This window comes from Cydia fagiglandana, chromosome 7 (assembly GCF_963556715.1).
Source record: "Cydia fagiglandana chromosome 7, ilCydFagi1.1, whole genome shotgun sequence".
NCBI classification, from domain to species: Eukaryota; Metazoa; Arthropoda; class Insecta; order Lepidoptera; family Tortricidae; genus Cydia; species Cydia fagiglandana.
In genome coordinates this window covers 18663233-18807411 of record NC_085938.1, presented here as the reverse complement: position 1 = coordinate 18807411, position 144179 = coordinate 18663233, and the positions used below count along the sequence as shown (strand labels likewise).

Genomic DNA, 144179 nt, shown 5'->3' with positions numbered 1-144179 from the left:
TAACAGATCTGATGTCGCTGCCTACCTGAATCTTGACGCAATTCGCACATATTTCGGTTGTGTCATATATGGAACTGTATGCATTGTAGGGTTAAAACTGATTTCTGGTGTTTCTGTTTCGCCTGGCACGTGTTTCTTTAACCTTTATGTTATATTTTAGCCCCGCATGACTGCCCCTATGGGGAAGTTTATGATAAATGCCCCACCGTCCCATGCGAAGGGGACAACTGTCCCAAAACCAAAGACTCGCCACAAAGTTGTCCGATCGGAATAGTGTGCGATCCACCACGATGTGTATGCGGATACAACAGGAAAAGAGCTGAGAATGGCTCTTGTATACTAATACCTGAATGTCGTAAGTATTAACAATAAAAACTAAGCGAGTAATTATTTTAAAAATTAAACGTCTTTATTCACCTTACAAGTTTTTTAGGTTATCTAATAAGTAAAATTGTAACCAATGTTTGATCCAGTTTCTAATGACAAACTGTGCTGAAATTTGGCATACCTTCAGCGCTTCATTGACTATGCAATGTTATGCTACCTATTTTTATTAAGATGGATTGTGGATGGTAACTTTAGTAGCGTTGGGTTAGCGGGAAAATGGGATATCAATCTGCCAAATTCATGATCCCTTCCTTAAGTTCAACAATTTCAAATAATAATAATTGTATTTTTTAAGAGAAATAGAATAGAAGAAAAAATATAATATGTTTAATTGTATTTTTTCAGCACCGTTTAAATGCGGTAAACACGAAATATACGTAGCTTGCCCTTCAAACTGCCCAGGGGAGAATTGTAGCGACTACATCAACCAGACGAAATGTCCACCATACAGTTTCGACTCTATACTAAATTGCAAACCAGCGTGCAAATGTAAGAATGGTTTCTGTAGGGACAAGAAAGGAAACTGCATTCTGGCTTGTCGCTGTAAGTATTATAATATGTCAATTTATTTCTTTTCGTTTGTTAAATTTGATTGCCATTTCTTTCCAATTTATCCGGTTATACGGCGCGATTCGGGAAATTAATCAGAGATTCAGTAGATATGAAATAGTAAAGATATGTGACGATTCACGGTAAAAGGTACCATTGCCCCGGCTGAATATTGGAGCGGCGTTAATAATAGCGTAAGCGCCAGCCACCATAAGGTACCTTTTGTCGTGGAACGTCACATATTTTTACTATTTCATATCTAGTGAATCTCTAATTCATTACCCGAATCGCGCCGATAATTAGATTGTTTTTATGGTTCCGTAGTCAACTAGGAACCCTTATAGTTCGCCACGTCCGTCTCTCTTTCTCGTCTCTTTGTCTGTCCGCGGCTTTGCTCTGTGATCATAAGCCCTAAAAAGCTGTAAGTCAGCATGCTTAAATAAAATACGCATGGCAACAAAGTTGAAAAATAAAAATTAGAAATGAGATTTTTTATGAGGTCCACCTTATAAAAAATCTTATCTCTAGCTTTTAATAAAAAATCTTATCTCTAGCTTTTATTTTGCAACTTTGTTGGCGTACGTATTTTATAAGAGTGACATTCCATTTCCAACTGCAGCTGCAATACTGTTAATTTTCTATGGAAATTGACAATGACAGTGACGCGTTTCCATAGTAAAATGAACAGTATTGCAGCTGCAGTTGGAAATGGAATGTCACTTTAAGGTGGACCTCACGAAAAGGGGAGGGGGGATGAATATTTTTCGCTTAGGTTAGGTTTGTTTTATAGTAATCCTAAAAAGTGACGCGTTTTTGAACCAAATAAATTATGACTAACTAACATGCGGGCAAACAATACATTATGACATTTATGACTTGTAACTTTTTGGGAAACAATAGACCCCGTTTTTATTTTAGTTACTACTGATTTTCTAATATTATTATTTTAAAAATAAAAACTAGAAATAAGATTTTTTATTTTTCAACTTTGTTGGCGTACGTATTTTATAAGGTGGACCTCACGAAAAGGATGGGGGGTGTTTTTTTTGAAACAATAGACCCTGTTTTTATTTTAGTTACTACTGAGATTCTAATATTATTATTTTATTTGTATTAATAGGTCCACCTACTACCACGACGACGCCGAAGCCTACTTCCCATCCCCACTGCCGCTGCAACTAGCACCCGGCCACCAGGCCACTTCCGGGCCATTTCGGAAATTAATATAAATTATACTTTTGTTTTATAAATTATACCTTTAAGATATTGTAAGAATAAATTTGAATACATTTTGACCGTAAACATGGTTTCATTACATTTAGGGTGAACATAATAACATACAATAACTCTGTACTTATTTACCTGAAGCGATATGATTGCTCTGAGAAACATGTACTGAAAATTGTCTAGGTAGTAAAAAAACTTCAACTAGTCAAATTGTAAAATTATGAATGCCTCCTAGACATTCTATTAGTGCCGGTTCCTATTATAATCGTTATTTGTTTTTTACTTTAAATATTAAATATATAAAAAATGCAATTAAATATTAGCTTAGTAGCTTGAACTTTTAAATTGTTGAACTAATGGTAAAAGAAAGCGATCATGAATTTGGCAGAGGTATATCCCGTTTCGACCCCATCGGCCATCTTCTCTGCGCGCAATGTGGCCTGCCCATTGCCACTTCAGCTTGCTAATCCGGTGGGCTATGTCGGTGACTTTAGTTCGTCTACGGCCTCATTTCTGATTCGATCACGCAGAGAAACTCCGAGCATAGCCCTCTCCATAGCTCGTTGAGCGACTTTGAATTTTGAGATGAGGCCGATAGTGAAAGACCACGTTTCGGAGCCGTAAGTGCCGTAAGTGTAAGGTGCTCGAGTGGAGACCACGGACTAGCAAACGCAGCGTAGGACGTCCACCCACAAGATGGACGGACGACCTTGTTAAGGCCGCCGGAAGACGCTGGATGCGGATCGCTTCCAACCGGTACGAGTGGAGGTCCAAGGGGGAGGCCTATGTTCAGCAGTGGACTTCTTATGGCTCAGATGATGACGATGATATCCCATTTTCCGCTATTAGTCTGTTTGAGATCCTGAAAACGGTAAAAAATAAAAATACTACTCCTAAAAATACGTGTGATGATACCTCATTAGATTCGTCATGATCTTTAGAAAAATGTATTCAAAGCGTGTATTATCACACAAAAAATATCAAAAGTTAGAAACAAAAACCGGCCAAGTGCGAGTCGGACTCGCACACGAAGGGTTCCGTACCATTATCTAAAAAAACGGTCACCCATCCAAGTACTGACCCCACCCGACGTTGCTTAACTTCGGTCAAAAATGACGTTTGTTGTATGGGAGCCCCACTTAAATCTTTATTTTATTATGTTTTTAGTATTTGTTGTTATAGCGGCAACAGAAATACGTCAACTGTGAAAATATCAGCTGTCTAGCTATCACGGTTCGTGAGATACAGCCTGGTGACGGACGGACGGACGGACGGACGGACAGCGGAGTCTTAGTAATAGGATCCCGTTTTACCCTTTGGGTACGGAACCCTAAAAACAAAATTTCCTAAAGAAACTCCTATGAAACAAACAAAATTTAAAAAGACATCAACGCGTGCCGACTGAACCTCATTCACTTTGATTACCATACAACACCTTATCTTAAGTACCTACTATTTAAGACTAATGCCTTGAGCATAATAACGAGGACCATCAGCATTCATCAAATCGCGCCGCACCGCGGTCACAACAAGATCGCTTACATAGGACACTTCTATGGGCATCAAAGGATTGATTGAGCCGCCTCGCGCCGCGTCCCGCCGTTTCGCTTCGGGATCGCGCGATGTTCGCCTACATAAGACGCTGCGTAACCAAGATCCATAATATTTATTAAAAAACTTTCAACTTTCAAGATTCTTACAGATTCTGTCAAACAACATCCCATTTGACAGTATCTGTCAACAATAATACTTAAGTAATTTTATTTTGTACTTAACCATGACAAAATATGATCTTACACTAAATTTGACAAAAAAACTGTCAAATTTGACAGTTTGACAGATCATGTCAATATACACTGGGACACTATAACATGTCACTTTGTACCAAATATTCCCATACGAAACCAAAAAGTCGCCCAAAAATATATAAGCACAGCGATCACTGGGGCTGCAAGTGCGTTGCCGGCCCTTAAGATGAGAAATGCAGTCTACAAAAAATTACCCAACATTGACATTTAGTACTAAACTATGAGAAAATATAATACTTTACACTAAATTTGACAAAAACGAACAAATTTGACAGTTTGACAGATTATGTCAATATACATTATGCCATGTCACTTTGTACTAAATATTACCATACACATAAATGCATGTATATAAGTAGCGTACACGAAGAGAGGCCTATAGGTCAGCAGTGGGCGACTGAAAGCGAAAATGATGATGATGATGATTGCCATATAATTACCTATTCTATATTCAATAATAATATTTAAGTAATTTTATTTTGTACTTAACCATGACAAAATATGATCTTACACTAAATTTGACAAAAACTGTCAAATTTGACAGTTTGACAGATCATGTCAATATACACTGGGACACTGTAACATGTCCCTTTGTACCAAAAATTTCCCATACGAAACCCAAAAACTCGCCCAAAAATACATACGCACAGCGATCACTGGGGCTGCAAGTGCGTTGCCGGCCCTTAAGATGAGAAATGCAGTCTACAAAAAATTACCCAACATTGACATTTAGTACTAAACTATGACAAAATATAATACTCTACACTAAATTTGACAAAAAAAAAACAAATTTGACAGTTTGACAGATTATGTCAATATACATTATGCCATGTCACTTTGTACTAAATATTACCATACACATAAATGCATGTATATAAGTGGCGTACACGAAGAGAGGCCTATAGGTCAGCAGTGGGCGACTGAAAGCGAAAATGATGATGATGATGATTACCATATAATTACCTATTCTATTCTATTCAATAATAATATTTAAGTAATTTTATTTTGTACTTAACCATGACAAAATATGATCTTACACTAAATTTGACAAAAACTGTCAAATTTGACAGTTTGACAGATCATGTCAATATACACTGGGACACTGTAACATGTCCCTTTGTACCAAATATTCCCATACGAAACCCAAAAACTCGCCCAAAAATACATAAGCACAGCGATCACTGGGGCTGCAAGTGCGTTGCCGGCCCTTAAGATGAGAAATGCAGTCTACAAAAAATTACCCAACATTGACATTTAGTACTAAACTATGACAAAATATAATACTTTACACTAAATTTGACAAAAAAAACAAATTTGACAGTTTGACAGATTATGTCAATATACATTATGCCATGTCACTTACTAAATATTACCATACACATAAATGCATGTATATAAGTGGCGTACACGAAGAGAGGCCTATACTCAGCAGTGGGCGACTGAAAGCGAAAATGATGGTGATGATGATGATGATGATGATTACCATATAAATCATGACCCGAACTTACTAACCCGAAATTACAAAAAAAAATTAATCTATGTAAAACGGTCAAGTGCGAGTCGGATTTCAATATATCCATACAAAAAGTCATCAGCGCCTGATGGAGTTAATAGCAAAGTTTTTTCGTAAATTCGTACCTTCAGAACGATATATCTCGAAAACGGTAAGAGATAAAGCAAAATGGACTTCAGTTTTGAGCTGACGTTAGTACAAAGTACTAAAGATTAATGCATTTCCGTATACATAGACCTATTTTGGGACCGATTTGGACAAAAAAAAAAATCAAAAAATGAAAAATAAAAATTTGACCCGGGTCTAAAGTCTTTATTTTTAGAGCTAGAGAGATGAAAAAAAAACCGTTTCTGTAAAATTTTAATATCTTTTGTTCAACCCCAAATCCAACCATATAGTACTTTAATTAAAAAAAAAAACTTTGGTCAAAAATCACGTTTGTTGTATGGGAGTCCCATTTAAATCTTTATTTTATTCTGTTTTTAGTATTTGTTGTTATAGCGGCAACAGAAATACATAATCTGTGAAAATTTCAACTGTCTAGCTATCACGGTTCGTGAGATACAGCCTGGTGACAGACGGACGGACGGACGGACAGCGAAGTCTTAGTAATAGGGTCCAGTTTTACCCTTTGGGTACGGAACCCTAAAAAGGGAGGAAAAGGTACTTTTTTTTATTTCCCCAATATCTCAAAAAGTATTAATATTTAAGAAATCAAAATTAATATTATAAAGAGGAGGATATTTCCAATCAAACATTCCATATTTGCAGAACTGTGAGGCACCGTTCCCAAACTTCCCCATAGGGACAGTTAGGCGGGGCTAAAATACAACATAAAGTAAATGGCAAAAAATACAGAAATATTGTATTGCTGGGTGTGGGAGGTATTTAGATACCTATTTAAAATCCTACTAAACTATACTATTAAAATCTATGGATCTTGTTATCCGAAATAAATATATTAAATAAATAAATTTAGTTTTTACTCGAGAATAAGTAGCCGAATATCGTCAGCTTAGCCAAGCTTAAAGTAATATCATGGTGCATTTTGAAAACACTCGCTTTTTTGTTTGCACACGGAAGGTCTCCGGTTCGATCCCCAGTGATTGTATGCTGGGACATAACTTTTTGTATTTTTTAACCGACTTCCATTTCATAGAAGGAGGAGGTTCTGTATTCGGTTGTGGCTTTTTTTTTTTTTTTTTTCTATTTTACACTTTAATTTCGTATAAGTTTTTTATTTTTAACAAATTTAAAAATGCGTATTGTTGATTGATCAAACCGCTGTGCTGTCGTCGTGCACGGTCCTAATGAGCTATGCTCGCGAGGTATACAGAGCTCACAGAACCATTAGTTATTATCTTATTAAGTATAGTGGTATTATTATTCCTTCTAATTTCCTGGCTTTACGTATTTATGCCCCTTTTCATACAGGATTTGAACTGCATGAGTAATGTCAGTGTTATTTGTTTGGTTAAACAATACCCGTACTTAATAGGTAAGTATTTCTCAATAATAAGGTACACTTAAATAAATAAAAATATTTTTTATCACTGAAACAACATGTATGATCGTGTTATCCACAATAATTATATTTTTTCCATAATTACGACCTTTAAATATATTAACTGCAAACAAAGGTTAATAATCATCATATTGAAACAAGTGCATAAACGTAATAAAAGAGCGAAGCGCCTTTCTGCTACTGCAGTTGTTGTGACATTATGTGGAAAGCACTTGTTCTGGCCTGCGTGGCTGGCTGCGTGCAAGCGGTCGTTGGTAAGTAACTAAGTACTGGATTCGAAATAAATTAAGAGGAAAATAAAATAAATCAAGGGGACCGGTTCTCCAATTTGTCTCATTCTAGTTACTCGTATCATGGCGTAGAGTTTAGGATATTAGTCTTACATAGAGGAGTGGCAAGTCCGAGTCTCATGAAGCAGTGAATTTCAAAACCGCCCGGTCTAAGAAAAATGTGCAGCTATTTTGCTAGTCCACCCAGTACAAGTGTGTTTATTTTAAACGTCAAACTTTTATGGAATTATGACGTATACTTAAATTGCCATTTTTAGATGACACAAACCTGGACAAAGGCTCATTGTGTGAAACAGGAACATATTGGCACACGGGATCAACTGGTCACATAGGATCAACTGGGCAGACAGGATCAACTGGTCACACAGGATCAACGGGGCATACAGGATCAACTGGAGGCACGGGATCAGCTGGTGGGACCGGATCAACTGGAGGCACCGGATCAACGGGTCATACAGGATCAATTGGAGGCACGGGAGCAACTTGTGAGATAGGATCAACTGATGGGACCGGATCAACTGGAGAGACAGGTTCAACTGAAGAGCCGGAACCAGATGATTGTAGGGGTAAGTGGTTGGATTGTTTATATTGTGTATTATTGTTAACTTCGGAATGGTTTAAGTATTAGTATCTTTTCTCGGCACGTTTCGTCGTATTTTCGAACCCTCGTAGTTTCGGCTTGGATAATGCTAAAGAGCTGAAATTTTTTGTATACTATGTAGTTAGTAAACTTATCAAAACCACCAAGTTTTATTAAGCTACCTATTATACTTACAATTTTATAGATACTTTAAGTTTCACTGTCCGAACCATATGAAATTCGCGTCATAGAAAATACAGACTTTACTTCCTGAAGACCTAGAAGGCTGAAATTTGGCATGTGTGGATAGGTCTGTATGCTAACACATATGGTGATGAGAAATCTGTAACTTTTGCCCTGCAACCCCTTGAAATGGGGGTACCTAAAAATTGCTGTAAACCTGAAAACATTGGTTCCTGAACTCCTAGAGCCGTGAAATGTTGTGTGGTAGCAGTGATCAAAGTGCTAATAAAGAAACAACAATAAAAAAAAACAAAAAGTTTTCGAAGTGCAGATTTGAACCAGCTTCACGTAAACCAGCCACGTAGCGCCCTCTATATTGGCACTGTTCTTGTCCTAAACTTTTCGAAACCACTTAAGATAAGATAAAATTTATTTCATTCCTAAATATCCACAAATGAAAATAGCCACAATACGCTTACATAGTTAATTAAATATTATAAATGTGTTTACAATCACCCATTTGGTACCCATATTGGTATAGTAAAAAAAAACATTCCGAGACGACATGAACGTAAACTAACCTAAAGCCTGTGCGGCCGCTCTACTAATACCTAGTACCTACTTATTGGAACTATTATACACATATAGTTAAGTCCCCGAGTGTGGACTCCCGTTTATAAACAAACTACTTACTTTCAAACAGTGTTGGCCGAACGTTAATTGCAATTGACCATTGACAAATTGAACCGTAAAAGGTATCGGACGGTTCAACTTGTACTGGTCAATGGTCAAGAATTTTCAATTGCATTAACGTTTCCGCCAACACTGCTTAGTGCTTTACCAATACATATCTATTTTCCACAGACTCATCAAGTAGGTACAAATTATGATACTAATTTCAGATACAGGTTGTGACGGCGATCCAAACGCAGAGAAAGGGTGTGGATATCACTGCGGAAATACTTGTACTACTTATTTGCTCAAACATCCCTTTTGTCCCAAAATACCTTGTAAGCGTCACGGCTGCGAGTGCAAAAAGGGCTTCGTGTTTGACACTAATCAAAAGCTATGCGTCTTACCGAAGGATTGCAGTGAGTAACTAGAGCAATTTTTCCTATTTTTTTTTACTAAGTCAGTGGCAAATTAGTTTACGGCCATGCTGGTGGTAAGTGGTTACCGTAGCCTATTGATACCTGCAACTCCAGAAGTGCTACATGCGCATTGCCGACCCTGCACCCTGGTTGAGCTCTGGCAACCTTACTCACCTGCAGGAACACGACACTATGAGTTGGGTCTAATGTTATTTGGCTAAGGTTTTCTGTAAGGTGGAAGTACTTCCCCAGTTGGGCTCTGCTCTAGACCTGGAATGACATCCGCTGTGCTGTGCTCTACCACTCAAAGCGACATGACATTCACACTATTCACAGTGCCCATACCTCTCTTCAAGAGGATTGGAGGATTGTCGAGAAGAGGATTTGTCTTCTTTTAGAGATTAAGGAACATTCTTAGAAAATTAAAGTTTAGCGTCTAACGTCCTAAACTTTTGAAAATCTTCAATAAATAGAATCTTGTAAAATCTATAATCTAATCTAATATTCCCATGATTTTTCCTGTTTATAATGATATTTCCTTGATTCCACTATCTTAATTTTAGCACGTACTTGCGATCTTCACGAACAATACAGCTCATGCACCAACGGAGGATGCGATGCACGAAACTGCAGTCAACTTGGCAAGCCAGTGCCCTGCATAAAAATTGACCCTAAATATTGCATCAAGGGGTGCGTTTGCGTAAAGGGCTACTTGAGGGCCAAGAACGGGACTTGTGTGCCAGAGGATCAATGCAATAGTAAGTTAAATTTTTTCTGGTTCATAGATATAATTAATGAGGTGTATTTACTTAGGTTAAGGTGGGATGGGCGCCGTACGCCTGCCGCCCGCACCTTCCCCGCTACCCTTAATCATCCCTCCCCGTCGCCCCCGCACCGCGCAGGCGAAGACTCATTCAAGCGGTCGGTCTATAATTTTTCTCCAGGTTTTGCAAATATTTATCATCATCGCTGTTTTATACAAATCTCACCACGGTGACTCGGTGACACGGTGTTTTATACGTCATCGTGTTTACGCGGATGTCGTCGCCGGTCCGAAAGTCGCATCGAACCGGGTTAGTGTACCTGTAAAGGGTACTGATCGAGCGGCTCCCAAGGAGAAGCTCCCTGTTGCCAGTATGGATGAGGAGAATTTCACACTGGTATCAAGAAAGAAGAAGGCGCGCACGGCGCCTCGTAAGACTCAGTGTGGTACCGCCGAACCGGCTAATTCTGGCTTGCGGATTGCTACACCGAGTAAGGCGCTGTACGTATCGCGCTTGCATTACACCGCCACGGCTGCTGAAGTGGTGGAGTATGTACACCAGAAGACCGGCTACACGCTGAGGGTGTTCCAGCTTCGATCGCGCCACTACGTGCACTTCAACTCTTTTGTGGTGCGCGTGCCGCGACCACTGCAGGGGACCATCGAGTGCGCCGACTTCTGGCCGAAAGGTGTCGTGTTTCGGAGGTTCCGGGGCAAACTGCCGAATCCGACACAAGAGCAGCCGATGCAACGGAGCCACGCCGTTTTGTCGACTAAATAGTGTTTAGTTTTAAGTTTATAAAATACATTATGTATGTTAGTCTGTAAGGTATTTGTAATATGGGCCTTGTTGCCTGAATTAAATTTCTAAATAAATAAATAAATAAATCTACATACATGTATAAAATTAATTTTGCATTAAAGATTTTTTGCTATAATTATAATAATATGATATGAGTGTGTTGTTTATTAGTTGTCGAACTGTTTGAACAGTTGTTACTTGTGTGTGTACGCATTATTTATTCAGGCATTAGCGTCACGTTTTTAAAGAAGGTATTTAACTAGTGATGCAATTAAATAGTTTGTTTTAAATAATGAAAAACAACATACAATTACCTGTTGCTAGGTAACAACATAACTACCTACGTTTTAGTTTTTAAATAAAACAAAAAAGCTATACAGCTCTATCACGGTTCACTGGATGATAAACATTTGGGCTTTTTTCAACATAACAAACTTAGAGATCCAAAATAAAAAAAACCGGACAAGTGCTAGTCGGACTCGCCCACCGAGGGTTCCGTACTTTTTAGTATTTCTTGTTATAGCGGCAAGAGAAATACATCGTCTGCGAAAATTTCAACTGTCTAGCTATCACGGTTGTGATAAATACTATCCTGTTTTTGTCCCGGGCCTCAAACTATCTCCATACCATTTTTTAGGATTCCGTATTTCAAAAGAAAAAAACGGAACCATTACAAGATCACTCGTGTGTTTGTATGCCTGTCTGTCCAAACTACTAGTTAGGTCTAAAATTTTGAAAAAATACTAAAAATACTTCTTTACGTATAGATGACAGGAAAACCTATTAGAAATATGCAGTCAAGTGTGAGTTGGACTATTGTGCGGAGCCCTTGGAACGAGAGTCCGACTCGCACTCGAACGGTTTTTTTATCCAAATCACCTCTGCGTAAAGAGGTAACATATAGACAGACAGGTAGAGTTGGTTCTATTGCACTTAAAATTTTTGGGGATGATAATATTTCTTTGATTCCATTGTCAAATTTTAGCACCTATTTGCGGTCTTCACGAACAATTCAGCTCTTGCGCCAACGGAGGATGTGGCCACAGAAATTGTAGTCAGATTGGACAACCAGTACTGTGTATAGACCTGATCCCAAGCGCTTGCATTAAGGGGTGCATATGTGTTGAAGGTTATTTGCGAGATGACAAAGAAAAATGCGTTCTTTTTTTTTTATTATGAATGGGCTTACTCATGGCCACAGACTAGCCGAGGCGTAGACGTGGCCTACGATGGAGCGAGCTCGCCCAGAAGGTGCCTGTTCACTCTTGATTTGAAGGTTGCCGGGTTATAAGAACACGGAAATATAGACGCCGGCAAGGAATTCCATTCCTTGGCAGTGCGCATAAGGAAAGTAGAAGCAAAGCGCTTCGTGCGAATTGGTGGAATATCTACCAAGTAAGGATGGAAACCGGCCGTGCGTGTAAAAGTCCGATGGTAGAATGGGGACGGTGGAATGAGCTCGTGTAGCTCTTGGGCACACTCCCCGAAGTGCAACCTGTAGAATACCGACAGGCTGGCGACTTTCCGCCGATGGGCCAAAGACTGAAGCTTAGCCGTTAGCTTCTTGTCGCCAATCATCCTCCTGGCTCTGCGCTCCACTGAGTCCAAAGCGGCGAGTTGGTATTTAGCTGAGCCATCCCACAGGTGGCTGCAATACTCCATACACGACCGGACTTGAGCTTTGTAAAGTGTTAGAAGCTGTCCAGGTGTGAAGTATCGCTTCACCTTATTTAGGACGCCCAGCTTTCTGGCCGCAGTTTGTGCTTTAGACTCAATGAAGCTGCCGAAGCTGAAGACTGAACTCAGCTCCATGTCGAGGAGTTCCAGGCTGTCGGTAATAGGTACAAATGCACCCCGGAAAGAAGGAGTTCCTGAGAAAGAATGCCCTTGTGAAACATTTAAATAGTTTATTTTAATTTTGTGGTTTAATTCATGAATTAAATTCACTGCTGGTGACGTGCTATCGATGCTTTTGGTCTTCTTCGCTAAGATAATAGCCAAAATTACTTGGAACAGCTTTATATACACTTACCTGACTTACCTATTCAAAAATTTTTAGATCCATTTGGCTTTTGAGTATCCCTAACATAAATAATAGTCCTCTAATTTCCCCCGAATCCTTGTTAAGCAATCGAGTTTTTATTTTTGTTTAATTGTGAGAGTAGGTATTTCTTTCAGAAAAAATAAAGATAGGTATCACAATGGGATCAGATAACAGTCAGTTGTAACTTTTTATGTACATTTTTAGCAAAATGCGGACTAAACGAAGTATACGACGTATGTCCCGCCCCCTGCCCGCCCAAGAAGTGCAACGTCAACGAAGCAGTCATCAGATGCAAAGCGCCGCCCAAGCCAGGCGACAAAGAGTGCAAACCGGGATGCCGGTGTGCTGACAACTATTACAAGAACGCTACAGGAACCTGTGTGCTGAAGAAGCATTGCGAAAAACGTAATTTTATTGATAATTATTTTAAATTGACAAAGTGAAGCGAAGGTCTCCTTTTTAGTTTGGGCAAAAATGCTTTTATGGGCAAAGATGATGTACATGTCGCATTTCTCAATTGATACTCGTGAAATTTTGTGAGCAGGGTCAATAATTAAATATCATTTGGGGAACTCGGACAGAATAATTAAGCTTTGTTAGCACCGACTTTGTTAAAAGTCATATTTGCAAAGATTTTTAAGTTTATGGTGACACTTGTGACACATTTTGTAGCTTGACTAGTTTATGCTGACCACTTACTTTCTAGTCCGTTCCTCATATCTGAGGATCGTGACTATGAGATTCTTGGGAGATCTTTGCAAACTTTTAGAAACTAATTAAAACTGTCAAGCACAAATTAAAGGTTAGCTTCATTTCTGTCAAGTAATCACGTATATTTTCTTTTGTGTTTCGACTTGTTTTTTATCAGCATGTTGTATGACATGGTCTTTATGTCATCATGATATCTCACTAGCACGCTGGCGCTTTATCGCCGTCCACTCCCCGCCGCAAAGTCGCGTTCAGTTTTATGATGGGACCGTGTCGTACAGCTGCATTCGTGACCCACAAATGGTCGCGCCGGAAGATCAGCGCTGGCTTTTGGGTTAGCAATGCTGAGGCGGGACCATTTCGTTGTTAACTATTTATTTATTTCATGCTAAAATTTCTTTGTTGTTCTATATTTGTGTATGTTATAGTTTAACACGAATAAATGCGATGATTCTGATTCTGATTTTGTAGAACATAACTAGGTACATTATTGTTATTTGTTTAATTTACAGCTTTGCCTTGCCCAAAAAACGAGCAGTATAATCCTTGTCCTATGATCTGCCCTCCTCAAAAATGTGGCATTGACATAACTGTAATTCTATGCATGCGAAACCCAGAATATGGTGATCCTAGATGTAAACCACGCTGTGTGTGCAAGGACGGAGAACTACGGAACTATGCCAACCAATGTGTCCCCAAAGATAAATGCCGTAAGCCAATACATTAGTAAATAGTAAGCCATACTTAAGACTTGCAAGTCTCGTTGGTGCCCCGGGTCGGTTTGATGTCCTATGCCAAAAAGTTACAAAACTCTTCTTATACTAATCTGTTTTGGAATACTAAAATTTATCGGGTTAAGTGTTGTTGTTCAGAAACTAGACTTTTACATAGCTGGTTTGTTACTGCACGCAGTTGTATGGGAACCTTGTACTTTGCGACTATGCGCTGAAACTTGGCACAGTTGGTTCTTAGCTGGTCTTGAGCAGATACAGACCGGGAGACGTCGAGAGCCACCTCTTATTTAGTTTAAATCCGACGCTGCCGCGCTTCACTTGGAGTAAAATTTTTCGAAAACTATACCTATTAGGGCATGTGATTTCTCATTTTCGGATAAATTAAGGATAAGGAATCTAATTTTAGAACAAAAACAATGCACTTTCTTACAAAAAAAAGCATAAAGTAGAAAATACTAAAAAAACGTATTTTTGATTACCAATTTTTTTTAAAGTGTAAGAGGAATTTGTCAACAAAAAATATAGTTATAAAGCTACACTTATAAAGTTTAATAAAATATATAGTTTATTATACAAATCTGTTGATAAATGGGAGATAAAAAATATGGAACAAAAATATATGGAATAGGACCCCACGGACCCAAGTCTCGGCGCCGAATACAGAGGGTCTACCGCGAACCACGATCAATGTGTTGCCTTTCTGTCGCAGTTGTAAGTTCGTACGTAAGAGTGACAGGGAGGCAACGCATCGAACGTGGTTCGCGGTAGGCCCTCTGTATTCGGCGCCGAGACCGCGATACTTCCCAACCTTTGCATTTTCGGCCGCATCTGCAGCAGCTGCCGCCCTCGCAGAGGTTCCGTGGAGATGTGACGGTGCCAGAGTATCTACGCAGGTTGCATCCCACACTAGCACCCGCCCCATACTCCACGGAATCAAAGCACTTATGAACGTTTTACATAATCAACAGATATATCTGTTATCTTAATCTAATTATCAGTGCAATTTATTGATGTTAATATTATTTCATAGTAATATTAGATTAATATACAGATCAAATTTAATACTAAAGATTACACAAAAAGATCGTCAAACATAGAAAAAATTATGAAAAATACTAGTCTAGAATGTTTCTTGAATAAAATCTAAATATCAATAACAACTGTCAATAAAACATAACTATTTCTAGTTAATGGCAAAAGGCGCCTCACGCGAAATAAATAAAACCTAATCACACTTTTAATCTTTTAGCACCCAAATGTGGACTTAACGAAGTACTGAGCTCTTGCATCAACGGATACTGCGGCTACAGAAATTGCAGCGAACTCGGAGGACCCATACTATGTGTGGATCCTCCTCCCAACGGGTGTATCAAGGGCTGCGTGTGCGCCGATGGATATCTGCGAGCGGATAACGGAACTTGTGTCCCTGAAGACCAGTGTGGTTAGTGTTTAGTTAAAAAAAAAACTTTAGTCTATTCAAGTATTAACCACATGGATCAATCATTTGGCATAAATCCATAGATACAAAATTACCAATAAGAACATGGTTCTTTTGTTTACTTTTCAATATTATATGGCAATGAAATGGTATAGTTACCTATGCAAAATTGCTCATCAAGTAGGTACAAATTATGATACTAATTTCAGATACAGGTTGTGACGGCGATCCAAACGCAGAGAAAGGGTGTGGATATCACTGCGGAAATACTTGTACTACTTATTTGCTCAAACATCCCTTTTGTCCCAAAATACCTTGTAAGCGTCACGGCTGCGAGTGCAAAAAGGGCTTCGTGTTTGACACTAATCAAAAGCTATGCGTCTTACCGAAGGATTGCAGTGAGTAACTAGAGCAATTTTTCCTATTTTTTTTTACTAAGTCAGTGGCAAATTAGTTTACGGCCATGCTGGTGGTAAGTGGTTACCGTAGCCTATTGATACCTGCAACTCCAGAAGTGCTACATGCGCATTGCCGACCCTGCACCCTGGTTGAGCTCTGGCAACCTTACTCACCTGCAGGAACACGACACTATGAGTTGGGTCTAATGTTATTTGGCTAAGGTTTTCTGTAAGGTGGAAGTACTTCCCCAGTTGGGCTCTGCTCTAGACCTGGAATGACATCCGCTGTGCTGTGCTCTACCACTCAAAGCGACATGACATTCACACTATTCACAGTGCCCATACCTCTCTTCAAGAGGATTGGAGGATTGTCGAGAAGAGGATTTGTCTTCTTTTAGAGATTAAGGAACATTCTTAGAAAATTAAAGTTTAGCGTCTAACGTCCTAAACTTTTGAAAATCTTCAATAAATAGAATCTTGTAAAATCTATAATCTAATCTAATATTCCCATGATTTTTCCTGTTTATAATGATATTTCCTTGATTCCACTATCTTAATTTTAGCACGTACTTGCGATCTTCACGAACAATACAGCTCATGCACCAACGGAGGATGCGATGCACGAAACTGCAGTCAACTTGGCAAGCCAGTGCCCTGCATAAAAATTGACCCTAAATATTGCATCAAGGGGTGCGTTTGCGTAAAGGGCTACTTGAGGGCCAAGAACGGGACTTGTGTGCCAGAGGATCAATGCAATAGTAAGTTAAATTTTTTCTGGTTCATAGATATAATTAATGAGGTGTATTTACTTAGGTTAAGGTGGGATGGGCGCCGTACGCCTGCCGCCCGCACCTTCCCCGCTACCCTTAATCATCCCTCCCCGTCGCCCCCGCACCGCGCAGGCGAAGACTCATTCAAGCGGTCGGTCTATAATTTTTCTCCAGGTTTTGCAAATATTTATCATCATCGCTGTTTTATACAAATCTCACCACGGTGACTCGGTGACACGGTGTTTTATACGTCATCGTGTTTACGCGGATGTCGTCGCCGGTCCGAAAGTCGCATCGAACCGGGTTAGTGTACCTGTAAAGGGTACTGATCGAGCGGCTCCCAAGGAGAAGCTCCCTGTTGCCAGTATGGATGAGGAGAATTTCACACTGGTATCAAGAAAGAAGAAGGCGCGCACGGCGCCTCGTAAGACTCAGTGTGGTACCGCCGAACCGGCTAATTCTGGCTTGCGGATTGCTACACCGAGTAAGGCGCTGTACGTATCGCGCTTGCATTACACCGCCACGGCTGCTGAAGTGGTGGAGTATGTACACCAGAAGACCGGCTACACGCTGAGGGTGTTCCAGCTTCGATCGCGCCACTACGTGCACTTCAACTCTTTTGTGGTGCGCGTGCCGCGACCACTGCAGGGGACCATCGAGTGCGCCGACTTCTGGCCGAAAGGTGTCGTGTTTCGGAGGTTCCGGGGCAAACTGCCGAATCCGACACAAGAGCAGCCGATGCAACGGAGCCACGCCGTTTTGTCGACTAAATAGTGTTTAGTTTTAAGTTTATAAAATACATTATGTATGTTAGTCTGTAAGGTATTTGTAATATGGGCCTTGTTGCCTGAATTAAATTTCTAAATAAATAAATAAATAAATAAATCTACATACATGTATAAAATTAATTTTGCATTAAAGATTTTTTGCTATAATTATAATAATATGATATGAGTGTGTTGTTTATTAGTTGTCGAACTGTTTGAACAGTTGTTACTTGTGTGTGTACGCATTATTTATTCAGGCATTAGCGTCACGTTTTTAAAGAAGGTATTTAACTAGTGATGCAATTAAATAGTTTGTTTTAAATAATGAAAAACAACATACAATTACCTGTTGCTAGGTAACAACATAACTACCTACGTTTTATCAAACTGCACAACGGGACTTAATCGCGTATTTAAGTTTTAAGATTTACCTCCGACGTTTCGAGGACGGCGTTGTCCCCGTGGTCTCGGAGAAGACTGGCTCAAGTTGACATCAACATCTTCTAGCCGCGCGAGTTTTTCGAACTACCCGCACTTGGTCTTGTTTATCAGTTTGAACGTTTTGCGCACTAGGGATGTCACTCTGTCGACACACAACACTAACGATATTCGATTTATCGACTGTCGATATTCGTTTCCGCTTACATTTACTAATGACTGGATTCCATGTGGATGAGATCTTAAAACCCTCGTCCCGATTAAAATTGCAATGTTTTTTGATTTCAATGGCTTCCCGCACTTTTCTACTGTAGAAATGGCGATCCGTGGAGAGGATTTTAGGGTTATGCAGTCCCGTTGTGCAGTTTGATAATGTTTAATAATCGTGAAAGTTTAAATCAGTGTTTTACCTACGTTTTAGTTTTTAAATAAAACAAAAAAGCTATACAGCTCTATCACGGTTCACTGGATGATAAACATTTGGGCTTTTTTCAACATAACAAACTTAGAGATCCAAAATAAAAAAAACCGGACAAGTGCTAGTCGGACTCGCCCACCGAGGGTTCCGTACTTTTTAGTATTTGTTGTTATAGCGGCAAGAGAAATACATCGTCTGCGAAAATTTCAACTGTCTAGCTATCACGGTTGTGATAAATACTATCCTGTTTTTGTCCCGGGCCTCAAACTATCTCCATACCATTTTTTAGGATTCCGTATTTCAAAAGAAAAAAACGGAACCATTACAAGATCACTCGTGTGTTTGTATGCCTGTCTGTCCAAACTACTAGTTAGGTCTAAAATTTTGAAAAAATACTAAAAATACTTCTTTACGTATAGATGACAGGAAAACCTATTAGAAATATGCAGTCAAGTGTGAGTTGGACTATTGTGCGGAGCCCTTGGAACGAGAGTCCGACTCGCACTCGAACGGTTTTTTTATCCAAGTCACCTCTGCGTAAAGAGGTAACATACAGACAGACAGGTAGAGTTGGTTCTATTGCACTTAAAATTTTTGGGGATGATAATATTTCTTTGATTCCATTGTCAAATTTTAGCACCTATTTGCGGTCTTCACGAACAATTCAGCTCTTGCGCCAACGGAGGATGTGGCCACAGAAATTGTAGTCAGATTGGACAACCAGTACTGTGTATAGACCTGATCCCAAGCGCTTGCATTAAGGGGTGCATATGTGTTGAAGGTTATTTGCGAGATGACAAAGAAAAATGCGTTCTTTTTTTTTTATTATGAATGGGCTTACTCATGGCCACAGACTAGCCGAGGCGTAGACGTGGCCTACGATGGAGCGAGCTCGCCCAGAAGGTGCCTGTTCACTCTTGATTTGAAGGTTGCCGGGTTATAAGAACACGGAAATATAGACGCCGGCAAGGAATTCCATTCCTTGGCAGTGCGCATAAGGAAAGTAGAAGCAAAGCGCTTCGTGCGAATTGGTGGAATATCTACCAAGTAAGGATGGAAACCGGCCGTGCGTGTAAAAGTCCGATGGTAGAATGGGGACGGTGGAATGAGCTCGTGTAGCTCTTGGGCACACTCCCCGAAGTGCAACCTGTAGAATACCGACAGGCTGGCGACTTTCCGCCGATGGGCCAAAGACTGAAGCTTAGCCGTTAGCTTCTTGTCGCCAATCATCCTCCTGGCTCTGCGCTCCACTGAGTCCAAAGCGGCGAGTTGGTATTTAGCTGAGCCATCCCACAGGTGGCTGCAATACTCCATACACGACCGGACTTGAGCTTTGTAAAGTGTTAGAAGCTGTCCAGGTGTGAAGTATCGCTTCACCTTATTTAGGACGCCCAGCTTTCTGGCCGCAGTTTGTGCTTTAGACTCAATGAAGCTGCCGAAGCTGAAGACTGAACTCAGCTCCATGTCGAGGAGTTCCAGGCTGTCGGTAATAGGTACAAATGCACCCCGGAAAGAAGGAGTTCCTGAGAAAGAATGCCCTTGTGAAACATTTAAATAGTTTATTTTAATTTTGTGGTTTAATTCATGAATTAAATTCACTGCTGGTGACGTGCTATCGATGCTTTTGGTCTTCTTCGCTAAGATAATAGCCAAAATTACTTGGAACAGCTTTATATACACTTACCTGACTTACCTATTCAAAAATTTTTAGATCCATTTGGCTTTTGAGTATCTCTAACATAAATAATAGTCCTCTAATTTCCCCCGAATCCTTGTTAAGCAATCGAGTTTTTATTTTTGTTTAATTGTGAGAGTAGGTATTTCTTTCAGAAAAAATAAAGATAGGTATCACAATGGGATCAGATAACAGTCAGTTGTAACTTTTTATGTACATTTTTAGCAAAATGCGGACTAAACGAAGTATACGACGTATGTCCCGCCCCCTGCCCGCCCAAGAAGTGCAACGTCAACGAAGCAGTCATCAGATGCAAAGCGCCGCCCAAGCCAGGCGACAAAGAGTGCAAACCGGGATGCCGGTGTGCTGACAACTATTACAAGAACGCTACAGGAACCTGTGTGCTGAAGAAGCATTGCGAAAAACGTAATTTTATTGATAATTATTTTAAATTGACAAAGTGAAGCGAAGGTCTCCTTTTTAGTTTGGGCAAAAATGCTTTTATGGGCAAAGATGATGTACATGTCGCATTTCTCAATTGATACTCGTGAAATTTTGTGAGCAGGGTCAATAATTAAATATCATTTGGGGAACTCGGACAGAATAATTAAGCTTTGTTAGCACCGACTTTGTTAAAAGTCATATTTGCAAAGATTTTTAAGTTTATGGTGACACTTGTGACACATTTTGTAGCTTGACTAGTTTATGCTGACCACTTACTTTCTAGTCCGTTCCTCATATCTGAGGATCGTGACTATGAGATTCTTGGGAGATCTTTGCAAACTTTTAGAAACTAATTAAAACTGTCAAGCACAAATTAAAGGTTAGCTTCATTTCTGTCAAGTAATCACGTATATTTTCTTTTGTGTTTCGACTTGTTTTTTATCAGCATGTTGTATGACATGGTCTTTATGTCATCATGATATCTCACCAGCACGCTGGCGCTTTATCGCCGTCCACTCCCCGCCGCAAAGTCGCGTTCAGTTTTATGATGGGACCGTGTCGTACAGCTGCATTCGTGACCCACAAATGGTCGCGCCGGAAGATCAGCGCTGGCTTTTGGGTTAGCAATGCTGAGGCGGGACCATTTCGTTGTTAACTATTTATTTATTTCATGCTAAAATTTCTTTGTTGTTCTATATTTGTGTATGTTATAGTTTAACACGAATAAATGCGATGATTCTGATTCTGATTTTGTAGAACATAACTAGGTACATTATTGTTATTTGTTTAATTTACAGCTTTGCCTTGCCCAAAAAACGAGCAGTATAATCCTTGTCCTATGATCTGCCCTCCTCAAGAATGTGGCATTGACATAACTGTAATTCTATGCATGCGAAACCCAGAATATGGTGATCCTAGATGTAAACCACGCTGTGTGTGCAAGGACGGAGAACTACGGAACTATGCCAACCAATGTGTCCCCAAAGATAAATGCCGTAAGCCAATACATTAGTAAATAGTAAGCCATACTTAAGACTTGCAAGTCTCGTTGGTGCCCCGGGTCGGTTTGATGTCCTATGCCAAAAAGTTACAAAACTCTTCTTATACTAATCTGTTTTGGAATACTAAAATTTATCGGGTTAAGTGTTGTTGTTCAGAAACTAGACTTTTACATAGCTGGTTTGTTACTGCACGCAGTTGTATGGGAACCTTGTACTTTGCGACTATGCGCTGAAACTTGGCACAGTTGGTTCTTAGCTGGTCTTGAGCAGATACAGACCGGGAGACGTCGAGAGCCACCTCTTATTTAGTTTAAATCCGACGCTGCCGCGCTTCACTTGGAGTAAAATTTTTCGAAAACTATACCTATTAGGGCATGTGATTTCTCATTTTCGGATAAATTAAGGATAAGGAATCTAATTTTAGAACAAAAACAATGCACTTTCTTACAAAAAAAAGCATAAAGTAGAAAATACTAAAAAACGTATTTTTGATTACTAATTTTTTTTAAAGTGTAAGAGGAATTTGTCAACAAAAAATATAGTTATAAAGCTACACTTATAAAGTTTAATAAAATATATAGTTTATTATACAAATCTGTTGATAAATGGGAGATAAAAAATATGGAACAAAAATATATGGAATAGGACCCCACGGACCCAAGTCTCGGCGCCGAATACAGAGGGTCTACCGCGAACCACGATCAATGTGTTGCCTTTCTGTCGCAGTTGTAAGTTCGTACGTAAGAGTGACAGGGAGGCAACGCATCGAACGTGGTTCGCGGTAGGCCCTCTGTATTCGGCGCCGAGACCGCGATACTTCCCAACCTTTGCATTTTCGGCCGCATCTGCAGCAGCTGCCGCCCTCGCAGAGGTTCCGTGGAGATGTGACGGTGCCAGAGTATCTACGCAGGTTGCATCCCACACTAGCACCCGCCCCATACTCCACGGAATCAAAGCACTTATGAACGTTTTACATAATCAACAGATATATCTGTTATCTTAATCTAATTATCAGTGCAATTTATTGATGTTAATATTATTTCATAGTAATATTAGATTAATATACAGATCAAATTTAATACTAAAGATTACACAAAAAGATCGTCAAACATAGAAAAAATTATGAAAAATACTAGTCTAGAATGTTTCTTGAATAAAATCTAAATATCAATAACAACTGTCAATAAAACATAACTATTTCTAGTTAATGGCAAAAGGCGCCTCACGCGAAATAAATAAAACCTAATCACACTTTTAATCTTTTAGCACCCAAATGTGGACTTAACGAAGTACTGAGCTCTTGCATCAACGGATACTGCGGCTACAGAAATTGCAGCGAACTCGGAGGACCCATACTATGTGTGGATCCTCCTCCCAACGGGTGTATCAAGGGCTGCGTGTGCGCCGATGGATATCTGCGAGCGGATAACGGAACTTGTGTCCCTGAAGACCAGTGTGGTTAGTGTTTAGTTAAAAAAAAAACTTTAGTCTATTCAAGTATTAACCACATGGATCAATCATTTGGCATAAATCCATAGATACAAAATTACCAATAAGAACATGGTTCTTTTGTTTACTTTTCAATATTATATGGCAATGAAATGGTATAGTTACCTATGCAAAATTGCTCATCAAGTAGGTACAAATTATGATACTAATTTCAGATACAGGTTGTGACGGCGATCCAAACGCAGAGAAAGGGTGTGGATATCACTGCGGAAATACTTGTACTACTTATTTGCTCAAACATCCCTTTTGTCCCAAAATACCTTGTAAGCGTCACGGCTGCGAGTGCAAAAAGGGCTTCGTGTTTGACACTAATCAAAAGCTATGCGTCTTACCGAAGGATTGCAGTGAGTAACTAGAGCAATTTTTCCTATTTTTTTTTACTAAGTCAGTGGCAAATTAGTTTACGGCCATGCTGGTGGTAAGTGGTTACCGTAGCCTATTGATACCTGCAACTCCAGAAGTGCTACATGCGCATTGCCGACCCTGCACCCTGGTTGAGCTCTGGCAACCTTACTCACCTGCAGGAACACGACACTATGAGTTGGGTCTAATGTTATTTGGCTAAGGTTTTCTGTAAGGTGGAAGTACTTCCCCAGTTGGGCTCTGCTCTAGACCTGGAATGACATCCGCTGTGCTGTGCTCTACCACTCAAAGCGACATGACATTCACACTATTCACAGTGCCCATACCTCTCTTCAAGAGGATTGGAGGATTGTCGAGAAGAGGATTTGTCTTCTTTTAGAGATTAAGGAACATTCTTAGAAAATTAAAGTTTAGCGTCTAACGTCCTAAACTTTTGAAAATCTTCAATAAATAGAATCTTGTAAAATCTATAATCTAATCTAATATTCCCATGATTTTTCCTGTTTATAATGATATTTCCTTGATTCCACTATCTTAATTTTAGCACGTACTTGCGATCTTCACGAACAATACAGCTCATGCACCAACGGAGGATGCGATGCACGAAACTGCAGTCAACTTGGCAAGCCAGTGCCCTGCATAAAAATTGACCCTAAATATTGCATCAAGGGGTGCGTTTGCGTAAAGGGCTACTTGAGGGCCAAGAACGGGACTTGTGTGCCAGAGGATCAATGCAATAGTAAGTTAAATTTTTTCTGGTTCATAGATATAATTAATGAGGTGTATTTACTTAGGTTAAGGTGGGATGGGCGCCGTACGCCTGCCGCCCGCACCTTCCCCGCTACCCTTAATCATCCCTCCCCGTCGCCCCCGCACCGCGCAGGCGAAGACTCATTCAAGCGGTCGGTCTATAATTTTTCTCCAGGTTTTGCAAATATTTATCATCATCGCTGTTTTATACAAATCTCACCACGGTGACTCGGTGACACGGTGTTTTATACGTCATCGTGTTTACGCGGATGTCGTCGCCGGTCCGAAAGTCGCATCGAACCGGGTTAGTGTACCTGTAAAGGGTACTGATCGAGCGGCTCCCAAGGAGAAGCTCCCTGTTGCCAGTATGGATGAGGAGAATTTCACACTGGTATCAAGAAAGAAGAAGGCGCGCACGGCGCCTCGTAAGACTCAGTGTGGTACCGCCGAACCGGCTAATTCTGGCTTGCGGATTGCTACACCGAGTAAGGCGCTGTACGTATCGCGCTTGCATTACACCGCCACGGCTGCTGAAGTGGTGGAGTATGTACACCAGAAGACCGGCTACACGCTGAGGGTGTTCCAGCTTCGATCGCGCCACTACGTGCACTTCAACTCTTTTGTGGTGCGCGTGCCGCGACCACTGCAGGGGACCATCGAGTGCGCCGACTTCTGGCCGAAAGGTGTCGTGTTTCGGAGGTTCCGGGGCAAACTGCCGAATCCGACACAAGAGCAGCCGATGCAACGGAGCCACGCCGTTTTGTCGACTAAATAGTGTTTAGTTTTAAGTTTATAAAATACATTATGTATGTTAGTCTGTAAGGTATTTGTAATATGGGCCTTGTTGCCTGAATTAAATTTCTAAATAAATAAATAAATAAATCTACATACATGTATAAAATTAATTTTGCATTAAAGATTTTTTGCTATAATTATAATAATATGATATGAGTGTGTTGTTTATTAGTTGTCGAACTGTTTGAACAGTTGTTACTTGTGTGTGTACGCATTATTTATTCAGGCATTAGCGTCACGTTTTTAAAGAAGGTATTTAACTAGTGATGCAATTAAATAGTTTGTTTTAAATAATGAAAAACAACATACAATTACCTGTTGCTAGGTAACAACATAACTACCTACGTTTTAGTTTTTAAATAAAACAAAAAAGCTATACAGCTCTATCACGGTTCACTGGATGATAAACATTTGGGCTTTTTTCAACATAACAAACTTAGAGATCCAAAATAAAAAAAACCGGACAAGTGCTAGTCGGACTCGCCCACCGAGGGTTCCGTACTTTTTAGTATTTGTTGTTATAGCGGCAAGAGAAATACATCGTCTGCGAAAATTTCAACTGTCTAGCTATCACGGTTGTGATAAATACTATCCTGTTTTTGTCCCGGGCCTCAAACTATCTCCATACCATTTTTTAGGATTCCGTATTTCAAAAGAAAAAAACGGAACCATTACAAGATCACTCGTGTGTTTGTATGCCTGTCTGTCCAAACTACTAGTTAGGTCTAAAATTTTGAAAAAATACTAAAAATACTTCTTTACGTATAGATGACAGGAAAACCTATTAGAAATATGCAGTCAAGTGTGAGTTGGACTATTGTGCGGAGCCCTTGGAACGAGAGTCCGACTCGCACTCGAACGGTTTTTTTATCCAAATCACCTCTGCGTAAAGAGGTAACATACAGACAGACAGGTAGAGTTGGTTCTATTGCACTTAAAATTTTTGGGGATGATAATATTTCTTTGATTCCATTGTCAAATTTTAGCACCTATTTGCGGTCTTCACGAACAATTCAGCTCTTGCGCCAACGGAGGATGTGGCCACAGAAATTGTAGTCAGATTGGACAACCAGTACTGTGTATAGACCTGATCCCAAGCGCTTGCATTAAGGGGTGCATATGTGTTGAAGGTTATTTGCGAGATGACAAAGAAAAATGCGTTCTTTTTTTTTTATTATGAATGGGCTTACTCATGGCCACAGACTAGCCGAGGCGTAGACGTGGCCTACGATGGAGCGAGCTCGCCCAGAAGGTGCCTGTTCACTCTTGATTTGAAGGTTGCCGGGTTATAAGAACACGGAAATATAGACGCCGGCAAGGAATTCCATTCCTTGGCAGTGCGCATAAGGAAAGTAGAAGCAAAGCGCTTCGTGCGAATTGGTGGAATATCTACCAAGTAAGGATGGAAACCGGCCGTGCGTGTAAAAGTCCGATGGTAGAATGGGGACGGTGGAATGAGCTCGTGTAGCTCTTGGGCACACTCCCCGAAGTGCAACCTGTAGAATACCGACAGGCTGGCGACTTTCCGCCGATGGGCCAAAGACTGAAGCTTAGCCGTTAGCTTCTTGTCGCCAATCATCCTCCTGGCTCTGCGCTCCACTGAGTCCAAAGCGGCGAGTTGGTATTTAGCTGAGCCATCCCACAGGTGGCTGCAATACTCCATACACGACCGGACTTGAGCTTTGTAAAGTGTTAGAAGCTGTCCAGGTGTGAAGTATCGCTTCACCTTATTTAGGACGCCCAGCTTTCTGGCCGCAGTTTGTGCTTTAGACTCAATGAAGCTGCCGAAGCTGAAGACTGAACTCAGCTCCATGTCGAGGAGTTCCAGGCTGTCGGTAATAGGTACAAATGCACCCCGGAAAGAAGGAGTTCCTGAGAAAGAATGCCCTTGTGAAACATTTAAATAGTTTATTTTAATTTTGTGGTTTAATTCATGAATTAAATTCACTGCTGGTGACGTGCTATCGATGCTTTTGGTCTTCTTCGCTAAGATAATAGCCAAAATTACTTGGAACAGCTTTATATACACTTACCTGACTTACCTATTCAAAAATTTTTAGATCCATTTGGCTTTTGAGTATCTCTAACATAAATAATAGTCCTCTAATTTCCCCCGAATCCTTGTTAAGCAATCGAGTTTTTATTTTTGTTTAATTGTGAGAGTAGGTATTTCTTTCAGAAAAAATAAAGATAGGTATCACAATGGGATCAGATAACAGTCAGTTGTAACTTTTTATGTACATTTTTAGCAAAATGCGGACTAAACGAAGTATACGACGTATGTCCCGCCCCCTGCCCGCCCAAGAAGTGCAACGTCAACGAAGCAGTCATCAGATGCAAAGCGCCGCCCAAGCCAGGCGACAAAGAGTGCAAACCGGGATGCCGGTGTGCTGACAACTATTACAAGAACGCTACAGGAACCTGTGTGCTGAAGAAGCATTGCGAAAAACGTAATTTTATTGATAATTATTTTAAATTGACAAAGTGAAGCGAAGGTCTCCTTTTTAGTTTGGGCAAAAATGCTTTTATGGGCAAAGATGATGTACATGTCGCATTTCTCAATTGATACTCGTGAAATTTTGTGAGCAGGGTCAATAATTAAATATCATTTGGGGAACTCGGACAGAATAATTAAGCTTTGTTAGCACCGACTTTGTTAAAAGTCATATTTGCAAAGATTTTTAAGTTTATGGTGACACTTGTGACACATTTTGTAGCTTGACTAGTTTATGCTGACCACTTACTTTCTAGTCCGTTCCTCATATCTGAGGATCGTGACTATGAGATTCTTGGGAGATCTTTGCAAACTTTTAGAAACTAATTAAAACTGTCAAGCACAAATTAAAGGTTAGCTTCATTTCTGTCAAGTAATCACGTATATTTTCTTTTGTGTTTCGACTTGTTTTTTATCAGCATGTTGTATGACATGGTCTTTATGTCATCATGATATCTCACCAGCACGCTGGCGCTTTATCGCCGTCCACTCCCCGCCGCAAAGTCGCGTTCAGTTTTATGATGGGACCGTGTCGTACAGCTGCATTCGTGACCCACAAATGGTCGCGCCGGAAGATCAGCGCTGGCTTTTGGGTTAGCAATGCTGAGGCGGGACCATTTCGTTGTTAACTATTTATTTATTTCATGCTAAAATTTCTTTGTTGTTCTATATTTGTGTATGTTATAGTTTAACACGAATAAATGCGATGATTCTGATTCTGATTTTGTAGAACATAACTAGGTACATTATTGTTATTTGTTTAATTTACAGCTTTGCCTTGCCCAAAAAACGAGCAGTATAATCCTTGTCCTATGATCTGCCCTCCTCAAGAATGTGGCATTGACATAACTGTAATTCTATGCATGCGAAACCCAGAATATGGTGATCCTAGATGTAAACCACGCTGTGTGTGCAAGGACGGAGAACTACGGAACTATGCCAACCAATGTGTCCCCAAAGATAAATGCCGTAAGCCAATACATTAGTAAATAGTAAGCCATACTTAAGACTTGCAAGTCTCGTTGGTGCCCCGGGTCGGTTTGATGTCCTATGCCAAAAAGTTACAAAACTCTTCTTATACTAATCTGTTTTGGAATACTAAAATTTATCGGGTTAAGTGTTGTTGTTCAGTAACTAGACTTTTACATAGCTGGTTTGTTACTGCACGCAGTTGTATGGGAACCTTGTACTTTGCGACTATGCGCTGAAACTTGGCACAGTTGGTTCTTAGCTGGTCTTGAGCAGATACAGACCGGGAGACGTCGAGAGCCACCTCTTATTTAGTTTAAATCCGACGCTGCCGCGCTTCACTTGGAGTAAAATTTTTCGAAAACTATACCTATTAGGGCATGTGATTTCTCATTTTCGGATAAATTAAGGATAAGGAATCTAATTTTAGAACAAAAACAATGCACTTTCTTACAAAAAAAAGCATAAAGTAGAAAATACTAAAAAACGTATTTTTGATTACCAATTTTTTTTAAAGTGTAAGAGGAATTTGTCAACAAAAAATATAGTTATAAAGCTACACTTATAAAGTTTAATAAAATATATAGTTTATTATACAAATCTGTTGATAAATGGGAGATAAAAAATATGGAACAAAAATATATGGAATAGGACCCCACGGACCCAAGTCTCGGCGCCGAATACAGAGGGTCTACCGCGAACCACGATCAATGTGTTGCCTTTCTGTCGCAGTTGTAAGTTCGTACGTAAGAGTGACAGGGAGGCAACGCATCGAACGTGGTTCGCGGTAGGCCCTCTGTATTCGGCGCCGAGACCGCGATACTTCCCAACCTTTGCATTTTCGGCCGCATCTGCAGCAGCTGCCGCCCTCGCAGAGGTTCCGTGGAGATGTGACGGTGCCAGAGTATCTACGCAGGTTGCATCCCACACTAGCACCCGCCCCATACTCCACGGAATCAAAGCACTTATGAACGTTTTACATAATCAACAGATATATCTGTTATCTTAATCTAATTATCAGTGCAATTTATTGATGTTAATATTATTTCATAGTAATATTAGATTAATATACAGATCAAATTTAATACTAAAGATTACACAAAAAGATCGTCAAACATAGAAAAAATTATGAAAAATACTAGTCTAGAATGTTTCTTGAATAAAATCTAAATATCAATAACAACTGTCAATAAAACATAACTATTTCTAGTTAATGGCAAAAGGCGCCTCACGCGAAATAAATAAAACCTAATCACACTTTTAATCTTTTAGCACCCAAATGTGGACTTAACGAAGTACTGAGCTCTTGCATCAACGGATACTGCGGCTACAGAAATTGCAGCGAACTCGGAGGACCCATACTATGTGTGGATCCTCCTCCCAACGGGTGTATCAAGGGCTGCGTGTGCGCCGATGGATATCTGCGAGCGGATAACGGAACTTGTGTCCCTGAAGACCAGTGTGGTTAGTGTTTAGTTAAAAAAAAAACTTTAGTCTATTCAAGTATTAACCACATGGATCAATCATTTGGCATAAATCCATAGATACAAAATTACCAATAAGAACATGGTTCTTTTGTTTACTTTTCAATATTATATGGCAATGAAATGGTATAGTTACCTATGCAAAATTTTTTCAAGGTTGATAAATGAAAGTATAATTTTAACAAATTCCCGACCAAGTCCACGCAAGCAAAGGCGGGCAGAAATAATGAATTTCATATACATCGAGTGCGAATCTTCTTCTTCTTTATTATATACATATTTAAGAGCTGTGCTCTTGTCGGTGGAGCAATCTCCAACTCGCCCGGTCCTCTGCCAACTCCTTAACCTGGACCTGGACACGACCTAAACCTTTTCTTTTATTTGGTTGAAATAATTTATTCTCGGTCTTCCTCTTCCTCTCTTGCCCTCTATTTTTCCTTCTATGATGTTCCTTAGGTACATGAGTACAAATAATGATGCTAATTTTAGATACAGGTTGTGACGGCGATCCAAATGCAGAGAAAGGATGTGGTTACCACTGCGGCAATACTTGTACCACCTACAAGGCCAAACATCCGATCTGTCCCCGTATACCTTGTAAACGTGACGGCTGCGAGTGCAAAAAGGGCTTCGTGTTTGACACCAATCTACAGCAGTGCGTCTTACCAGAGGATTGTAGTAAGTAACTAAAACATTTTTTCCTAATTTTAGAGTTTTAAAGGGGCCCACTGATTAACCGACTGCCGGACGGTATCGGCCTGTCAGTTAGAACAAAATTTAAATAAAATAAAACTAAGTTGAACAAACTAATTTTAGTTGAAGCATGGTCAACGTTATTACATCCGCCGTATCGTTTAAAGATAATTATGCTAGTTTAGCCTCTAATGTCCTAAACTTTTGAAAATCTTTATTTAATCAAAAGAAATCTTATTTGCCTATAATTCTTATATAATATTCCCACGAATTTCTTGTACTATGTTCCTCTTAGCTTCTGCCCGGGAGTTCGTTAATGTGGAATGAAGATGACAAGTTTTGATAAATACTATCCTGTGTTTTTTCCGGGCCTCAAACTATCACCATACCATTTTTTAGGGTTCCGTATTTCAAAAGGAAAAAACGGAACCATTACAGGATCACTCGTGTGTTTGTATGCCTGTCTGTCCAAACTACTAGTTAGGTCTAAAATTTTGAAAAAATACAAAAAATAGTTCATTACGTATAGATGACAGGAAAACCTATTAGAAATGTGCAGTCAAGTGTGATTTGGACTATTGTGCGGAACCCTTGGAACGCGAGTCCGACTCGCCCTCGAACAGTTTTTTTATCCAAATCACCTCTGCGTAAAGAGGTAACATATGTACAGACAGACAGGTAGAGTTGGTTCTATTGCACTTTAAATTTTTGGGGATGATAATATTTCTTTGATTCCATTGTCTTAATTTTAGCACCTATTTGTGGTCTTCACGAACAATTCAGCTCTTGCGCCAACGGAGGATGTGGTCACATAAATTGTAGTCAGATTGGACAACCAGTACTGTGTATAGACCTGATCCCAAGCGCTTGCATTAAGGGGTGCATCTGTGTGGAAGGTTATCTGCGAGATGACAAAGGAAAATGCGTTCCTGAGAAAGAATGTCCTGGTGAGTCATTCAAATAGTTTATTTTTATTCTACGGTTTAATTAATGAATTAAATTCATTTCTCGTGATGTGCTATCGATGCTTTTGGTCTTCTTTTTTTTTCGCTGAGATGATAGCTAAAATGACTCAGAACAGCTTCAAATACACTTACATATTTAAATATTTTTAGATCCATTTGGCATTTGAGTATCCCTAACATATTAAATCCTCTAATTTTCCCCGTATCCTTGTTAAGCAATCGAGTTTTTATTTTTGTTTAATTGTGAGAGTGGGTATTGCCTTTCAGAAAATTTTATGATATCACAATGGGATCAGATAACAGTCAGTTGTAACTTTTTAAGTACATTTTTAGCAAAATGCGGACTAAACGAAGTATACGACGTATGTCCCGCCCCCTGCCCGCCCAAGAAGTGCAACGTCAACGAAGCAGTCATCAGATGCAAGGCGCCGCCCAAGCCGGGCGACCCTGAGTGCAAACCGGGATGCCGGTGTGCTGACAACTATTACAAGAACGCTACAGGAACCTGTGTGCTGAAGAAGCATTGCGAAAAACGTAATTTTATTGTTTAATTATTTTAAATTGACAAAGTGCCAAAATGATTTTATGGGCAAAGATGATGTACCTACATGTCGCATTTCTCAATTGATACTCGTGAAATTTTGTGAGCAGGGTCAATAATTAAATGCGATTATTTTGATTCTGATTCTGATTAAGTAGAATATAACTAACATTATTGTTATTTGTTTATTTTACAGCTTTGCCTTGCCCAAAAAACGAGCAGTATGATCCTTGTCCTATGATCTGCCCTCCTCAAGAATGTGGCATTGACATAACTGTGATTCTATGCATGCGAAACCCAGAATATGGTGATCCTAGATGTAAACCAAGCTGTGTGTGCAAGGACGGAGAACTACGGAACGATGCCGGTCAATGTGTCTCCAAAGATAAATGCCGTAAGCCTATAAACCATACTTATGTTACCCCTTTTTCCTGCAGGAACCTGTAAGTAAGACTTTGGGGGTTTGGTTGTTCAACAGTAACTAGCTCGACCAACTGGACGTTTTACCCGTTCGGCATCCTACACAACCCTATGCTCTCCCATTGGATTAGGCAGATAGAATACTTTTTGTTAACTATTAGTGGATGTGTAACAAACAGCATTATTATCTGGATCCGGTAGAATTGATGGAGTTGGTACAGATTTTTAAATCTGTTTTAAAGTTGTTTCAAAACAGCTATGTTAACCCGCAGCCCCAAAATGCGGTGAAAACGAACACTGGAAGCAATGCTACTACAGCTGCGGCGGCAACCAGACTTGCGACGATATCGGCAAAAAATGGAATTGTCCCGCGAAACTGAAGTGCTTGAGCGGTTGCAGGTGCGATGAGGGATACTGGAGGGACAAGAACGGCAGGTGCATACCGGAAAAACAATGTCGTACGTAACATTACGTTTTTTGATTCTTGGAGGAAACGCATATAGTTATTGCAATGAAAACAATACTTGTATCACTTATTTTCCATTACACTTTTTAATTATATTTTTTTTTGAATTTGTAACCATGCATCTAGCTACATTATATCCGTCATGTTGATATTTCCTGTTGTTAGAAAGAGACATAATACAACATAGGTATGTAAGAGGTTGCTAAGTTTTATGTAAATGTTTTATGTTAACCCGCAGCAAAGAAATGTGCTAGAAACGAGCACTATGATCCATGCTACTATAACTGCGGCGGCAACCAGACTTGCGGTGAAATCGGAAAAAAATGGAATTGCCCCGCGAAACTGAAGTGCTTGAGCGGTTGCAGGTGCGATGAGGGATACTGGAGGGACAAGAACGGCAGGTGCATACCGGAAAAACAATGTCGTACGTAACATTACGTTTTTTGATTCTTGGAGGAAACGTATATCTTGCAATGATAACAATACTTGTACCACTTATTTTCCATTGCACTTTTTAATTATATATTTTTTGAATTTGTAACCGTGCATCTAGCAACATTATATCCGTCATTTTAATATTTCCTGTTGCTAGAAAGAGACATAATACAACAGAGGTATATAGGAGGTTGCTAAGTTTTATGAATAAGGGGGTAAATGTTTTATGTCAACCCGCAGCAAAAAAATGTGGTAGAAACGAGCACTATGATCCATGCTACTATAACTGCGGCGGCAACCAGACTTGCGACGACATCGGAAAAAAATGGAATTGTCCCGCGAAACTGAAGTGCTTGAGCGGTTGCAGGTGCGATGAGGGATACTGGAGGGACAAGAACGGCAGGTGCATACCGGAAAAACAATGTCGTACGTAACATTACGTTTTTTGATTCTTGGAGGAAACGTATATCTTGCAATGATAACAATACTTGTACCACTTATTTTCCATTGCACTTTTTAATTATATATTTTTTGAATTTGTAACCGTGCATCTAGCAACATTATATCCGTCATTTTAATATTTCCTGTTGCTAGAAAGAGACATAATACAACAGAGGTATATAGGAGGTTGCTAAGTTTTATGAATAAGGGGGTAAATGTTTTATGTCAACCCGCAGCAAAAAAATGTGGTAGAAACGAGCACTATGATCCATGCTACTATAACTGCGGCGGCAACCAGACTTGCGACGATATCGGCAAAAAATGGAATTGTCCCGCGAAACTGAAGTGCTTGAGCGGTTGCAGGTGCGATGAGGGATACTGGAGGGACAAGAACGGCAGGTGCATACCGGAAAAACAATGTCGTACGTAACATTACGTTTTTTGATTCTTGGAGGAAACGCATATAGTTATTGCAATGAAAACAATACTAGTATCACTTATTTTCCATTACACTTTTTAATTATATTTTTTTTTGAATTTGTAACCATGCATCTAGCTACATTATATCCGTCATGTTGATATTTCCTGTTGTTAGAAAGAGACATAATACAACATAGGTATGTAAGAGGTTGCTAAGTTTTATGTAAATGTTTTATGTTAACCCGCAGCAAAGAAATGTGCTAGAAACGAGCACTATGATCCATGCTACTATAACTGCGGCGGCAACCAGACTTGCGGTGAAATCGGAAAAAAATGGAATTGCCCCGCGAAACTGAAGTGCTTGAGCGGTTGCAGGTGCGATAAGGGATACTGGAGGGACAAGTACGGCAGGTGCATACCGGAAGAGCAATGTCGTAAGTATCGTTTTTAGTTTTTGGAGAAAACACATGTCACGCAGCCAGGATGTACAGTCGCCATCAGATATACTGGGGCAGCCGAGGTGCTCATAAATATCTGAACACGCACTCTAGCGCCTTGACATTAGAGGCGTGTTCAGAAGTTTGTGAGCATCTTGGCCTCTAGTGATGGTAGCGCTAGTGTTGTCGTTCAGTAATATACAGTAAGATAAATAATATTATATTATTATTGCTCTTCCGAGAGCTTGGCAAGCGCTTCAGGGAGAAGGGGAATGACCCCCGTTCTGAGTCATGGCTTGTCCAACAGGTCTCCATCGCCATACAGCGGGGTAACGCTGCTAGAGTGTGATGAGGACCTTTGGACCCGGCATGGCTCAGAACGGGTTTAGTTCCTTAAGTTTTGTACATATTGTTAAATGTATCCTTTGTGAAATAAAGGAATATTAAATAGGTACCGTAAAATGGGGTGAGTAGGGTCAAAACTGAAATTCAAACCTCGATAACATTTTATTTTTACATAATATATGAAAACTGAATGGTGTATATAATAAGTGTTCCGGACGTTTGAATTTTAGTTTTTATTTTATTTTGGGTAGTTCCATTTCATAACTTTGACGATAAAGAGGATAACCCACCTCACCCCGTAGTGCCTCGTATTTGGGGTTTATTATTTCATACAAAGGTGATTTTGGAAGATTGTTGGATCGATTTTTTTTTATTATGCGTATTACTATAGCTCCATTTTAAATTGGAATACATTATTTTTGTAGCAGTAGCCTTAAAATCCCTTCTCACCCCTCTCTTAAACCTTCTCTCCCCATTCATAACCCACCTCTCCCCGCGAAACCTACTCACCCCGTTTTACGGTACGTCACAATAATATTTTATATTGCACACAGCAAAAGAATGTGGTAAAAACGAGCGCTGGGACACATGTTACCTCAACTGCGGCGTCGGGCAGAGTTGCAACGACGTCGGTAAGAACTGGACATGTCCCGACCAGCCGAAATGCCAGATCGGCTGCAGGTGCGATATTGGACACTGGAGGAATAAGAAAGGGATATGTGTTCCGGAAAAGGAATGCCGTAAGTATCCTTGCCTATAATTACTTCTTCTTTCAAACTTTTAACCATCTGTTGGGGTGTATGTCTCTAATCATAATCTTTCACTGACTACGGTCCTGGGCAGTTTGGGTAACCTTCTGTTTGCCGGCATTTTCCATTATTATTATTACCACATATTACTAGTTTCCGGAAAAGACTGAAGAATGTAGGAGAGGTTCCGGATCTCCGAATTAGTGACAAAAACCTAGTCTAATTTTTTTTATGAAAAATGCCTATAGGCAGATTTATGATATTACAATACTAAGATAATTCATGACATGAATTCTTTTTAGTTTTTTTAGCAGGAGTAGTTTCTAAAATACTACTAGTAATAAGTAGTTATAAGTAAACTATTTGTGACATTCTAATAAATATCTTGTTTAACAGCTATAAAACGCTGCGGCAAAAACGAATATTGGGAGCCTTGTATTCAGGACTGCCGGAACCAGTCATGCAACTTGTTAGGCAAACCGGCGGGGAGCTGCCCTGGTCGAAGACTAGGACAGTGCAACAGTGGTTGCAGGTGCTTGCCCAAACACTACAGAGATTGGACCGGCACTTGTATTCCAGAGAGCGAATGTCGTAAGTAAAACTAACTTGGTGTTGTCTACTTCTTCTTCTTCTTCTTCCAGTGCCATCTCCTACCGGAGGTCGGCTTTCATGAGGGCTATACCAACTTAAGACATAGCTGCGCGGAATAATGAGCGTGTGCTCTGTTTGAACCATGTTCGAAGATTTTGGAGCCATGAGTTACGTCTTCGTCCGGATGATCTTTTCCCTTGGATCTTTCCTTGTATAATGAGTTGAAGGAGTTCATACTCCTTCAACTAGGATTAACGATAAATACTCATACTAAAATCTAAGGGCCCCATAATGCTGGCGATTTGTAAGCGAGTAGAAAGCGAAGCGAGCGCGCCGAGTGTTAAAAAAATCCAGACGAAAATTGGAACGTGACTTTTTTCTGGCGTTTAAAATAAATATTAAAAGTTTAATATGAACTGTTTTGTCGATTGGTGGATTTTTCATTTGATCTTATTTAACAGCCAGATGTAAACGGAACGAAGACTACGTGCACTGCATCCAAGACTGTTCGAAGCAAACTTGCGAAGAGCTGATCACGGGCAAAGTGAAACAGTGCCCCATAAAACCAGGAGGCATATGCCCCGGCGGTTCCGGGTGCCGATGCGTGCAGGGTACATACCGGAATGCAACGAATATTTGTGTGACTAGGGAAGAATGCCGTATGTAAACCATTTTAATTTCCATTTCCATTTATTTTTTATTTTTATGTCGTACGCCGAAAGGCACGCCATTTACTGTGGACTTATTATCTAAACTGACACCTTATGGCACTGGTCCCACCGCGAGCTAGTAAGCTATGAGCTATCGGCTATAAACACGAACAAAAGATAAGCACTCCCGTGTAAATAAAAGAGACACGGCGATATTTATAGTTACTCGCCCAGCGGTGAGCTGTAACTAATGTAACCAATGATGACGAGATAAATGAATTTTTGAATCTTTAATGCTAGATTTTAGGTACTTGATATAGGTCTGCGTATTCGTTGAACCCTCCTTACTCAAGTGACGTTGTATTAACGCATTCACCGCCGTCACCGTGACTTTCACCCTGTGCCTTTGACGCACAGACTCGTTCAGAATATATAGTGACAACAAAGTGCGGCACCTGGTGAATGTCCAGGAAGGTGGCAGTGAATGCATTAATTCCATGGCGAGTACACAGACATTGAATCAAAGTAGGCTAATGAAAAACGTAATTATGCTTATGAAAGAGCAATAGGAGCTATCTCGTTCCACCGCATTGGCCTACATTGACCCAATATTGAGTACACAGTTAAGTACTACTTACTACTCGTTAAATACTAAGTTAAATTTATAAATCTTTAAAAACAGTTGGCAATTTGTTGTTTACTACATGTGTACCATGAGGTCCATGAGTAATAAACCATTAGTGAATAATAAGAAATTAATTCATTATAATGTAAATACTGCCGACATAACGCGACTTTAACAAAAGAAAGAACACTTGATGCAACACAGGTGATATTTTTTTATTTGCACAAGTTTCCAGTGTACATTTTATAAAACTTCCAGCCAAAGGAAAGTGTCCACCTGGCGAGGATTGGAACTGGTGTCCGGCCTCCAAATGTGATGCGGACTACTGCGCAAAAAATAAAGACTCGCCGACAAGATGCCCGATCGGAATAGTCTGTGATCGGCCAAGGTGTGAGTGCAAAATAAATAAAAAGAGAGACAGGAAGACTGGCAAATGTATACCAATAGCTGATTGTCGTAAGTGTTTTTTTGTGAGAAAGGGCAGACGTACAGATTATTTCCTTTATGCACTTTCTGTGTCGCAGATACATAGGTGCTAAATCCTTGAAAAAAAAAGATTTTTTATTAGCATATTTGCAAACCTTACGGCTCGTGTGCCTGTATATTTATTTATATATTACGGTAATTGATAGGGTATATTGTCCATAATTATTTATTACTTCATTATCACTCACTGTTCCGATGGTTGACTGGTAGATAATGTCATTAGGCGTGAAATTTAAAATCTCATAATTTGTTACTCAGTGATTTTATTGCATAACAAAACTGAGTTTCAAAATATTTCAAAGAAAATCTATTTTCAGCACCATTCCCGTGTCCTCCCAATGAAGAGTACAAAGCTTGCCCTCTGCCGTGCCCTGGAGATAAGTGTTCGGACTCCATCACAGGAGTACACTGCCCGCAGAACAGGCCTGGGCCTGGGAACATACCCGTATGCGTGCCACAGTGCAGATGCTGCAAAGGATATTCTAGAAACGAGAAGGGAACATGCATACCGAGTAAACACTGTAAGTATAGACTGATTTAAAAATAAATTGTAAATTAGATTGGTCTCAAACGAAGTAACATATCATTACAAGTATTAGAACAAATGTTATTTTCAGATTTTTTTTGTTTTCATTTCAAGTAGAACTACGATACAATTTTTGTTGTGAAATAATAAGCTATTTATTTCTCGCAGGTACTTAATTATATAAATTTATACATTGAAAGAAATGACATATACTACAAACTAGATACTCTTTCTTAGTATATCACATTTATTTGATTTATTTCAGTTTAGGTATAAGTTACATATTATTTGCTAAAACCCGCATTACCCGCACCACCGCCAATTCGCTAGGATACCTATTCGAATAGGATATTACCTACCCTGCTCTGTTTATCGAAATGTATGTTTGAGAGGGCACAAACATAAAGTTCGATGAACAAAACAGGTAACTATCGAGTATATCTTATTAGGCACAAAGGTTGCTACCAAAAGATGTCCATCGTTGTTTATATTTTTTATCTTTCTTATGTTTAATATAAATTTGCAGTTTTCTCTATGCTACTAGCGAACAAAGACGCAAAATTTGAATCCATTGATACAAGTATGAAATATTGAAAGTAGGCGAGCATAAAATAAGGTGGCTAGTTAAAGGAATTATACGGCGATCGACAGGTTTGAGACAGACATTTTAACATGTTTTTTTACAGGCCCTAATCCTAATGGTTCTGTAACAACTACGGCACCTCCTACGAATACTTCTGGAACCAGCTCTGGTGACAGAGGCTCTGGACTGTCAGGCGTGCTCGATGGCATCACAGCGTTTACTGGAAAATGTCTTTATGTAAGTCAATACATAATCCCAATAATAAAATAATAACATCACAATGTTTAGAAATAGAAGAAAAGTGGAAAAACTCACTATTTCGGGCGATACCTGAAATCGCGACTTCTGCAATAATTAATTTAGGTACTCCTGTATCCGGTAGTACTTTTGTATCTGTCATAAATCACACTACATATATTATAGAAACTTGATTTGGTTTGTGATAAAACTAATTTTTAATTGTTATTTCGTGGCTTTGACCCATTAGCGCCCACGCCCATTTTTTGGAAGCCACCATTGTTGTAATGCTGTTAGGTAGAGTTACAGTAGAAAATCGAATCTAAAACCGTATCCCAGGTGTACCTACGAGTACTAACCAAGTGGGTACAATGCGTGCTAATGGGTTAAACATTTAAATTACTTATTCTGATTTCAGGATCGCATGCAATCCTCACCTAACGAGAACATTATAATGTCGGCCATGTCGGTGTTCACTCCGATGGCCGAACTTTGTATGTACACGAACGGCCCCGCCTTTGATCAGTGCATCAAAATACTTAACTTGCAGGACAAACAAGATGTAAATATTTATTTCATTTTATTGTTTATCAATTATTTATTCAGGAAAACAAAGAAATTAATAAATAGACACAATAAAACTTAAAAACGTACAGATAAAAAATTTGGCCCAGATCGCCGTCAACGGGCAAGGTGCCCGGACACTGGCGATAAAATGTATGAAACAAACGCGTTCCTACGCACAGACTGTGTGCGTAGGTAAGCTCGTGTAGGTAAACGCGTACCATGCTTGTGTGAGTGAGATAAGACGTGCGAGGGTTCTCGCCAGTTTGTTGTCAAGTTCGATGACCTCAATTACTCAAAACTCATTGCGCGAATTAGGAAGAAATAAGAATCGTATTATGTTGTAAGGTGGGTATCTAAGCTCAATTTATACAATAGTTTCCTATTTTGAATCAGTATAAACAAAGTACTTAACGAATTGTAAGGAAATTCAGGCCATGCACCAACATATTACGTAAGTTGTAAACATGATTTTTTGTTCATATAGGTATTGTACTGGTTTCAGTGTGATCTGATAGGTTTTGTAAATATTTGTTTAATATTTGAATATTTTACGTGGCCTCCGCTCTGCGCACCGCGTCGTCGCGTCCTTGCCGGCCGGTAACTGTGAGGTAACCGAGAGCGGGTGGGCGGCACTTTCAACGGGAGGCAGGGAGTGTCCATACTGTACGTTAGTACTCTTTATTATACTGTGCCAGAAGGCTGGCCGTATTTCCCCGCTGTATGGCGATACTAATAAGCCCAAGCCGAAAGAGTGATTCAAGGAACTATCATAGGAACCATCATTCGACGCGACAAGTATAGCTTCTTCGTATTGTTGTATTTTTATCATAAATGTACAGTCAGCAAAGTTATAACAACACCTCTCTATACAAACATGAATGCAGTGGTGATTTAAAGCAAGTGGTATTGCTGACTGTACCTATTCGTAAAATCTACCTTATTTTTAGCCCTAATAAAACAACTTCCAATTTCAGATCCGAGATACCTTTACCAATTTCTCCTCTTTACACGAAGGTGTGACCAGTGTAAACTTTACCACTGCTGCTAAAGTGTATGCCAATGACAAGTACCCGCTGAGCGATGGTTTCTTAAAAGATGTTATTGCCGTCTTCCGTGCCACAGCACAAAATCTTGATTTTAGCAAAAACGTTGCAGCAGCAGCTATAATGAATGCCTGGGTAATGGAACACAATTAATAATGTTTGGACTAAACTAAAAGTGTTGACAAATATTCAGCTCATTTGTTTCTATTTACATTTTCTGTTAAAGTTTGATCCAAGGTAGACATCCATTCAAAATTTAGTAAATATTCAGACGTTTAAAGCTGTTTATTTTTTTTTACAAAACAATACAACCTAAATGTATTTCTACTTAATATTTTTTTCTGAGTCTTTCGTAAAGTAATGATGATATTCGTAAAGCAGTGATGTTTCAATATTTAATCGTATTTTTCAGGTTGAGAGTCAAACTAACAGTCGTATTAAGGATTTAGTTATACCAGATTTGATTAATGGATTAACAAGACTTGTACTGATCAATGCTATCTACTTCAAGGTAACAGTAATTTAATTATTGTAATCAATATAATACGAGCTCTTTAAATATACGATTATATCATGTGCTTATTCCTTTTTAGGGTAATTGGCATTACAAATTTAATGAGAATAATACGAAAGAAGAAGATTTCTATTTAAGTGATGGTTCAACTGCGAAAGTGAAGATGATGTTTCAAGAGATTAAGGATCTTCTGTATGGAGAAGTTCCTGCTTTAGACTGCAAGGTAACATAAAATACAAAGCGTATAGTCTGAAAAACGTAAACTGGTTGTTCCGTATTGAATTTTATTATTTAAAATAATGTTTTATGGTAAGGTGGAGTAAGACTATCACCGGGGTGAGCTATCACTTGTATGGAATCCTCATACTGTGTCTAGCCCCGAGAAAAATAAACGATGTGAGTCCTATCCTACTTTACTGATGACCATAATTAAAAATTAAGATTATGAATGCACATTTATGATAATCCTAAATACAATAACCCAGTTGTTCGGTTTATCAAATGTAGTAAATGTTTTTTCAAAATGTAGTTTAACCAAATGAATTACGACTTAGTTAAATTTACCCGTAGATATTGTTTCAATAACATTTGTTTCTTTCAGGCGGTTCGAATCCTTTACACCGGCAAAGAGAGCTCCGCGATCATTATTTTGCCAAACAGCGTTAATGGCACAATGAAGTTGGCGAAAGACCTGCAAAATACGGCGAATTGGAAGAAAGTCATAGACAGCCTATCTCCTCAAAAAGTGAAACTGTATTTACCAAAGTTTGTTATCAGTACAACTACAGACTTAAAGGATTTGTTACAGAAGGTAATAACAATTAATTTGTTCAGAAGTGTGTGATTGAAAGAAAACTTCAGAGTCACAAAGACCTTATAACCACATGCATACATAAAGGCGGGTTCATGTGACTCTAGCCAATATACAGATAACACATTAAATAAAGGGATTAATGCTAGTTAACATTCTCGCGGTTAGATGCGGATAGTAGCAAATATAGCTATGGATTCTGTTAAACTATAAATTTTATATTTCAGGCTGGTATTACTAATTGGTTTGATTGCGGCAACTCCGGTCTATCGGGAATTCTGGCCAAACCAGAAGATATCTGCATTTCTGCAGCCAAACAAAAAGCGTGGTGCGAATTCAGTGAAATAGGAACAGAGGCCGCAGCTGCTAACGGTAATCAAAATAATTATACTGTTTTGATTATCCATACACAATACACATTCTAATTTAATTGACTTTGCGATCCTTGAAGATATCTCGGACTCGTGATGATTGTCGTTCCGTAATAGACTTCCAAGGTTTACTTACTGAATACCTAATACTGATTAGCCCGGGTGTCGCCGTCAACGGATACGTCTGGGGGGACATCATCATCATCATCATCAATTGACTTTGGACTTAAAACGTTATTCAGAAATAGGAGTCTTAATACAGGTCTTTGCAATCCAGTCTCTTCGCCAGTTGGTCCATTATAGTCTTGGGAAATCAATTTATACTTTTTTCAGTGATTGTCATTGGTACTACTTCAGTCGGACCACCTCCGTCGCCGATAAAGATATTTAGAGCGGATCACGATTTTCTCTACTATGTTTTAGTAAAGGATATAGTTACGTTTGAAGGTCGTCTTCTCAAACCATCAACTGAATAGGAGGGCCCGTCAAATTACATCTAAGAACTGGTAATTAGGACAAGTAATAAATGAGGTATTTGAGAATGCTTTACTTGTGGCCATATTACGTTTATATCGTGTTTCATATACATTTGCTACTATGTATTTCAATTCTTTCCATTTTAAGCTGACATAAGTACCACATAGTACTACTTAATGAACAATGATTGGTTAGAATTTAAAATCAATATAACATTCGCGACGCAAAAATATCAGTAATATTAATATTAATGAAGTGTAGGAAGGAAGTTAGTAGATGGGGTTAAACCTGGATACGTGACACAATTGGATAGATGCCTCACTTCAAAAAACGAACTCCCAAAATCGGATCGAAAAAATAATAGGTAATTAAATAGAATACTCAAACGGCTTAGTCCCCATACACAGTAATGATTGATTTTGCCATAACCTCCGCGAGGAGTGCATAAAACGCTTCACTCTTTCGTACGAAAGGATTTATTGAATTTCGAGCCCAAGGGGGTTGAAAATTTGGGTTAAAGTTTTTAGGGCTTCTACGTGGACCAAGTTAGAGATAGTCACAGTATAATAACACATTGACTTCTTTCAGCTTTCGTGGGCCGAGCTACAGCATCAATACACCCAATAGAACCCAAAACATATATATTTAGATGTGATCATAGCTTCTTATACTATATTCAAATGAAAAACACCGTAGTTTTTGCGGGAAGAGTTGTTAAACCTTAAAGGTGATTTTGTAGGCTGTTATAATCCATATATGCAAATATAAACAACCTTGACTGTGATAACGTGGTAGTGGCAAAACAAAATAGAAACACATAAAAAAATCGAAAAAGTAATATTATAAAATCATTGTCACTTAACAGACACGAATTTTTCTACGTGGTGTAAGCGTGGTGTAATGTTATATAGCACTCTCAATAGCAATGTGCCTGCACTGAAATTATGTCGACTATATCAGATTAGATCTTATAAAACATATTAAAATTAAGTTGTCTCGCCTCAGAATTTGAAAAAAAATCCTATGTTATTTGTATTATAGTTTGTCAATTAAATTCTTATCTTGATACCACTATGAAAACCTTGACATCAAATTGCAACACATTCTTTATTCATGTCATACTCGTAAATGTTTTAATTAAATATTTCCCACTTGTGTTTCAGACATATTTTATGAAGTGATAACAAATTTTAATCATTGTTAAAATAATTAATAAGAAAATGTTTTACCAATAAGGAACTGAAACTGGTAATAAAAGTGAATAAACAGTAACAATACACTCATGAATAATTAGTTCTATTTTATATTTTCAGTTATCGTAATAAAAACTAGATCAGCAAAACCGGAAAATATGTTTAGATGTAATCATGGCTTCTTATTCTACATTCAAATTAAAAATACTACAGTATTTGCTGGAAGAGTAATTCTGCCATAAAGGTGATTTAATAAATAAAATTATAAAATTAATAAAATAATAACAAATTTTGACTGTGATAACGCGGTATTAGCAAAACAAACAAAATTCATATAATTTTGTAGGCATAACATTATAGTTATTTTAAACTAGTTATTTTGTTGTCACCCTTTGCAAACAATTTCTTTGAGAGAAATCAACGGTAACGTCGCGTCGCGTCGTTAAGAAAACTACAGTAAAACTTGTAACATTTTGTCACAGTACTCACAGTCAACCACATTGTCACAGTCAAATGTAACCTTTCGTATGTATTTGTTAAGTCACCTTTTTTGTATTTAAAGAAAAACTCTATCTGCGCCACGTTCGCGGTCCAAATTAATGATTTCAGTAGTAACTCATACATACACATACGAAAGGTAAATTTTTTTGGTTTTTTTTTGTCCGCATTTCGACTTCTGCAATATTTTATAGGTATGTATTATTACTTTAAATCTCAAGCTTTGTGTGTCCATTGACCATTTAATAAATTGTACTAATTGTCACGCTTCGTAAAACTAACTGTTTATGTTTAACATTATATTATTAAACAAATGTTTTACATTATTCCTATTTGACTAATTTTCTTTTTCACTTTACAGGTCGCCGGATGGGAAAAATACTTCACGTTGAAAATGTTTCGGTTTCAAAATTTTTCAATAAAGTTTTGTCACTTATATTGCGTTTTCTTTTCCATCTGCCTACATCTTTAAGCTAAAAATAGCTCCTGACCTGCTTAGTTTTAATGCAACTTTACCGGTTGTGGCCTGTAACACGAGCAAATAATTTAAACATAATTTTTACTCCTCAAACGATAAAACTTTTGTTTAACAACTTCAAAAGTTATATGAATCGTATCGTACTTAGTTACATGCAAAATAAATAATATTAACTTCAATGGACGCTAACATCATTGTGATTGAAGTTACTTGTCACGCTTCAAAAATAACAAAATTCGCAATTAATTGCGTCTTAGACTAAACTTTAAAGTGTCTACTTACTAAAAATCAAAACACAAGGAACTTTTAAAACTTGCTGAACAAATGTTGGTCTGCTTGAGGAATACAGCCTACAGTTTAATTCATTTCTCCCGTTATAGGCCACACCACCCGATATAACAAATTCAGGTCTGAAAAATTATGTATTTAATGTGATTAAAATAATAATTCTAATTTCACTAATAGCACCTGAGTACATTTAGCAAGCCTGATACAGTCAGCAGCAGAAGTTGCTATGCGGGCGAGGTGTTCAAAATAAACATGACGCGACCTAATTGTTAAGGGTATAAGAGCGTGTCAAGGTAACTGTGAACACCTCGCCCGCTTAGCAACTTCTGCTGCTGACTGTACGAATCGGCTGTTGTTTTCACCTACGACAGTAATGTATCACGGTCTCTAACCACAACGTTGAGTGACTTTTATATTGATGATTTAATTAAGATCAACTGCGCGTGTTAGAAGTAGTGACGTCATTCTTGGGAACATTCCCGAATTCTCCTGAAGATTAAGTCGCACAAAACCTCCGCCAAAAAGCCGCTCCCAAAGATACTCTCTGATTTTTAAATGACATTAAAATTGTTATACAAAGTTTTGTAATAAAAACTTTTCTCTTCGCTCTTTTTTATTTGTATTACAATTTCTAGCATTGAAAACTAGTAGACATAATTATGTTACTTGAATATTCATGTCAAATTTTATGTTAAATAGGTATATAAATATTTTATTATCGCAACATCGAGGACTATTTAAATAATAATGAATAAGAAACCAATCAAAGAAAAGCAAAAAATATATTTGAAAAAACAAACGCTCCTAGTGCAAAGACTGTCCATAGTAATATAGCGACGTACCTAATGCTGCTAGCATCATGGGCACCTTCCGTATCGTGAACGGCAGGAAGCGGTTTGTTTTTATAACATAGATTTAATGTTTAGCTGAAATTTAATTCGTAATTTGTGTCCTTTATCGTGCAGCTAATATGAAAAAAGCTAAAATAACACTTTTTTTACTATTCCTCATTTTAATCGTATATTTAATATTCCCATGCCGTAGAATATTCCCTAAAATTATCCCATCGCTAATCCAGAACGCTTAGATTTCGCGGTCGCGGCTCGTATTCGTCCGGAATTTGTAATTAAGAAACAACGTCTAACGAAATCTGTTTACGAGCTGAAGTATTCGTCTTGTTTGGTTTCAAGCTTGAGAAGATATGGGGCTGGGAAGATATGGAGATAGTTGGAATTCCGTAGATGTTTACAGATTTCAATTAATGGACAGGTTTTTATTCTGTTGTGATTTTTGTTTCGTCAGGTTTTGATAAAATTTGGGTGTATGGAGTTCCTTATTATGTACAATATAAACACAATTTTATTGTATGCCGTTCAAAATCTTTCTAAAAATTACGAAAATTACATACATTTTTCAGTCCTGAATTGAGATTTCGTATTTATTCCGCCTAGAATGAGGGGCCCTTCGAACTTACCAAATTATATTCTTATAAGCTGAGTTGTCTGAAGTTGATTTGTATTATTTATATTTAAAAAGTAGAACTGGACTAAAATTATCAACTAGTTTTAGTGCCAAAACTTAGTTACCTCTTACTCGAATATAGCCGCGCAACTTTGCCAACTGTCTGAGATAAGTGGTTGATCAAAGAAAAATTAAAATCTATAGAATACATATATATATAATACCTATAGCTGCATAAATCGAGGTCCAACTCCGTGAGTTGCAGACTCGAGCAAATTGCCCTTATCGGTCCAATGTTCATAGTTAGTGGTCTATAGTCCGTAGTAAATTTAGCAAGTAGCGGTCTGTATTCCGATGTAACTCGTAGCGATCGAGCGCAGTGGAATAAGGCAACCCAGAGTATCTTTGACCTAAAGCTAGATCCTTACAATAATGACTGAATTATTTGAACTGTTTAATATCCCTCGAAATACGTCCATGACAAGAAATATCACAGCATCTTGTTGATTCTGGTCAAACGGAGGTACCGTTTGCATTCAGTCTGTATCATCGTTGCTGCTGCAGTATTGCGGCACGACATTGCTGCCGCAGATGCAGAATCCGGGCGGTAACATAGATGTCCCTATTTTGCTGCAGGAATGCAGTTGGCAGTAATGTCGAACCGTATTAGTAAAGCAGTAATGCTGGTGTATGTCACCACGCGTTGGTCAGATCTAGTCAAAAATACCCTCAAATGGACCACTCCATGAATGTACTTTAAGGGCACGGGAAGAATGGCGACAGATTGTGAAGCTTGCCACCGGCCCTGATATGACGACCGCGACAACTTTGACAGTGTGACAGCAAAGAAGAAGAAGTATACTGGTGTGGTTTAAATCGTTCACCTTAAGACGATGATGAAGATGATGACTTGCCAAAGGCGATCATTCGCCAAAAGTCGTCGGGCGGTGGAAACAGTTCGCAAGTCGGACGGTCAACTAATTTACCGAGCGACCAATCTTTACCTTAAAAGCTAGGTACGGCAAGTTACTCTGCAAACTTTGCGAAAATTTCAGCCCGTTCATTATTTCACCCGACCTTTTTAAAGTTTGAGGTTTCTATTGTGAAGTGAATATAATGGATGGAAGGGGAGCTTAGCTAATTAACAGATATTTAGAAAATGCAGTTGAATAATGATTGAAATAGATAGACTGCATTAAATTTGGCTTGTCCTAGACAAAGTGTGACAGATTTCAACATATCATTTTAATGGCAACGTACCTCAAAATATGCGGCAGCAATGCAATTTTTCATGTACATTACAGTCAACGCCGCACCAATGACGTTGCAACTATAATAAAAATGACATTCGGATGTCAACTGCAGCTTTATTACTGTTGCGACATTACTGCGGTAAAAGTGACGAATTGAACGCCATTATCGCGACAGTAATGCGGTTACTAAACGAGCGTTACTAAATTTATCAAGGACTTTGGCAGATACAATATCGGCGTTGATATCGCAACTGCAATGTCACAACAGTAATCCAGCTGCAGTGAACAATCAAATGTCACATTTATGCTGCTGCTGCTTACTAATTACAAGCAATTTAAAGTTTACCATGAAATAAGCTAAATATTTAGTAGGTACCTAGGTATACACCTCCTCGCGTCGTATTCCTCATTGCTGAGGGTCGTGAAATCCCCGTGGAATCAGCTTCTCTTCGACGGTGTCCCGCCATCTGTGCTTGTTTTAGGCATCGTGAAGCGCGACATACAGTTGGGTGTCCACGGTAGGACGGACTAGATAAACAAATACCCTATAATTCATTGTTATTTATTTATTCATGTCCAAGTGTCCCACTGCTGGACAAAGGCCTCCCTCCTCCCTTTCCACGTATCCCGGTCTTGACCCGTCTTCCACCAGTTCTTGTCAAAGTCGTCGAGGTCATCTCGCTAACTCCGCCGTGGTTTGCCGCGACCTTAAGTTCGATTTTGTGGGGATAACTTGTTACTGTTAAATAACTTTAAGATATTATCTCGTCTAGCCTGGATGATTATCTGAACTTGTTCAGAACTCCAAGATCATTCTGAAGAACATTTTTCAATCGCGATAAAAACTTCTTGAAAATTCACTGATAAAGTACCTCCGATTTATATTGATTAAGTCCACATTCCAATTTTCAGTTTAACTTTGGCAACTGTTCTAATTATTTATTATGATACATTGGAATAAGAAACAGCTTAAAAAACGAGGCAAATCTTTTTTTTTTTAGGTATTTATTTACCGATAGCTGGAAAGCGAATTTCTCTCCTGGCGTTTTACTCTTACATATAAATTCGTTTATTTTATACAATCGCGTCTGCAATTTCGTCTGGGTAGAATGATGCTTCCCGTGATTAAAACTATCCCATATGCCTCCCTGGTACCTACTCAAATTATCTCCATACCCAATTTCATCTCAATCAGCTGAATAGCTGTAAGCGTGAAGAGGTACCTAGACTGGCAGACAGACCGAGTTAAAAATATTATAGTAGAGATCGTAAAAATTAGTAAGAGTTAGGTTGTTAGACTTTTACATATTACAGTATTTCAAATAACTTCCGAGTACAACAATTTTCCTCTAAACTCACCCGCAGCCATGACGGCGTGATAAATTGAAACCGTGCACGGACGAACTATTTCAAAGTTTAGGGTTCTAAACGTGTACATATTTCAACTTGGGAAGTTCTTATTGAATAGATGCTTAACACATAATTAAGTTTTATAACAAAATCCAGTTAAATAGATAGAAAATGGGCAATTTTTCACAATAAACTGGACACTATTTATAGTTAAAAAGATGACAAAATACAACAGTGTCAATATTTCAGTCTTTTTTCCTGTTCAATTCGTTTTTTACGGTTTATTGAAAAAAAATTACCTGCCGAGTAAATTCAAAAATGCAATATTTCACCGTCATAATAGCAATTTCCTTGTTTTACCTGCATTCATTATGTAATATTCTATTGCTGAATTTTTTACCTCAGAGCGATCTCAATTTTGATTAAAATTGAGATCGCTCTTTACCCTATTTGTAGGTATAAAAATACACTTTGTGTAAAGTACAAGATGTGTTTAATGGGTCAAACACAGTAAAATGGTTCCGAAATCAATTTTCAACTGCCAAAGTACAACTTAAATTTGTAAACAAGAGATGCTTCTCATATATGTACACGAAACCACACGGACCACAATCTTCGGGGATCGTCACCAAAGTCACGTACAGACCTGCTACTGTAATGTACTGCCGTACAACGGAACTTTTCTTTTTTCGCCACACCAGCTCGTAAAAGCTCACTTTATTTAGAGTCTGAGTTGTTCCTCATATATCGGCTGATGGAAATCGGCTGATGGAATAAAAAGTTCATTTGGATTTGATTTGTAATGTTTTACAGTTAATATTTTCCTCGCGTTGCTGTGGTGAAAAATATTGTATTTCACTCGTTAAATAATTAATAAGTATTTATATATAACCATAAATTATATAGTATATCGTCGTTTAATACCCATCAACACAAATCTTATTGAGTTTACCGTGAGACTAGGTCGATCTGTGTACAAATTGTTTTTTAATGTACTTATATTAAATTTTACATGCTGAACTAAATTTTTCAAGATAAACAACACATTCAAGGAACGCTCGTTAAATTATTATGCGATGATACTGCATAAAAACTGCATAAAATCCACTGCAACCAGCTAACTAAATTATCCAGAGTCTGATAACTGGCAAATATAGCGCAGTGGAGATTTATGAAACAACCGCCATTGTACGGAAAGTTTTAATTATATCTGACAGAAGAAAGAATAAAAACGTAAACATTTTATAATAGAGTCATAAACAAAGGTCATCATAATTTATATCAATAATCCATTCCAAAATAATCCAATCCTTTAAAGCGCAAATAATAGCCAAGGTAGCGTAATTTGATTGGCCTAAAGTAAGGAATATAATGTGATCAATTGCTCATTTATTTAACTAAATTTTAAAATCATAACTATAATAGACCTCTCATTTTTAATGTAAAATAATTAGGAATTTAATTGTTTAATTTTGATTTTAATTTTAATTTTGATATATTATTATTACATGTTAATTAGTTTTGTGTCGTGGATATTATAATAATTATTAATTATTTTAATGTATGTTTAGTATGTAGGCACTAACTCTTAAATGTAAGTACTTGTAATACTAACAATTTTATGGACCTATGCAGTCTGAAATAAATATATTGAATTGAATTGAATTGAATAAATAAAATATAATATTTTGACCGAAATTCTACCATTGCGTCTCCGTTTAACGAATAACTCGCGGTAAACCTCCAAATAAAGTCACATTTCAAATTAAATCCCACTCTTAATTAATGAGCACCAACATTCTATTTAAATTCAAAATAACGAGAGTAATAATTAAAAACATTAAAGCTGTAAACAGTACCGCGATTACCGCGAAAACTACAGGGGGCCTAATACCGTGAACCACGTTCGACGTGTTGTCTCTCTGTCGCACTTATGTCTGTGTAAATTCGTACGTAAGTGACTGCATTGCTTTTGCAAATGTTAAAGTCAATCTGTAAGTATAATATAGTCAGACCGTAAAAAGTCTGCAGCGATTTTGATAGCCCACGCAGTGCAAGTGTAATTTTAAACGTCAAACTTCTATGAAATTATGACGTATACATAACACTTACACTGCGTGGGCTATCAAATCCGTTGCAGACTTTGTTTGGTGCGACTATATCTAGATTTTAAACAGTTGCAGCAGTAACATCGATAAATATGACATTTGCATGTCAACTGCAATCACTCAATGTCGGCGTAACCAACTTGCGATAAATCATACTGGGTTGAAATTCAAGTTAAATGTTCCGATGGTCATGAAGTTACAGGAAACAAACGATAGCGCCGTCTAAAATACAGGCAGAGACATCTATCGGTGACCATCACTATCACTATAAGTACGGTTGTGTTGCCCGTAATAGGAAAATACTACTCGCGCCACCTGTTGGCGAGTAGCGGTGTTACAATGTATAAATAAATAAATAAATATTATAGGACATTTTTACACAAATTGACTAAGCCCCACGGTAAGCTCAAGAAGGCTTGTGTTGTGGGTACTCAGACAATGATATATGTAATATATAAATACTTAAATAGTTACATAGAAAACAACCATGACTCAGGAACAAATATCTGTATCATCATACAAATATATGCCCTTACCAGGATTCGAACCCGGGACCATCGGCTTCATAGGCAGGGTCACTACCCACTAGGCCAGACTGGTCGTCAAATGTATGTATGTAAATGTATGTTTTTAAAAACAAGTTTCAATTGTTACATTTTAAAACTTTAACTGTTATCCGCGACCACGACCAGTAAAACTTGCGTCTAAACGTCGGAAATTAAGGTAACAAAATAAATTTGCGATAGGCCAGTTAAATTGTTTTCAATTCGTCAACTGAATTAAGTACCAGAATGTTTTATTTTGTGATTAACAGTCATACTTTGCCCTTTAGCATTGTTACCAATACAATAAAATTAATGTTCAACGCCAAAATGAAATCACGCAAACAGAAGATTAATTATTTCTGTTTTGTCGCATTTGTATAAAATACATGTATTTTCTGATGATAAATTACTGAAGTATAAAAACTGATGCTTGAGCACCGGCATTAATTAAATTATTCATAATTTTCATAAAACATTAACGATCTCAGAGTCTGATAACGAATTTATGTGCGTGACAAAAAAGTTGAGTTGACTCTAATGAATTTCCCTACACAGGTATACAGCCGCCGTCAGATATATCGGGGCGCCCAAGGTGTTCAAAAATATTTGAACAAACGGCTCGATTCGGAAAATGAATTCGATATCTACTAGACCTCAACAAGTTACGATATGGATAATTTAAAGATATTTGTAAGATAGATATGTAAAATTTGACGTTTCCGCGATTCTGGAGGTCCTCTTGAACGATTTCGACAAGTTATGACTTAGATATCCAAGTCTCATCTAGTCGATATCTAATGTAAATATAGTTGATCTCTATATCGTCTCTAGATCTTGTCTTGTGATTATCTCGTTTCCCGAATACGCGTGTAAGCCTTTGTCAAGCCTCCCTTTAAAGCACAAAAAATAGCCAAGATAGCGTTATTTGATTGGCCTAAGCGTGCAATATAATGTTGATATTGTTTATTTATTTAACTAATAGAATTCGTCATAAAATTCAACATCATCATCCCCATTACGTAAATGTTCGCGTGAAGACGGCACATAATTTAGGTATATTTCCACTTACTTTTTCTTATAAAAATATTCCAACACCGTAAATCAATAAATTTGCTTCGATTTATGCTCTAAAAAAATAAGTTTTTGGTAAAAGTTTAATTTTTGGTAAGTACAAGGTTTTATCGCTGACTGTACTTTTCTTACGACAGACAACTAATACTCATCGAGACAATTCTAAAAACCCCTAACACAATTAGATTGCGTTGTTTCATCACAGAGTTCCTATGGCCACCTCCTGTCTCCATTATCAGATCAGCTCGATGGTACCATAATATTGCATTGTCATCCGATTTACACATGCATGCAAAATTTCAGCTCAATCGGAAACCAGGAAGTGGATCAAATTTAACTTGCAAGATTTGATTACAGACAGAGAGACAGACAACGGACAGGTGAAGCTAAATAAAAGCTTGTAAAATCAAGTTAAATATCATTATGCAAATATATAATAACAAGTAATAGGTTAATGCGAGTTAATCTAATCTCTGAAGCTCCTAGGTCTTTTAATATTCATCGTTAAACGAGAGGTCTTAATGAAGTGGTACAAGCTACGGCTTATACTTACCTAATGGGAAACTATGCAAAACAGATTAAGCTGTTAGCGAGGCGGGTAGAAGTCTTAAAGTGCATTATACACCTACCAGAGGAGTCAAAGGGTCACTAAACTCCCATATATTTGGTGCTATAAGTCTGTAGAATGTATATATAAATACAATAAATGTATTCAAACTGAACGAGAGCGAGAATAGAATAATTTTTGTCATTAATCTGAAAGGTCAGTCACCGTCGCAGATGGAACTACGATTAAGATGGTGAAGTAGTCAAAATTAACATGCTCTTATTAGTCTTATTACCTAACAACGATTATTAATTCTTAACAAATTAAATACGTATCTCCGTTTTCAATTAGAACGCACGCTTAAGGACATACGTCATAGAAAAAATACATGTCGGACGCCTCGGCCCGGGCACGGCCCGATCTAGCGTGAGTAGCGGTCTAGTTTATTGTACCTACAAATAGAATGGCTCATTCTATTCCAAATTATCAAAATATGTAGATATATTTTTGCTGTATTTATTGTGTTTACTCATGTAATAAAATGTCATATTACGTTTTCAAGTGAAAACACAGATAACTAACTTTACCGGGCAGTGTACCATTAACGGGCAGTTAGCGATTGTCTCAAAACTGACGGTCAATGTCAAACACAACGTTACAGTTAGACACAATTTAAATATAGCTTAAGCCGCGCTGCAAAGTAAAAGTTAAAATGTAAAATGAAAATGTCCACTTATATAAAGGGATATTTTACCGGTGACATCACTAATCATTCTCACTGATCTCTGCCACAAAACAAGTCAAATTTGCCTGAACCCGAAATTCGCACGGGTTAAGTGGGGATGACCATAAACGTCAGAAGTTTATCTCCCAGCAAACGCAAGTGAGTCGAACGCACACGCAAACCATAAAGGCCAGCGCAAACCGGGGAACGCAGCGCAGATCACCGAGGAGGATTTACCCCGCGCAGCGCACATCGGCGAGGTAAAATCCCTCGCGATACCGCGAGCGCCCGCCAGCCCGAGCGCTGGGGCCGGCGCACCAGGGAGCACTTCGGCGCAGGCCAGGGGATGCCGCGGCATGCCGCCGCGTGTACTCTATCACAAGGGACTAGTGTGCACAAGTTCTCCCCCGTCGTCCCGGCGCTACTCCGGCGCACTCGGGAGGGCTCGGCGCATGACGAGGGATGCCGCGGCATGTCGGCGCCTACAGCCGCGGTATCCTCTAGCGTGCTCCTCGATGCCGCGGAGTAACAATCCTCCGTGATGCTCCGAGGTCGGTCTCAAAGCATTTAAATTTATACCTGAAGGTAATTGAAATAGGGAAGAAAATACATTGATAATTTTAAAGTGATCTGCGCTTGCACTCCGCCGGTTTGCGCAGGCCTTAAGCGTAATATGTACGATTCTGTGACTTTAAAATTTGTAGACTCTTCTTCTTCTTATTCTTCTTTGACTAAGGGCCTACTGCAAACACCGAAGTTCACAAATCGCGGGCATTTTTCTCTTTCATCCAATTAAGGCATAATTAGAGTGATAGAGAAAGACTTCGGTGTTCGCAGTAGACCCTCTGGCCTTAGCCGCACAGGTGGTAAAAGGTTCGATGGCCTGACGCTGTTTCCATTGGAGATGAGCTGACTGTGGGACGCTATTTACGTCAGCTCTTCGCCGCTTGCCGGTGCTCGTAGCGCGTAGCTCGCGCTGGCACTAAATGTATTTACACATCCACTGCCAGCGACCCGCTAGGCGGGTTCTCAGTTCGTAAGCGCTTTTCGCTACATACGGGTTTTCCCATGTTATCAGCTACACTCGTAAAGCCTAGCTCGCACTGAGTCTCTAAGGCCGACTTGCACCATTCCACTAACTCAGGGTTAAGCGGTTAAACTGTTAACCCGGTGTCAAATTGTACTGGTAACCATGGTAACTCCAGGTTTAACCGCTTTACCCTGGGTTAGTGGAATGGTGCAAGTCGGCCTAAATGTGTTACCTAACGCGCTGGCCACGACATTTCGCGACTGGCTTCGGCTAAGGCGACAATCATAGGTGGAAACGAAAGGTCCGATTGCTGTGACTCGCTATCACCCGCCTTAGCCGAAGCCAGTCGCGCAATGTCGTGGCCAGCGCGTAATACGAATAGACTAAACGCTCGACTCGCCTCCACGTGGGAAAGCTTACACACACCAACTGTCATTACAGACTTAATCAAACAATTTGCAGGCTCGTAAAAACTTATCCAATCTCGACAAGCACCCAACTATAAGATTTATTAGTCGTGATGTGTTTAGTGCTGCTACGATAATCATGGAACTTGGGCGAGCTTATGATAGGATTAGTCCATATTTTAGGGCGTTCTATGTAACAAGTTTATCCACTTATCTAACTGTACGAATCAACAAGGAATACAAATAAGCACTCTAACTTCAAGACGGCTTCGTGTTCGGGATCGTGACGTCACGATCACGTAGCGTTTGTAGGTAAGATTTTGCATTACGCATGTACGATTGTCAAAATTTTAGTGTTGTTTCTGAATTTTGTATTGTTATTAATATTTGATCCTCAAAACAAACCGGATTGACCACTAACCATTAAAAAATATTGTTATCTAGCCTTTAAATACAGACAGTTTAAGGATTTTTTTCTTATTAATATTATTAAAACAATGTAATATTTATATCCTACGGCCGAACGGTCATTTTATAAATATTAATAGTTCGTCAGTTACGTAAATTGTACTGTCAATAATAGTCTACCCGTCCCCGTTTTAAATGGTTTTAAATTGATTGCATATAATGATGCCCTTTTAATGATAGGAATTGATTTCATGATCAGTGATCACTGTCAGTTATACTTACTACAGATAAGATATTGATTGTAAGTGATCTCGAGATACGTAACAGCTATTAGTAATTGGAGACCTGACATGAAGCATTGTTCGTCAAATGTGTTTGGTAATCAGTGAGTTCAAATATCAGTAGCAGTGCAGTCCCGGCCGTGAAACGCACGTATGACGCTGACGCCGACTGTCATACATAGGTTACAGATGATTATTGATTACATGATTATTTTCCATCGTTTTTTCACGGAAACGTACGAACGTGTCTTGCTATTGCAGTCAGTCTCGGTTTAAAAAGTACTGAGGTTGACTGTAGTAGCATAACAAATACGAACGTGTCCGAGAAAATACGATAAAGAACAATTTTATTCTGCACTACATCTGTACAATAAAGGCCCTCGAGTTAAGGTGCGTCGATATCGCTGATATGTAAGAGCGATAAAGGTACCATTCCATTTCCAACCGCAGCTGCAATACTGCTCCGACATTACTGCAACGGCCTGAAAGCGTCGGTGTTATTCTCAATTTCCATAGTAAAATTAATGACGGTACCGACTGCACGTAGCATGGTGATTTAAGCGTACTTCCGACTGCAGCTGCACTACTGCTCCGACACGTCGGTGATAGCTACCCTGAGATTTTCTAGATTATACTCAAAAACTGCAGTAAAAAAAAAATATTAACTTTGAAAGGCTTTATCTCGGAAACTATTAGATGTACAGACACAATTCTAGTGTCGTACTGTAGCCAATTTAGTCCACTTTAAAAACGCCCTGAAAAAGTACTACATATTAAAAATTAGTCTTTTGGGGTTATAATCGCCCAAATCTAAAAGAAAACCGAAATTTTCGCGGGTTTTTCGATTCTTGACAAAGTTGCGTTCGGCGTTCGAGGTCACAAACTTGGATTATTCATTGGGCCAACATCATAAATAAGTCTGCAAAAATCAGAACTACCGGATTTGACGCAAAAGAGCCAGGTTACAAAATTGGACTAAGTTACTGGATTAAAGCTTAAGCATTAAAGTAATTCTTTTTAATACTGGAGTCAGTTATGTAACGCTGCCATACATGACCCAAAAAAATTTTATTAAGCTATGAGCTTCATCACATCTGATATTTGAGTAATTCTAAGCATTTCTAGCGTGAAGTGGGGGGGAGGGTGGGGTACAAAGACGGCCGCCATCCGTCATCTTTAAAAAAAATCTACTCTGATCCTGGTGGGTACTAGGGCAAGTTTGGTATCATTTTCGTATAAACCAAAGACGTAGAATTCATTGCTGATATTTGTTTTTTCAATTTCATAGTAATTTTACAAGAAAAACGTAAAAAGGTTAAAAATTTGGTTGGAGATTTTTGCTACGCGGAGCCGAAACTACAAAAGATAGAAAGTTGAAATTTGCACACTAGATTACATTTATAAAGTGTACAAGAGATAAGAAGCGATTTTGAGAAATTCAACCCCTAAGGGGGTTAAAAAGGGGATGAAAGTTTGTATGGGGTTCAAGTTTTATTTTAAGCTAGGAATTTGAAACTTCGTAAAACGATATATTATTAAAATACAAGAAAACTAATTTCAGCGTTTTTGAAAATTCATCCCCTAAGGTGGTGAAAAAGGAGTTGAAAGTTTGTATGGATATCAAAAAAATTTTCGAACGCGGGACTTGAATCTTTGTATTTGGGGATATTATTAAAAGACAGGAAAAGTAATTTCAGCGTTTTGTAAAATTCATCCCCTAACAGGGTTAAAAAGGGGTTGAAAGTTTGAATCCATTACAAATCCGAGTAGACACACATTTCTTATTGGCTCCCAGGCTTGAAATGCTTAGAATTACTCAAGGAACATATGTGATGAAGCTCATAGCTTAATAAAAATTTTTTGGGTCAACTTTATAACTGCTTCCGCTATAAGGACGTTATTTGCCATGAAAAATAAGAATAATGAAATGGAGAAGAAATGCCCACTATTGAATTTTGCCAAAGAAATGATACCGAATAAACTACTACAATTATTAAATGATATTACGCAAACCAGATATTCGACCATATTATCCACATGTTGTAATAAAAGTTAATAGAATCCAAAAAAACACCCATTATATCTCTTGGTAAGTAAAAAGGTCTGATTTTAATTGATCACACAATGAAAAGTGATTTTGCAGATTAAACATTTCTCTTATCCGTTTGAGGCATCGCTTAAAGGGATTTAAAAACCGTTATCCCTAATGTCGATCTCTTTACAGTCTCAATCAAGAGTCCTGTTTTAAAAATCGTTCGCTCGGGGTGTTAACGACTTCAATTCCAATCTGCAATAATTCAATCTTTGATTTCACTGTGCTCTTTGAAGTCTACACATACAGTACACACTACAGTAGTACTACTTAAGGTGACAGTCCATTTCCAACGACAGCTGCACTACTGTTCATTTTACTATGGAAATTGACAATGACAGCGACGCGTTCAGTACTAGTAGTGCAGCTGCAGTCAGAAATGGAATGTTACCATTAGGGTAACATTCCATTTCTAACCGCAGCTGCATTACTGTCAATGTACACGCCAGATGACGGTACTGTCAGAATTCCAGGAATGCGTAAATAACCCACACACGTTTGTTGTTAACCATAGTCTTTAATGCACTGATTTTGGTGCTTAATACTAATACAGTAGATTGAATAAATAATTTAGGTCGCGCGTGTGCGCATATTTGCCTAAAGGCATTGCTACAGTGTACGCTATACCTACGCTGTACGATAGCTAGATCGTACATACTGCCACTTATAAAGCAAAAACACCGGGAAGCAACTTAAGAGTATGCAAAATAATAAAAGTTAAGTAAATTAGTAAAAACCATAATGTCAATTTAACAAGGAAGTGCTATAAAGTAGTAATGAGTACGGTAAAAAAAAGGTGAATGCTTATGTTTCTTCATTTAAGTCCCTAAAGCTAACTTTTCTTCTCTGCTGCGGCGTCATTGGGATGTCTGAGAAGGACGTAACTTGCTGTGGCAGCGGTGTGCTCGTCGTCGCAGGAGCGGCAGTAGGAGTCAGTGATATTACTGCTTGCAGTGGGGTGTCAGGTTGAGCAGGCTTCGACTTGCGTTTCAATTTGCAGATAGCAAGCGTAATAGTGATGATTGAAGTAATACCCAATGCAATGTAGATTATGACGTAATGGGTGGTGTCATTTCTGTCAAAGGTATCCAAATTTGCTTCTTTAATGGCCTTTAATTTTTGGCTTATGTCAAGAAATTCTTCGTTATGATCTTCTGTTAAAATAGGAATATCTTTCGGTAAGGATGTTTTCATTACGTCATTGATCGGTGATATTTTCGGAATTTCCATGTACGAGTCTTGTACAAACATTTGACTCTTGTAGTCATGTTGTGAGTGTATGACGAAGGACTTTCCTCTTATAACGCATCCTGAAGGAATCGTGACCAAACCCGAGTCGATCAATTTCTCAGTGGATACGCCGTTATCACATATCACGCGTATCGGGTGCTCTTGACAATAGGAATACAGCCAGGTGTCCTGTGCATGTAACTTGATCCACCTGTCGGCGCATTCCTTGGCGGTCGCTTGGCAATAAGGCTTGTTATTGTTATTTAATAGTAATTGCATGTCACAAATAGATTCACCGACTTTCATTGTGTATACAGGGTGATTTAAAGGACAAAACATTTTATCGTTTTTGTGAGCGCTGCATGCGTGAATGTCAGTTTCTGTCATTGGAATTACGGTGTCTTTCTTGACGTTGATTGCAATGTATGTCGTTGCAGTGGAGATGTAGATGGCGTTGTCTCCGTTTCTGCGTGGAATGTCAATAATAGAGTCTAGCTCGAACTGTTCGCGGTTTAATAATGGTAGTCGTATCTCCATTATTAAGGTCTTTCGAGTCACTTTTACGTGAATATGGAGCAACCCGTATAGGTCTTCAGCGCTGTCAACTGGAATGGTGAGGTCATCCTGTATGTGCCCCGATATCAGCTCTAGCTGTTGTTGGATTTGCACAGGGGGTAATAAATGCACGTTTAATCGGCCATGGTATATGTCAGTGACGGTGTCAACTAGGGTATCTTGAATTCTTCGTAAATTTGAGATGATGACATCCGCCGCTACCATAGATGAAAGTAGCGAGAATGAATTCAATAAACGTAAACTCGTCGAGTGTGCTTGACTCACATCTTCGGTTAGATTATGGACGGTCTTTGCAATTGCGTCAAATTGATTTTTCATAATAATCTCGTTGCGTTTGAGAATGTTGTTGTGGGCTTCTAATATGGATGTCTGGTTCTTGTACAAGTTGAAGATGTGATCTTCTCGCTTCGTAATTGTGTCAATATCCTTTTCATATTTTTCTGCAAATCGATCATCTAGTACGCCAAATAAGGTATTAGCTAAATAGCCGACTCCATTAACTAGACCTCTTCGTTGGCGATTTGTGTTAGGGTGACTTGTCAGCAAATCGTTGTAGTGACGAAGTTCATTTAAGTAACTCGTGTTCGAATTGTGCAATAATTGGAGCGCATGTATAGTCATTGTTGCATTTTGTTTTTATAAGTTGAACGTACTTTTCGATTGAACATATGCTATCCCAATATGTCGTCATGTTGTAAAATGCGACCATCTTCCACTCATCCTGTATGATCCTTATGTCTGCAATTTTGTCAAAATAAAGCGAGTTGTTGGTTTGAAGCTTGTCAATATGGAGTGTCTGGGCAGTAGCCGGTACCACACATGTCATGAGTAGCAATAACATTGATGTTATAAAACATTGTTTATTCCTTCGTGCTCGTTTATGCGTTCTTTGTGGGTCGGAGTCAGATTTCATGTCAGACCCTGAGGGACTGGTTTGTTCCGACTTTTGAATAGGCAACGGAGCTATTTTTACCACGGGTCGTTGGATCTCTCTTCCTTTTGTTTTTAGCGTAACAACACGGCCATATCCATCCTTGCCGTGATGTACGTCTGTCACGCGTCCCATGGCCCACTTCGCGGGTGGTAAATAGTCTTCCTTGATGAGCACGATGTCATCTTTTTCTATGTTTTTTGCAGGTTGTTGCCATTTGTGCCGTTGTTGCAAGTGGTGTAAATATTCTGTTGACCAAGTCTTCCAAAAACTTTGTAACATTCTTTCTGTCATTTGCCACCTTGTTTTGCCACATGTGTTGTCATTGCCGAGTGTAGGTAGAGATAATACTGGCTACTACTTCCAACCAAAAAATGTCCGGGGGTCAGGTAATCTGTATCAGCGTTATCTGTCAGAGCATAAAGTGGCCGTGAATTTAGGCACGATTCAATTTGGTTCAATAAGGTCAAAAATTCTTCATATGTCAATTTTTGGTCTCCCAAGACACGTTTGAGATGGTGCTTAGTCGACTTTACTGCAGCTTCCCAGATTCCTCCTCCACTGGGCCAGGAAGGGGCGTTGAAATGCCATGTCACGCCCATGTCAGCGATGTCGTTCAAAAATTCTTTGTTTATAACTTGCAGAATCTCTTTCTTTTCTTGGTTCAATACTCGGGAAGCTCCGATGAAATTTGTACCCTGGTCGCTATAAACATGCAAGGGTGTTCCCCTCCTGGCGCACATCCTCTTGAAAGCGGCGAGGAATGTGGGTGTGCTCAGGTCAGATGCAAGTTCAAGATGAATTGCCTTCGTGGCGAAGCAAACAAATACTGCAATGTATCCACGGGTTGTTTTTATCCCCCTTCCCTTGTTGGCTTTCAGTTCTACGTGCCCGGTAAAGTCAACCCCCGTGTGGGTAAACGGTCTAGAAGGATTCACTCGTGGTTGTGGCAAATCTCCCATTAATTGCTTTCTGGTAGTAGTGTTAAATCGGTAACATATTACGCAACGGCTCACGTGTTTCTTTACCATGCGTATTCCGCCCAGTACCCAAAACCTCTGTCGAAGAGCAACCAAGGTAAGGGGTGCGGTTCCATGCAGCGTTTGCAGGTGAGCTTGGCTGATACATAATTCTGTCAGCCTTGAGTGTTTTGGCAAAATTATGGGGTGTTTGGCGTTTTCTGTCAAATGTGAATGTTGAAGTCTTCGGCCGACTCTTAATACTCCTTGTTTGTCAAGATAAGGGCGTAGATCAAGCAAATTACTCTTAGTGCCAACGCTCCCTTTTTCCAAAATGTCATTTATATCCCTGTCAAATTCTTGCCGTTGAACTGTTTTTGCAATAATGTTGTAGGCATTTTCAATTTCATTTGTTGTCAAATAGTTAGTGCATATAGGCCTGTTTTGCAGAATGCCTAAGGAGTCATGTTCGCCCGTAGCGGTCTGCGCACACGTCACGCGATGTCGTAGGTTTGTTATGAAACGTGATACGTAACATATGACTCGTACTATGCGAGACAGTGAGCTTTGTTTTTCCAGTAAATCTTCGATAACTGAAGATGTTGTCAGGACGATGCAGGTTGTCTTTTCTTGCTTGGCCTCACATTGGGGGAGTGTAATTTTGTCAATGTTGTCAGGAATGTCACCTTTAATGAAGTCAGGCCCTTCCCACCATAACGCGTGAGATGTCAATTGAGCAGTAGAGATGCCTCGCGTCGCGCAGTCTGCGGCGTTATTCTCCGAACTTACGTGTCTCCAGCATTTGTAGGGCATAATGTCAAGGATTTCGGTTACCCGATTGGCTACGAAGGTTTTCCAGCGTGATGGGTTTCCTTTTAACCATCCCAATGTGACAAGTGAGTCACACCATCCGTAAATAGGTATGGATGCATTTGGCAATGTTTTAAGAATTTTTGCCATTAGTTTAGATAGTAGAACAGCTCCCGAAAGTTCCAGTCTAGGCAATGACAGTGGCTTCTTTTTCGGTGCAAGTTTCGTTTTCGAAGCAATGATTCGTGCCGTAACTTCTCCTTTGTCATTGATGGATTTGAGATAGATGACGCATGCGTAGACCTTTTCAGAAGCGTCGCAAAAGCCATGAACTGCAAGCGCCTGTGTGGTGTCTCCGATCCATCGGGGTATAGTCAATTTGTCAATGTTGAGTAAGTCGTCACGAATTCTGGACCATTCTTGCTGATTGTCTTGTGGCACTTCTTGATCCCAGTCAGTCCCGGTGATCCAAACCTTTTGGAATAATAGCTTAGCTCTGATGGTTACAGGTGAAAGCCATCCGAGAGGGTCAAATATTCGGGATATTTCGGATAGCAATACCCGTTTTGTGCATTTATCCGAGTTCCATTGTTTATCGGCGTAATGAAACGTAAAGGTGTCGGTAAGCGGACTCCATTGTAATCCGAGCGCCTTTGTTGATGTCATGTTTGTAATGTCGATTGTAGATTGATTTATTTTGTCAGGTGATAGGTTAGATAATAGTTGAGGTGTGTTGCTGGCCCATTTTCTTAGGTTCATGCCAGCACCACGGAGCATGTCAATCAGCTGTTGTTGCGTTTCTCGCGCTTCATCAATATTATTGCATCCACTTAGTAGGTCATCAACGTAGAAATCCTTCTGCATGACCTTGGAGGCTAAGGGATATTTGTCAGCGTCATCGATGGCTAGTTGAGCCATAGTTCTTAGTGCGAGGAAAGGGGCGGCTTTCATGCCGTAGGTCAAGGTGCAAAGTTTGAATTCCTTCAGAAGGTCTTGTGGATGATCTCTCCACAGTATCTTTTGCAGGTGTTGCTGATCTTCCTGAATAAGTATGCACCGGTACATTTTTTCACAGTCTGCAGTGTAAACGATTTTGTGGGTTCTCCATCTCAGTAGGAGATCTTGGATATCTTGTTGCAGTTTGGGCCCGCATTCCATCAAGTCATTTAGGCTGTATCCTGAGGATGTGGGGGATGACGCATTAAATACGACACGCAATTTGGTAGTCGAAGAATCCATTTTATGCACCCCATGATGAGCGAGATAGCACGAGGACTCCTGCCGAGTCTTGCGCTCTTCCATGTGGCCCAATTCTAGGTATTCTTCCATGAATTTCTTGTAACTTTCACGTAATTTGGGATTTCTTGTCAAACGTTGTTCTAGATGATGAAATTGGGCGAGAGCCTTTGATTTTGATTGACCCAATTTAGCTTCAAAGTTATCTTTCATAGGCAGCCTAACTTCATATCTTCCGTCAGGCAACCGTCTCGTAGTATTTGAGTATAGTTGTTCGCAATATTGTTCTTGTTCGGTTGCAGTGCTGTCCTGGCCGCTGATTTCTTCCAGCTCCCAGTAGTTGGCGATTGCTCGCAGGTCGTTAATTATGACGTTGCAGTGACGTAATTGTAGAGAGGTAGCGTTTACACCGCCGGAAATGATCCAGCCTAGTAGGGTCTGTTGGGCAATGGGCTGCTGGTCTGTTCCTCTGATGAGACCTCCCATTATAATTCTAGAATAGACCCTTACATCGAGCAAAATGTCAATCGGTTTCGAGATATTGTAATCTGGGTCGGCCAGTTGTAAGTGTTGAATATGTTCATCGTTTTGCTTCTCGAATGAGTTGCTAGGCAGGTTATTGATAAGTTTCGGCAAAATTAGCGCATTGGTATCAAAGGCGAAGTCATCATGAATTGATTTGCAGTCGAGTCTGACCTTCCCTTTGACCTTCCTTGTACTTTTGCCTATTCCTGTAACTGATGCATTTAATTGTTGGCGGGGTAGTCCTAGCCGATGCATAGCATCTTGACTGATCAGTGAAATCTGTGAGCCTTGGTCTAAAAGGCAACGAAGTGTCACATACGCGTTGTCATTCGTTCGTACACGTATTTGAACAGTTGTCAACAAAGATTCGCCATCGTCATCGGCAACGTGATTACTTGACGATTCCCGCTTATATTGCTGACGCTGTTGTTGCTTAGTGGCGGGCGGCGACCTCGATGTTTGTCCGGCGAGTTCATTTACTGCGTCATGTAATAAAGTATTATGCTTTTCATGGCAAATTTTGCATGTTTTTGTAGAATTGCATACATTGCGTTCATGCACATAGAGACAGTTTTTACACATTCCGTGTTTCGCAACTGTTTTTAATTTTTCGTCCGGTGACATCAATTCAAACTTCTTGCATTGGTATAATGGGTGGTTGATATTGCACACTACGCAAACGGCGTTAATATTGAAGTTGAATGAACTTGGCTTGCCGGGCAATGTTCGTTTGTATGCCGGGGAAAATGTATCCTTGGGCTTGAATGTCAATTGTTTAGATGATGATGATCCTGCAGGTTCTCGATCTTTCCTGTTCATAGGTTCCAGTGCGAGGAACTTCGTTTCCAAGAATGCGGTGAATTCATCTAAAGTCGGCAGCTCTCGTGGCGCTTTACAAGACTCCTTGTAGTCAGCTAATGTCAATGGGTCCAACTTTTTAGCCAACAGGTGAACAAGAAGTGGGTCCCAAGTAGTTGTGTCTATGCCAAGGTTGTGTATGGCATGTACACATTCCATAGTTGTGTCATGCAGCTTCTTAATGTCATGAGAAGTTTGCTTGTGGATTGTTGGTTGGTTTAAAAATATCTCTATCTGCCGGGAAAAGAGTAACTGATTATTGTTGTAGCGATGATACAGCAAGTCCCATGCAGTGAGATAGTTGTCAGCAGTCACACTGAGATGCTGAATGAGTCGCAGTGCCTCGCCTTTCAGCTTCCCCTTTAAATGTTGCATTTTTTGTGCTTTTGATAGCACAGGGTTGTCATGGATTGCAGTCCTATACAAATCTATGAATGTAGGCCATTGAGAGTAGTCACCATAGAAGTTAGGTATCTCCATTTGCGGAGTTGATTTGTGTAGATGAGTTGCAGCAGAAATTTTCTGGTTTAGCGCCCTCTTTGTCAATCGATATTTTTTTTCATACACTGAGTATCTTTCTTCGTAATCCTTATCCGAACCCTGGAGCAAGTTGTCAAGTTTCAGATGCAAAGTGTCAATAGTGTCCCATCGAGTTTGAAGATTACGAAGTTCATCCTCCATTTCCCATTTCTCAGATATCTTGTCAATGTCAATATAGTTCAAAACCCTTTGAAAAGCTCTGAAGTTAGTTTTTTGCTCACTAAAAAGCTCATTAATTTTGATAGTTTTCTGCTGCTGTTGAGTATCTGTGGCCTTAGGTGTCGATGGCTCCCCAAAACGGTAATTTGAAAGCATCGTACGAATCTTGTCAGTACGAACCTGCATTTGCTGGTACACATTATCCACAAAATACTCCCCAGTTTGGTCAGCTGCGTCATGAAGCTTCACGTCATTCTTCTCAAATTCTTCCCATAACGTGTCTAATCCGCTAATTCTCGTCCGTAAATATTCCTCGTTTTTCCTGGAATCAGAATCTTTCTTGAAGTTCGCTTCCACCCGCTGAATGGAATCGATGATCTCCCTCTGACGTTGCAATATACGATCGTAATCACCCATGGTTCTTCAAGTAGGTATGACTATGTCAAATGTCAAAATGTCATAAAATGTCAACAGCAATAAAATGTTAAATGCAAAAATGACATAATCGATATTAGCAGAATGTCACATCCAATAGCTTGTCACAGTTTCTTAGTAGGTATCCTTGAAATTCATTGTGCGACGCCACGTCTTCTCAACTAAGTTGGTGAGACCCGCTTGTGGGAGGCCAACCGAGTTGAAACGGTAACCGCACTAACTTTCCCTGAACACCATCACTAAGTTCGAAGGACCAACATGAACACGCCAGATGACGGTACTGTCAGAATTCCAGGAATGCGTAAATAACCCACACACGTTTGTTGTTAACCATAGTCTTTAATGCACTGATTTTGGTGCTTAATACTAATACAGTAGATTGAATAAATAATCTAGGTCGCGCGTGTGCGCATATTTGCCTAAAGGCATTGCTACAGTGTACGCTATACCTACGCTGTACGATAGCTAGATCGTACAGTCAATTTTACTTTGGAAATTGACAATGACAGCGACGCGTTCAGTACCGGTAGTGCAACTGCGGTTAGAAATGGAATGTTACCATTAAGGTTATACTCTAGTCGCAGCAGCAGGAAATTGGCAAAGGCTTTATCAACCTCCTTACCAAAATTACGTAGTTGAACTTTCCGATTGCGGCAACAATGGAACGTGGGGAACAATTTATCATGCAAATTGAGAGCCACATTGCCCATTTCCCGCATTGCGTTGCAATGTTTCAGATGTCAACTGCAACTGCATTACTGTTGCAGGCGCAATCAGAATATAATATTTAAGATCAAAAAGTTCTAGCAATTTAGTTGTATCTAGTAAGTATCTGTGCTTCGTTTTGTACGGAGAATGTTCTCACTTATGAATATTTCCCATTTTAAACGGAGACGGAACAATATTTCCGAGAACGGCACAACTCTATGACAATGTAATGCGTCTCACTTTGAACTGTAATTATTGAATAAACGCATGAATTAAATTGTTCTTTATTTGGTAAGAATTCGTTATTTTATTTATGATATCACCACCAAGGTCACCACTGCGCAATTATTATCAGTTCAGTTCAGTTCAAATAAGGTAAACGTACTGGTGCTTGACGCGGTCCCAGTACATCATGTTGAAACTTAAGTCATTGTCAATAGAAGTAAGAGCAAGGTGTCATCTATTAAGCATTAGTATGTTTACCTACCTTATACTTTATTCATATAAGCCTAGCAACAAGCACTTATCAATTGTAAGTATTACATAATAATGTATATTACCATAATCAGACCAATTTATTGATGTTAATATTGGATTATTATACGGATCAAATTTAATATTAAGAATTTCACAAAAAGATCGTAAAAAATCGTACTTGTCTAGAATGTTTCTAACTAGAATAAAATCTAAATATGTCAAAAAAAATAAGAACGACCCCTGAAACGATAATCATATGCATGCATACAAACTCTATGGTTTTAATACAATAGTAAATATTTACCATCGTGTCATATCAGAATACTTTGTTTGTTATACTTACTTTGTTTGATTTGTTTTGCTACGTGATAATCTTTTGAATAAAGTTGCATCATTGTCTTGAAAAAAAAAGTGACAATCGTAAGAGAATGACGAACGCATTATGTTCTGATGATTTAATTGCAATTTATAATAATCAAAGTCTACATACCTGTATTTTAAGCTAACAAGACAATCCAAGTGAATACAAAGGAAAGGAATGGAGATTTATTTAGATTGTTGTTTTAGATTTAGATATAGATAGTAGACTACTCTTTAACGTAAATTCGTCCACGCAGAAATTATTGAAGACATTTAACCACAAATCCCAAACATTCTTGGATCTCAGCAACATTTAAAGTACTAAGTTTAACTGTCAGTAGCTTCGAGTATTCAACGCCACTACTGCTTTAGCTGATAAAGAAACAGTAAAATCGATCTTGCGTACGCGTATCCGAATATACGTCCGAGTTTATTTTGATAAGCGCATGCAGTCGTGATTTCATTGATGAACCTTAAGGTTTATTAGCAATTCTCAGGCTATTTATTCATGTTCCATATTCGTGAGTATAAGCATGAGTGTGAAAATATCTGTTTGTCACGGTGTCAACTATTTGCCAAGATAGGAGTATATTAACGTTTATAATGATAAAATTAATCACTACTTTCCCAGATTTTTCTTTGTCTAGCCGTAATATACAATAAGTTAATTATTGTGCAACTCAAACTATATCAATATAAAAATAAGAATATAAGTGGAGTTTCTTTGAAGTTTTTGAATCGGTTCGGTGTTATTGCTAGGGAGCGATCTTTGTGATAGCGGTAGAGTAGTGGCGACAATTACATTAGTATATTTAGTTAATATATATTTTCAAACATGGGTGATATAGACAGTACAACAAATGGAAGTGTATGTGAGAAGATCCCTGATGAGAAATGTAACGGCGTCAGTGAAAGTGACAAGACTCCATTCGAAGATGCACTGAAAATAATAGGTAAGAATTATATACTAACAATAGAAATTCTAGCGTCCCATAGTCTACAATGAAATAATTATAAATAATTATTAAATGGTACATAAATATGGTACAGAGTATCTTTCGATTTTAGAATGAAACAATTTTATACTGTTAGTGCTCTAACCCATAATACCCAGTGGGAAGAAAAGTAGGCAAATTTAACGGTATTTAAGTTTGAAACACTTCTAAGCATTTCCTTCTTAACCGACCTTTTAAATTAGCAAGGTACCAAGTTACAGACCTATACGATTTTTTCTTCCAGGCACAGGAACTTACAACTACAGACTTCTGACAATCGTAATCTACTCCTTGTTGGCCGCCACCGCAGAGGTGTTCACAATTGGTGTCGTGACCACGGCCGCGCAGTGCGACCTGGGGCTCGATGTTGAAAAGAAGGGATTGATGAGCTCCATTCCCATTTTAGGTTTCATTTGTTCATGCTAAATAACATAAGTATACGAAATATACACGTCATAATTATTATTAAACCCGAAGGGGGCATAGCAGAAAACTTAATATTATCTAGAACTTAAAAACTAAATTATCCTAATTACAATAAATAACAAATAACAAAAAAATATTTTTCGGATTCCGTATAACAAAAACGGAACCCTTATGATTTCGTAATGTCCATCTGTCTGTCCGTATGTCACAGCCATTTTACTCGGAAACTACAAGATATATTTTAACAAAATTTGGAAAGTAGGTGTATTTTGTAAGCAGCTACTTAGTTCAAATGCAACACAGATTTAGGTGGGTATTAAGGTAGGGAGCACTCCAAAAAAGCAATCCGAAAAAAAATTCTGGTAAAATATGAAAACAATATTTACAGGTGTAGTAGTGAGTGCGCATTTCTGGGGCTTCCTGGCGGATACCCGTGGACGCCGGTTCGCACTCATCATCAGCACTTCTGCTTGTTGCGTCGCGGGGCTGTTGGCTGCGTTCGCCAGCAGCTGGATTTACTTAGCCGTCATCAAGTTCATAGGAGCTATCTTGTAAGTGATTTAGCATCCCATACTCATGTGTTACACATTCTCGATAAGGTGACCAAATAGGTTGTTTAAAAAGCAATTTTTGGGGACAATCTTACACAGATCGACGTAGCCCCAAACGCAAAGCCAAGAACTATGGGTATTGGGTACAGTCAGAATCAAAAGTAGTTTAAAAAGGTTCGAAATCATGTCATATATCGAGCTTCTTTAAATAGATTTTAATAATAAAATAATTTTACTATTCGTGCCCAGAGTCTGCATGTCGAGCTGATCCAAGACTTCCTTCAAGTCGTATATTGGAAGGAAAATAGCTCAAATAACGTAATTTACCAATACTAGAACTACCATGTCTTATCTTTCACAAAACGGTAGCCAAATATGTTTATGAACAATTATTTATTTCATTATAGCGCGTCTGGAACGAATGCACTAGCATTCACTCTTCTCGCAGAAACGACGGGTATGCAAAAAAGACCTCTGTATATCATGTATGCCTCCGCTGGAGTGCTTTCAGTGCAAGGATTAAATGCCCGTACGTATTTTATTTTCTGGTTAATTCGTGTGACCACTTCAAACTATGTTTCTTCATTTTTTTTTATTACAATTTGGTTTTTATTATGGTACTGGTAGTTAAAAGTTTCTGGAGTAGTTACACATAATGTACATACATTCTTTTATAATACTTTCAGTTGTCGCATACCCAATATTAAATATGAGTTCATTCTCATATTACATGCCACTTCTGGGCTACTCTTTTCGTCCTTGGAGGTTGTATCTTTTGACTATTGGATTCATAAGTGGCGTCAACCTGCTACTAATTGTGTTTTTCACATTCGAGAGCCCAAAATTCTACTTTGCCGTCGGGGAACATGAGATGGGATTGAAGATTATGCAGAAATTTTATAAAATGAACACTGGAAATGCTTTGGAAGAGTATCCAGTATGTATGATTCAATATAAAAATGTTAGAAACAGTCTTTAAATAATTTAACTTAATAATGTTAGAAACATTCTTTATTTCATATGAACAGTCCTTATTTGATTGGGAAAGCCGACTCGTGTAACGGGACAAGGCGAGAGTGTAGAAGATTTCCTTAACACTTACTCGTAAATAAGGTCGTCGTACCCAAAAAGGCTCCACGTTTGAATTTCCACCTTGTTTTGCTCCGACCTCGGCCATTATTAGCACCAATCAGCAATAGCGGCTCACGATGATTGCTGCTGATGAAATTAGGAGTTGTTTTAGGCATTTTGCTAGCACTAATAGGTGTGCGTAAGATATCTGATACAACGACCCAAGGTCGTATCAAAATGAGATTAAAACTATATCAAATTGTTAAATAGGTCAACCCCATCTCCATTCTAATCAGTCAATCGATTGCCCCACATTTCTTTCAAACAGTTCCTTAATGATCTGTAATTTGGTATTCATCCTGTTACAAATTCAATGAATTATTTTACTATTTGCAGGTTAAATATGTCGTTTTAAACAAAGACGATTACAAGGCGCGGCAAAGGAATTTCTTCCGCTCCATTTGGGAGCAAACTACGCCGCTGTTCAGCAAAAAACACATCAAGAGCACGGTGCTGATCTTTTTGTGTGGCTTACCCTCGTACTGCGTGTAAGTTTATTATGAGGGTCTACCGCGAACCACGTTCGACGTGTTGCCTCACTTTCACACTTACGTACGAATTTACAAGTGCGACTGAGAGGCAACACGTCGAACGTCGTTCGCGGTAGGCCCTCTGTTCATACTGATGTGTTTAGTTCTAAGTAGTTCATACATTTGCTACTAGTGTTTAGTAACAAATGTTTGAACTCACACTGAACAAATACGTGTAAATAAGTACGTGATGTCTGCATTAGTGAATAATTTCGTGGGAACATATTCGTGGCTAAAAGCAAATTTGGGAAATTCAAATTACCACCAATACCAACATAGGCGTGTCATTTACATTTACTATTAAAACACCGAGAATTTACCGTGTAAATTTGTTTTTACGAATTATCGATATTTTGCAAAGTGGCACATAATTCTTCTAATCTCGAGTCTTAATAGTAAGGTAGGTATAACATTGGGTCTTTAGGTTGTTATTACAGAAATTGCTCTAATCAATTAATAATACTCGTAATCAATATTTATTTTTATCATAACTAAATAATAGGTAGGTAATAATAAAGACGGTTTAAATTTTTTCTCGGGAGAAAACTAAAATTGAAGTAGACCTCGGCCGGCTTTTAAAACTGTGTTGACAATTTTTGTATAGTAACTGGGTCTGGCCGCAAAAATACGAGTACACTGCCACAAAGAGAAAAAGGCATAAAAATTGCTTTGTCTGAATATGCCTGACTGCATTTTTAGATGGATGGTTTGGTTTTGTAAGCCCAACTCTGAAATTTAACTCTATTTTTACAGAGCACCGCCCTTATCCATCTGGTTGCCATTCATCATGAACAGTTTTAGCAAATCAGAAAATAATATACAATTTTGCGATATCTTCCGGATGAAGACAATAACAAATGACAACAGTTCTGTGGTAAGTTTATATTTATTGTTCAAGATGCAAATCCGTAAATGTCTTGCGATTAAGAATTGATTTCCACAAAAGAAACCAATACAATAAAAAAGCCTAAAGCAGTAAACATTGATATACCTACAAACAAAATTTGGTTAGTAGGTATTTCGAAAACAAAAGACGCGATTCCAAATTCTTGTGCATGAAAGTCAATCTATTATTTAACAGAAGATAGAAAAACTTATCTATAATAATGCAACTTTTGAAACAAAAGCATATGGCACGATCGTATTGAATGCTTTCGTATCGTGATAAAACTGATTGAAATATATTTATTTCAGATACCTGAATGTGACGACAGAGTAGCCGACATCACCTACATAACCCTCTCTACATTCGCTGCCTACCTCGTCTTCTGCTCTTTAAGCACCTGCCTCGTCATCAAATACATCGGCAAGAAATGGACCTTTGTGATCAATCACTTCGTCTGCGCAGTATTGTGCGTCATGATCAACTATTTGAACATGCTTGGTGGAGTTGTAGCGTTAGTGGGGCTCTCGGCCAACGTGTCATGTATGGGCATTGTCACTACTTATGCTATTGAACTGTTCCCGACTTACATGAGGTAAGCTATAGTTTGTTTTTTATCACCATCAGTCTTTTAAGTGAAAGAGTTGAAATGAGCTATTTCTGCTAAGCTAAGTACGGGTTGAAGACTTCATTAAAAAAAAAATTGCTATTTGAATTTTATTTGTGGCACTTTCTCCTTTTTATGTTTTTCTGTATATTCTCTTGTATTTTTCTTTTTTGTGTTTGTGCTCACGAATAAAAATATTTCTATTTTATTCTTAAAATAATTTCACTGATATTGTCTTCGAGCTAAGCAATTAAAAATCTTCTAACCATAAATCGATATCCGCAAAAACTAAAATGAGAATGATTACTTTCAGAGCAATGGCGGTGTGTCTCACTATACTCTGCGGGCGCGCCGTGTCGATCGTCTTCTCCAATATTATAGGAGCTCAGTTACAAAATAACTGTTTTAATTTTATATTCATCGTGGCGGGCTTGATTGCGTGTAAGTATATTGGTTATCACTGGTCTAGAATCCGTCTACGCTAAGCATGTGTTTTAGGCAGCTAAAACCAGGCTTGTTTTTTGATGAGTTGCAATTAGTTCGTTATACCGTGGCATAGTCATGGCATGTATAACGTACCTATACCACTTTGAAAGGCATCGATTCACTCTTATTTTATCTGAATAACTCATAATAGTGGTCAATGTTGGTTTTTATGGCTTATCTTTATCGTGAATTGATATATTAGTATATTTAGTATATAATTCGCAGTTCAAATGTAATTTATAGGTAATTATTTTTTACAGTTGGAGGTTTCGTTGGAATTTTCCTCCCATCAGACAGAAAGAAAAAGGAAATGATTAAAGAAGATAAAGAAACTAACAACACTACTTGAATGTATAAAATCCTACCAATATCCATACCGCCGACAGATAATTTGACATACAAAAAGAATTCCTTAAATAAGGATATATTTAAGGAATGCTGCTTTAGATAACATGTTACCGCTTAAGCATGAATCTTTGCTCTTTGCATTTTTAACCAAATATCAGGAACAGTTTAGCAAGTAAATAAATTCACAGTCTGAAAAAAGAGATCTGAAGCTACCTCATTCGTGCTGTGCGGTATCGTAACTAAATAAATATAGTGAGATTTTACAACATGGTATAAAAATACTCAACACGTTCATTGATGGGGGTGTTATTCAAGTATGTAGTTATTTTATTTATTAAAATTGGGTAAAGGTAGAGACAGTTAAGTGAAGAAATGTATAAGATTTGTAAATAAATAATGGTTAAGTAAATAAAAACATTAATAATGATGCTTTTATTGCCCACGTTGCGAAATTGAATTCCTTTAACATCTTACCGCGTACTAAATTTTGCGCAAAAATTATAAAAATACCGCTCGTTACCGGTCGGACCTTGGAGGATATAACCAACGGAGACGCCATGTCTAAAATTTTCGGTACAAAATAGTCTGCCGTTTTTTGCGAGGGAGGGGCACATCAAATGTATAGGTAAGTCATGTCAGATAAACGTCAGTCCATACATATGGTTGACATGAGGTTGACCATTGGCCGCCTATTTTCGACAGAGGGGAACGCCTGTTAATGGCGGCTCCATTGTTAATTACTCCGAGGGTCGGACAGACGAAATACATCAAAAAGAATGAAGGGAACGTCTAAACAAAGGACTACTACAAAGTATCCAATCTCAAGATAACAAAGTGTTACTTGAATAGTCTTAAGGGTGACAGTTTAGTTTAGAGCGGAATCTCTTTGCCGGCAAACGGGGGTTTAAGCTGTCTAGTCAAGTTATTTGACATGGATAACTATAAGCCGGGGTTACAAGGTTGTTTTACAATAATGAAGCTATTTCAATTTAGCGGTTATTATCAGTATAATAATGCAATAATGTGGTTGGTTTGATAGACTACGAGTGCTTACAGCAAATAAACATGTGTCATCTATTAAAATTGTATACCTTTTTAATTGTAGATAATATTCGACAGGGGAAATATAAAATTTAAATTGCATTTACATTACATTTCTATACAAAAACCTCTAAGTACTCTGTCACAGTTTTTGGGGACAAAAACAAAACACTATAAAGACTTTTTTTGTATATGATAACATACATATTATGATGGTCCAATATGATTTCCTAAATAAAAAGCTAGCTGTAAATATCTAATGACATCACGCAAGTAGGAGCATAAGTTTTGGAAAACTCATTAGTAAGTAAGTACGAAGCACGATTGGAATCCACGGTCTCCAAGTCAAACGGCTATGAAACCTGCTTACATGGTTGAATGTACATACAACATGTAAGCAGTGGTTGAATGTTACATGAATTAAACAAAAGGGTAGTTTGAACACTCATTATCCTCAGCAAATGCAGATAAAATCCATAACTTGTTATTTACAAGTTATAAAGCAATATCAAAAGACAGCCAACTACTCTTACATGACTCGTGTAAATTATTCGCTCGAAAAAAAAGAGTGTACAACATTCAACAAACAAGTGGGCGCCTTTGAAGTGGCATGACACGGAAAACGCACTCCGGCCGATACGATCTTTAATCTTCGCACCTTTTCGTGCGGTCGCTAGCCGAGCGTTTTATAAATAGAGCTCCGTGCCCGCTTTGTAGGGCGGAATGAGACCAGAGATAAGGTTCTTGAAAGTGCTCCAAGGCGTTTATTCGTCAAGAAAACAATGTATTGCGATCTTCATTAGAGTTTGCGTAGATTCCAAAAAGTAAAAAAAACGCTTATTTTTTCTTTTGCTTGTTGGCGAAGACAAGCAATGTGAGTTTATCGGACTATTCGCTCAATAAGACCTGGCTTACCGTGGGTTGAAATCTTACGAAATAGGAAAAAGTAAAGACCACGCCTAGAAATATTATGATTGATATTTGGTTACATAACAGATATAAGTATGGTTAACTTCATAAATGTGGTTAACTTTTCGTAATTGTCTTGCTTAATAGGTACATAACTACGAGTTAAGTGTGTAGATCTCGTCGAACTAATTGCTATGGGATCAACCTTTAAATCAAAGTATGACCACATAATAACTAATAGTACTGCCGTACAGAAAGGACACTTCCTACAAAACCGAAGTTTGACAGCGATTCAGGGACAAATCACGCTCTTTCTAATGTATAGCACTATCCCTTTCGACTATTTAGGGTTGAATGAATGAATTTTATTTGCGGAATACGGGTTAAATAGTGTTGGTATAAATATAGTATTTACAAGTTTTCCATATTCTACTTAGACAAGCATGCAAAAAATAATCTGTATGTTTGGTTGTCAAAATTCAAGTCTTAAGGATGACAAGTAGTGCCAACTCTAATAATTGCTCGGGGCAATGCTGAGCCGAATGGAGCCGAGTTTGCCCAAAAGAAGGAGTGTCTCCCAACTGGTATGATTATAGGTCCAAAACACCCCGTAAATGATTGCCATAGGTACCTATTTGACACAACACGGAACTCTAAGCAAATTCGCCTCCGGAATGGGACAGGTTTTGAGTCTTGACACGTGTCAAACGTGCCAGTGAAAGCCTAGTGTCGAATCATAATAGAGCCTGAATGGGAAGGGCGACACTCCAGCGTAATAGAAAACAAATATTGACAGACTTATGAAAACACCCACACGGCACACGTATTCCGGGAGATTTTGGAGCGCGCGGGTTTAGATGTTTACCTGTAACCGGCGTACTGGTGTAGTAGTGCATAATTGTTTTCCATCGTATTTTCTCGGAAACGTTCGTATTTGTCATGCTACCTTAGTGAACCTCAGTACTTTTTGTACAGAGACTGACTGAAACAGCAAGGCACGTTCGTACGTTTCAATGAAAATGCGATGTAAAATAATTAGGCACTAGATCTGTAACATGACGCTTATGTGTAAAGATAATGGAAGTGTGCAAAAGGGAAGCCATCACGTATCATAACAAAGCGAGTTAAGATTAAATTCCCCAGCTTTAAAATCTGCCTCAATTGCAAAGCAAATTATCGGAAAATAAATAAAAATAAACATCCGAATTTTCAATAATTAAATACATGTTATATTTCATAGCACTACGCATACGCGCGAGAGCGCTACAAAGGCTTGTCGTTTTATAAAGCGTCGCCTATTGTACCTGCAACCGCGTCTGCTGTTATAATAAAAATCCCGCCTGCACTAAAAATGAGCAAATATGCTTTGATAATTTATGTTCATCATAAATAAGGCACCCCACCTGAAATTCCCAGTGATTTTTTTCAATTTGTCGAATAAGTTAGACGTTTTCGCTTACGTACAGCACAACTAAATATCAGTGTTAGACAGTGTAACAGCGGAAGGTCTAGATCTAGAATCATCAATCATCAATTCATATGTAAATACGCGTAGGTACGCTACGTAGCGTATTGGAGCGTAATAAATTGTTAACAATTACCTACGCAACGGTATTTAATATATAAATCCCTTGAATGTTTTAAACTAAGTAAAACTTCGATAGTATCCGTAAAGTTTATAGGGATACGTCCGGTCCAATGATTCGTGGATAGGTCTCTAATTCCAGATGCTAAAATGAAGCCCAACCAGAACTTCATGTATAATGCGTGCTTGAGTCCAAAATAAAGCTAAAATAAACAAAATTTTGATTTTTAAAGAATTGCCGCTTATAGGAAACAATATGTTGATATTGCTGATGTAATTGTAGTAATTTATATATGGGTCGCTTTATAAAGCTTTATAATGCGATATAAAGACGTTCTGAAGCGCAATCTCAAAGCTTGCGACGTCCCATCTGAGCGTTGGGAAGAGCTTGCGGTTAAGAGATCGGAATGGCACAATAAGGTAAGAAAAGGTGTAGCTACTTTCGAAGAAGCTCGACTTGAACACCTGTGGACGAAAAGCACCTTCAACGGAACCTACGCCGTCCTACGCTTACACTTATAACGGCCAAGGGTAGCTTTATTGTGCACAGTGCGATCGGACATTTAAAACTAAGTTCGGTTTTGCGAGCCAACGTGCTCATCAGAGGAATTTGTAAAGGTCGCCGTTCTCGGACACGACATGGAGGACTATATATATTCGTAGTAGCATTTGCCTCACAACTTCAAAGGTATCTATTACGTTCTATTTACTTATGTAAAATATTGGCTAAATAAACTCGAAGGACATCGGAGTCATTATAAAGCCGTTGTCAATACACCAAAAATTTTAATACTTTTTTTAATATAGCAGAGCGTTCATTTTACGTCACTCACTAATATATTTTTGTTATAAAACCTGAATTCTGTGTGTCATTTGTATACATGGGAATAATGCGTACCAAAGTACTAATAAAAAACCGAAATCAGTCCGTGGAATCAAATGAACCTAAATAGCCATAAAACGGTGTCTTTAATTAAAGTTCAATCCAGGATTCAACCCAATTTAACTTGATTACGCGTCGTTGCATTAGTAAAATGCCCTTCTCGTCTATGTGAGATGGTAACATAGTATTGCATCATAAATATTATTCGATTTAAAAGACCTTGTTAAGTAATTCGAGACGGAACTATGAACGACAGGAGAGAGTAATAAATTTAAACGAACGTATTCTGAGAACGAGGAAACCAAACGCTCGAAGTAATAAATTAATAAAACAAAGAAATATAAAAACAATACTATTGGTTTCTAGTTAGGGTCTAAGGAAGTTAAAAAATACAATATGGACAAGTGTGCGATGGGACGGTTCAAGGAAAGGAATAAAGAAATTTATTAACTCTTAAAGTTGAATACGACCTAATATGAATCCTGGTCACGGCACCACGTGAAGTGGTATTATGGCCCTGTAAAATAAGGCTTGGACAAACATTAACCTTGGCCACTCACAAGTAATACTAAAGGTATACCGCTTAACACCAAATAAATCCGACATCACATAGTGCACCTGTGCACCTGCTAACCCTCCATACGAAATGCTAGCTAGCTTACACACACAGTAGACACAGGCCTCTACGTGGGTAGCGCAAACGGAATCAGTCCTAGAAGCTTTGGTATCTCAGAGACTGCCGTGCTCAGTATTTTTCACTTACGCTCAGGAAGAACTGTTCCGCGCCTCCACCGGCGTCGGACGCGATACCGGTCGATAATTAATTACTTTCGTCCCAGACGAACACGAATTATAGTGGTTCAGGCTCTGTCCGTGAGGAAGTGGCTCTGAGGTGTGTGGCCAAGGTTAATGTTTGTCCAAGCCTTATTTTACAGGGCCATAATACCACTTCATATGAACGGACTTAATGACACGGCAAAGGTTCAGATGAAAATTCGAATAATACCTCTAGCAGGCGTGGCTCACTCCGCGATTTCATCGCTTTGCTACAGGTAGCTAAAACTCCATCCGTTCGACCCCAATTTTGGGGTTTGCCATAAGCCGCGCGTGGCGCTGTCGCCACCTAGCGGCCATATGTGTGCTGATCGCGACAGACGCGTTTTGTTAGAGAGTGAGTCTTCTGTACCTAGTACTATTATTTATTCTGTGCCTCTAGCCGCCCAGAGACCTATAAAAATATTTCCCTTGCTATTCTATTTTCAATCTTTAATTTGAGTAATCAAAATTTAAGTTGTATTGGCAAGATCCGACATCTGCGGGCGCAGCACGGTTCCATTTTTATCGACTATCACTATGAGCGTCCCTTTCGCACTTTCATACTTGTTAGAACGTGACAGGTATGGTGACAAGGGATAAAAACGCCATCGTGCTATGCCGCCTGGAGCGGTTAGAGGATAAATGTTTTATCTAGAAAAAAATATTCCTTGATATTTTTAGCATTACCTGTTCAAATAAAATATTGCGATTGACGTGTGCTCAAATTAGTAAGCTCCTTCACACCGTCACATTTCAAAGAATGCTTTCAGATGAAAGCATTACCAGAGTCAGAAAGCAGTACCAAAGTAATGGCTTGGTCTTCAGTTAAGTAGGTACCTATATTGGAAATAGAAAATCAGCAAGATATCAAACGGTCTTGTAGGAGAGGTGACATTTTACTTTCTACAAGAAAATAAGTACTAGGTACGATCCTATTTTTCACTTACACTATCTTAAAATTGAAAACTTTTTTGCGTTTGCTTCTATAGTTCGTTTCTTTTAGCATTAGAAAGAACTTCGCAGAAGTAAGCTTGTGGTTCCAAATCCCGCACTTTTAGCGGTAATAATTTGAAGTAAATTATATGTATTGACCATGCTACATTAGATAATTCAATAATTATTAACAATTAAAGAGCCTGATAAAAACTGTACGCTTACTTCTGTGGAGTTCTTTCTAATGCTAAAAAAAACGAACTATACGAAATAAAATAAATAAATAGCGGATTCCTTAATTATAGTAATGTGTAATGTTATTAAAAAAAACAACGTGTTGCACTCCGGGAGTGCCGACAGAAGTGAAAACTCAATGACTAGTCCAAAATATCTGCAGCACTATGTATAATTAACCCATACTCCTTTCTATTGAAAAACTTTAGTTCCGATATTGCCGGTCAGTGAGCTTGTTTAAAATTCGAAATTCAAATTTGTAGCGTTAATTGTTTAAAATTCGAATAGAAAAGCTACCTTGCACACTTCGCATCTAAATATATTTGGTCATGATATTTTGAGTTTTATTCACCAGTTAGTACTGGAGTTCACTTTTATTAGCGATTTCATCAAGATGTAGCTTTATTGAATTATATTTGAGTGATATAAAGTTAGAATGTAACTGTGAGATCCTCGTATTTCAACTCGTACAAAATTAGAACCTTTTTCATGTAATGTCATTGAGTTTTTCTTTATTAATTTAAATGCCATCTAAACGTTACGGTCACATGATCGCTGTCTCGAGTTTATCATTTTTTCCCCACCTCAAAATGTGCCCAGCGCCGCTAAAGAAGTTTTCACTTCAAAAATTTGGTAATGCTGATGATATTTCTTAACACACGGCACAACTGCTCGTGGCGCGCAAGAATGAAAATATTGGTACTCTGTGGCAAACTTTTATCTTTTTTCCAAGTCGCATTAACATCTCTTTAAGACTGCCCTCTCGCTACGGCAAAGAAAATTTAATAACATTAACAACTCCGTAAAGTTGATCACATTAAATATTTTATTATTTTCCTTAAGGGTAATTAATATTCATATAATTAGGTTGAGGTGTGAAAAAGGAAAATACATAGGTACAAAACTTCTTCTGACTCTATTTTTTAGCAACGAAAACTAGTACCGGACTTTAAGTTAATATATATTAATTATGTAAATGTTCATGCCAAGTTATAATATAGTTAGTATAATTATATATAGTTAGTATTATTTTGCATGTCTTTTAAAAATGAGAACGTAACTTCAATGATGGTGTGTGTGACTTTTAAGTTTCCAATTTTGACCGCAAGATGAGACCGAAAGATATTAAATCATTTGAATTATATCCTAATTCATTTAAACTTTATCATGTTTCAATGCGGTTTTAAGTCGGGTTTCATTATGAGATCGGTTGCGAAGATTTAAATTATTCGGCGAATTTAATTACATTCTTTGTTAGCATACCACAAGACGTAATTAATTATACTTGGTTAATGGGGCCTGCTTTTCATATTACATTCATTATTTAAATTATTATACGAGCGAGAATTATGAACGGACTGTAAGCACATTTTAACTTAATAATACTTAATAATTACTACCGGCTAAGCTAGGAGAACGTTTTATTTATTTATTTATTTATTAGTCAAATAAGTAACACAGCATTACAGTAAAACCAAGGCACTGTGAAACTACAAAATAAAATACAATAAGTACAAAGAAACAAATAAAAACCAAAGACAAATTAAACATTAGATTTGGGCGACGACGTAACAGCGTGGCTCCGTTGCGTTGTCTGACTTGGTGTAGGTTTTGTTTACCTTATTTAGTTATTTCTAATAATAGATAGTAACTTTCGGTACAAACATCCCGTAATGGTTTATGAAACAATATCTGCTACTTCTTCTTCTTCCTCGCGTTATCCCGGTATTTTGCCACGGCTCACATAGGAGCCTGGGGTCCGCTTGACAACTAATCCCATGATTTTTACGAAAGCGACTGCCATCTGACCTTCCAACCCAGAGGGAAAACTAGGCCCTATTGGGATTAGTCCGGTTTCCTCACGATGTTTTCCTTCACCGAAAAGCGACTAGTAAATATCAAATGATATTTCGTACATAAGTTCCGAAAAACTCATTGGTACGAGCCGGGGTTTGAACGTGCGACCTCCGGATTGCAAGTCGCACGCTCTTACCGCTAGGCCACCAGCGCTTCTAAACAATATCTGCTACTACTTATATATTAATATTTTTCGAATATAATTCTTAGTTCAGGATCAAAGGCAACGATTCTAACAATATTATAAGTTGCACCTACGTAAATAGGTACACAATACCTGCATCGCAGCCTCAAAAATAGTGATCGCAGAGCGCAAATATCCTATGTTCCGTAGAAAGGTAATAGGTACATGATCCGATTTTTGAACCAAAAGAAAAAGGCTTATATCAGCAGGGAAATGGTACAGAGTTTTCGATGGAGGCAAGTAATTTAAAAAGTTAAAAGAGTTGCGTCCCTCAGGACGTAGCTTCCGACTTATTGGTTTTTGTCAGCTCTTATTGCGAAATTTCTATTATGATATTTGACATTACTTCAGTACCCAATAAAAATTTTAAAAGAATAGAAGATCAGACTACACCAGAATAAAATTGTTTTTGTAAAGTGTTGTGTACCGTAGCATATAATTTGACTCTAAATTGTACAGTGATTTGGTTTATACTGTCAGACTGTATTAATTTTGTTTCAATAAATAAAATATTAAAAAGTTAAAAGAGTTGCGTCCCTCAGGACGTAGCTTCCGACTTATTGGTTTTTGTCAGCTCTTATTGCGAAATTTCTATTATGATATTTGACATTACTTCAGTACCCAATAAAAATTTTAAAAGAATAGAAGATCAGACTACACCAGAATAAAATTGTTTTTGTAAAGTGTTGTGTACCGTAGCATATAATTTGACTCTAAATTGTACAGTGATTTGGTTTATACTGTCAGACTATATTAATTTTGTTTCAATAAATAAAATATTTTAAGATGGCCAGTATGTGAAATCCAGGAACATAGGAACGAGGAAGTCTAGGTATCAGCAGTACAAACACTTGACGCGATTCGTAGGAGGTTTAATCAAAGACTGGCAAACTACAACTACCCTATACCTAAGTAATCATAATCTAGGTGTACCCACATAGGTACTTATACATATATCACACCTCCCTTCTTAATCTCTAAACCTTGAAATAATCTACTTATAAAAAGTTATAAAGAATGAAATTATTACAAAGAAATGAGTGCAACTTTTTTATCCTAAACAAATCTATATCTAATTGTAAGACCTTATTTACTAACTATCTATGCTCCTCTCACATAAATTTAACTCGTAGAAATTAATCTATTTCTAGTTTACGAATTCTGTTCGGTAAAGGCCTGAGGTTCAGCGGGGATCGCCGCAGTGGCGGAGGAGACGGACGTGGAGGAGGGGCACCAGCCACATTTGTCTCACTAGTTTCAGCACTTGTTACTTCTTCCTTTTGTAAAGGCTGCGCGTTTCCCTCGCCCACTTCCGTCTGCTGGCCAGAGCGCGCGACGCCGTCCTCAGCCCCTGGCGACCGCTCGTTAGTCTCGTTGAGCTCTCCAGGACAAGGTACAGTCGATAACCTAGATCTCCGTCTGATTTGATCAACATGCCTAAGAACCGATCTACCGCTTCCGCTATCTAAGGTGTATCTCCGCGAACCTTCGGCACCCAGCACCGTACCTCTAACCCATTTGTCGTTACCGGTATAATCGCGAGCCCAAACCGCGTCCCCAGGCTGAAAGTGACGATGCGTACCGCCCGCGTTTTCGATCTGCCGCTGCTGAGCCGAACTAACCCGTTTCTCCAGCGCACTCTCGCTGCGAAGCAAATCTAACCGTGAACGTAACGACCTCCGCTGCAAAAGCATCGCCGGACTCTCCCCTGTTGTACTATGCATGCTATTCCTGTATGCCATGAGATAAGTCTGCAGTGCCGCGTCGACATCGGTACTCATTACAAAAAAACTAACTCGCGTTATCAGTTCGCTCGCGCACAACTATGTAGGTAGTTATAATCACAACCGTAACGAACTGCGGTCCAGATTGTCTCGTCGCCTCTGTGAAATCCAGGAACATAGGAACGAGGAAGTCTAGGTATCAGCAGTACAAACACTTGACGCGATTCGTAGGAGGTTTAATCAAAGACTGGCAAACTACAACTACCCTATACCTAAGTAATCATAATCTAGGTGTACCCACATAGGTACTTATACATATATCACACAGCAAAGCCATGGTTTGATACCTAAGCACCTAAAATCTTCAGTTACGTTTTATCTCCCTTCAATCTTTATTTAATATCCTCCGAGATCATTACTGTTCACCGTGACCCGCCTAATGAAGTCGTGAAAGAAAATCGAGTTCAGTAAAGGGGCGAATTTAATTCGATTTCAAACTTTTCAAATGAATGTCTCGGTTTACGAACCACCGTCAAGTAACCGCAAATTAGATGGAAGCGAAAAATGGCACTGTCGTTGGTGGTTAATTAAAATAAATTATTCACGGAGATCTTTAATAAATCGCTCGATGTCGCGGGCAAATCGGCTTCGCCTGAATTGTAACTCTTAAATAATGATGCCGCTATATTTCTTTTTATATCTTTTCTCGACGGAATATTTCGATGATATTTGATATAATTCATATTCGATGCTGTTATATTATTTACGAAGACGCCAACACTTCACGGTATCAATATTTTGTAACTGTAGCGGTAATTACAGTAGGTCAAATTGTGTCAGAAAATGGGAATTGTCATTGTATTGTGTTTTCACTTGTCACACGCATCTTGCTAGAATCTACGGAAAGAGATGAGTCGTGGAATGCATGGGGCTCAATACATTCCACGAGTCTTCTCTTTCCGAATAGACTCTATACCTGTAGGTTGTGTTGTAAGAATAGAACTACTCGTAGTGTTATTTATTTCATCCATGGTTATATATCTGAAGTTTGAATATGATAAAGGCATTCATAATTTTCTGATCAGAAGATGTTCAGAACATCTGAAAATTAAAATTAGATTTGCATTAGATCATTATTTTTCCGAGAAGCGTAATCCTTTTTTGTGCACCATTCCCGAGCACAAATAAGTACCTATCAAACAAATTTATGACACATGTATTTTACAGGTATGGTTTACAAGAATGTAAGGGCTTGTACACAAATCACGCGAGGTTCGATAGAGGGTCACGAAAAAATCACGATAGATCACGTTGGGGAAGGGAGGTATAAGGAAACCTCACGTATATTCTTCTACAGCGAACGAAACTAAGGAAAAAACCTACCGCATGAGTAGATACTTTTTCTCGGTTTCTTTAAACATAAATGTTCACTCTGCACTTCAAAATAGCGAGTCTATTTAACGAAAATAGAAAACTAAACAAGATTTTCTACATCAAATATTATTTATCTTAAAATTAGGTTGAATGAAAAAATTTCAAATAAATACACGTGATGTTGTGTGGAGTGAGGGGGAGTAGCCAAAAACCTCACCAAATATCACCAACGGGGAGGGGGGGGTCAAAAAGTAGCCGAAAACACCTCGCGTGATTTGTGCAACCCCCAAGTAGAGTATTAAGGGTCAATTTCAATGCTGACTTAGGCCTGCAGGTGGCTGCGGTGACATTATAAACAGCATTGTGCACTGGACACACTACTCTCTTTACCGCCCGATAGAGCCACCGAGCCGGCCTTTGTTCCACGGCTATTCTTGAAAATTTAAAAGCGGTCCTTGCAGTAAATTCACAGAGCCATCCGTGAACCGAGATAGTATGAATAAATTATCTTTGCATTCACAATTGTGAATGTCGAATTGGAACGGTTTTGTCGCACAATTTGAGTATTTTACTGGTTTAAATGTAAATCTGTCATAATGCGACTTTTGTAAATCCCTCATGAGATGCAATGTAGGTGGATTACTTTTTATTATATTATTTAATTTTTATTATATTATTTATTATTTAAATACCTAAAGATACAGAGTATAAGTAAATGTGTAGGCAAAGTATGGAGAGGTAAACTTACTGTCTTATACTATTGCCTATCGTGTGCTCCGAGCCGTATCCAGCCATCTTTCTTGTACGAGTGATTAAAATTGCAAGCTGCAGCTGCTCGCTGCTTAGATCGTTTGGGGCGTTTAAAAATATTGCCGGCAAATTCGAGCATCCAATAAACATGGCGTCGATATTGGAATACTTCAGTCTTGATTAAGGAGTATTGTTATAAATGCATACCTACTTATAAATCATAGGTTATACAACAAATTGTATGTTTCAGTTTATAGCGTCTTATTTTATTTTTATTTTTTTGTACTTCTGCTTGGATTTATTTATTCTTTTAAATTAGTGTGCATACTTTAATTCTATCCTTTACCGTGAAAATATTTGATGCTAATTTTAAATTGTAAGTATTTACAAATTAAGACCGGGTAAGATGGTAATTCAAGCGATGATTTTGAATGATCGACTAGGCAAAGTCCGAAACAAATTATTTTACTTTCGACGCTTGACTGAAAAGTTAGGAACTTCGGTTTGATTAAAAATACTTCAGTCAAAGACCGAAAATGGATTTTATTTCGGGGTTTGCCCGAAGCCTTGATCAAACTTAGAATAAACCAGTCATAGGAAGATACTTCATATAGACCTTTGACTATAACATATAGACTAAAGAATATAATGATTTATCTATCTATCTAAAATAAATAAAATTGTACCTATAGGTATCTCATACGAAAAGAACGCTGGGCCAAAGTAGCCACGGCATGGATCTCGGGGCAGAGGAAGACCCAAACGGAGATGGCGGGACAACCTCGATACATTCTCTGTGGAGTGGCGGGAGTGTAGGTACCTACATTAGACAGAGACAAGTGGCGGGAAAGAGGGAAGGCCTTTGCCCAGCAGTGGGACACACTAATAGACTTAATTAAAAAAAAGGTATCTCATAAATATAAAAAATGATAGGAAAAGTAATTTTAACACGGTATTTATATTAAGTCCCTGCATATAACTCACGTTTCAACTAAGTCTCGTAGTTTCGCTTAAATAAATACAGGACTTAAAGCGGGGTGAAAAGTTCTGCAAAAGTTGCGAGATGCGCCCAATAAAGTAGTTTTAATTACAAAACTAACTTGCATCTTACCAACCTTTTACAAACTTCGTATGCTTACTTACTACTTTTCTATTTAGTACACCGGGGCGTCAAAATTGCGACATGGAACTCGATTAAGATTTAACAACTTGTTACAATTTTGAACTGATTCTGATACGAGCTTGACGATCGTCATGGTGATGCGCATCTCATGCACGACTGTCACGTTAGTGCATGTATTGGGGTGAGCGAGACGCACGCCGCCGCCGGGTGGAATGATAACAAAATGATATCTGGAGCGCAATACAAAAAAAAAATAGTGGTTGCATATTTGAGCCGTTTGGGGTTGAGACTATGGGGCCTTGGGGGGAAAGCGCCCGCAGGTTAGTCGAGTTGACGCGTGACCAGAGGGCTGGGTCATATCTAGCGCAGCGGATCAGCATTGCCATACAACGTGGCAATGCTGCCAGCCTTCTGGGCACGCTGCCAATAGACGGCGATTTGGGGCAAATTTTCTATTTATAGTTTATTTTTAAGCTTAGTTTTTAATTTTAGTTTGTATTTTCTATTTTAAGGCTTTTTATTGTTTAAAAAGAGTATTTGGCTGTATTTATGAATGAATATAATTTTTTTCCTAAAAAAAATATTTAACTTATTCTACACGAACATACATAGTGCAGCAAAAAAGTTGGTAAATAACAACTTAAGGTGACAGTCCATTTCCAACGACAGCTGCACGCTGCTGTTCATTTTACTATGGAAATTGACAATGACAGCGACGCGTTCAGTACCGGTAGTGCAGCTGCGGCTAGAAATGGAATGTTACCCTGTTGTGATTCCAACACTATCATTCTAATATCGATTGTCACTATTAATATTGTCATGCTTTTACATACATCCGTTCAAACAAACTTTCAACATCACAAAACAAATGGTTAAGGAAAATAATAATATGAATCATTCAAAACTCGTAAATCTTTTTTAACCTGAGAATTTAGAAAGGGAAAGCGAAAATCTTTAACTTTCTGACAGTTTAATAAGATAATAAAAATAAAAGTTGAGAAAAAAGAAAGGAAGTTTCAACTAAACGGATTTCTTTGCCTTTTCCCGCAATTTGCTTTGAAGCGGAATCTTTTATTATATAAACTGGGGAAATGTAAACCTGTCTTACCCACTCGTGATATTTTTGTAAAATGTTTACATTCCGGTATTTTGAGATTCACGTACGTAGGTACTAGATAGCACGATCACAAGAATCTAGAAAATTTGTTTGATTGAGAGGGTTGAGACTATGGCTATGCAATTTTTAACGTCATTTAATATCTTGTTTAACGTTGTAAACAATAAACAAATTCTTCTACCCTATAAACATGAGTAGAATAAAAACAATACAACCTACATTGACCCTAAAAACAAATATTTCCAAATCGGTCGGCTAAATCATTGAAAATGCGTTACTTACGTAGTAAATAGGTATAAGAGGTACAGATATAACTAGTGCATAATTATTTTCCGTCGATATTTTCACGGAAACGTACCAACATGTCTTGCTATTTCAGTCAGTCTCGGTACAAAAAGTACTGAGGATGACTGAAGTAGCATGACAAATACGAACGCTTCCGAGAAAATTACGGTGGAAAACAATTAAATATGCACTACATCCGTAATAGTAAATTGAGGACCTGCACCTTTATAAAGTCGGATAAAAAGTAGTAGGTACCTAATCGTGCATCCTTAAGGCACCGGTCCGGTTCCACTATCAACCGGTATGCCCGTAATGGAATTGATATTTGAACCCTTTGTCACAAGCTTCCTTGTTTAGAGTATCAAGATAGAGAAAGTCGCTGCTTGCGCTCGTAAAGTTCGGCTTTACGGAAGTGTAAGCTTTATTTCATGCTCGAGTGCATAAAGGTAAAACCTTATTGAATATTTTACCCGACTTCGGCAAAACAACCGGAGGATAATGATTTTGAGAGGTGTGTACGTGGGTATGTACGAGTACAAACATACATTATGTGTATTCATATGTTCCCTCATAACTTCCAAAACACTCATCATATTTTCTGAAGGTCCGTACACCGCGTACCGTTTCTGTACAGTCCGTAGCGGCCCCCTTTTTTCAATATTTTTCGTTAAATTTAAATAATATATAATAATAATAATATATATTATTTAAAGTGAAGCGGTGGTGGCCGAGTGGATATGACGTCCGACTTTCAATCCGGAGGTCGCGGGTTCAAATCCTGGCTCGTACCAATGAGTTTTTCGGAACTTATGTACGAAATATCATTTGATATTTACAACTTGCTTTTCGGTGAAGGAAAACATCGTGAGGAAACCTGCATACATCCGCGAAGAAATTCAAAGGTGTATGTGAAGTCCCCAATCCGCATTGGGCCAGCGTGGGGACTATAGCCCAAGCCTTCTTGCGAGTGAGAGGAGGCCTGTGCCCAGCAGTAGTGGGACGTATATAGGCTAAATTTAAATAATTACGATTATTTAGCTGTGGCGCTAGTGTGCACGTTGAAGGGCTTTTATGTATACTTGACAACCGCTCCGTTCGGGGTCTTGAGACGGTCAGGCGCGATGGTCAATTTTATGTGATCGACAAACTCGCTTGATCATCTCGGCAGCACTTTAAGAACCTTGATAAACTTCGAACAGAAACGCCTTGAATACGCCACAGCCGGGAGATAATATAACAATAACACGTTACCAAACCCCTCAAGACAGCATGTTTGCTTAGGACCGCACTTTCCCGTGTCAAATATTTGTAGCAGTTGATGACAAGACGCACCGAATGGCGGCATCGATTCCGAACTTGTCCCGAGATGCTGTGTAATGTGTTATCTTATTTAGGGAGAAAACGATCAGTTGAATAAGGCATTCAAAATATCTCGAGTTTGTTTTGTAAACGTCTGAGGACGAGAATTGGTTGAAAACTGAGACCTGTTGAGGAATAACAGAAAGCCAGACAGCCGCACAGAGGTACGAAAGCAAATTTATCTATGCTAAAACAAAAATGCTTGGTTTGCACTTCGTGCTCACTCGGTCAAAAAGCTATAAGTGGTTCTTCATCAGTATCCAAGCTGAATTTACTCATTCATAAAGAGCAAGAGCAATGTGATGTTTACTCACCCATTAACTGTGGACTCGGTTTCATTCATTCTTGCATCCAAAAATTTATATGTCATAAGTCCACCTCGCCAGCTCTGAAGTAGATAGGTAAAATAAATCACATAAAACTCATTGTATTTTTGCGTCAAATGAATAAAAGGTGGGAGTATTCTGCCTCCTTCAGTGACGCCATTCAGCAAAAACATCGACTTTGGGTCAAATTTCGTCGTCTCGATGAGATAGTCGTTTTAGCAAAACCTTTGAAACGGACTAAAAGGCCTGCTACACGGTCGCCGACAAGCCCCCAAACCGCGTGGCCTTGGTCTGTCCCGGACCGTGTAGACAGTTGTTACCAACAAAATTTCGTTTGACCTCCGGACGCCCTTGGCATGCGAGCGCGCGCCAGCGACCGCGGTCTGAGCGGTTGGTCCGGAACCGTGTAGCCGCCCGTCGCCGACCGCACTAGGCCATTTCGCTTGGAGGACGCGCCGTGTGCGCTCGTGTGGTTATAGCCATGCCATGGGTACTCAGTAGCATTTCTAAAAATTCATCAAATACTTTTCTCTTCATTCTCAGAAAGTTATGTATGGCCCCGTAGCGTAGTCCAGCAAATTCATCAAGTTGAAATGACTCAACAAATGTCGTTTTTTGAGCCAGCGATTCATTCATATACCCTTTTCTTTTTTTACAAGCTTTTTATTAACTTGCAATATACCTAATGTAAGTATGTAAATATGTTTGTACGGGTCAAATCTTGCAAGTTAAATTAGACCTACTTTCTAGTTTCCGATGGAGCTGAACATTTGCATACATATATAAATCGGGTGACAATGCATTATTATGGTACCATACAGCTGATCTGATGATGGAGACAGGAGGTGGCCATAGGAACCCTGTGATAGAACAACGCGACCTAATTGTGTTTGGGGTTTTTAGAATTGTCTCGACGAGTATTTAATTAGTTGCCTGTGGAAAGAAAAGTACATTCAGCGATAAAAGCTTGTACCAAAAATGACATTTTTGCCAAAAACTTATTTTTTTGTCATTGCACTAGTATGAGTAGATTATGAAATTTGGCGCCCCGCCAATAAGTTATGCCGCCCCAGAAGTCAAGGAAGAAAAACAAAATGCAATCCGTTAGGGGCCATTTTGTGCGCTTGCAATACGTGTTGTCCGTCCGCGAGTTCTGAACACACTGTGGTCTGCCACCGTCTAGCCAGCCAACTCAGACGGACCCACATACCAAGGACAGACCAGGGTCAGACGGTTAGTAGGCTTGTCGGCGACCGTGTAGCAAGCCTCTAACGATGTCGGTGCAAAGGATAGCTGATATTAAATCAGTTCCGATATTATGACTCTCTTTGCCTCCTCATTATGGAAATAAAACATACATAAGTGCTATATTTTAATTGAAACATTTGAAACATTTAGCAATTAACAATTATGAGTAGATTTAAATATGAAATCTTACAGTGGTCTGGAGTAATTTTTATAAAGACTACATCACTTCAGAAAAAAAAACTGCCAATGATAAGCGCGTTTGGGTAAAGGCGGACAAAAAATGAAAACAATCAGCACGGCCGCCGGGCAAAAACCTGCGCGAGGATAATTTATTTCCGATCGTTGCACAAACGCTTACTGTTCACTGTGCAGAAATATCTATCCGCCATTATCTAGACATCTACTAGCGCATAAAGTACTAGACGTGTTTCTGCTCGAAAAATGTTGGCATGAAATTTACATCGACGGCCGATGCTGCAATGTGGAATTGCTGAGACAGCACCTGGCAGCATTGCAGAAGATAAATAAAACAAAGGAATGGAGTACAGAAGTCGGTTTATTTTAGCGTTTTTCTGGTATATTACGGATAAGAAGCACTATTCTTTTATTTCACCGATTTGTCAACAGTGGCAATTTGCTGTAGAATTGTAGATTTTGAACTCGGCAATGTTCAGCAAATTGTGTTGGCTAATTTTCTCTTAATTTTAGTTATAAAAATAAATAGGTACCTACTTCGTACCAGGCGGCGATTTTTTAATTTTGATCGCTCCTTTTCGTCCCTGGAAAATAGGGGGAAAAACAGCGAAATGCTTATTTTTGAAATACGAGCGATACCTGTAAATATGGAATCTAGTGGCATTAACCACTCTTTTTCTGTTTTAGTAGTGGAGATATTATTGAACGAAATACACGAAATCGAGCGGTCGAAATTCAAAAATCGGCCCTCTGCTTCCCACATAGTACTGTACTACTGTATATCACTTAAATCTTTACGAAAACAAAATGGCTCATCAATGATCACTGACGGAGGTAAATGGGATATTTACTTTTCACCACACCAGCTCGGAAAGGCTTACTTTGCACTTCAAAAACTGATAGCAAAGTTGCATTTTATTCACATGTGAGGCAAAACAATCAAATGCAAATATTGAGTTGTTTACTTGTTTGCTGGTAGAATTGACTTTTAAATGATGATTTTGGATGATAACTAACTAAATAACATTTCTTTGGATTTGATTTGGTTTGTTTCTGTTTGATATTTTACATTTGCTTCGGGTTGGTGTGGTGAAAAATTTTGCGTTTCACTCGGGGCAAATTTGGTTTAACCCTCGTGCTTTGAAACCCTCGCAACGCTCAAGATTCCATTTTTCGAACCACTCGCTACGCTCGCGGTTCAATTTTGGAATCTTTCGCTTGCTCGGGTATCAATATTAGCACGAGCGGTTAAACAACAACTTTGCCCCCTTGTAAAACAAATAACTATTACTAGTCTAACGGCGACGAGGAACCCGGGCTTGGCTATCCGTCATTATTATCCAAATTTACTGAACGGATACAGAGGTGATTCATAAGCACTGTTAGACACGTGAATGTTGTGTTTTGCATCCGGGTTTCACGGTTTTTTATCCTTATCCGACACGTACATACACGGCAGTTAATCTTGCTTATGGCGGTGGGAATACAGCATTTTTTGTTATTTTACTTGCAATGCGTTTTTCTATTGGCTTTATAGTTAGGGAGGCGAATAGGGGAATTTTTTGCAATACTCGAGCGTGGCAGTTTAAGATATGAGAGATACCTTAGACCTAATAGAACAACCTTGTAAAGTATTTAGCTCTATATGTAGTGACGCGCGCCTAGGATAGACGATCAGATTAGTAAAAAAAAATGGATAGTCTGAAATACTCGAGCGCGTCAGATTAAGATATTGGGGGTTGATTTTAGTGTTTAAAGACTAAATTTAACTAATCTGACGATAAGTCCTTGACGCCACCGAGTTATAGGGTCGCGAACTTGTAAAAAAAAAACGTTAATCCGGTATTCTCGAGCGCGATTTTTTTATTTTTTATTTTGAAGAATATAATCTAAAACTTACTAAAAATACAAAATCTGCCGGTTTCCGCATGACCGGAAGTGTGGAGGAGCCATTTCGTCTTCCTAAGAACGCGTTGCGGCATATAAGTCGCGAACGATACATTTTACAAAAAAAAAGTTTAAATAAACAAAAAAGGTAATTTTATTTTACACAAAAAAGGTCTCTTTACATTTTTGTCCAAAGTTAAAACTTTTTGACTTGAAGCATCATAAAATCGGTCAGATTAAGAGAACCCACCAACATTTTTGTCAGATTAAAAAAATATGCTTTCAGGATACCGAGATAAACCTCCCCTATGAAAATCTGACGCGCTCGAGTATTTCAAAAAAACTTTTTTTTTTGCATTTTCAAAAATTCATCGTAACTTATCGTCACGCCGAAATCGTCAGTTTTTTTAAAGGAAGCTTCCTTGGGGCCTACTTAACACCCCTTCCGAAAATCTGACGCGCCCGAGTAAATTTTTTTTTTTTGCATTTTTGACTACTTTATATGCCTACCCCCACCACGCAAACCGGCAGATTAGTATACCGTTGTTATCAGAGGCACTCGGGGCATACGTAGTATGAATATCTGACGCGCTCGAGAATGCCCAAGTAACTGTTTTTTTTAACATTTTTGAAAAACCGTACACGCCAAACCCACCGCTAAAATGGTTTTTGCCATACGAGCTTTTCTTTTCGAAATTATTTTATCTTTCGATTTTGATAGGTCTCGACGGCGCCGTTGAATTACGCCATTTAGCTACCTCGCCTCCCTAACCATTAGTTTTCATTCTGTATGCACCAAGATTTTTTAGTTTTTTAGTCTGAGGTATAGAATTTCAATCAGTGGCACAGACTAAATAATAGTACTAACTAGGTACAGAAGATTCACTCTCTAACAAAACGCGTCTATGACGACAGATGTGGTGGCGCAAGCGCGAGCAGGCGTCCGTTCCGTTCCATAGCGGTGCGCGGCAACGACTATGGTTAGACAACAAAATTGGTGTGGACCGCCTATACTTGTAGCGATACGACGAAATCGCGGAGTGAGCCTCGCCTGTCAGTTGTCACATCGTGCACGACCGAAACTAACCTCAACACTGGAGATGTGACCTTTTTCATGAACTTGCATACATTACAACCGGCAGGTGACACGCGAGTCTGCGTAGAGAGATGTAACTGTTCTAGCGGTCTAGCATCGATAAGTTGCGTTCTCACGCGCGAGTCCATACGTGAACTCGCGCTTGATGTATGGAGGCGCGCGCGAGCACGCAAGTGACGAAACTCATGCTAGACCGTCTGCATTAGCTACAAGGCAAAGTTTCGCGCTCTGTCACTGTATATACTGTATATATTGGCCTTAAACCTTTTATCGGAGGTCGGCAGTGGACGCAAATGCGACAGTGGACAGGATTACGCTACATCGGTACATCGAAGGAATGAATCCTGTTTACTTTGGTTAGTTTGCTTGGTGCGCTGTTGAATAAACTATGTACTCCAATTGCAATTTTTTTAGGAAACAAGCTCTCAAAAGATTAAAAGATTACAGTATCGAGAATTCTCTTTGGTGTTAGAGTACTTTATGCATAATAGTTTTCCAACGCATATTCTCGGAAACATTCGTATTTCTCATGCTACTCAACCTCAGTATTTTTGTACCGAGTCTGACTGAAATAGCAAGACACGGTCCTACATTTCCGTGATAATACGATGGAAAATAATTATGCACTTCATCTGTAGTTCAGGTGTAGGTGTTTCAAACGTGGATTAGTTTCGAAAATCACCCTGTGAGTGATTCAGTAGGGTCAGCAAGACGCGTGTAACTCCATTAGAATTGCAAACTGGGTCCTTTAGGCACCTACTATTAGGCAGGATGCACGCTTGATTGCTACCAACGTAATAAAAAAATACAAACAATTTCAACTTTCGGAATTCAATGGCATTCAAGTGATATGCATTTTTTACCAGTATTACCAGGTAAAAACAGACTTAAGATGGTGCAGCAAGTATTTAATTTTAAACCTATTTAAAAATATGATAATAATACTGAAAGGTTTCCAATTACGGCGTATTTCCCTAAAGGCATTGGAATAATAAGCGTGTTCATTTAGACTGAATGATGAAATAAATTTGCACCTCAAATAGGTTATTTAAATGCAGGTGTATGTTAATAGCGTATTTATTTCAGCGTGGACAAATTTAATTTAACATGATACCAAAAGCAAATGATAAAATTTTTACTAATGGTAGTGAGTCATATGACGGCGTTCTACAACCATCTGCCACTGCCACACCCGATATGGATAACAGTCATGTATTGAAACGATTATTACTTAAAGACCTGAAGACCTATACATACATGTAAGCAATTATAATTAAACAAATACATAAATAAATTTAGTTTCATGATAGATTTTAGCTTTACAGCACTACGCGCCACGCTTTAAATTAATTAATTTTCCAGTTTTATCAAAAGGTGGTTATACAGAACCTACTAATTAATATACTTTTCCGATATAATACATGCTGAATAAATACCTATATAAGCAATATTATAAAATAAACTTCATAACCCCATTCCATTTTAAAGTACTCCCGTCGTTGACCGGCAATGCATTTAGGTACAACCCTGTGGTATTGCAGGTGGTGTCCATAGGCGATATGCTACCTAAAAAGGCGACATTCCATTTCCGACCGCAGCTGCACTACTGCTCCGACACTACGAGTGACATTCCATTTCCAACTGCAGCTGCAATACTGTTCATTTTCTATGGAAATTGACAATGACAGCGACGCGTTTCCATTTGTAAAATGAACAGTATTGCAACTGCAGTTGGAAATGGAATGTCACTCTACTGCAGCGGCAGGCGGCATTGCCCGCTTAGTACCGCTATAGGTAGAAGTGGTTAACGCTGCTGCGGTCGCAACCCGAATAACTTTACGTACAGTCGCCATCAGATATATCGGAGCAGCCAAGGTGTTCACAAATATCTGAACACGCCTCTATTGTCAGGGCGTTAGAGTGCGTGTTCAGATATTGTGAACACCTTGGCCGCTCCGATATATCTGATGGCGACTGTACGTACAGCGACAATCTTAACTGCCCATAGTGTCCATCGGTGGACCTTACGCTTTTCGTAATAAGGTTTACGATCTGTCAGTTAACAGTTAATACCTACCTACGATTTTATAAATACGTTCCTCCATCAGCATTCATCAACCGGCGCCTCGCTTATGTTTTATTCGCTTTAATCTCTTGGAGTGACTTGTAAATATTCACTCTGGAATGATAATAAATTAGTGGATGGACGGGAAGTAAGTTGCCATAATTGGACTGAGGTGAAATAGAGGGCAATTGGCATTCAGATTTTAACCTCGACTTGGTTTAGTTGTGTGAAGTTGACTAGTTGGTTGCTATGTTTTTATCTGTCTGCAAATACACGGTGTAACATGAGCAAACCGAATAATTTTAACAGCGTATTCCTGATCATATTTAGAGACAAAAATGTCCAATAAACTTTTTGAAATTCGCCTAGTTTCAGAGATATTATCAATAAATAAAAAAACAAGTTTTTCTTGTTACATAGTGTAAAAGGCCTTTTTGATGGTGATGTTGCTGCTATGGGACATAGTCTAAATATCCTTATTGATAGATGTCAATAAGTGACAAGTAACACTTTGCAAAAAGTAGGTTTTACGAAAAAAAAATGTAGAAATCAATTTATAGACAAATACATTCAAAAACTTGAAAAAACCAAACAAAATTTTTTTTTGGCGAAATTGACCTAAACTCATATTACATTTTTTACTTCTTTTGACCCCAGAAATGCGTGGTTAAAATTATTCAGTTTCCTCATGTTACACCGTGTATTTAAACGATCGATTGATTTAATGTTTAAAGCACGAATAGGCCCCACGACTAAACAAAATAATGCATCGAGAATAAAACTCACAAGCAGGTACATGGAACTCTGGTAAGGTCAATGTGGCGAAGACCGTCAGTAAGGGAAGGCCGTCTACGAGATCTTTCGTTGCTTTTAACTTTTGCGTTTATACACATGCTCCACTTACAGATCGGTAAGTACAACAGACGTGAAGCTCTTCCTGTCTGGCTGTGTCTGATTGACGTACGTAAGGTGTGTTCGGGTAATACCGAATGTCGGATAATTCCGAAAATCAGATGAAAATCATCTTAAATTCCATCATAATAAAAGTCTCATTTCGAAATTAGCCGACAGTTTTCGACATTCGGAATTACCCGAGTAAACCTTATACAAATACATATGAGAGTTCTTGGCCTATGACGATCTTCTCAGCAATAAATTTCAATGATAAGTATTATACCAATGCTGAAGCAGTAAGATTATGCATTTCTTCCCCAAATTGACCTTACCCACATGTAGGATATTGATTATAAACATCAATCCATTTCACTCGCCACATCAAATTAATATCACATTGTGCATTTCTAATTTAAACAGTTAAATATTGCCCATCGACCTATATTAACTAGTTTTAATATGAACCTATATTTCTAAAACATAAGGTACACAATCGAATGAACGGCTTACGGCTTTTATACTCGGTGGATAGGATAGTGGAAATGATATTCTGCAGTTTCCCGAGCTAGACTGCAGCGCTGTGGTTAGGGTTACCGGTGTACGATAATTTGAACTTCAATACGATCGTTTATGTACGATATAATGAGCATACATGTGCTAACTCTAGACAGGAATACTAAAGTGATGTTTATTCATGTACATTTCTACATCAGCTCATTGAAAATCCTCTATTGTTAAGAGGTTCTATAATTAATAATTATAATGTCTAATCGATATTAGATTCGATAGTCACTTAAGGTAAATATGGTAATTAACTTTTAATAATAAACATCGCTTTAGTATTCGTGCCCCCCGAGTTAGCACACGTATGCAATGTCAAAATGCTAAAATTTAAAACAGATTTTTGCGAAAATTATATTAAAATTGTGTTCTCTTTAAATACATACATAATATATAGAAAATTTAAGCTTATTTTACGAGTCAATTAAAGGGGTCGCTAGTGCCTTTTTTGATAGACCGTACATAAATGTTGTCATCGGTACGATAATTTTGATAAGCTCAAATATAAATTAAATAAATAAATAAATTCACGTCCGCTCACCTGACAACCCTGCGCTGTGGTCGCGCCAGTAACAAGCCACGCTGTTATGAAATATTCCGCTCCGAATAACGTTTTATTAAAACGAACTAAATTCAATTGATCAGTGTAGAAGTAACTTAAAATTTGGTATTGTGTGGATATGGATGAAAATAAAGTATAAACTGTTACTTATCGGTTACAAAAACAGCAGACTTCATTTTTGAGCGTCGATTTCGAGTTCCGACTGAACATCTAGCGACCTTCACCAAGGAGAAGTTTTGGCCGAAGGCTGTCAAGTTTCTGTCAAGAAGCTGATACTGCGGGGATGCGTAATGCATCGCAACCATAATGTGATTTGTAGTGTTTAGTTTAAAATGTATTTTCTATCTTCTGACAGTTCAGCTTAAAAACATCGAAATGCCGGGACGTGCCGCTAGCCAGCCGCGTGATCCAAGTCGAATGTAAGAACTTCGCTTCGCTTCGCTCGCTCGTTCGATTACACAAACGGGTCTACCGCGATATAATTTCATTGTTTTTACGATTTTCGACGTTTCAGCTGAGTTGCACCAGCTGTGGTCACGGAAAGACGACACGGACGACGGACGACGGAAGGAGTCTTTCCGTGACCACAGCTGGTGCAACTCAGCTGAAACGTCGGAATTAAAGGTAAAAACAATGAAATGATATCGCGGTAGACCCGTTTGTGTAATTAAATATGTGTACAAAACGCGAGAGTTTAGAGTGTTATGTATGCTAGTTTATTTATGTATGGGTATTCATTTTGTTTTCATAGTACCTATATTTCCGTAGTGGTTATTATAAAGTAATATTGAACATTCTCAGAGTTAATACCAATCTCATGAACATTCTCAGAGTTAATACCAATCCTAACAAACACAACGTTAAAAGTTCACGTTCGGCTTTGTTTTCAGTTTTAAAGGGAGAAAATCTCCGGCGTTATTGTAAAATAATCTTTATAAGAATTTCCTTTTTACGCAAAATTTCCCGATGCATATCGTAATTTAATATAATCTTCATCTTTGATATTACGACTGTAACGTTTCCTGCTGAACTGGAGTTGACTTAATTTTGAATTTGTTTGGCATCTTTTATTTTCTGAGGTTATGGGTTTAATTTCATCAAAGCAGATTTATCGTCGTACAACGGTTTTATGCCATTCATTCAAGTAAGAGATTTTGCATGTATATTTGATTAAGAAAATAATATTAACAATAGTTTTGTGATAACAACAAAAAAAAACACAGGCTGCTTTTTTTGCAATATCATTGATTGCCATAGATCAAAAGACCACGGAAAACTACATTTCCGGGTCTTTAAACTAGTGATTGAAATTGACATTTCTTCTCAAAAGTTTGCCGACCACTGGAACCCAATTTGTCATTTCTGGATACAAATTACAGATCAAATGTAACAATATTCAGAACAAGAAACTAAAATTAGAATCGGGCTACTGATCTTAGTAATATGATTAATATGGAATACGAGTACAATCAAAATCGACACTGCGTTTAATCTACTCGTAACATCCTTGTCAAATTCCACTTATTGTTAGAAAAGATTTTTCGAAATTCCACCTCAAGGGATTGATTATTTTTAACGATTTACATATAAACAGATGTAAGATATACGGATAGAGTCCGAGATGAGTTTCCGCCGGAGTTTATTGTATTAGATAGAATATACGGAAAAAAATGGGAACTACATAATAATGCGTATATATTGGTACCCGGGGTCCCTTTGTTTCCCATAAAGTTTTAAGTCATAATGTAACGTTTGTCATATTATCGTTAGTCATAAAACTGAAACCGTTAACTTTTCAGGATTTTCGTAAGGTTATTCTATAGATAGGATAGGTTAGGTTAGGTTTGTTTTATGGCAATCCTGAAAAGTTATGCGTTTCTGAGAAAAACCAATTATGACTAACGAAAATTCGGACAAACGATACATTATGGCTTAAAACTATTTGGGAAACAATAGAGACCCATTGGTACCCGAATAGTCTTCTGCTGCTCGTATTGTTCTTACTTGTATTAAGTAGATAAAAGTTACATAATCAGTAGACCGGTCATTCATAACGTACGTATATACAGCTAGAGACCGAGGCTTTAATTCATCACAGGCCTAGCGCACAAAATTCCTATTTACCCACCGCGCCGTGCATTAGCCCGGCTGCAAACCAATTTTCACCGAGCGTGGGGTAATATCTCTTTGAGCACAAATCTGTGACTCGATCTAATCAATCAAGCGGCGTAACGTGAATTCATTCATTTTGCTTTGAAGAGAATCAAATTGTTTATTCACTGGACAGAAATCACATGTAGGGGCATAATTGAACATACTTACACCCCGTCATCATCTTCATAATCTGTTATTACAATCAGAATAAGATTCCGTGCCACAGTCGGCGGTATAACAAGATCCGATAAAGACGTCTTTCTTTTCACTTTAATGAACTATGAAATGCAACCGCAATGCAGAAACATGAGATACAGCTTTTGTCTTTCATAAAAGATATTGTCATCTCTTACTTTCGCTCCACAATAACGTTTGGTATCGTCTTGGGTCGTCCCATTCGTTTTTCGTCAAGTTCTTAAATTAGTTCTATTCTGCTTTCGTCACTCATTCTACATTCGTCACAATCATCGGTGGCTTTCAATGTAGAATGAGTGACAAAAGCAGAATAGGACTAATTTAAGAACTTGACGAAAAACGAATGGGACGACCCGAGACGATACCTAACTGTAAAATACAAACCTGCCGTGTTTTTTACTGCCTAATTCTTTATAATGATTTTTAAATAATATTGATAAATCATAATGATTACGATGGCCGTTGGGGCGGAAAGGTTCTCGAGTGGCGACCACGTACGAGAAGGCACAGCGTGGGTAGACCCCCCACAAGGTGGACTGATGGCCTGGTAAAGGTAGCGGGAGTCCGCTGGATGCGGGTGGCGCAAGACCCGTCATTGTGGCACTCTTTGGGGGAGGCCTATGTCCAGCAGTGAAAGTCCTCTGGCTAATATGATGATGATGATAATGATTACAATTTGCTACAGTTCTGATCATGTTTCGATACGATCTTGAAGATCGCTCACACTGATCGGATGATGCACGCGAAATACAGTCATAAACTCACCAAGACGATCGTCGATCGTATCAAAACTAGTTCAATACATTAACGTCCAAATATACATTTAAATAAATGAATCCAACCCGACGACGATTTGTAACTAACTAGCGAGCCGCCCCGGCTTCGCACGGGTTACACAAAACCTTAACAAATGACTACACTACACCTAAATCTTCCTCAAAAATCACTCTATTGATAGTTGAAAACCTCGTGAAAATTCGTACAGTAGTTTTTGAGTTTATGGCGAACATAGAAACAGACAGACGTGGCAGAAGGCTTTATTTTATAAAGTATAAGGTGTAGTAGTTGGTATTATGCGAAGTGTTCAGGCAAATCAAATCTTCCTTGAGTTTAAATGAAAAGTTATGCCAAGAAGTTGCGTCTTCAATTTGACATTCTTTTCTCGATTGCGGCTTTCATTGTTTTTTCAATAGCCGGCTAAGCGGCGGAAATTGCGTTTTAAATGGCCACTCGGATTTGAGTGATACAAGTGGCTCGTTAAAATCTAACAAGTAATTATTTTATTAAATGGAAAGGCGCAAATTTTCTCTTATTATTAAGGCCCATTTACACGATACAAGATTCTTGAACATTCAATACAATAAAATTGAGGCAATAAAAAATTTGCACTATCTAAACATACGTGACATTCTTGTATTCAAGTACCAACTTGAATTCAATACTGGCATACGTGTAAACGAAGCCTAGTGCAATTAATTGAATACAAGAATTGCCAATCCATATGATTATAAAGAATAAATAAAACCGGGCAAGTGCGAGTGGGATTCGCGCACGAAGGGTTCCGTACCATAATGCAAAAAAAAAACAACAAAAAAAACGGTCACCCATCCAAGTACTGACCACTCCCGACGTTGCTTAACTTTGGTCAAAAATCACGTTTGTTGTATGGGAGCCCCATTTAAATGTTTATTTTATTCTGTTTTGTTATAGCGGCAACAGAAATACATCATCTGTGAAAATTTCAACTGTCTAGCTATCACGGTTCGTGAGATACAGCCTGGTGACAGACGGACGGACGGACGGACGGACAGACGGACAGACGGACAGCGAAGTCGTAGTAATAGGGTCCCGTTTTACCCTTTGGGTACGGAACCCTAAAAAATAGGACATAATAAATTTGATGTCGTTTCTCTTGATTCCGAAGTTTTTGTTAAAATACGTCCATCAAATTGTACCACACAAGTTTTGGCTTATAAACATCAGCACTGCTAGATCCAATTCCCATTGAATCCTTCATTTTCTTCTTTTTAGCTTAGCTTTCTTCAATATTTCTTTGGGACCAAAACTTTATACCCCAAATTCTATAGAAAAAGCTACAAGGGTAGCCTCACGAGCCTCACGGTTTTTATAATTTTTATCCTCTGTGTCCCATAAACATTGATGACTTTATCTCCGAACTACCTAATTTAGCATAATTTTTGCTCATTTTATCAGTTTTACCACCCACAAAGAACATTCAATATTGAATGAAAATCTGCCAATGCAAATCGGTTCAATTCTTGCTTCAATATGGCTTCAATACATCATACTCACTTGATTCAACTTGAAGTTTAGACCTGTCAAGACTTGCATGCAATTATTGCCGTTCAATAAATGTCTTTGGTGTAAACAAAATACGGTCAAGAATATTGACTATCAAGAATTGTATACAATAATTACATTCAAGATTTTGGTTATTGCTCATGTATAAACACTTTGATTCAATTCTTGAATTCAATTATTGCACGGCAAAACTTGCATACAATTAATGCCGATTCTTGTTCAAGAATCTTGTATCGTGTAAATGGGCCTTTAGTATTTCCTATTATTCAAGTTAGCGGGTACGTAAAAATATACCTATTATTAATAAATCGGCAATGCCATCCAGCCGGGCAATCGGCCAGCCTTCAGGCCCCAATTTCACCACGGTGACATGTGGGCCAATTGTAAAACGTCACTGTTGCTGACGTCACAGGCAGGCCGTATTCCTGTTTGCCACCATCATTGTATTATTAAAAAAAACTTTATTATATCGGAAAAAAACAGATATTTCTCTTGCTAAGTTTATGACAATTGTCACAAGAAACACGACAATTGTCACGAAATTCCGACATATAACTCATTTCCTGTCAAGATTCACTAACACTTCTACAAATATGTCGACTAGAAAAAAATAATTCTTGTTTCACAACATAATTGCAATACATACAATTGTAGCAAAATGCCTGTCATATTTGTAAGTATTTCTTTAGAAAATATTTATTTAAATTGTAATATGTCACCTGTCGCTTGACAATTGTCGCTCGACATATGTCACTGACAAACAATTGACGGCTACAAAGCCGTGGTGAAATTGGGGCCTGGCCCCAATTTCACATCGGTGACAGGTGCTACGAATTGTAAAATCACTGTTGCTGACGTCACAGGCATCCATGGGCTACGATTACCACCTACCATCGGGCGGGCCGTATTCCTGTTTGCCACCATCATTGTATTATTTAAAAAAACTTTATTATATCGGATAAAAACAGATATTTCTCCTGCGAAGTTTCTGACAATTGTCAAAGATTTAGAAGAATTGTAGGTAATTCTTGACAGGTAATGAGTTATATGTCGGAATTTCGTGACAATTGTAGTGTTTCTTGTGACAATTGTCATAAACTTAGCAAGTGAAATATCTGTTTTTTTCCGTTATCATACAGTTTTTTTTAATAATAAAATGATGGTGGCAAACAGGAATACGGCCCGCCCGATGGTAAGCGGTAACCGTAGCCCATGGATGCCTGTGACGTCAGAAACAGTGATTTTACAATTCGTCGCACCTGTCACGTTGGTGAAACAGGGGCCTGGGCACCCTACCGAGCGACGACGACTTAGGTAGGTAATTATCTTATTTATAAGTTTTTAGTGTTTTTTTTAAATAAATGATTGTTAAGTAATATTTTTGCAGGCAGTTATTTTTACAAATAAATAAGCAGGCCACGTTGTTAGATATTTATTCGTCCCCTAACACCGCGTTCACCATAAATCTGTGCCGTCCTGAATATAGTTTGCATTATTATGCTAAGTCGACTCGTGGCGGTGTGTGAAGAAACAGCCTGTCAGAAAATATTGAGGAAAGTAGAGAGTTATGGTAACATTCCATTTCTAACCACAGCTGCACTACCGGTACTGAACGCGTCGCTGTCATTGTCAATTTCCATAGTAAAATGAACAGTAATGCAGCTGTCGTTGGAAATGGACTGTCACCTTTAGTCGCCATTTTGAAGGCTAATCCGACAACAACACTGCCTTTACAGTAAAAACGCACTTTAAAGTGAAATAGTATAGGGATCTTTCGTAATACCTGCTTTAAAGATGACAAGAGACAGGACCTTCAGGTATTAAACATATTGAAACCGCAAAGAAAAAGGTAGTTGGGTCAAACTTTCCTTAACTTGAAAACGAATGAGTTAACCATAGTCTTCCTAAATGCGTAAGCTACGAGTAGTTAGTTTTTTGGCCTTTAGAACAATTTTAATAGTAGGTAATATTGCCTATGCGGGCCATGACACTGTTAATTTACTTCCGAACCATAGGACAGTTGCTGTATTATTTATCAGCCTTATAATATAAAATTCTTTGAAATAGAGTCCGTGTGGAAAGAGAAGAATCGTGGAATGTATGTGACTCAATACATTCCATGACTCTTCTCTTTCCGAACAGATTCTATGCACTATCATTATCATTAGCATTATCATTATTTAACGCATTAAATACGTTTTCGACCCATTTCAAACCGGATAGATGCTAAACGCGTAGGACAATACTATATGAATGCAATTAGCATTTCAATCCAATCCAGTAATGTTTTGGTAATCCGCCGTGAATTCCGGCCGAGGGATTGCGGCGAATATTGACGTCACTCCGACAGGGGATATAATGAGAAGTTATGAGTGGATAACGGTTCGACGCAATGTAAGGGTAACATTCCATTTTTGCATTTCCAGCTGCACTACTAGTACGAACGCGTCGGTGTTATTGTCAATTTCCATAGTAAAATGAATGGTAGTGCTGCTGTCGTTGGAAATAGACTGTCACCTACTTACATAATTGGACGGTACCGCTGGAAAGCAGAGAGATGGTAGGATCGAAAGGGAAGTTGTATCTTTAATTTCAACAAACATGCACATTTGATTCAGTGCCTATGTAGTTCTTGTTCTGAACACAAATGTTGATCAGTTGTTTTCTAAAAATATACAAGAACTGAAAAATTACTACTATTTTTTTCACTCTTTGTTTTAGTATATGCATGCCAAGAGTCACGCTGTCTACTGGGTAGGACCATACTTTTAAAGCTTGTTAGGGCTCGGAACCATACTATCTACTACATAAGTATATATCAAAAATTTTGATAAATAAAGAGACTGTTTTATTTCAAATCCGTTGCGCAACATCTCCTTCACCTAGCTTCATAAGTAAGATAGGTACATTTAATTCACGAATAGCCCCTTTCAAATACCAATTAGATATTAATGCACCATTACTCCCCTTGCTAGTTTGTTACCCCTAAATTATTAATAATATCCTGTAGTTATGTAATGGACACAACTTCCTGAGAATTAATCCCGCGGGACTCCTAATTGACAGAGGAACGGGGACACCTTTAATTGATTACTTTGCAAAGAGAAACGGAAATGAGTGGAGCCGAGGAAATGTCTTAAAGATAAAATTGTGATCATTTGTGCATTGGGATTATTCCAAGAATGGTATGAATCCTAAATATCAATTCAGTCATGATATTAAACAGTGTTTTCATCAATATATGTGATCATAGATTTTGATCATTTCATGAAATACCATTTAAAAATTGATCACTTCATGATATGGTTAGATTAGGTTTTACTTTTTCATAATATGAAAAAAAATTGTGATGTGTGATTTCATGAAATAATTGCCACATCATGATTTATGTAATCATTTCTAATATCTTGCCACGAGTAGCAATGTACAAATTGCAGAAATTGCAGGAATGTTCTCGGAAATTTCAGAGAAATTACATGAAAGAAACTTAGAAAGTTCTCTGTGAGAATGTTCCCATGAGAACTTTAACGTTTTGTGTAATATATACTCGTAATATTACACGCCACATAACAGTAAAGCGGGCAGGCGAAATATTTAATAACCCTCCTTTTGCGTTGCCGTAGTCGGGTAAAAATGGTATTTGTCTACGTCGGTCTTGCCACGATTAGATTGTTTATTAAATTTAAGTTTCTGAGAATATTCTTCATAGAAGTTTCGCAACTTAAGAAACTTCTCCTCGGTGCATTGCTAGCCACGAGCCACGACTAATACATATCATGTGACTTTAGAGTCCAATCGCAAATTCATCTTCCCTAAAATCGTCTATTAACCTTAAGTAGGGCATGCATTTTTTACCTAATTTATTAAACTAGCTAAATAGCGACTAACTGATTTACATAAATAAAACGATGAAAAATGAATGGCTCAATTCCTTTATCCCTATTTTTTTCTCCATTGGGGATGAAATAACGAGCTCGTTTTCCATTCAGGGCTATAAATTCGGCGTCTCACTGGTCGCGACCCATTTCCAATTGAAAGCATTCTTTATAACGGGATATGTCCGGTTGTTTTTACGAGCGAGTGTAAGCCGCACTTGGTTATTTTTATTTCCATCGCTTGAACGGTCACCCTAGAAGGGACATTGGTAGGTAACAAGAAAGGTGGGTGAAACGGCTACTGAGTGGGACCCACTGAACTGCATAAATGATGCAGGCCGGGATGTAGGCAGACCAAAATGGAGATAGCAGGAAGAATTTAAGACGCATTCTACCCCAATTGGTAATAAAATACACACAACAGATTTGATTAGAGAAATCGAGGAGAGGGGTAAGCCCTGTGGGACAGTAAATAGAAAAAAACTTTCCTGGTTATGCGTTTTGCCCGACCCCCCCCCTAAATTTTTAATGCAGTCGCTTCACACATCACATATAATTAAGCAGAGTGATGCAAAGTGCTCTAAAAATGCAGAACTGCTAGGTTTTGGTCGCCATCATTAATTTATGGTAATGGCGGAGCGACTTATCTCTAATGGACAGCGACAAAAATACGCCCGATAATTAATGAAGTTGCCGGAAACTTTTTTGAAACAAAAAAAGCCGATAGTTGGTAATATTTACTGAGATGTAAAAAAAGTCACATGTATTGATGGGTAATATAAAATATACATGTTTTTAATTTGGTTCTGGAGTTCGCCTACAGAAAGCATTCATTGAAGACCTATTAACAATGCATTGGGAGTTTGCAGCACCAGCCAAAATCACATAGACGTATATCGACAAGGGTATGGAACGTGATTACCTGTTTTTGTAAACACACTGTAGTCACGATTTATATTTTCTGACGTGTTTTCGTCAGAAAATATAAATCGTAAATTATACTGTTATCATTTTACTTTTGGTCAGTGTCTCGTTAGTTACTATGTTAATGCTGTCAGAAAAAGCAATAGATAAATAAATATTTGACGAAGCGACTATTTTCGAAAATCCGAATAAGTAGAGTCTGTGCGGAAATAAAAGAGTTGTGGAATGTATGGGCCCCATACATTCCACAACTCTTCTCTTTCCGCACAGACTCTAGAAGGCATTTTTAAATTGAGAAATATACACGCGCGTCCAGTGAACGCCGGATCTCGATCAATATTATGGGAAGAAGTTTAATGCTTTGACGTCCATAATATTTAAAAAAAAATAAGCCAGCGATGGATGAAAAGCAGAATTTTCTACAGAGTTCAGCAATTTAATGTCGATCGTAATAACCAATTTTACGTCGAGAGGTTACGAGGCAATGAGCTTAAAGTAACTACTTATTTCATACACTCATCATTTGTTCTATTTCGAGACCTGGCGACGACTATAGTTCAAAAGCTCCCAACTATGGTCCAAATTAAACTCTAATAATACTTAATATCTTCGTTGTGCTGTGTATTTGAATTTTTAAGTTGTAAGGCGTAGTTTTACTAATGGCAATAAACACTCAGACATAACAAAAAAGAACACTAGTATTGATACTTAATTACTTTGAACTTATGGACCACAGTTGCGGTACTAGTAGTAGTAGTAGAAAACTCTTTATTGTACAAAAAGACATTAAAAATAACATTGAATTAGTAAGAAGTAAAAAGGCGAACTTATCCCTTTGAGGGATCTCTTCCAGTTAACCTTTGAGTAGATGAGAGGAGAGAGTGAAAAGAGGGTGACAAATGCAGCAAAATGTACAACAAGGTACCAGAAAGATAAAGGTTATAAATATTTACAAAATTTATAGGATAAACATACATATATTACAAAAAAAGGAATGGGGAAAATACACTAAAAATTGGAAAGAATTAGAACGATATAAAGCAACTGTACAATTAACTAGAAATATAGACAAATTAATCAGTCACAGTCAGATCAGATAACCATTGCTTCTTTAACCTCTCCTTGTACGACTACGGTATGGGACTGGTTGGGAGATTTTACGGTAGCTAGCTAGGCTAAGTAGCTGTAACTCCCCTAGTTTATATTACATTGAAACGTCTAAGCAAAAACCTTAAAAGCAAAGGACATTCATAGAACCTCTTACAGTTAAAAGCATAAATACTACCTCCAGCGCGGCGACCGCGGGCAGGCTTTCTTATCGAGTAGTTAAAGAGCACGATTAGAGCATGCAATGTCAGTCTCGGGAAAGGTTTCAAATTTCCCGGGATTGGGAGGACCAGTTCCGAGAATTCCCGGGAATTCGGGAAATTTCGGGAAAATTAATAAAGTTAACATTTTGATTGAAATTATTATAACCAAATGATTAGTTAATATTTCTATTAGTTTTTCAACTAAATCATACTTAACGGTTGATATTTCGACTAAAATATACCTATTTATAATGTCAATATTCAAATTCAGACGTTTTCTAAGAATCAACTAACTAAGTAACTAATACGGCTCAACAACCCAAAGAGGGTCTTGGCCTCCGAAACGAAAGCACGCCACTTTTCCCGATCCTGCGCCGTTTCCTGCCAATTATTGGCTTAAAGCTGACGCAGATCTGCATTCACACTGTCTCCCCAGTGGTACTTGGGCCGACCTACCGGGCGGCCACCAGTCGGTCTTCCCAGGTATGCCCTCTTGGTAGCCCGATCCTCTCCTATTCTTAATAGGTGACCGAACCAGCAAAGTCTGTGGGATTTCGTTTCGCCGATGATATTGGGTCCAGCCACCAACTCCTCGATTTCGGGGTTCTCCCGTATTCTCCACGTGCCGTTGTCTCTTTTGATAGGTCCCAGGATCTTGCGAAAGATCTTTTTTTCCGCTACGAGGAGCTGACTTTCCTCTTTTTGTGTTAGTGTTCAGGCCTCGCACCCATACATAAGGATTGGTCGGATAACGGTCTTATATTTATTTATTTTATTTATTTCAAAACAAGTTAAACAGCATAACAGTAAACATAAAATACCAAAGCACTGCTAACTTAAAGATTAAAGAAGAAGAATACAATATGTATACAATTCATCACAAGTTACAAAAACATAAATTAACACATTTTAAACAGTAGAAGGACGTGCATCCATCTTCTCACAGAACCTCAAACATTCAACATATATATCCTTAACTTAGTATTTCTGCTGAGAAGCCTGGACATCAACACTTTATGGAGGGCTGCGCTGCATCGCATGGCGTTTTAGATGCGAATATTGATCTCCTCCTATCCCCAACATGGAGACTTCCGCGCTGAACTCGTGTATTTTTGTAGCGCTTCATGTATTCAGTTTTTGACTGGTTAATCCTGTGACCTATCCTAGGGGCCTCTCTCTCCAAGACACTGGCTGCCTGTACTACTTCATCGCGGCTTTCCCCTAATAAAGCCAGGTCGTCCACGTACCCTATCACTTTGTGCTTGCCGCTCAATTCCAGCCTTATGTCCAACGTTAACACTTTTCGGACAACATGTTCAAGGGCTAAGTTGAAGAGCATGGGTGATAAGGCATCTCCCTGCTTTAGACCGGTCATCACCTTGAATTCCTCGGTCTGCTCACCGCCTACCCTGACACGCATCCTACACTCTTTTGTTGCTGTACTACTAGTTTTCTAGGGATATTAAAATTTACAAGAATGGCATACGGAGCGTCCCTATCTATGCTGTCATAGGCCTTAGTGAAGTCCAAAAACAAAGAGTGAACGCTTTGGGCGTACTCCCACTTCTTCATAATCTCTTTGAGCAAGGAAATCTCGTCCGTCGTGCTGCGGTTTCTGCGGAAACCACATTGGTAATCCCCAAGGATTCTTTTTGAATATGGTTCCAGCCTCTTGAGCATTACGTTGGACAAAACTTTCTACGCTGTAGTGAGTAAAGCGACTCCTCGATAGTTTGAGCATCTCTTTTTCGAGCCTTTTTTGTGGACTGGACAGATGACACTGACGGTAAATAACTGATCGCATCTAAACTCTGTCACTTAAACTGGATCTTAATCTGTTACAAATGTAACCAGTCGAAGAAAACGTACTCATATACCATTGCTCTGTTGAACAAAGTATTGTTTTAGGAAAAAAAATATATATATATATATGTACAACATAATTTTGGCTGGTAGCCAATTCGCAATTAGACATAAATCGATATAACATAACATTTATAAATTTCCCGAAATTTCGATATTTTCCCGGGAATTTTGTCTCCAGTTCCGATACTGGCTGAAAGTGCCCGTTCCCGGGAATTCTCGAGAAAAATCAGTCTCGGGAATTCCCGGGAGCATGCCCTAAGCACGATGTTTTACCGGCCGCACGCGAACCGGCGATTAAACGACCTTTACTAAAACACGCTCTTTAACGGGTTCCGCTGACTGTATTTAAACTGTCCTCTGCATATTAGTTACTGCTTTAGTTTGTTAATGTGAGAACGATTATGTAAGGAAATCAAGTAAAGGTTAATCACTTAAGATGAATGTGGGCGACCGATTTTAATATCCAGGCCGCGTAGCCAAGATGCCAATCGCTTACGCTCCGTAGCGATCGAAACGCAACTGTCACTGTCACACTAATATGGAAGAGTGATAGAGAGACATAATGCTTTACGTTGTCGAAGTGATAGCGATTGTAACCTTGGCCAGGTCGGCAGGGAGGAACATAAAGCGTCCGTTCCCTTCAAATCTAAAGATTGTCTTTATTAATTGAAGCAACCATGCGATATAATACTGTGCGACTTTTGAGAAACCGATCAATTTTATATAGGTACGTTCTGATTAAATTATACATATAATTTACAAACATAAACATAAACATAATATTGATATTCAAAAATAATAAAATAAATTATTGTTTTAACATAAAGTTAACTAGCATCAAAAAAATGCTCAGCTTTAGGTACTTACTCGTTTTAAAAAATCTTACTAAGAGAGCATAAATTTAAACACAATATAACCAACTTTCCACTTAGTAGTGTAGCTATACGAGTATTAAGCTGGCGGTTTAAGAGACATCTAAAAGAGTACCACGCCTTTAGAGAACATTTTACACAATACATCTTTGAATACTTCTAAATACTGAAACCAACTCTCGTCAGTAACTTCATGACGTATAATAGGTAGGTACGTAGAAACGCCATCGTTTTAAAACGTTCCCAATTTATAAAAGCGAGCATTTCTCGAAGAAAATAGCGTTTAACTTTATTATCTTTCTGAGTAGACTGCGGAAGAATAATGTAAGACGACTGCATTCTAAACTAGACGAAAGACCGGTTAAAAAAAGACTGTCACAATGCAATTTTGCGTTCCAAATTATTGTCAAGCGAATCACAATCGTTTGCTCGTATTGAGCTTTGTTAAAATATCCAATTTTTATACTCGAATACAGAAAGGTTAAACTTGACGCATTCACTACCAGCGCAAGCTACGCGCTACGAGTGTAGCACGGATAAAACCATATCTAGCGAAAAGCGCCTACGAACCAGAACAGAGAACTCGCCTAGCGGGCAGTGAATGTGTTAAGTGTGTAACACGTTATTTTGCTACATTCCGGCAGGGGTTTTCACCAAAATGGTTTTTTGTTTTTTCGAAAATATGGGGTTCAAAGATGCGTTCATCTTGGTTTTCTCAAAAAAACAAAAAAAAAAGACGTGGTTGATATCCATGTAGCACTTTTTTAACTACAGCGATAAGGCCGCCTGTTGCTACCTTTGTTTTACATTGTACATTTGTTATTGTATTTTTCTTTGTGGTGCAATAAAGTGTATTTACTTTACTTACAGCCGCTTCCTTAAATGTGTACGCAGATAAAAAATGCATAAGGATCCGTTTAAGGTAGCTTTGTACCGAAAGAACAGAGTCAGAACTTTCATATTTTCATAGAAATTTTGACATTAATGATGGAGATAGATTTTGATTGGGTTCCTTTTAGTGATTTTTTTCTCATTCTTATGGGAATTTACTAGATCAATGTCCAGAGTTTTATACATTCAAGAGGTCCCGTCACAGAATAACTAATAGTACTACGTCCCGTGTCTCCTGTTTGTAACTATATTGTCTCTGTAAAGCGGTGGCATAGAACAAACAGTATTAGGTTAGCGCGGACCGCGTGTAAAGAATTGTTCTCCACGTCTCCATTTGACGTGGCCCTTGCTTTATGGATGTACTGTTTGTATACGGCGCGGAGCAAGGAAGGAACTCAAGGAACATACTGTGAGATTGATAAGGTCAAATGAAGTAAGAGAAACTTAGTTTATTTAGCTTGGGGCAATTGAAGCCGTACGCGGAGTTAATTTTATTAATGCATTAGTTTTATTGTCTCATTCAACTTATTTATATTTTATTTCTCTATTTTATATTTTTCTACTTTAAGTAAATGTTGACAGTCCACTAAGACAGTTGTTTTTTATTAAGCCACCAAAGGACTGAACGTAGAAATCGTAGAATTTTTACCGAAATCGAAAAATTTTGAGGAATTCTGACCCCATGAACGAATTAGCTTTTATTAAAACGTAATTTAAAACGTGCCTTTATATATATGCCTTTAAATCTATAGATTCTCAAAATAGTGCATTCCTAAGCTGTCTTTAATTCAATAAAAATTATAAAAACCAGCAATATTCTATACTTCGCTTCACCTGTGCCACACTTGCGGGTGAATCCATGAATATAATTCAGAGGCAATGCGCCCCAGGCCTCCGCTATCACATTACGCGATTGTTTACATCCAGGTACTACCAAAGTACATTTATGCTATTTATATAGCCTCCTCTCTAAGCTCTATATATTATATAGGCTTAATTAAGTTTTATCTCTTTATCAATTTGACAATGTTAGAAATAAGGTAAGTAGTATTAACGAGCCTATTAAATTGTCATTCAATAAGCCTATTGATTTTCTTTGAATCTAAGTACAAACAAATTAAGCCTTATCTTTTGACTTCCTTATCAATTAACTAATCTACTACTACTACCTCCTACGTTCTTTGACTACCGTTAAAAAAAGTACAAAACGCAAACATTTGTAAATACTCAGTCAATATTCGTGTGGCACCGGTCTGTTAGTATAGGAAAATGGAAATGCTCAATAGCCCTTGAATTCTATCAATGGATCGAAAGGGAAATGCCGACAGTGACGAGTATGAAACAAAATACATACGTATTGGTTTGTAATGGTAACAGGTTTTGGTCAGTGAACTATTGCAACAATTTTATTTATATACAGGGTGTTTGGTACATCGTTTGCCAAATTAAAACGGTATATTAGGTTGAGTCATTTGCTATCTTCTCAGGCCTAGAAATTTTTGATATGCCCCCCATTTTTTTTTCACATCTATGCCAGTTTTTCTATGTAAATTTTTACTTGCGCAGTAGTAAAAAAAGCCATGGCCAATTTTATTTTTCTAGGCATGAGAAGATAGCAAATGACTCAACCTATCCGCCGTTTTAATTTGGCAAACGATGTACCAAACCCTGTATGTGAAAAAGTTTAGACAAGACAACTTAAAGTTGCAAAATTATTATATAGGTACATATCTATACTGTATATGACCGATCGAAAACGAAGGTCTCCATTTCAGCTTTGGCAAAAAATATTTAGTTTCCGCCTGTATTTTTCTTTCGTTCCTTGCATTCTTTCGTCGCCACGTTAACTCCTAAAGACCCATTAAGTTACATTTTGACATCAATATGATATTGAAATTATGTAATTTTATTTTCACCACACCATCTCGGAAAGGCTTACTTTGCACTTCAAAAACTGATAGCAAAGTTGCATTTTATTCACATGTGAGGCAAAGTATTCAAATGCAAATTTTGAGTTGTTTTCTTATGTTTGCTGGTAGAATTGACTTTTAAATGATGATTGAGGATGATACATATTTAATAACATTCATTTAGATTTGGTTTGATTTTGTTTGATATTTTACATTTAATATTTTCTTCGGGTTGGTGTGGTGAAAAATTTTGTGTTTCACTCGGGGGCAAATTTTGTTTAACCCTCGTGCTTTGAAACCCTCGCAACGCTCAAGATTCCATTTATTGAACAATTCGCTACGCTCGTGGTTCAATTTTGGAATCTTTCTCTAGCTCGGGTATCAATATTAGCACGAGCGGTTAAACAACAACTTTGCCCCCTTGTAAAACAAATAACTATTTTCGCCCGTGCGTCTCGCTAGCGCCAAAACGTGTACGGACATGTACGAGCAAACTGCACGCGCGAATGATAACTAAATGACATCAATACGATATTATTGCCTTCTATATTCAAATATGGCGCTCTCACTCTGACAGTTGGAAATGCCTTAAAGCTACGTTCTCCCTTTGTACATTTCAAATGCCTGACTTTGTACCAGGGATGTTGCGAATATTCGCATCCGCATCCGCATCCGCGGAACATCTGCATTATTTTCAACATCCGCAGCTGCATCCGCATCCGCATAAAATCGATGCGGAGCATCCGCATGATGATGCGGATGTCGACCAAGTCGATAACAGGAACGTATTAGCGGCGGCGCCGGCGACGTAAGTGCTAGGTAATGTCGTCATTATGTATAACGAAATCGTCTAGATCCCGAAAAGTCGGCCAAGTTACTGTTTATTAAATAAAACGCACCTATATTCTTGCTCAAATACATACTAAACGTTTCTTTTTTTTTTAATTAAAAATTCTAAATACGTAATATTTGACGTTTTTTAAGTACCAAATCTTGACATCCGCATCCGGTGAGGCTTTACATATCCGCATCCGCAGATGTCAAAAAATCTGCATCTGCAACATCCCTGCTTTGTACTTGTACCGGTCGACAAAGCTAAATAATATAGCAACTACAATGCTGGGCTGTGCTCGGTGATTACTGCACTTCGGACTGCCTTGTGGGTTTACCTTTCCTTCCGACTAGCCCCCTTCTTCATAAACGTTTACTAAAGTTGACAAGCTGATAACAATCGTTTGTCCCTTTCCATCATACTAATACGTCGGAAAGGGACAAACGATTATTATCGGCTTGTCAACTTTAGTAAACGTTTGTGAATAAGGGGTTAGAAATTATATTCTAGGAAAGCAGTTTATCATACAATAGTAGATTGTTAAGGGATGAAAGGCACTCAATTCTGTCGAGGTAGTTTGGCGCTCGAACGCAGTGAGAGCGCCAATAGTCCGAGGCTGGAATGATGCCTTTCACCCGAGTTAAACACTCTACTTTTCATTTCGAATACGAGGAAACTAAATACATGTGTTTTTTAAAATCATGACTAAGTATAAATTTTGTCTTGTATTCTAATAATATGCCTATATAAAAAGTTTTAAGCCCCACACTCGAAAAAAATTTTGAACTCCATACAAATTTTTGACCCCTATTTCGCCACCTTAGGGGATGAATTTTCAAAAACGCTGATATAAGATTTCTTGTATTTCAATAATATATCTTTTAACAAAGTTTGAAATTCGTAGCTTAAAATAAAACATGAACCCCATACAAACTTTCATCCCCTTTTTAACTCCCTTAGGGGTTGAATTTTTCAAAATCGCTTCTTATCTCTTGTACACATTATAAATGTAACCTGGTGTGCAATCAACTTTCTAGCTTTTGTAGTTTTGGCTGATAATAATAATAGTTAAATAAAAAAAAATATCAAACCGATTTTTATTTGTTCGTCAATATTTTTATTTTTTTCTATTAAACTGTACATCAAAGGTCTCAAAAATGAATTCCTCACTCCTTATAAGAACTAAGCGAACAACTCCTTTTTTAAATCGAACTGCAAAACGATAACAAGGAAGGGCCGAAGGCATTTTTCGACGTAAACAAATTCGGCTATTTAATTTTTGGGTTCGTAAATTCTTTTCGGAATTAGAATTAACTCGGGAAGTTCGCTTTATCGGTCGCCTGCGAGCGACACGGCTTTTGATACGTGATAGGAATTCTACCAATTATGGGCGCCCGGAGCCCGCAGGGTGCTGGATTGAAAGAAAAGCTGACAGCGGAAATGAAACCCCTAGTCCCCTATACGGCTGTAGCAGCTAGCAGTGGCAACTCTCAGCCCCATCATCAATATCATCATCACTTGTAGCCTGGACACGGTCACGGGCACGGGTCCGCAGTTTCATACAGGGTTATACAAGTATTTCTGTGTTTCTTACTTACAGCAGCTTCGCTAGTCTAGTGACTAATAACGAGCTGAGATTTCTCTACTGACAGGACATGGTAGCACCGGTAAACAGTCTCGGAGACTCCAGATTACTTCGGTCAAGATCTTGCCCTTAATTATAATATATCAGCCGCATCAGGAAAAATCTGAAATCACTGGCAATTTTAAAAGTTTTACGCCGTAGCCCTTAACCTAACTTGAACCTAATCATTTCTCACTATTTTTAGTTAGCTTAATTAAATGTCTTAACGATAACAAAATACTCGTACCATAAATAATAAACCTCTGACGCCTTTAACTTGTGCCTTTTTCCACCAAGGTAAAGAAGACGAGTTTGAAAATGTATTCAACAGCACCTCTAGCACAACTGGCCGCGACAGGCGTGAGAAGTGACAGATCGGCGCGACTTGGCGGCTTGTCGCGTGTTGGCAGCACAACTCACGCGCGAGAGCCGCGACAAACTCGCGATCAGGTGTCACTGTCAGAAAATGACAACGATCGCGACTTTGAACTAAAATCCGTAGCACAACTGCCTATTTTGAGACAAAATATTCTCTCGTCTTTATGTCAATCCGCGAGTCGAAGTCTACGCGACTTTATAACGCGACTCGCTCTCGCGGGTGGTTTGCTTGTACTTTTGTAACTAAACTCATGATAATTATAACTTAAAAACAAGTTTCATATATTATGTAATAATATAATTTGTATAATTACTTATTGCCCTAAGGAATAAGGAAGTATGGAACAATCACTAAATGCGTTTTACGCACTCTTATATTGATTATGCACGGTGATACCTACAAGTACCACAACACACCCATCATGTTTACAACTTTAATTTCAAACAGCTAGCTTGTAGGTACTCAATTAAGTAATTAGGTACATATGCAGGATTTTTAAATTTCAATTCAGGTTCGTAAGTTTGTAAAAGTCATCCTAAGACTTCCTTACACAAAACTTTCATCAACCTAACAACGGAGCCCGCTTGCTTGTACATAAATGAAGCCGATGAGGTGGGTAGGTACAAATGTTCAAAACAAACTATCCAACTTATTAAGTAAGCCATAGTCTTAGTAGTAATATTTAGGATCACGGTTAGATGTCTAATTTCAACAATCTCTTACTATTTAGGTACCGTTTGGAACCTTCCTCGACTTCAACAAAACATACCTACATGTGGCCTGTGCCCGCTGCATCGTACTGTAACAGAATGATGTAATACGTGGCTATAACAGGATCATGTCCGGCTCAAAATCATGCTTTGTATGAAATATTATCAGTCATCACCCACTAAACCATTCCGTCCCCTGCCAACACCATACCGTGACGTGACTGGACCGAGCCGACCAACAATATTTTGAAGGAGTTATTACGCTCATGTCATAGTCTGCGTAGGTAGCATAGGTACGGTTATCATATGGTCTACCATATTGAAACTCCTCTAGATCAAACCCGTGTTCTAGATGTTTCACTTCATGTTTGACAGGGCCTGATACGATCATGCTATGATACGTTGCTGTCAGCATTAAGTATGAAGTGGGCCTTGGGGAGCTCATTAATCATGGCTTCTAGGAGTTCTAGGTACTTACCTACCTACTTTATTTTTGTTTCTTTTCAGGTAAAAATACAGGAGAGAAAAGAAAAACAATATTTAAATTAATAGTATATTGCTTTGCCTTATATATTTCTTATTATTAAACCTAATATATATTAACATCTAGAACCACTATAGAGAAATTGTAAGAATCTTCTTTATTACACTTGAAAAGTATTTTCTCTCTTCCTTTTTCTTCGACATGCGGCGTAGGACAATTAAATATCACCCTGGAAAGAAAATTGGTTTGTAAACAAGACAATAAAATATGGTCATGACTTCATCGAGGACTATGAAATAAGCTTCTCATATCAATTTGTCAAATCATAAACAGGTACACAGTACACACACATGCCATCCATTATTGGCACAAGAAAAACTATATGAAACTTATTTGAGAGTTACTGTGGCAGCTTAGATAGGTACTACGCCATAACCATTATATAGGGTTATTATTAATAGTTCACTTCCTCGGTGGTGTTCTTAAAGCTAAAGCGCTTCTCACATCTTAGTTAATTTAGAAAAGGGGACAGCTCCGCGTTTGAAACCTACAAGCTTGCCTAGTGTGTTTCTTTTCCTGAATCTCCACTTCGGGTCCCGTTGGCACGTTCCTGTTAATAATATTTTCCTTTCGGTGCTGGGATATCAATCGTGTCTAGGATAATGCTAAAAAAATAATAATGATAAAAAAAAACCACTATTTACAACAGGAATATGAGAACAAAACCAATAATAGCAATTCCATTATTATAGTTACTTACAAAAATATTTTATTTAAAAGGTTTATTAAACAGAAATTTTTAAACAATATATATTTTAAGGAATATTATCAATATTAAGTATATAAGGCTCTATTACTTACATTTTTTCATATTTTTTCCCGTAATTAAATGTTAACAAAATTTTAAAATTCCTTGACTTTGACAGGAAAAACTTAACCATCGACAAAAAACTAGATTTTTTACCACCAAAGAACGAATGATTTAGCACATCCCTGGTTTCCGATTCAGTGTTGCCACTTGCAAATATCGATTTGTTTAGACTTTGATTTCGCCGGGTAACACTGACGAGTCGCGCCGCGACTTTGAGTTCTCTACGCGGCTGTTGCAGTCGCGGGTACAAGTTATGCTACGGAAATCGACAGATTTGACAGCCGCGGGAATGGCGACTCGAGTCGCGGTCTAAGTCGCGGATGCAAGATGTGCTAGAGGTGCAGCGTGACAATCGCTGACAGCTGCGTCGTCTCGCCATAGCGGCGGCGGAACGCTACAAGCTGTGAAGAGATGCGGCGCGACGCGACGCGACTTTCAAAGGTAAATCAGCATGCATGCAATCAACACCTGCATTGTGATTAAATTTATTATTTCAGGAAACGTTGTTTCACATTAAACATCATGTGTATTCACTGTAACTGAGAACCAAAAACAACAATTAATTGTGAATGATCTCCATCGAAAATATATCAAATTACAATAGCAGATAATTGTAGCCAGCTTCCATTAATTTTCGTTAAAATTCAGAGAGCAATTTGCTTCATTCTTTTCTTATGAGACAAGTACTTTCTCCCGGCTCCTTTGCTCAACAAAGCTGGGTTTTTCTACAAAAAGGACTCATTTCAATTGAGCATTTTTGTGCCTTAAGATATTTTTGTGCGAGATAAGAACAAAGGTTTTTACATGTCGCGACACCGACTGCGTTTAAATTCGGCGAGAGACGCGACATTTGTGTCATTATCATAAAAAGGGATGTAATTTTGTCAATATTAACCTCATCTTCTTTGTACAATAAAATGAACAAAGTGAAACTCAAGTGAGTTTTTATGCATTTCTGTAGATAAGTAGGTACCTATGGTCAGGGATCGGTCAGTCATACAGAGAAGGTCATACAATCATATCGTAACTGGTAATTCTGCCACACAACATATGTTATGCGTTGGTATGTTACAGCTGTGTTCTAATAAAATTAATAATCCATAGGCGACAATTACCACTTTCCATCAGGTCTGTTTCAGTCTTGCTCGTTGCCTGATTATAACATTTAAAAAATATTCCTTTTTTTAAATAGGTAACCTTTATAAAGTTTAATCAATATTCCGGGCAAACATCTTTGCATGATAGCAAACGTACTTGAGAAATTTTTAAGATTTTTTAAATAATCGTAAAACATTCTTTCTATAACATTGTTATACTTAGTTCGTAACACAAATTGCCTTGCAAGATAGACCGTGGAGCGAGTTTGGCTCAGTCAAGTTCCTCGGGGACACCCTGTATATCCTGATTAACTGGATTCCCTATTACTTAGCCTAAGACGTCGAAATCCCCTTATTATAACGAGGACAAGTTATGCGGCAATCTGAATGCAATAAACATTCGGAGCGCACGTGCCGGCGACGAGTCGGGTTGCGATCAAGGAGATAAAGCTCATATTGAAATGCGGGAAATACCTGAGCATTAGGTACCTACTTTAGAAATACTTTTTTATATTATTTTTGGACTTGGGAAATCATTTCTCAAATAAATACTCTCTAACCTATTCATCATAACAAATGTTAATATGATTTGTCTTATATCTATCTGAATATAAAAGTTCAAAACAAAAACTGAAAATATCCAAAAGATAACAACAGTTATCCTTTCTTTTACATGAGTAGATACTTAGGTAGCAGTGGCGGCGCGTCCATAAAAGCCGATTCCCACCGGCTTGCCTGTTTTTGGACGTTTGAGCAGAGTTGTAAAGGAAATATGTAAGCCTAATTAGCCCTGGCTTGCCTATGATTATGTTTGACGCACCGCCACTGTTAGGTAGGTACTCCATTGATACGACGACAGTTTAGCTGAAGGTTGATATTGAGTTTTTCTATTTAAAATTTTCAAACCTAAAATTGGACTAGTCTAACCGCTGTCAGCTGTCGCATAAAAGCACAATGAAAGCTTAATAAAAGTATTTAAGTAGTGCAAAGCCAGGTCTGTCATTTTAATATCATTTTTGATAGATACGGCTACTCGGCTAAGCTGTGCTTTATTCGGTCGATATGAAAGAGGAACTGCAATGCCACGAGATAAAACGCGAGGACTAATCCCATTTGACAAATGTCTCGCATTGAAAATATAGGTAAAGTTGCGGCCGGATTGCCGGGAGGAATTGTTTTCGCCTACCTAATTAACTACATTATAACTGCGGTCTTTGATCGATCCGGTATTGAGGGATCAAAAGGGACCCGAGAGTAAATAGCAACTTTATTTTTATGTTTGTTAAGACTGCGATCAAGGAATCAACTTACAAAATTCGTCGGTTAACGCGAACTTGCTTTCTCTCACATGATCAATATCATAAAATTTATAAAGAAATAGGCCTATTACAATGTTCAAATTAAGTTTTATGTCATTTTTTATATTATACTCATCGTGCAACAAACCCAAACACTATGATAGAGTTCCTATGGCAACTTACGGTGACCAGATCAGCTCGATGGTACATAATATTGCAATATCACCCAACTTACGCAAGTATTATGTGAAGTTTTAGCTGAATCGAATAATGGGAAGTGGGACTTATATGTAGCTAGCAAATTTCTGTGACATAAATATATACTTACACGTACAAATATTGCAAGATAAATAGGAAAAAAACACTACATTTAAATTTCTTTGTAATTTTACATGTATGTAAGATGTATGGTTATTGGTACAATAAAGAATATTTACTTACTTACTTACATTTAATTAGACGTCCCTGCTTCATACAAAATTAATTTGGACATATTACTGTAACATTCAGCTACACCTGTTTCATTATTTAAAAGTCTGTTAAATATTGTTCAGAACACAAACATTAAATCTGCTCATAACATTGTTCTTTGTACTTCTAAGTATACGCACCGAAAAAGCGCTTACACGCTAAATCCCGTTGTTCAAACAAACAATTAAACACGGAATATATTTTAGAGTTACGTGCAAAATGGCTGGATTTAGGTCAAATGTAAAATGAATTGCCAAGTCCGCGCTCGGCGGCTGACGCCTGAATGGTTGTTAATGAATGAACGATGTTTTACGCTCTATAGGAAGTTTTTCGACCTAAGCTGAAATGGTTTCATTTGATTCAATAGCTGAAATAACGAATTGGTTTGAAACGGTTTTGGACTTGCTTTCAGATCCAGCGCACATATTTTATCTCACAATGTTTTGTGTTTGTTTGGTCGAATCACACGAGGAATAAATAAATTTATATCAGAGTTTGAAAATCCGAGAGGATGATCTAAGAGAGAGTAACCGTAGAGAGCCGAAAAGAAAAGCTCAGAGCGTTCTGTAACTTTCAAGGCACGAAAGCATTCAGAACAAAAATTGCATCGTTTTTTTTTTCAGTTTCGCTACAAAAGTAAGTTTTAAATTGTAACTTCAAAATACTCCACACCTTTTACATATAGCCACTCCGTAAAGTTTCTAACGATACTCGTAGATTTAAAAAAAAAAATAAACAGTTTAAATGTTTTTTTTTACAAGTAGCCACTCCGTAAAGTTTCTAACGATACTCGTAGATCCAAACGGATGTCGCCAGAGAGCCGTTTGAATAAAGTTAGCTCACTGATTTATGCGAAAACTTTTCGGAATACCCCGTCCCCGGACTATGTCCTTGTATTGTCTGTCTTTGGGTCTATCCGCTAGTTTTTACCCTAAGTGGATATAAATAACGTGTTTCGTCGTAAGATCTGGTGAGTTTACTTTATACCGGAGAAGTAAAGTAAATATTATTTATTGGTCCAATAACAATACCTTTTACATATAAAATTACAATGAAATTACACGTATATACGCTAGTGTGATAGAGATAGGAACAGGCGGGGCCAATAGCGGAGTCAACTGTACGAAATTTTCCTTGCTTTGCATCCATACCTTAGCGCTTGACAAGTAAATAAAATGAGCTTTTATTATTCACTCCTTAGGTACATGTTTGATCAATTTTATTGCACCCTCACAAATAAGAGACTTCACAAGCCGCGAAGCGAACGTTTTTCCAAATCCAAATAAACAGGGCTCCATAGATTTCTCAATCCGTCCTCACACATGATTTATCCGAGGAGGATCAAGACGGGCTGTAATTTATCGTTAGAACGACCCTGGATACATAATTCCTATTGCTTGCATATCCTGAGGAATCTAATCCTAGAGCTGTCCAGTGTTACGTTAAGATCTGTACCAATGTAAGCCCGAAGAGTGCAAATACTGGTTTGAAGGAGCTTAAGCTCTGCCATACTAAGTAGGCGATGGGATTAACAGGGCCGTTAATTTTGGCGACGAGGCGAGATAACGCAGTCGACACCTTTGATGTAAACATACATGATAATCTTTCTTTAATTTATTGTGAGGCTTGGGATATTCAAATAACAAGAGAGGTAATGTTATATATTGTTTCGAGCGGGAGATGGGAGTAGAAGTCAAACACCTTATGTGTGATAGTATAAGAACGTAAGAACGTTTATTCTCTAAATGCCTCCCTATATATACACGTTGTGTTGCGCTGACACAAGCAATAAGGATGACTCACGTTAGACCGGGCCGTGTCCGGGCCGGAGCTTCCGGCGCATCATTTTCTATGGAAAGCATCACGTGATCACCTGTCATGTCATAGAAAAGTAAGCTCCGGAAGCTCCGACCCGGATACGGCACGGTCTAACGTGAGTCATCCTATATGCGTTTATGTCGCAGTAAACCAAAACTTTACTGCTAAACATTGAAACTGGCTAATCGCCATATTACAATATCTTTATTCTATTATTCCAGTAACAACTTAATTTTATACAGCTTTAACCTTTTCCTCATGCTTGTACTGCAAAAGTTGTTCAAAATTGTTATTGTAACAATGTTCACATTCCTATTTTGTTAGAAAATTCCAAACTTGATTTAAAGTAATAAAAGATAAATTGAAATGGAATCAGGATCAGGATAGTCGCTATGGCCCAAATGGAATAATAAGCAAATATTTATTTAATTGTATAATCGAAAGTAGGCTTTGTAAGTTTGTACATGGATTAGGCGGGTTTACAACGCTGTCAATAGCAGATATGATATAATTGCGATGAGATAATTTCTACGATAAAATAGAAAGGAATATTAATTCGCAGTTTTAGTATCAATCAAAATGGAAATACAAGTAACAGACTGTGGTTGATGTTTATATTATGTACCTTTTTCTCTAATTTGTCGCTTTTGAGCTACTGGATTCCAGAGAGTAATTATTTCAAGTCCTCTCAGCCTAAGCTCGAAACACGACGGATACGAAAATGGTGAAGAGTGTATTGTTTACAAGTTTTGACGAGTATCATCACCATTATACCACACCCTCCTCTAGTTACTGAGCGGCTAGGGTGACCAGATGGGTGTCACTAAATGGGATTTTAGTCGTGTTTCTGTTTTTAATAAAGTTTACTTTAATCAGACGGTCTGTAAATAGCGTCACGTTACGATTGACCGAGGTGAATCGGATCATTTATTTAATATTTCAAATATGAACATATTTTAAATCTGGTCCAATTCGCCTCGGTCTACCCTACAGTGAGCTGCAAAAGTGATCACCCATTTTATGAATGAATTCCATTAAGTATTTCCATGTATAAAGTGGGTAGAGTCTGTGCGGAAAGAGAAGAGTCGTGGCAGTAACGGGAACTAACATTTTAAATTTTATATGGCAATCGAACCTTTGACACCTGTCTTGTAAAAAGTAAACAAACTTCTGTCAATGTATATTTTTATTAACAAAAACCGCAATTTTTATGTATAAAATATTTTCAAAACACGATAAAGCCGTACATAAAACCACAAGGAAAATTATATTTAACATTGTTCGGTTTTGTCAGCGGGAAGAAAACGGCTAAAAGCCTTCTATCGACTTACAAAAAGTCGCGGAACGTGTTTCCGCTATTCGCGGGTATTGATGTTGTATTTAATATTAAATAATTACCTATTTAATAAGCCCCCTAAGTAACTTGTCTCCGGTACATAATCGGTAAGTATATTCATTCAAAATATATTAATTTTCATAAATATGCAGGTCATTCATGATCTTTAAAATAACTGACAAATAGTCTTGATACTTGCCATTTTATGCATATTTATATGTTATTTCTTTTTCAGGATTGTGTAAAAGTACCTATGGTATCTCGAATAAAAGACCGCTAAGTAGGTGATATACAAGAATTCGTAATCTACGTGCCGGATTCAAGCACATCCAGTTCAGATGAAGATAGTTCTATGAGTGTCCCTGGTTGTTTTGAAGCTAGCTCAAACATAAGTGACATTGAATATTTTAATTCAGACTTCGATTACAAAGAATAAAACTTTTTCCAATAAAATATTTCTTTATTTGTAGGTTCTGTTAGTTACGAAATTATATTTCATATTTAGCAGTGACTTTTCGGCGAAGTAAAATATCGTGAGATGAGAGAACCGGACATATCCCCAATAAGGCCTACCTACTTATGCACTATTTTTATTCATATTCATATTTATTATTAATAATGTACACATACATTACAAGTCAAGTTTACAATGGGTGAAATATATCCCAGATAAAATTACAGTTCTATTGCCCAATTTCTACCCGATCTACCCGGTTTTAATAACTGTTGGACTGCACAGATTAGGCAGTACATAAATGAGACTCGTATCTTGTTTGGTACTAAAATTACAGTTGTATTGGGCAGATTCTTAAATAGTTTTAACAGTTTTGTCAATCGCATTCACTTTTTAGTATCTGAGATATAAAAACAAGTGTATTTTAAAAAGAAAACTAGTGCCTGCGCTAAATCAGAGGATTGAGTTGACGAGCCGACACCACCACCAGGCTCCGTTTCGTAAGCCGTGGTAAAAAACCGGAACAAAAGGGATTCAAGTATCATGACCTTTAGTGTCGTACTATAATCACGTGACCAGTGTTGTCAGCATAGCAAAAACCATAAAATAGCACTGGCGCGCCCTCAAATCCCACGACTCTTCTCTTTCCGCACAGACTCTATGCCTGCTGTTTGTACCTGACCTACTTTTATATTTTTTAGCCGTCACAGAGAGCTCACTAGATGGTAATTTTAAATACAATAGCTTAAACTATGTTACCTCTAATTGAGATTCTAGCTCAGGGCTCTCCAAACCCCGGCCCGTGGGCCAAATCCGGCCCGCGAAGCGTTCCAATCCAGCTCGCAGCAAAATAAATATTTCACACGCACTGGCTAAAATGCAGAAATAGTGAATATCATACGAAGCTTTTTCAATCCTCTACCGTCTAAAAATGGAACATAGTGGCTCAATAGACATCAGATAGACTGGTCACCCTACATACTGGCAAAATAGCTCTTAACACGCTAACGCGGAGCAACGTTAAATATATAAATTTTAGTGATTCCCGGAATTTATCGATGTTTGTAATCCATAAAGGTGGATAATTATTTTTACATGGGCCGAGCACTGGGACTGTCTGTCTGTCTGGCATGACCATTTAGAAAAATAATTAAAGGTATATAATTCTACTTTTACATTAAGGATGACTCACGTTAGACCGGGCCATGTCCGGGCCGGAGCTTCCGGTGCATCTTTTTCTATGGAAAGCATCACGTGACCAACTGTCGGTTCAGAAAATAGTAAGCGCCGGATCACCGGCCCACATGGCCCGGTCTAAAGTGCGTCATCCTTTACCATGATTTCCAGGTAAGGCCTGAGTTACACTTGTAAGTTTTACTTACGTAAGTAGGGACAAAGCTATTTGTTAGAATGAGATAACGATATTCATCTCTCATTCTGTAGTATAGCCGTGTCCCTACTTACGTAAGTAAAACTTACAAGTGTAACTCAGGCCTAATATGAAAACTACCACAAAATATTATCGATGATCATGATGTACTATAATATTACACAGATGTAAATGGGAAATGAATTATATGTATAATGGAAATTGTAATTTGAAATATGTCGACGTTTATGTAAATTGATTGACTTCTAACCAAATAATATTAGGTATAAAATTGTAGGTCGAAAAGTGCTCGAGTGGAGCCCACGGACTAGCAAGCGCACCGTAGGACGTCCACCCACAAGATGGACAGACAACCTTGTTAAGGTCGCAGGAAGACGCTGGACGCAGGTCGCTTCCAACCGGCACGTATGGAGGTCCAAGGGGGAGGCCTATGTTCAGCAGTGGACGTCTTATGGCTGAGATGATGATGATGATGATGATGATGATGGTAAAATTGTACTTTATAAGTAAGCAAAAACGTTGCAACGTAGATTGAAACTTATAGAACTTATAAGTAGAAAGGCGGCGGCGGATACAAAAAGATCCGTTCCTATCCTGGACGGTAAAATTGTTCTATTAATGAATCTAAACTTGATACATTTTAACATTAATAGCGGAAGCAGTTATAAAGTTGACCCAAAATTTTTTTATTAAGCTATGAGCTTCATCACATATGTTCCTTGAGTAATTCTAAGCATTTCAAGCCTGGGAGCCAATAAGAAATGTGTGTCTACTCGGATTTGTAATGGATTCAAACTTTCAACCCCTTTTTAACCCTGTTAGGGGATGAATTTTACAAAACGCTGAAATTACTTTTCCTGTCTTTTAATAATATCCCCAAATACAAAGATTCAAGTCCCGCGTTCGAAATTTTTTTTGATATCCATACAAACTTTCTACTCCTTTTTCACCATCTTAGGGGATGAATTTTCAAAAACGCTGAAATTAGTTTTCTTGTATTTTAATAATATATCGTTTTACGAAGTTTCAAATTCCTAGCTTAAAATAAAACTTGAACCCCATACAAACTTTCATCCCCTTTTTAACCCCCTTAGGGGTTGAATTTCTCAAAATCGCTTCTTATCTCTTGTACACTTTATAAATGTAATCTAGTGTGCAAATTTCAACTTTCTATCTTTTGTAGTTTCGGCTCCGCGTAGCAAAAATCTCCAACCAAATTTTTAACCTTTTTACGTTTTTCTTGTAAAATTACTATGAAATTGAAAAAACAAATATCAGCAATGAATTCTACGTCTTTGGTTTATACGAAAATGATACCAAACTTGCCCTAGTACCCACCAGGATCAGAGTAGATTTTTAGTGTTCCGTACAAAACTTTGTTTACGGAACACTTATGGGATCACTTCGGTCTTGCAAATCAGTTAAATACGTTTTTCTCAGAGACCGTTTGACATAGATACCTAAAATTTGGAACAGTTATAGCAATTACCACCAGTCATATTGTAAATAAGTCAAAACTGCTTATTTCTTATTAAAGGGTGAAATTTAGGGGGTTGAGAGGGGTAGGCTGAAACTTTTTTCATTTGTAAGAATCGTGTGGGGTACCATTAGAAAGCTTGCAAAAAATTGAGTCGATGGACTGATTTTGACTTCATTTTAGACTGCAATAGTTTCGTCAAAAAATGCATTTAAAGTTGCAAGTTTTCATACAAAAATTTTCACCTCTGTCCTGGCGATTTTCGCGAAAACTATACCTAACAGGCAGTTGACCAGTCAATACCCAACTTAAAGAAGCATGGAGACGGCGGGAAAATTATCAGCTTAACTTTATCTTTATTAGTTTTTCAACTGCAGCTTGACCTTTGGTTGCTTAGGGCTAGCTAACTGATGCTTACACTGGTCAATTCATATTAGGCGAGAAACATCCTTAGTTAAAACTTTGGCATTGAAATTTATGACTTATGTCTTTGACACAAAGTTTAATTCTGCTTGCTTATTTTTGTGGGTATAGCGTGTGACAGGGACAGCACGCCCACGCGTGCGTTAGAAAGGGATATCACGCCTTGTGAGCGTCTTCCTAAGAGAACCAATCCGGTCGACCCCCGGCTCGCTTCTTAAGCCGCGGGTCAACTTATGATAGGCGCGTGTGCCGCCATGTTGTATCGCGTGATCGCTGAGGGCGCTGCGCGCGAGTTAGTTCGGTAGCCGACACCTTTGTGTAAAAACGTATGCGCGTATCCGACCCTACGACCGATCATAGCTTTGTTCAATTGTAACAGTTTTAGTATTTTAATGTGTAGTGGACTGTGTTGTATCGTAATCCGTGTACTTTAAGTTTAATAAACTGCTTTTAACTTCAGTGCCGACTATTACTATACCCACGCCCGCTATATTCTGGCCGCCCAACGTTTTTGGGTCTAGAACATTCGATCAACGCGTTCACAAAGTGTACCTGCCGGCCGCGACTTGTTTAAAAGAATGCCTCCACGTCGGCGTCGTAATGGAAGACTCTCGTTGGGTTCACAAGGGAGCACCGAGTCAATCAACGAGAACAGTATCACCATGAACCAGGACGCCCTAACGGCGGTGTTGACCACCTTGCAACAGACTCAGAACGAGTTTTGTCAGCAATTGCTTCGCGAGGTGAGGTCCTCGACTCCGTCCCAGGCCGACGCCACGGCTGCTGCCATCGCTGCGGCTGCTACGTTCGCTGCAGCTAATGGTAACTTCGCACAATGTACGGCGCGTTACAGCGGCAGCAAGGAGGAGCACCTGGAAAGCTTCGTGGATGCCGTAGAAAGTTACAAGTCGTGCATGCATATTACGGACGAAAATGCTGTTCGCGGTTTGTCGCTACTGCTTACCAAGGATGCAGGAGTTTGGTGGCAAGGTGTAAAATCACAAGTAAGGACGTGGGAAGATGCGCTCGACAAGCTGCGAAGTGCTTTCGGCGAGCGACGCCCTCCTTTTGTAATATACACAGAGCTTTTCTCTTTGGTTCAAGGCGAACAAAATACGGTGATTTTTGTTTCGAAAGCCAGAGCAATGTTAGCTAAGCTGCCACCAGAAGACCTTAGCGAGCGAGTCCAAATAGATATGGTATTCGGGCTCTTAGACCGCCGCATAAGAAAAAGGTTAAAAAGAGAAAAGATAGATACGTTTGATACATTACTGAAAAATTGTCAAAGTATAGAAGATTCACGGAAAGAGAATCATGTACCCATCGCGGCAAAGTCGAGCGATCGTCAAAGTACTACGGCAACGGCAGCGAGCGTTTCTCCGAATCGCGCAAGGTCGCGCGCCAGCGGTGCGAGCGGCGTTGCTACGCAACGCGCCGCCGACGAGGCCAACGCTTCAACGTCGCGTGCGTCGTCGCCGTGTTCTTCCGATCAAGCTGACTCCAAACCTCGTCGTTTGTATTGCGTTTACTGTCGTCGCAGCGGGCACAATAAAGACAATTGTGAAAGGTTAAAGAAAAGTGAAAAAAGTGATAAGTGCGTAGAAAATAAAGTCGTTGAGGAAGTGAAGTGTTACGGTTGCGGTGCCCCTAATGTTATTCGGTCCAAGTGTCCTAACTGTAACTCTAAATCGGGGCTGTCGTTTTATTCGCTCGACGTAGTATCCTGTCACGTCGACGACGCCGCTAACCCGCGCAGGGGCGGGTCGAGCGGACACGACTCGTCGCAACATGCATCACCGCCGCCGCCCGACGCCGCGAAGGCGCGTGCTTGGCACGGTGAAACTCCCGCCGTACCGCTCGGGGCGCTCGGCGAAAGTCCTGCGCGCGCTCACGAGTGTTCGCAAGAGCGCGATACTTACGCCGCCGGTCGCGGAGCAGCGGCGCGCACCGCGCGCATGGCAAGCGATGCGCCTGTGCCAGGGACAAGCGCCGGCGCCGCGCCGAGCGCTAACCCTTCGCCTGCGCACTGTGGAGGAGGTAACCCTACGCCTGCCGTGGGTGATTTTAGTTACGTACAAGCTTTATTTTGTAATGATGAAAATCAAAGTTTGTTTTGTAATGATGAAAGTCAAAGTCTGTCTTGTAGTAATGTTAACCAAACTTTGTTTTGTAATAGTGAAAGTCAAGTTTGTGATGATAACATTAATGTTTGTCAGGTCAATGTCAAGGTTTCTCCCCGCCCTATTATGATTATAAATATTCTTGGGGCGAGTGGCTCTGCACTTGTTGATCCTGCGGCTAAGGCTAGTGTCGCCGGTCACACGTTATACGCTTTCCTGCGAAGTAAAGGACACCCGTTAGTGTCGTCAACAATGAATGTTAGGTTGGCAGACGGTGTTAGTAGGAATATGACTGTACTCACCGCGGAGGTGGAGGTGACACTGAAACACAAGACAAGAAAAACTAATTTTGTGATTTTTCCTGATGCCGCTAGTAATGAGTCTCTCCTAGGGATAGATTTCCTTAAGGATTTCGGTTTAATCATTGATTTTCGCGACGATCTCTGGTATTTCGCTGAGAATAGTAAACAAAGGTATGGGTTACAGTTTGAAAGCGTGTCACCTCCCGCTCTGTGTGTTGCTGCTTTAGAGGTGCTTCGGGAGGACGAAGCCACTTTACTCGGCGCGCGACAATACGAGTTGCTTGCCCAGTTGCCCCCTGAAAACAAGGACCTGTTTGAGCCAGGGGGAGGGCCAGCTCTTGCTGAGCACAGGATCGACACGGGCGACCATGCGCCTATCGCGGTGCCGCCTTATCGTGTCACACCTGCCAATAAGGAGGTGACGCAAGCGGAAATAGAGAAGATGCTAGCTGATATTATAGAGGTTAGTTATGACTTAAGAGCCGTCCTTGGCAAGGAAAACTGTGTTCCTCAGGTTACGCCTTATCTTCGCTCGTTTATTAGTTCTCTGTCAGCAGTACGAGATCGGGTTGAAGTTCAGCAGGATATGCGTAAGGAACATGCTGACAAGTCTCGTCAGCCAGGTGATGTATTTGACGTCGGGGACAATGTCCTCATTAAGTCACGTGTTCTTAGCAATGAAGCAAAGAACGTCTCGGCCAAGTTTGTGCCGAAAAGAGATGGCGCTGACGTGGTTATTAAGAAGGTTAGTCCGACAACTTACCTGGTCGCTGATCTTGGCTCACCCGGTGAGGTTCTGGGCAAGTATCACTCCTCTCAGCTCGTTCGATTTAATAGTAGAGATGATGTGCTTCCTTCTCCCGTAGTGCCTAAACGAAATAGAGGTCGTCCACGTAACCGAGACCAGAGCGTTTTGCGAGTCCATGGACGTGGGCGTTTTCATGAACTCGAGGGGGAGTCTATAGCGTGTGACAGGGACAGCACGCCCACGCGTGCGTTAGAAAGGGATATCACGCCTTGTGAGCGTCTTCCTAAGAGAACCAATCCGGTCGACCCCCAGCTCGCTTCTTAACAGATTAAGCCGCGGGTCAACTTATGATAGGCGCGTGTGCCGCCATGTTGTATCGCGTGATCGCTGAGGGCGCTGCGCGCGAGTTAGTTCGGTAGCCGACACCTTTGTGTAAAAACGTATGCGCGTATCCGACCCTACGACCGATCATAGCTTTGTTCAATTGTAACAGTTTTAGTATTTTAATGTGTAGTGGACTGTGTTGTATCGTAATCCGTGTACTTTAAGTTTAATAAACTGCTTTTAACTTCAGTGCCGACTATTACTATACCCACGCCCGCTATATGGGATATTTAATTTTATCTCAATAGCCTACTATAAGTATGAGAGAGATCTACAAAATACGACCTTATTATATTGCAAATAAGTTTCAATTTCGAACGGGCTTTCCACCCAATGGACTAGGCATCTCAAAAATCTGAAAAAATTCAAATTAAGAATTCCGTTCTTGACTGTCGTTGTGTTTTTTTTTTCCACAATAGGACCCATAGAGTTAGTAAGGCGTATAGAGATAATAAAGTCATTTAATATTTATGAACAGCTTTGGCCTCATGTATAGGTTTTATTGAGAGTATCTGATTCGTCGAAACAATATACACAATATTCCTTTTCATTAAGTACCATTACATTTCTGTATTAATTGTATAATTATAATATCTATTAATTATATTCAGTACTTATGTATATTTTTGAACGGATCGGTGAGCAACAAGATTCAGGGCTATAACCGCGAAAATAGAAGTTCGCAAATTGCGAGCATTTTTCTCTGTCACTCTAATTACGCCTTCATTGGAGTAAAAGAGAAAGATCCCCGCAAATTGCGCATTTCGGTTTTCGCGGTAGCCCCTCAGTCCTGTTACGAGAAAATAATTCTGGAAGACATTATTAGTATATGACAGTTAAATATCACAGTTTTTAGAAACAAAGGTAAAATTGACGAAATATTTAAAGTAAGCCGATCTTGTTTTTTAGCAGTTCTAAATAATATTAAAGTCTATATATATGGCATAGAACTAGAAACAAAATCAAATAAAAAATAATAATGAGTTCTAAATTCAAATTGAAGGAGTATACATTTAAGGTATTATAGGCCACTCGCGCACCACGATATTAATTTTTGCGACACGATTTTAGAATCGCGCTGTAATATATCGCAGAAAATTCACTGCGTGCACTGCGATGAAAAAGTCGACGATTTGTTCATTCTCAACATGGATTTCGTACCAGTCGCTTGTCATGAAACGTGTCTTTAATATGCGATTGCTGTATGACTTTGAGCATTTATAACACAAAGGTGATCCCCGTCTATTTCCATAATTAAATGGTCAACATCTAGCGTCTCATTTTGAGACTCCATTGGAGATACAGGTGCCGAGATGTTGGGGTTTGGAGAGCGAAATGCCGACTGAGGTCCGGCCGGGGTGCAATTTTATTATCATAGTGCGCGCGGGGCCATACAACTCCGCATGCTGCAATTCACTTTGCGACAATCGCGTCGCGAACAATCGCGGAAAAATGTGACAAATCACAATTTTAAAATCGCTGCGATTTTTTTGTCGCATATGCGCGCACTAACATATAAACACATACGTTGCATTTCTGCGACAAAATTATCGCAGGACAAAAAATCGTGGTGCGCGCTTGGCCTTACTCTAAATTATTATAATACATCAAGCATTCGCGAGATGCTCGACTTCGGTATTCAAACACAAAGCAATAGTACAAGAATTTAACTAAATGCAAAGGCCGAAGGAGCGATTCGAAGATCCGAAGCGTCCGACAGACGCGCGCCTCTCGTAACTTTTCCAAGTATTTTTAAGTACAAGTGTCTAAGTCGCAAGATCCAAAGGCTGAAGTCGCATTGGGCCGAAAGCCCGAAGCATCCAGGAGGTCAGTTATAAACACAGGTAATTAATACAAGTGTCTAAATGCGAAGGCTGGAGGCCGAGCTCCGCGTAGGGCCGAAGGCCTGAAGCTGGTTTGGTTAAACACAGAACTGACAGCCTGGACGCTTCGGGCCTTCGGCCCTACGCGGAGCTCGGCCTTCGGCCTTCGCATTTAGATACTTGTACTATTGTTCTGTGTTTAAGTACTAACATCCTGGACGCTTCGGGCCTTCGGCCCTACGCGGAGCTCGGCCTTCGGCTTTCGCATTTAGACTTTTGTACTATTGTTCTGTGTTAAAGCAATGACATCCTGGACGCTTCGGGCCTTCGGGCTACGCGGAGGTCGGCCTTTGGCCTTCACATTTAGACACTTGTACTATTGCTCTGTGCTAAAGCGATGACATTTTGCTAAAGCTCGGCCTTCGGCTTTTGCATTTGGACACTTTGTACTATTGTTCTGTGTGTGTAGTTGAATACGGTATCCTAAAAACAGGCAAACAACCTCTGTAAAATGTAACGATGCGAGCGGTACGGCTACCATCAGTTTGGCATTGACATAAACGCTACCGTGGGCGTGAATGTAATTTACTTTCTATGCATCTCGCTCGTACTGATATATTAGTGCGAAAGAGATATACCTATAGGAAGTAAATTACGTTCACGATATCGTTTATGTCAATGCCAAACTGATGGTAGCCGTACGGAACACTAAATGCCTCGAGCTATCTCGGACTTGGCCAAATTATTTTTAAAGATGACGGGTGGCGGCCGTCTTTATACCCCACCCTCCCCCCCACTTCAGGCTAGAAATGCTTAGAATTACTCAAATATCAGATGTGATGAAGCTCATAGCTTAATAAAAATTTTTTGGGTCATGTATGGCAGCGTTACATAACTGACTCCAGTATAACAATATTACGCACGGGAAAATAATTGTATCAATGTGTTAACCACTGATGCTTTAACGTTAATGCTATTTTATTGAATTAATGTGTATTTTATTAAATATGTGTTTTAAGTATGGTGTTTAAGTCTAAATAATAATAATAATTTAGCTTATATACGTCCCACTGCTGGGCACAGGCCTCCTCTCAAGCACGAGAGGGTTTGGGCTGTAGTCCCCACGCTAGCCCAATGCGAATTAAGTGTACTGTTCCAAATTATGTATGAGTCATTACGATACTCGAAATAAATGATTTTTTAATTTAATTAAATTAAATATCAGATTTATCGATACGGTGGCAACACTAGTGGAGGAAGTGCGACCTCATTGCGGTGCCAAGAAGCTGCTTATGACAATTGCCTCTCGCGCCAACACCTGCGAGGTTAATTTTGACTCGTATTACATTATGAGTGCACTACAAACAAGTTTTACCTAGGTTATCAAATGTCGCGAGTAATGTACATGTTTATTTGTTTAGTTATTTAAACTTTATTGTACAGTAAAATTATACAAAAAGCGAACTTAATGCCAGAAGGCATTCTCTACCAGTTGACCCTCAGGCCAAACAGATAACAAGCAGTAAGACGTACCTATGTATTACTATAATTAGCCATTACATTCATGAAATAGTAATCCTGTCCTATTTAGCCGGTTTCGACCACGGCGACTGGTGGCGCTTATTTATTTATTTATTTTAAACTTTATTGCACATACAAAAAGTACAACAGGCGGACTTAATGCCGCGATTCGGGAAATACTATATATGAAATAGTAACAATAACGTTCCACGGCAAAAGGTACCTTATGGCCGCAATAATATTAGAGCGCCGTTAATAATAGCGTAAGCGCCAACCGCCATAGGCCACCGCCGCCACCTTTTGCCACCTTTTGCCGTGGAACGTCACATATCGTTAGTATTTCATATCTAGTGAATGTCTAATTCATTTCCCGAAACGCGCCGTAAGCCGTACTACTTGAGAGCGAGGATCGTGTGCTCTCATGTGACTGAAGATTGTTAACCAACGGACGAAGCTCTCTATTATATCACTATTGTATTAGAATATATATCATATCATTTATTCAGTAATACGTTTGTTGTTAGTTGCATATAGGGTTGCCATATGGAAAAATTAAATGTCCTGATAAGAATCCTGACATCACCCTAAACATCCGGACATTTCTTGTAACAGAGATTTGACGTAGCTTGAACGACGCCCCGGCGGCGCGCTGTGCGCTCTGCGGTGTACCTACTGTATCGTGGATCTACCTTTCCCTTTCCCTCCGCTCGACCCCGTAGCCCCCTCCACGCGCGCGCAAGACCCGCGCCCGCGCCGAATTGCATTCGTTACGCAGTATATCACGTAAACAATTTTTTTTATAAGGTCATTCCTAAAAATCCGGACACTTGCCAAATCCGGCCGCAATCCGGACAAAGGGTCAAAAATCCTGACATGTCCGGACAAATCCGGACGTATGGCAATCCTAGTTGCATAATGTACCCAATGAGCACATCCCTAATATCGTCAGAGCAGTCAGTCCGTAAACAAGATAGCGCGCAGTGGGTCAATCCGAAATATTTGGAAAGGGATTCCTCCTCCTTGCGTCATTATCCTCAGTGATGAGGGTCGAGACCCTTCTGAATCACCTTCTCTCTCACAATTTCTCTCCATCTGGTTCTGTCCTTGGCGGTGTGGAAAGGGATTAGTGTTAGCTATTTCATGTTGGGAATGTGGAGCGTTGCCCGTTGTTCGGGATTTACACATCCGCTCATGGCAGAATTGAATTGTACTTGTATGTGTAATGTTTTCATGCTTAGCACTATGTACAAATTGTGGGTAGGTACTTACCGTAAACTCAAGTAACTTTTAGTCCATAACTTACAACTACCATATAGTTCAAATTCATTATCAGCATCATGATGACGCCAAAACCGTTTGCCACATAATTTAGAAATAATTATAATATTATTAGAATGGTTTAGTTTATATTTTGTAATCTTTTGTGGCCATAAAGCATTTTACTTCCTAATTTTATTTCATTTCAAATAAAATATGGTAATATGTGGCCCCTTTAAAGTTTAATTAAAGCGAAGTGGGTTGAGGCCAATGGGTCGATATCGGTAACTTAAAGGTATATTAACCAATATTTAGCCTGTATATTGTTCATACTGTATATTGTTACTAGTAATAATTATGTTCCATACATTCATCACAACAATAATTTTCGCTAAGACATCAATCAGCAAAACCTTGTTACTCTGAATTCAGAGACGATTCTCGTTAAGACGTCTGATCGGTAAACGTGCTCCAACGGAAACGCCACGTCTTCGCACTAATCTCACTAAGACGGACTAGGAATTCAGACAGAGCCCTTTGTATCGACCAGCTTAATCTTATACTCAAGACCAATTGTAATGGCAATTTACATCTAATTGAAGAGGTGCCGTTCGGATGGCAACCGTGAATGCATTTTTTTAATCTGTAAAACTACGAATCAACTGGGGTGAATAAGGATGGCTGCAGTGAATAGGGACGAAACTAATCAACATTTTGTTTTAGTAATAGGTAACCAAAGCTCAGTACAGACATATACATAGTCTAAATCTTACCAGACTGGCTCTTGTCGGTGTAGTAATCGTAATTCTGTTCTTCTCTCTGCCACGGTTGACTTTCTCTTAAGTTTGCTCCAAAAATACACGTCTACGTCGTCCTCTGTCTCTCCTTTTTTCCATTCTCCCTTTAATTACAGTCTATATGTAAGTATCGTGTATATTTCCCCTTTTACAAAGCTAACAACTACAAAGCTGCATAATTCACAAAGCATGTTTCCGTAACCGATGGGTCCGTCAACTGTTGGCCGTCCTGTGGGAAATTATGTTCAACCTCTGCGTCCGGAATGTTAAAAAGACCCGGACGTGTTCACGTGTACTCTTCGGTGCAGAGAAACCATTTTAACTGCGACCTTGAGGTCCATTTAACCCTTTATCACACTCAGATTTTATACGGCAAGAATTACTATTTTAAATTACACCATCTTCTTCTCTCTCTTTATCTTATCACATCTGATCTTACTTTGATCTTTCTTGATCTTTTTTGATATTTCTTGGTTTATCTTTATCTGATCTTTATCTTATGCATAATTTTAAGGACTTCAAAGAGGCGATGAAGCTTGAATAGTATATTTTTTTAATCTGATCCGTTAAATGGATAACTCATGTTTTGTATAGACGTAGTTGACCTCCACGCAAACAATTTTTTTTTCTGTCAGTTTATCTCTGCAGCTGATTGTACTCGTATATAAGTTATATGAATCTCAAGCTGGACGACAGAGTGAAGTAAATTCATCAAGTTCATTTTCCTATTAAGTAATATTTTTCATGAAAATCTTAATCTTAATAATCGCTAGCGTATATAAATATAATTCAATAAATAATATAAATCACATAGTTGCCGCCTCTTAAGTATAAAATTTTGTTGGTCAACCTTTGGCTAGTACCAAAGTACTTATTGAAAATGTCCCTTGGTATTAAGTCAGCCTTTGGTACGAAGAGTTTTTCTTATGCCCATTGAAGATTAAAATAAGTCAATGAGTATATTAATGTCTTATGCCTACTCACCTATATCAGAAGGCTAAAAATATATCTTAACTACACCGGTTCATTTGAACCAAACGCTCGCCTACGTCCAGAAAGCTATGGGAATACTAGGCATGATCCAATTTTACTGTTGTGTGGGTTATGGACTTCATTAGCCAGTCATTATTTTGGATTGTGTTCATGTTTTCAAGTATTTATAAATCTTATAATGTAATTTTCTACGGTAAATATAAATAAATCCATTGGACAGTCTGCCTGAATGTCATACGGTAAAAAAAATGTTGTCTTCAAAATTGTCGTAATGAAATAAAGGATCTATGAAACGGCTGAGCCATCGTTTGTGTAGGATTAATAAAGTTAGGCTTTAGGAGCTTGGTTTCTGCTGAGTTCTGATACTTAACTTTTTTACAGTGAATCTCAATTCTACATCGAATGTTTTTGATGGGTATTATTCTTTAAAAAAATGCCGACTATTGCACCAGCTGCTGTCAGTATTACAGTCATATCATCCGTACTGAAACTCCGCTTCTAGCTTATTAGATATCTTATTAATAGTGTCACATGCACACTGTGTTCCCCCAACTAATAGAAGATATTAAATAAAAGGTCAACATGTCGTTCTCTCTAATTAATAACATATAATGAACCTCCATTGCCCAGGGCTGGGATCGAACCATGTTTCGCGGTTCATATAATTTTTCACTTTTTCTTAAAAATAAATAAACTGTCACAAAGAGTAATATGATTAAAGTCCGTGAATATTTTTAGCATCCGGAAAAATCGGATCACGAGTAAGAAATTCAATGATCCGGAAAAATGGGCATTGATTTGATTTGATCCCGGAGAAACGATATATGTTTGGGGATACGAAATACGAATTTATGATAAAATACCGATTGGTTTTTATTTGAGGTTTTAGTTTATTTATATTGCTGATGGATTTGTCGTTTGTGCAAGATGTCAATGCGGCCAAATTCGTCTGTGCGAAAGTACGTACACACGCACTTTTTTCAAACACGGTACACGGTACACGGTTGTTAACTTTATCGACAAAACAGCGATTAAGTACTTTTAGTTTCAGCAGTCAAAAGCAGTAACCGCATTGACCTTAGATATTTTCTTATTTAGTGTTACTGTGTATTGTTAGATATACAAGGATAAGTGAATTTAAATTAATTGGTGTTGCTGGGTAACACCATATCGTCAGCATATTTGGCTAGCTTTGTTCACCATGTTACCCGCAACACATCAGCTAACCCCGGCACCGCTGAGGCATTCTCATACAGATAGAAGAGTTGAGGAAATCTCAAACCACCCTGATACCGTTGTAAACCAAATATTTTCAATTATACTGTTAATTCAAGCAATTTAATGTATTTGTTATTAATTTGTTATCAATCCAATCATTGTAATATTTCCTTAGACACTGTTTATATAATCAACTTCATTATCCTGGATTTCATTTAATATTTGCTACAATAGACCTTCCTAATTCATAGCAGCTTAAATGGATTAAGATTTATTTTAGTGGTTCCCAGTAGCAATATTGATATTCCGAAGCCAAAAAAAATTGTACCTATTCATTATAAAATTAAGTTCTTTTGTTGATTCACGCAGCCGTTATCTGATATAAGTAAATAATATATTATTATAGTTTTTCTGCCATTTCAGTATGAACATACAAAAATATTACTCAATTTTTTTAGATCTCTAGATTTCAGTCACGCAATCTTTATCATTTATCAACAAGAAATATATCAACACTTAAGCCCTCCCTCTAAGCTTAAGCCCGTTTAGACGATGCGAGAACTTGCATGCGAGTTTCATACCATTGCGGGTTTTGATTGGTCGGTTGAATTGGACGTAATCCACAGTCCACAATGTATGATTGTACTATGATTCACGTTAAAAACACCCCTTCGTATATAATAGTCATTTACAGTTATTTTTACTGTTAGTGTACAACTGTCCATATAGTTTTGAATACAATTTTCAATATGTGATAAATGTCAGATTTAGTAAAATAGCTGTTATTTTGATTTGAATTTTTGGCTTTGCTCTGACGTGAGCACTGTGAATAATATTTTTATTGACAAAATTCATTTTCGATCCAAGCTTTTATCACTGACTGTACTTTTTTTTCGAGTGGCAACTAATAGGTACTCATCGAGACAATTCTAACAAACCCAAACACAATTAGGTTGCGTTGTTTTATCACAGAGTTCCTATGGCCACTTCCTGTGTTTATCGTCAGATCAGTTCGATTGTATAATATGTATAATATTGCATTGTCAGCTCAATTGAATAAATGGGAGTGGGTTTAATTTAGCTTGCAAGATTTGACCCGAACATACCTACTTAGGTACAGTCAGCAGCAGAAGTTGCTAAGCGGGTGAGGAGTTCAAAATTACCTTGACACGCTCTTGTTCTCTAACAATAAAGTCGCGTCAAGATCATTTTGAACACCTGGCTGCTGACTCTCACTGACCTCATATGCATTGCAAGTTAAATGAAAGCTTGGAAAATATGGGCAATTTTCAACGCTACTTTCATGTAAATCAAATGAATTAATTTACGAAATTGTCTCGAATTCACGGACACAATGCAGCTTTCAACTGCGGCAGGTCAGGTAAATCACCCGAAGTGGTTTCATTAGTTCTGCACGGGCGTGCGAGGCGAGTTGTTGATCGAACCATTGGAACATACCTTAACCTGGTTAGGTTAAGGTAAGGTATAGGTATAACCTTGCACCTTGAGATCATTGCAAATATTAACTACCTACCTATGCGTAAGGGCTGATTTAGATGGCGCGCGGACTGGCATGCGATTTTAGTTACAAACCAATCAAAGCCCGCAATGTAATGAAACTCGCATACGAGTTCTCGCATCTTTTCGTTCTCGTCTGAATGAGCCCTAATTCTAAAACGCTTTTATGTACAATTAACACCGACCGGACCCAAACAACTGACGTTGCATCGCAGCGAATGCACGAACGCTGAAGGCCAATTCCGACTTCTTACTTACATTGTGACATCAAAATGATATCTAAATACTCATAGTCTCGCATACATTTCGCTCGTACACCTACTCGCTCGTTTTGGCACGAGCAGAGGCACGGGCGACTGACGTCATTTAGATATACTAAGGGTAACATTCCATTTCAGACCACAGCTGCACTACTAGTACTAACGCGTCGGTTATATTGTCAATTTCCATAGTAAAATGCATGGTAGTGCTGCTGTCGTTGGAAATGGACTGTCACCTTTATAGTAAATTTTAATTGGCCTCCTGATTTACGTAATATTATGTATTGCCTTGAATGCAGATCCACCCGAGCGTTCAACTACACACCCTCTCTCATTTAGCAAGTGGAATAACACTCGGAATGTGTTGCAGCTAAGTGGTTTCGTCAATGAGAAATCGCCCGTCGGATCGAGAGAAATCCGTATCGCGACTTTTCAATTCGTA

At 38.6% G+C, this 144179-nt stretch overlaps 3 protein-coding genes and 1 long non-coding RNA gene across 4 annotated transcripts; 3 read left to right on the top strand and 1 right to left on the bottom strand.

The window, feature by feature from the left end:
• Positions 1-10289: 10289 nt before the first annotated feature.
• LOC134666248 (zonadhesin-like) lies at positions 10290-36444 on the top strand. Its single transcript, XM_063523401.1, has 23 exons — positions 10290-10485; positions 12967-13167; positions 13983-14180; positions 15454-15645; positions 16604-16798; positions 20334-20534; positions 21350-21547; positions 22820-23011; positions 23961-24205; positions 24498-24660; positions 27220-27420; positions 28236-28433; positions 29706-29897; positions 30413-30595; positions 31363-31557; positions 31909-32109; positions 32313-32510; positions 32809-32994; positions 33241-33426; positions 33678-33840; positions 34032-34300; positions 35635-35820; positions 36226-36444. Exons 1-23 carry the CDS (start codon positions 10290-10292, stop codon positions 36426-36428), a joined length of 4542 nt encoding a protein of 1513 aa, XP_063379471.1. The 3' UTR covers positions 36429-36444.
• A 267-nt stretch (positions 36445-36711) lies between these two features.
• On the top strand, positions 36712-43309 carry LOC134666247 (antichymotrypsin-2-like). The gene is made up of 11 exons (XM_063523400.1): positions 36712-36724; positions 36882-37031; positions 38499-38702; positions 39394-39527; positions 39946-40089; positions 41069-41272; positions 41550-41648; positions 41731-41874; positions 42253-42462; positions 42690-42834; positions 43167-43309. The coding sequence occupies exons 1-11, from the start codon at positions 36712-36714 to the stop codon at positions 43307-43309; spliced, it is 1590 nt and encodes a 529-aa protein (XP_063379470.1).
• Positions 43310-53673: 10364 nt separating this feature from the next.
• On the bottom strand, positions 53674-142970 carry LOC134666101 (uncharacterized). Its single transcript, XR_010098456.1, has 2 exons — positions 142906-142970; positions 53674-53727 (listed from the first exon to the last, which is right to left on the bottom strand). It is a non-coding gene; the product is annotated as an uncharacterized LOC134666101 (long non-coding RNA).
• LOC134666156 (synaptic vesicle 2-related protein-like) lies at positions 69680-74806 on the top strand. The gene is made up of 9 exons (XM_063523312.1): positions 69680-69801; positions 70088-70249; positions 70658-70820; positions 71616-71757; positions 72288-72439; positions 73235-73355; positions 73676-73959; positions 74285-74412; positions 74718-74806. Exons 1-9 carry the CDS (start codon positions 69684-69686, stop codon positions 74804-74806), a joined length of 1359 nt encoding a protein of 452 aa, XP_063379382.1. The 5' UTR covers positions 69680-69683.
• Positions 142971-144179: the final 1209 nt, after the last annotated feature.

Excerpts from the sequence above, each read along its gene's own strand:
- LOC134666248 (XM_063523401.1), top strand. The coding sequence starts at position 10,290 with ATGGATGAGGAGAATTTCACACTGGTATCAAGAAAGAAGAAGGCGCGC. Across the intron at positions 14,181-15,453 it reads TGTCCCCAAAGATAAATGCC|CACCCAAATGTGGACTTAAC; the intron begins GTAAGCCAATAC and ends TTAATCTTTTAG. Across the intron at positions 29,898-30,412 it reads TGTCCCTGAAGACCAGTGTG|GTTGTGACGGCGATCCAAAT; the intron begins GTTAGTGTTTAG and ends TTTTAGATACAG.
- LOC134666247 (XM_063523400.1), top strand. Across the intron at positions 41,273-41,549 it reads CAGCTATAATGAATGCCTGG|GTTGAGAGTCAAACTAACAG; the intron begins GTAATGGAACAC and ends CGTATTTTTCAG. Across the intron at positions 42,463-42,689 it reads TAAAGGATTTGTTACAGAAG|GCTGGTATTACTAATTGGTT; the intron begins GTAATAACAATT and ends TTTATATTTCAG.
- LOC134666156 (XM_063523312.1), top strand. The coding sequence starts at position 69,684 with ATGGGTGATATAGACAGTACAACAAATGGAAGTGTATGTGAGAAGATC. Across the intron at positions 70,821-71,615 it reads AAGTTCATAGGAGCTATCTT|TGGCGTCAACCTGCTACTAA; the intron begins GTAAGTGATTTA and ends TGGATTCATAAG. Across the intron at positions 71,758-72,287 it reads ATGCTTTGGAAGAGTATCCA|GTTAAATATGTCGTTTTAAA; the intron begins GTATGTATGATT and ends TACTATTTGCAG.